The sequence below is a fragment of the Orcinus orca genome, chromosome X, assembly GCF_937001465.1.
Source record: "Orcinus orca chromosome X, mOrcOrc1.1, whole genome shotgun sequence".
NCBI classification, from domain to species: domain Eukaryota; kingdom Metazoa; phylum Chordata; class Mammalia; order Artiodactyla; family Delphinidae; genus Orcinus; species Orcinus orca.
Genome location: NC_064580.1, coordinates 18,753,937 through 18,859,015, shown reverse-complemented (window position 1 = coordinate 18,859,015; position 105,079 = coordinate 18,753,937). Strand labels below are relative to the sequence as shown.

Sequence of the window (105,079 nt, the reverse complement as noted above, 5' to 3'; positions counted from 1 at the left end):
TCTACAGTGTCAGGAGCACTTCAGTACAAAAGTCTGAGAAGCATTCAGATAATAAGGGACATTTATTGAATATCCATCAATCTTTAGCTAAATAAAACTAAGATATAAGGGTGTTTTTTTTCTTTCTTTAATGGGAAATCAAATTACACAATATAACCTGCTTGGTAATTAGAACTGCAACTTCCTTTAGCCATTTTTTTCTATCTCCACCCTGAATATAACCTATTGTAGCATTAGGTTCTGAAATAGAGGCTTTCCCCTCATTGAATTCATTTGCCATGGTCTGATAAAATATACAATGGATTATTCAAATTAGTATGGCCTAAACAGCAAGAGTAGCTTGCATATGCACTGATTTAAAAAGGCTTACTGTTTCAATAAAGTATATCCACATGCTTTCCCTTAAAAATAAATTTGTTACTTAACTCTATCATTGATCACGTGTTCATGTACTTAAAAGGATAGATTATACTAAAGCGTATGTATACTATTGTTTGATGAGTCATTAAAAGAAAACTGGTTTACATTGAATCGTACATTTTAAACAGGTGAATTTTATGGTATTTAATTATATTTCAGTAAAGCTGATAGATAATCAATCATCTAGTCTTGTGGCTCTTAACTGTAGTATAATGGGATCAGAGGCAAAGAGGAGGTGTGAGATGGGGCTACTAGTCAGTCAGGAACTGCGGTAAATTCCCAGCCTATTTTATCTGGCCCTTAGTAACCAAGAAGAGAGAGGAAGAGGGGGAGGGGGAGAGAAGGAAAGAGAATGTGAGAGTGTGTGTGTGTGTGTGTGTGTGGTGTGTGTGTGTGTAGGAGGGAGGTTGGCTCTGTGGACAACGGAGGAAGTGCTAGGGCAAAAGGTGAAACACTTTCTTTCACGAATTCCTAAAAACATAGACTTAGAGAAGACTTCTATCAGTCACTAACGAAACATGATGGTCTTCTTTCTTTATCCATGAACAGGCCATTTCCAAAACAGTAGTGAGAGTACAGGGATTTCATTTAAAAAAGACTTCTTTCTGTGGCCTACCAACAACTTTCATATACAGATTGCTTGAGTGAAAACTGAGGCTGCTTTTAGAATCAAGAATTTTAAAACATCTAAGATGGTACTGTATGTAAAGGGAAAAATTTTGACAGAAAAGAATACAAATTTAAAAAAAGACAACACATAGATGATAAAACATAGAGTGCTGGTACACATTTATTCTTTTATTGCTAAACATTAAACGCCAGCAACTACGATATCTTCAAGTTAAAGCCTAAGAATGAATTACAGCTCAGTTGAAAGATTTATAGAAAAAAATACCTGTGTACCATTAGTATGTGGACATTCAATAAATACCACAGGACAAACTGATGACTAAGAGCCACATATCCATGAAGTGCATGGTTACAATCTACTGTTAGAACAGATAGTGACCTGTAAGAGCGATTATCAGAAGGTCAAGTTTAACTGCATGTCTTTTCAAACTGAAATGCTAAAAAGAATATATACATCCTTTACGGATTTTAAGTGATTAAAAACAACCCTGAAAAATGTAAACAGTGCAGAATAGAAACACTGAAAATAAAGTTTTACTGCTGAACAACTGCCAACACAACACTTTCTTCAAATCCTCAAAATAATTCATTTTTCTAATTGCTCTACAGAAACCAAAATGGACTATTTTCATAAAGATGATAATATATCAGGGACACAGACCTTCCAAGTTATTATTTTATGTTATATATTTACAGTATATTCAATAATACTTTTTACAGCTTACTTAAATAGAAACATGCTTTTCTAATCCATAAATAACACTAATCATCATCCATTCAACCACATTTATTAAGTATTTTTGATGTCTCATGCACTGTGCCAGGGATGCAAAGATGAGTATGACATGGTCCTCGCTCTAGAAGTGCCCACAATCAAGCTGAAGAAACAACACATAACATTTCCTTTCTTACACAGTGAGGCCATTTCTGTAAAAATGGGACTGATGTGCTCAATATCCTAATAGAGTGTTTGCCAAATCCTGACCCAGTGTAGCAGAAGACCAAGGTGTTTAAAAGCCATAAGAAAATGACATGCTTGGGGTTTTTTTCCACCCAGAAAAAGAAGTTTACAGGTAGGATTTCATCTATTAAATTTTTTTCTCAGTTTTAAAAAACTGACCTGCACATATATAGCATTTCCATTAATAAACTGCTTAGTTCATGTAATAGAATTAATTATGTAAGTATTTCATGGTATTCCCCAAACTTTACTACCTGAACAGGTCTGCGTATCACTCTGTTAATATACTTTAATCCTGAAAGACTGTCTGCCTAAAAACAGAACAAATGCCTTTTTCCTAGGATAAACCAATAATTTGTACAGTTTTAAGTAGTGGTAATAACTGATGACCTTGAGTCATTAAAAATATTAAAATTATATTCAATATATAATTTCTGTTTAAGAAGGCAGGCAGATTTATAATACAATCTAAAGTTTCCTTAAAAATGGTTAAAAAGTTTTAGTGCCTAAAAAGCAACTCAGTGATCTGAAAGAGGTGAACCCCACGAATACCTCAATTAATGAAAAACTTGGATACATGACTACTCATGTTCTTGAGTATATGAGAGAAGCAAATATTTTTCATCAAAGAAAGAGCTTGCTCATATACTTCTAATACCAACAGCTTCACACTGGCCTATTGACTTCCCAGATCTTCCAGGGCTGCATCTCCAGTCCAAAAGATCTCAAACTAGGCAGGGCTCTTTTGGGCTCAAGAGGCAGTTCCCGGGCACTGGCAAATCCACATTTGTACTCACATGCAGCCATACTCACTCTACTACCAAGTCTTTCGTGGACCCACAGAGGTAGCTTAGGGGAAAGATGGAAAGCAAGGACTACATATTTAATTACCCAACACAGAGAAACATCGGAGCCACTGGTGAGGACAGAGTATGGTTCAGGGCTTAAGGTAATTGCTTCTTTTTTTTTTTTTTTTTTAAGGTAATTGCTTCTTGAAGACAGGGACCTAGGAGCTAGGCCCCAGATAGCTCCAGCAGCACAAGAGAAAATACCTACCCTGGAAGGATTCCAAGCTTTGAAGCTCTGTAGAGAACAGTAACCCAGACTGCAGAAGGTCCTGTGATCTGTCTTGTGACCTGCCGCAAGACCCACCTGGCTCATTTCTGAGGTTCACCCCTAACTGTCTCAGCTCACATACTGCAGGTGGCAGATGCTTCTGCAGCTCACTCTGAATGTCAAGGGTAGTGTTGCTTTATGAGAGTATAGGGACATATTATCAAAGAGGCAACTCTTGTGGGGCAAAACATGTCTCACCCTATTACAGACCCTACTTCCTCTTTGTTCATTTATTTGGCATCATTTGACAAAGATTTTCCCTTTCATGTCAGCAGATTCTTTTACAGAATTTTATTAATTTAATTGTAATCAGACCTCAGTTGTCAGAGTACAAAATAATACACAATTTAATTTAAAAATACTTTTCAAACAAGACAAGGGACAAGAGATATAGACCAAGAAAATGCTCACCTTTCCACTTGGCCAAAGTCTGGTCTCCTTCAAATCTGGATTAATGATGCTTTTTCAAGAAGTTTTTCCCAATTAATCCTACCCAATTCTGTTTTCCTTTACATTATTTCAACATGATACGTAGCCACACAAAAATGGTTTAACATGAATTTGCACTTGTTTAGGAATTGTTCCACAAGCATCTGAAGGTTGTAGGTTCAGTCTTTAAAACTAGAATGTAATCAGGGACTATGCCTTTCATTTCTTCTGTTTATCCCATAGTTTGGATACTCTGGATAAAGAACTTAAAGTTGTTGGCTAAAATGTAATTTTAAGGAAACACTTTATATTTCACACCAAGTAAGGTTTTCAATATTGTATATTGTAACTCAGAGATTCTATCAAATGAGTGCAGATATTACCGTGCTGTAACCATCCAGAGTCCCAGGGTCACATTGGCAGCCAAAAGTATACTGCCACCAAGCAAGATGAAAAATCCTATCAGATCTTTGACATCATTGTCTCCAATCACTGAGGTAAGAGTAGCATCTAGGAAAGAGTTTAAAATCCATTGTCCGTCCAAAGCAAAGCAGGGCACTGCATTAACAATAGCCAGAGCTCCCGAGAGGGAAATCAGGTACCTGGTTAAAATCGGTTAAGGAGCTTACGGCGAGGTCTGAGGGCAAAGCACATTTGTGGGAGTCAGAAGCAGGCATTTTACCAGGACTGGATTTGAGATTACAGGTGACTTCCTTCCTTTCTTTAAATCTCTGCTTACCAGTATACACCATTGCTTCTTAGATCTCTACTATTTAAAACAAATGACATATTATTTCGAAGTTCAAAAACCTTGACTAGAAAAATAAAGGCCAACCACTTGTAGACCAAGACAATCTGTAATGAACTCCTTCAGAAGACTAACTCTTTCTAATCCTTTAATTATACATCAAGAGAAAGGAATAAGAAATAAGGGAAAATTACTTTTTGATCCTTACGAAGTATACGTTATATTAGATATATAAAGATTTTGGCCCCTTGAACTCTATTTTACTATCATCTGTAAGGTCATAGTGTAAATATCTCTGAGAAAAAGCTGCAGTCTACAAGGTACAATTTTGACTGTACACATTTTTTAGTAACTCATTTGTTAACTAATTTGTTACTAATTTGCTCATTTGTTTTGTTTCATTTTTTTGGCAAATCATTAAGGAAAGAAATTAAAGATTTAAAAGTGACAAAAATAAAGAACCTTTCCAAACTGTTCAGTTTATTGAAATTCTATATAATAACCAATTAAAATTTTTTTTACATGCAAATATAATATGCTAAAGAACACATGAGATTTTGTCCTCTGAATGCTATTTTAGTATTGGAAACCAGTTTGATCTCCCTTACGCATTCCTCCACTTGATCAGAGCCAACAGGCTCAGAAGGGGTGGAATTCATCACCGCATTAGTAGCTGAAGCGTTCATCCTTTATAAACGTACTAAAAGGTTTTATACCCCTAAATTCAACTCTCAATTTGTATTCTAGGTTCCTTCCCTTCGACATCTTAACCTTTCTCTCCTCCCAATCAATCTTTCTTCTCTGACTTCTTCCTCCCTAGGTACAATCTGATCTTTTTCAACTTTAAAGTCTCTTTTTTTGGTATTAGCAGTTAACTGATACTTGTAAGGTCTGTTCATGCTCTCTAATCAAGGTAAAACTAATGAAGTTCCAAGTAGCACTTTTTTTTTTTTTTTTTTGCGGTACGCGGGCCTCTCACTGTTGTGGCCTCTCCCGTTGCAGAGCAACAGGCTCCGGACGCGCAGGCTCAGCGGCCATGGCTCACCGGCCCAGCCGCTCCGCGGCATGTGGAATCTTCCCAAACCGGGACACGAACCCACGTCCCCTGCATCGGCAGGCGGACTCTCAACCACTGCGCCACCAGGGAAGCCCCCAAGTAGCACATTTTAAAAACATCTTTCACGCCAGAAAGGATACTTGACAAATGTCTCCACAACCACAGGCAGATCTATGCTTAGAAAGTTGAAACGTGGAATAAAACTGGTGATGCTCACTAAAAAAGAAAAATAAGAAATAATATTATTTATACAGATAAGCAACAGCATTATGAATTTTACCATATGACTAAAAATTGGGCTAGCCTATTAAATTGATTGAGAAAGCCCTTCCCAAACATATGCAGGCAGGCTCTATGGCCCACATATAAAAGCAATTGGCAATTCTAGAACATCTAATAAAAATAGTGGAATACAGAAATTCATGTCTCAGTGTCCTTATATTTTGAGGTGCGAATATGATAAAACTGATTATATACCAACTATGACTACCAAATACAGAGATTGACTTTAAAAATACAAAATATTTTTGAAAATATTTTTCAAAATATTCCATTTATATGAAATGTGCAGAAACAGGCAAATTTGCAGAAACAGAAAGTAGATTAGTGGTTGCCAAGGGCTGGGGGTGGGTGGGTGTAGAGAAGTAGAATGACTGCCTAATGGGTATGGGCTTTCTTTTTGGGGTGATGAAAATATTCTGGAACAAGACTGTGGTGATGGTTCCACAACTCTGAATATATTAAAAACTACTGAACTGTACACTTTATTTTTTATTTTTAATTTTTTTTAACATCTTCATTGGAGTATAATTACTTTACAATGGTGTGTTAGTTTCTGCTGTATCACAAAGTGAATCAGCTATACATATACATATATCCCCATGTCTCCTCCCTCTTGCATCTCCCTCCCTCCCACCCTCCCTATCCCACCCCTCTAGGTGGTCACAAAGCACAGAGCTGATCTCCCTGTTCTATGCGGCTGCTTCCCACTAGCTATCTATTTTACATTCGGTAGTGTATATATGTCCATGCCACTCTCTCACTTCGTCCCAGCTAACTGTACAATTTAAAAGGGTGAATTGTATGATATGCGAATTATATTTCAATAAAACTGGTAAAAAAAAAGGAACATAAAAAAATCTTGTACAACAAAATAAGTTAGACTGTATGATCTTCAGCCATATGGAGAAGCTATATGTTTAATCCAATCATGTTGCCACTGTTAAAACAATTATGTTGGCCCGGTTTTGAAATTATATTCATATAAAATTTATGTGTCATGCACAAATTACTTTATCATCATTATCACTGTGATTCCAATCGCTTCTCGGCCTTTTGGCTAAGATCAAGTGTAGTATCACTATGATTCCAGGCATTCTTTGACATATGCTGCTCTTGCTACTGTTTTGGGAGCTTGGATAAATTTAATAAACGCTCAGAGAATATCTTAGAGATCATCTATGTGATATAAACGGTAGTGAAGGAAAAATGCGTCATGTGTCACTCTCCATAGGCAGACATGGTGTTCAGCTCCATCTTGCTTTATAAATTCTGATTATTTTCCTACTGCTTAAATTTCATTTCGTGCTTAAGAACAAGTTAACAAGACTTTGAAAAGTGATCAAATATAATAAATAAAATTAATGCAAGATGTGTACTGAGTTGCTACCACTGAGAATATATGCCATTGTAGCGATATTCTGAGGGTCTACCACAATAATACCCACCTGTGTAGTGAAGGTGCAGTGGATGTCCTACATACAACATATCGATTTGAGGTGGGTGTTTCACTTTTATTAAGCGAGTATGAGTTTCCAAAGAAGGTATTATACAGAAACTTGAACTTGAGCTTTTTTTACAATCTTTATTGGTTCTACAAACTTGGGTGGCTTCCACTGCTTTCCGGGCAGGTAGACATGTATGCTAGGGATAGAACATTAATTAGTCAATATTAAAAATGACTTGTTAACAAGAAAAACACCAAGTTACATTACTTCAATATCTTTCATGTCACCTAGCATATTAGGAATGAAGCTCATATAAAGGAAATGCCATTTATGTGTATCTACTATAAATTAGATTCAATTATTCCACTTTGGCCAAATAAGATATTACCATTATAAAATTTTTAAAGATTCTCAGATGAAATATGACATGTGAAATGTAGAGATTTTAATAAAATTATACAAAGCAAAAGGGCAATGGTTTTGTAGATTCCATTTTAGTTCTATATGCTTATTTTGTAATAATTATATCAGGCAAGCAAGACTGCTTCAGGGACAACTTACCAAACGCTTATTAAAATTATTTCTATAGGAAAAGCACACATCTGTAAGGCTGTGATTGTTACAGCATTCAGTCGAACCGTCTAGCCGTTTGTATGCTGAAGAGAAATGGTTTATTAAAATCTGTTATTAGAAAAAAGAATCCATTACACAGAAGTACATTTGTAATAAGAATTTTGCTTTCAAGACAAAAAGAATTAAGTAAAATGCATATGAATTCAGAAACAACTGTATAATTGACAGTTCAGCTTGTCAGCTACTCACTGCAGAGTTTGATTTTACATTATAAAAAGAGATACATCCAATTTGAAATCAAGAAGCATCAATTACCCTAGGTTAGTTGTCTTCATATAAACTTACCCACTCGTAAAGCTGGAGTTCCAGGGTCTCAGTAGGTTTTGCAATAACTCCAGGTGGTCAAGCACAAATATTTAATGAGCCACTATTAGATGTCCTAATGCTGCTGATCCACTGATCTAATTTCACTACTGAACTCCTGTGCTGTGCTGTTAGCACAGTGAGCTAGAGCAGGGGGTCCCCAACCCCGGGGCCGCGGACCGGTAGCGGTCCACGGCCTGTTAGGAACCGGGTCGCATAGCAGGAGGTGAGTGGCGGGCGAGTGAGCGAGCGAGCGAAGCTTCATCTGCCGCTCCCCATCGCTCGCATTACCGCCTGAACCATTACTCACATTACCACCTGAACCACCACCCCTGCCCCCTGCCCTGGGGAAAAATGTCTTCCACAAAACCGGTCCCTGGTGCCAAAAAGGTTGGGGACCACTGAGCTAGAGGATGCCTAAGAGACTGTCATCCCTAAGGACATCATATCAAATATCTCTCCCACCTCCAGGCTTATCTTGAGGCTTTCCCCACAGAACCAGGGCAGTCCAATTGGACCCCACAGATATGCACATATTTGCCTGCATACTAGTAATCCAGTTACCATTTTTGGAAGATAACAGAAACAGGGCAAGTATCCCCATTATTCATTTATTTTTTCAAGTTCTTTGGTAGACTGCTTCTCTTGTGTCTAGGGTAGAATAAGGAAGCTAAATCAGTGTTACAGCTGGGACAAAAATTTTTTTCCATATATTTATTTTGGAAGGTTTCCTGCATTCAGCACATCAAACTTGTAAAGCAAAATTGATGCGTGGGGACTTCCCTGGCAGTCCAGTGGTTAAGACTCCCAGCTTCCACTGCAGGGGGCACAGGTTCGATCCTTGGTCGGGGAACTAAGATCCCACATGCCACGGGGTGTGGCAAAAAAAAAAAAAAAAAAGAGAGAAAAAAAAATTGATGTGTGGCAAGGACCAATTAAACTTAGAATCTTATATACCTACTACCATACTCATATGTGCTGAAGAAGAGAAAGTAAAGTTATCCCCGATTTCCAATACTACGAAAAGCATTATTAACAAGAGTGCCTTTAGGAGTGCTGGCGTGAAAATGGTTGTTGATATGCAATCTGACTTTATAAGGATTTTATATTTCAGGCAAAGGTTTCTGTTTGTTTTTAAATCTTTTCTTTTTTTCTTCTAGATCATTTGGTTAGACTGGATGTCCTTAAACACGCACTGTTGCCAACGCGAAGAACAAAACAGAGGTGAAGTAAACTAACAGATGCATCAATTTCTCCTCTGCAATGGCTAGCTGTGTGGGTAGTTTTGCCTTGTTTTCTTACCATAACTGAATGGGTATTTAAATTCTGGGTGATGAGTAATATTTAAAATATGAAAGCAAACTGTGAACAACTAATGGCACAAACTTGTGCCTATAATCACTCATCAGCCCTAACGGTAAACTATAAGGTAAAAAGGTGTTTAGGATTAAAAAAAAAAAAAAAAAAGATCCAGGCAAAAGCCCTCAGTATTTTTTCTCATCAGTTGCCAAGTCGCACCAATTTTTACCTTCTCATTATTTTTCTCTTTATTCCCACTAAAGGGTAGACTCCAATTCTTTCTCACTTGACCCATTTGAAGAGAGTACTAACGCATCTAGTTTACCACCTAGCTCTCATATGCAAACTTGTCCTACATACTGAATGCTTCAGATTAACCTTCCAGTGTAGAACTCTGAGAATGTAGCTCTTCTAATCCAAATATCCAAAGACTCTGTGCTGCTCCCAAACAGTCTAAATGCCATAGCCTAAAACATAAAGACTTCTACTTTTTTTTTTAGTCACCTTAGCTCATACTCTTCTCTTGCTGAACCAAATTATTAGCAGTTCCCTGACCAACTTCTAGTCTGTGGCGCCGAGGTTCATTTATATCGGTCTCCTGAAATTAAACTCACTGTTGAGGCCCAGCTCAAGAGCTGCTGCTATGAAGCCTGTCCTCATCTTTTCAGTCAAGACTGACTGCCATCAACTCTCACAACTCCCAATACTTTTTGTCATTAATTATATTTAACCTTGTACCGTAATGTGGGCATGGTCTAATTCTTTGATTAGACTGTGAGGTCTTTGAGGGAAAAGTTTCTCAGTATCTTATATAAGGTGAATAACTCAATATGCACTGAATACATAAATGGTGTTCTATGCCACTTGCCTTTGTATCAGTAATGATTTTTAAAAATTTACATCTGATGCTTGATTCTTATTTTTTCCTGGAGGAATGTATGCAACACAGAATTGAAAAGTCAAGAATTTGATATCACTGTTGATATAGCATGTCTGATAATACAACAGCTTAAAGGGGCCAAGCAGGTATCAAATAAATGAAGTGGATAGTGTGTGGAAAAAATAGGAAATGGTGGGGGTTGTGATGAATTCGAGAATACATACCTTGTTCTAGGCCACTCAACTTGGGGCCGAGAGTCAAGAGATCATCTATTTTATTCCATGAGAAAGAAGTCTGGACCCTCATGTGAAACCTTTTCTTTTTTCTTTTTGGCCGTGCTGTGCAGCATGCGGGAACTTAGTTCCCCAACCAGGGATTGAACCCGTGCCCCCTGCAGTGGAGTCTTAACCACTGGACCACCAGGGAAGTCCCGAAACCTCTTAAATATTGGCAGCCAATTAAGAATTTTAAAAATATTGTGCAAGCCAAACCATACACATCTGTCAAGGCTGGCTGGATTTGGCCTCTAGGTTACCACCAATTTGTGACCTCTAGGTTATGGCTTCTTCCTATGGTGATTAATCCAATTAAAACATAAACTGATGGCTATGGCTACCATGACAAAATGAAGTGCCTCCTGACATACAGAATTTCCCATTATTTTGTTATCATGTGAGAAGTAAACTTGATATTTCTCTGTTTATCAATTTAAAAAAAGTTGTACATTTAAAAATGTATTTTATTTTAGAATCTTTTCTACTGGATCACATTAAAGCACAAGTCACTTAATTTCTGTGACTCAATTCTTAACCTATAAGACGGGTATGCCAGAGGTAATTTTCACATTAGTATACTGCTATCAACATGAGAGACCAATCCAATTCTACTTTGGAAGGCACATTCAAGACTGCAATGGGAGGGCTTCCCTGGTGGCGCAGTGGTTGGGAGTCCGCCTGCCGATGCAGGGAACACGGGTTCGTGCCCCGGTCTGGGAGGATCCCACATGCCGTGGAGAGGCTAGGCCCGTGAGCCATGGCCGCTGAGCCTGCACGTCCGGAGCCTGTGCTCCACAACAGGAGAGGCCACAACAGTGAGAGGCCCACGTACCGCAAAAAAAAAAAAAAAAAAAAAAAAAAAGACTGCAATGGGAGGTCCCAGAGGCATTCATGGCTTCAGTTTAACTCTAGGAAATTAGAATTCTCCCTTAAATCTCCCCAGACTGGGAAAGAATTAGGGAAATTAAGACCAGAACAGTTTCATAATTCCATTACAAGGAGAACCTGCATATTCTGAATGTACCCTAAGATGGGCCCTAAGATACTTGTAGAAATAGTCTAGTCTTCAAAGGATGGTCTAGACCAGAGGTAATTTTGGAATAAGGCTGGAAGGAAGAGACTTTTTCAATCTATAGTTCACAGTACTCACTACTTTTTACATCACTAAAATGAATTGAACAATTTTCTTACCCTAGTTTAATAAATATATAAATGTAACTAGAGTTCCAATATAGGCATGCAAACCTATTTATTCTATTTATTTATTTATTTATTTATTTACTTATGGCTGCATTGGGTCTTCATTGCTGTGCGCGGGCTTTTGTGGCGAGTGGGGGCTACTCTTCGTTGCGGTGCGCAGGCTTCTCATTGCAGTGGCTTCTCTTGTTGTGGAGCACCGGCTCTAGGCACGCGGGCTTCAGTAGTTATGGCTCGCGGGCTCTAGAGCACAGGCTCAGTAGTTGGGGCGCACGGGCTTAGCTGCTCCGCGGCATGTGGGATCTTCCCGGACCAGGGATTGAACCCATGTCCCCTCCACTGGCAGGCAGATTCTTAACCACTGCGCCACCAGGGAAGTCCCTTTATTCTTAGTTCTATGGTAGAATTTATACCAGCACCACCTAGTACCAAGTAGTTAAAAAATTATAAACTCTCTCTCTCTCTTCAATTGGTGAGAGCAAAGAAACCTTGGATGATACCTTGATATTCACAATGGGAGAACAGACACTTTTTTCTAAACATTAGAGAAGATTTGAGCATAAAAACAATCTGGGTACTCAAACTATGTGGAAAAGATTTCCAGAGTTTTCCTTTTACTATTTTAAACTAAGTCAGGAACGGCCTTTTCTCACTTCAGTTAAAGATGCATAAGATAGGACAATACTCCCTGTGCCAGGCAGTTACAGGTATATACCCTCATCTCCTCTGAACAGGAATATAGGCTATTCAAAGGGGATGCCTGTGTCTGGACTCATAGCTTCATTTTAGGGAGCGGTTGCCTTTAGTATTCAATCTCACTCTTTTTAAAATGCCATTCAAATGCTGGACTTAGTAGTCTTTCTTATTCAAGACAATGCTTCCAAGAAAGAAAAAAAGGAATTTAGCTTTAGGCATATATGAAGAGTGTCTCCTGAAACTAAAGAAAGAGGATGCAAGCTACTGGTTAGAAAATAATCCCCAAAAAGAAACAAACTAGTTCTTGTCTGTAACTTTTAGTTTCATTCAAATCACTAAGTGGCATATGGACACAGAGCAATCTTAAATTAAGCAGAGGCTTGAATATGAAGAGGGGAACTTTGTTCTGTTCTGATGCAGAATGAAACCAGAGATTTATTCCAGGTACAAAGGGCTCTAAGCCTCACCCAGTGTCCTTTTTGGGGCTTCCTGGAAAGGCCATTCAATCTGCAAGGAGTGTGTGGGACAAGCTCCTTAGGCTTCTTGCCCCATGTACCAAGGGCAGAGGTGTAATTAAACCAGCCTTGGTTCTGTTGGTGCTGCTCATAGTTTAGCAGGTTAATGTTTAAAAATCAAAAACGAAAGGACTGACAGAAGAAAAAAGTAGTTCCCAACAATTTCATAAAATGAATAGTCATTTCATGTTGATTAACCACATTTTTCTAATTTGCCAGAAATATACCTGTTAATATTTTAAGGAGAACATCTAGTCTGCTTAATTAATACCGTAATTAATTAATATCTTAGGGAATATCTTTAAAAATTTAAAATTACACCTGGGAGAGTCAGGGTATGAAATGAGGCCAGAAATGATTGGCTGGGACAGCTTATGAGCACTTTCAGGGTCAGATCTTTCTAAGGTGGCTTTATTGTTTTCAAGTGGTATAAATTTTCAGAATTTGAATTATGTATATTGAATTCTACTCTAAATTGAATATGAATCACTTTTGGATTATGAGCTACTTTGCATTACCATATTTGGCTATATCTTTGCCATCTACTCATAATGTAGGATAACAAAGGTCCCTAGATACATGTAAAATAATATCAATCCATAGTTTTCTTGTTTTTTTTTTTTTTTTTTTTTTTGTGGTACGCGGGCCTCTCACTGTTGTGGCCTCTCCCATTGCGGAGCACAGGCTCCGGACACGCAGGCTCAGCGGTCATGGCTCACGGGCATGTGGGATCTTCCCGGACCGGGGCACGAACCCGTGTCCCGTGCATCGGCAGGCGGACTCTCAACCACTGCACCACCAGGGAAGCCCCGTAGTTTTCTTAAATGTCCATAGCCACTTTGGTCAAGTCTGCCATTAAAATTAATCTAGTAGGGCTTCCCTGGTGGCGCAGTGGTTGAGAGTTCGCTTGCCGATGCAGGGGACACGGGTTCGTGCCCCCGTCCGGGAAGATCCCACATGCCGCAGAGCAGCTGCGCCCGTGAGCCATGGCCGCTGAGCCTGCGCGTCCGGAGCCTGTTGCTCTGCAACGGGAGAGGCCACAACAGTAAGAGGCCCACGTACCGCAAAAAAAAAAAAAAAAAAAAAAAAAAAAAAAATCTAGTATATATTTTAAGTTACATTTACAGTCATTAAGATTTCTACAGTCTGGCTGAGTATATGTACTCCATTTAAAAATGATTAAATGCAGGTACGGGTTTATCAGATACAGTCATCATGTAAAATCAGCAAGTATCCTAATACAGTCGCTCCTAAGGAAATGAGACATATATTGAAGAATTATTATTTTGGGATTGATTTTTTTATTAGTGTGGGAAGAATAATATCTGCTTTGGGTTTTTAAACAAATACCTCCAAAATATAGCATATGATCCATAATAGTGAAATACTCAAAAAGTTAATAAGGAAAGAGTTTCAGAGTATTTCAAGAAAAATTTCACTTCCATTCTGTCTGCCTGAAAAAAGACAAAAGCTTAAACATCTGAAATGCAGATATTCTAAATAAAACAATCCTACTGGAGAGAGCTTTATTTGATTACGATGTCATTTTGGCTTTTGTAATTCAATACAGATTGTACCAAGTTTAGAGAAACTTGAGGAAAATGATAAAGGACTTAAGAAGTATGAAATTATGGATTATTTCTCTTACAGAAGAACACACTGTGGATTACACACCCAACTGAAAAGATGCGATACATGGAAAAACATGAGATGCAATATGAAGTACTGAGTGCTACCTATGAGGTATTTCTGCCCCTGCCAAAAATGGATCCTGAATCTAATCAAGCCTCTGGACCTAACTACCATCTATAGGAAATTTGGGGGATACCGAACATGTTAATGATAAATTTGACAAAACAAATGACTCAGTTTCTTCAATAAATGATATTAAAAATAAAAAGTCAGGGGGAATTGTTACAACTTAAAAGAGACTTAAAAGGCATACCATCCAACTTAAACCAACTATAAAAACAAAACCAGAGAAGAGTGCAGGTATTAGGAATTATTGTTAATTTTGTTAGGTGTGATAACAGTACTGTGGTCATGTCTAAAAGGTCATCATCTATTAAAGATATGCTGAAGTTTATGGATAAAATGACAGGATACCTGGGATGTGCTTTAAAATACTTCCCTCAAAAGTGGACAGGCTGGATTAAAAAAATGGCAAAATGTTGATAATTGCTGAAGCTAGGAGAAGGATACATGAGGTTTCATTTATACTACTCTCTCTCTCTTTTTTTTTTTTTTTGGGCCGTGCTGTATGACTTGTGGGATCTTCGTTCCCCGACTAGGGACTGAACCCATGCCTTCAGCAGTGAAAGCGCAGAGTCCTAACCACTGGACCACCAGGGAATTCCCTGTACTACTCTCTTGACATTTATGTATGTTTGAAAAATGTTTACAATAAAAAAAATTCTTAAAAATGGGTTATACATGGAAGACTACATTTGAAAAAAATTTTAAATCAGTTCTTACTACTTTGTCACTGTTGTACACAGTACTTTAATACAGTTATTCTTGATAATTAATCATATTTCTTAACCCCAGTAGATGTAGACAAGTATCCAGGCATTTCTTGACTTAAAGATGTAGTCTGTGAGCATAATTTGTGCTTTCCAGCACTTTCAATAATTTGGGTCCCCATAATTTTGTATGAAGAGTTGGCAGACTGGTTTTTCAGAGCTGGAAGAGCTAAAAATAAATTTGGAAGCTTCTGAGAATAAACTTGCTTCACCCTGTCGCCTACGACACAGAACAACAGATGTGACTTCAGTGGGTATTTTCGGACACCAAGATGACTTCCTCTGGATGACTGCCACACAAAAAAACCCTACCCCAAATAGCTTTGGACATGCCACCATCCATACAGCACAAGGGTATTTAATTGCTGGAATTTAGTTAATTGGTTATGTTTGAGCTTGAATGCTGACTTAACACAAGTGTTTTTTAAATGCTGAAAGAATTAGATACTAGAGTTCTGAAAATCAAATATGAAATTAGTTAGAAGTTCAACAACAATATATAATAAACAAAACATACATATTAGTATCTAACTTACCAAGAAGAATGTTTACTAGTTTAGGCTTATTATTACTTTACTGATTTGTTTTAAATAAGTTAGGACAAAATAAATCTACAGACATGATCTAAGAATTAGCAAATGGCAAGTACTGCTGCTTGAAGCATTATATTATACTGAGGAAATATACACACCTCTAACTGGGAAGCTTAACTGCTGTAAAGTTGATGCACTTATACAGTAACCAATTTGGGGCTCATAGGCGATGGTATCGAGACATTCATTCCAATCTTGTACATTTGTAACAGGACAATCCTGTAGATGGGTGACAAGGTCTCCCACAAAAAGGCCTCTGGGTCCAATGGCAGGTGAGTCCTTGGGAAGAGGGCAGAATTAAATCAGATAATGTGTGAAGACAAGCTATGATTAATCTGAGCAAATAATAAAGACACTGACTTAATTAAGTAGACTATTTTGAATAATGTAGAAAATAATCCAGCTTTGAATCCAAGATGTATAGTCCTAGAAAATTAACAAAATAACACCCAATAATTATACTTTTCATATTTCACTAAAATTTTGAATTTTTCACAAATGAAAACCAAACAAACCCCACTTGCCAACAGTTAAGATTAAAATGATAAACTTTTTCCCAAACTGCTAATTAAAATTTTTTGTGAAAGTAGTCATCAGAATGCTTTCAATGTCCTATATCATCAATGGATAAAATTATAAGACTTATCTAAACACAGTCCCAAATATGCAGACAATACCGTCAGCACAATGAACACATGAGTACATGAGGCAGTTGCTCACAAGGTAATTTTCCTTGTCCCAAAGTGTGAAGAGAAGACTTGATACCATCATAGTAGTCTAAGGGAGTGAAATACAGAGTTGAAGACATTAATTTAAACTCCCACGAAATGTTCTGCTGGCTAGCCTAGGTTCCATCTTTCTTACTTCTTAGGAGTAAAGACATCTGACTCAAAAGCACAGTTATAAAAATAAACAGTAAAGGTAAATGATGCATTTAATCAAACTACAGTTAGAAAGTCTTGATACTATCCTTGTAACTCAGAACAGAAACAATTTTCAGTATTTTAAAAGAGCCAATGTAGTTCACAAAACTATTTCTTTGATTTGAAAGGATTACAGTAATTTCTTCAGGAGAAACTGAGCATTCTGTACATGAGAACAGTTTGAATAAAAGTTCCTTAAAAAAAAAAAAGTTCCTGACATAAAATGCTAAGTGTTACATCACAAAATCTGGCGAAAAAATACCCCAAGTAATCTGTTATTTACCTCAGCAACTTCAGTGATAAGCACCCCGACTCCAGTGTAGTAAAACGGCAAGAGAATTACAGGAAGGAGAACAAGAGCTAAAATACCCAGGAGTGCAAGGACGAAATTATGCCAGATACCTGAAAAGAGGGAAAAAAAGGAATAAGCTCAACCAGGGGCAGGAATGATATCATTCCAGGTAGTTGTACTTCATAATACTTAGGCATTCTGATAAATTAGTAAAGTAACCAGAAGAAGCTGTGAGGCAGATAGATCTACTTATTAGTACAGAAGACAGATGTTCAGTTAGAGGTTTCTTCCATTTCAGATATTAAAATCTAAAATGAGCATGTTAATACAATACTAGGAAGACCACATGCTAATATGATTTAACACTATTAGAATCTATATTCGATTACATATATACCTCTATTATATATGTAAAGGTGTGTGTGTATATAATGAATAGAATATCTTCTACTTACTACTCTTTTCTCAGAAAATGTATACATATTAATTTAAACATAGTTGTGAAAAAAAAACATACTTGTGATCTTTGAAAGGAACTTCAGAGCTATCAAATAAAAGTTATGATGAAGTAAAAAACATTCTTGCTGAACTGGGGTATGTATCTTACATCAAGACTATAACTATCTCTGCCATCTCTGAAGAGATGGTAAGGTGAACCCAGTGGTGTGCTGGAGCCTGCTCCTACCAGCTTGCCACAGCTGACCGGGCCTCTTTAACCAGCTCCTCCTTCAGGAACTTCAAGTTGGCGCTTTGAAATTGGCCACGGTGGGAGTATTTACACCACAGAAACCAGCAAATGCTACATATCAGAGCTCTCCACCCTCTCCTCCAGGGCTAGATGTTAAACATTCACTAGCATACCTCTAGATTACCCCCCCTCCCATACCGATCCTTGCCCTCTAGTACAGTTTTTCTCATAAGGCAGGGTGGAAGCACTACCCACTCTCTGAGCAGTGTGATTCTTAGTTGTGCAGGTCTTGTCCTTTACAATACAGGACATATAGCATTCCCGACTCCATCCTCTGAAAGTCATTAGTGTTCTCCAGTCACTGAGACAAGCAAACAACTGCCCTCACCCCACACATTCCAAATATCCCCAGGAGGGTGATAGCACCAGTGGTTGAGGACCAGTGTTCTATAATGATAGAAACATAACTTAAAAGACATCTCCCAGACTCTCAGGAGGCTGAGTATGGCCATATGACTGTTTCGGCAAAAGGATGCAAGTGGAAGTGATGGGGATTGTCTTACTGGCTGGAATGTAGCTATGATGGAGCTAAACCTGAGTCCATGACGCAGAAGCTGCATGTTGGGAATAGTAGAGCTAAGACAGAAAGAGTCTGAGTCCCCCAAATCATAGAATTATCATATCAGCATTGAACTACTTACATTTGCAATGTTTTATGAGAGTTTAAGTCACTACTATTTTTAGCTTTTACAGCAGCCAGATACCTAGCTAATATGGATCATATTCACAATGTAAAATGTTCCTCTAGTCCAGGACATATTGGGTAAACAATATTTTCTGTTTTGCACACAGCAAGATCTTTTTTTTTTTTTTTTTTTGCAGTACGCGGGCCCCTCACTGATGTGACCTCTCCCGCCATGGAGCACAGGCTCTGGACGCGCAGGCCCAGCGGCCATGGCTCACGGGCCCAGCCGCTCCGCGGCATGTGGGATCCTCCCAGACCGGGGCACGAACCCGTGTCCCCTGCATCGGCAGGCGGACTCTCAACCACCGTGCCACCATGGAAGCCCCAGAAAGATCTTTTAAAAACACTAATGGTATCAAGCTATTTATCACAAACTATATTTTGCTTTTTCATTTATGTATTTTCAACTTCTTCCTCACCTGCACATTCATATCTAACCCACTTCTTATATCCACTACAGAGTAATCCATTTCAAAAAAAAACATTGACTTATTTATAAGGTTCCCTCCTAATGATCACTTAGGCTGTTTTAACTTTTTCATACAATGCTGCAACAAACAGCTTTGCTCATATTGTTATGCATCTAATTAAGAATGCATCTGAGGGTATGGAAAATTGCACAGAAATGGAATTATTGGGTCAAAAAATACATGCATTAAAACTGACCTCCAACAAGTTTGCATTATATTCTAAGTGGCATATGTTTCCCCACCCTCTGAACAATACTGGATGGGATGCTATCATAACTTTAGACTGCCATCTGCTAGGTGAAAGGTAAAATCTCATTCTGATTTCTATTTCTTTAATGATGAGTGAGCTTGTACATTTTTCATGCTTATTAAATGGTTATTTGTATTTTTGTCTGAGAATTGCTTACTTCTATCCACTATCAGTTTACATTTTTTGACTGGGTTGTCTTTTTTTTCTTAAACTAATTTATATATATTATTATTTGTAATACATACACTGAGGAATTTGTTCTTCTGTACGAGGTATTATAATCATTTCCTCCAGTTTGTTTGGCTTGGTTTATAGTTTTGCCTATGCAGACATTTTAAATTTTGGTGAGGTCAAATGTCTCCTTTTGTATTAAGCCTTTCCCAGTTCAAGACTACAGAAGACACTCACCTGTGTTTTCTTGTATTGTTTTCATAGGTTTTTTTTTTTTTTAATTTTCACTCGAGGCATGCGGGTTCTTAGTTCCCCCACCAGGGATTGAGCCCATGCCCCCTGCAGTGGAAGCACAGTCTTAACCACTGGATGGTCAGGGAAGTCCCTAGCATCATTTAAAAAACAAAATTAAAACAAACAGAAAAAAATCTCTAATTCTTTGACCCACTGGAATTTACTCTAGTGAAACTAATTAGGAATACAGCTATACCACCCCACCACCCTGTTGCTAGTCCCAAGACAATTTCACAAAATAATCCAGCCCCATTGATTATATTTGCCACCATTACCATGTGCTAAATTCAACTTTCCCCTTAACCCCTCAGGAGGGCCTAAAAGGTTGCACCCGACCTCTCCCTTATCAGGATGACACCACCATACGACCCTGGCTTTTCTCATCCAAGCAACAGTCAGAGGGGCACACAGCAGCACTGCTTCTTTGACTCTCTGGGCTGGACTCTCCTATCTCTTGTCAGGGATGCAGCTGGTACCAGACCACCCTGTTGGATTCCAGATTTGCCCATGATGGCTAAATTGCAATGCAGGTACCTTTATTTCCTTTATTTAAACAATCTCTTGTTCATTAATGATTTGCTTTTTGAGTATACCAAACAAATTTTTGTTACAATTTTTACTTTCTCTAGAGCAGGGTTTCTCAACAGTGGCACTACTGGCATTCTGGGCCAGATAATTTTTTGTTGTGGGGGACTATCTTGTGCACTGTAAAATGTTTAGCAGCATCCCTGGCCTCTACCCACCAGATGCCAGTCGTACCCTCCCTGTTTTCTCTATTTTCTAGGTACAACATTTATATAGGCAAGTTTTTTTCTTTCTTTAGAACAGGTATTTTATTTTTTGCTTTTTCTATTACAAGGGATGTATGTACCAAGTATTAAAAAGTCAATACACACACAACATATTCCACAACTGAGCACCACTCCTTAACTAAACAGGCAAAGAAATGACACTAAAAGACAGCACCTGGTAGTATTTGGGGGAAAATAAAAAGACTAAAACAGGTTTAAATCGACTACTACATCCCATCCAATATTCAATACTACACAATCCAGTGCATCTAAAAGGTAGTTATGCAAAATGTGTTAATGTCAAAGAATACAACCAAAATTAAGATGGCAAACTAAACCTATATAACTTTTTTAAACAGGAAAATACTTTATAGATGCATGTAACTGTCCTTCTTTTAAAGAAAATCTCCAACGTTATCTACTTCCAGAAAAACCATATATAGAACTACTAAACGTATTCTTAAAAGTATAAATGTGAACATTTAGAAAATCCATAACTTTAAAATCATAAATAGACGAACTTGATATTTAAAAGAATGTGAAAAGTCCCATTTTTAGCACAGTTGTATAAACAACAGTCTTTTGATGTGAGCTTCATGAATTGTCCTTTTGTGACCAAATGTTACAAAAACATAACGTTTTTCAAACTGTATTACAGAACAAGACAGAACATCTTAACAATGTTATCTTATATAAAGAATTACTTTTTTTATCTTTTAAATTTTACTTTTACTAACCTATCAAAACCTGACCCTTAGACGTGTTAGAGTCATTAAAAAAATTCTTTTCTAGAAACAGTACACAAAAAAGAGGCATATTTATTTCCCATCACATTATTGGAAGATGCTTTCCGAGCCTGAGAAGTTTCTTCTCTCCTTTTTACTGTCTATCTTTATTCTTAGCATGTGCTAAGATATGAGTTTTCAGGTTAGCTGACTGAGTAAATGTCTTATTACAGTAATTGAAGGGGCATATGAAGGGCCTCTCTCCGGTATGGATTCGCACATGGGTACGCAAATTGAAATCCAGGGAAAAGCTTTTTCCGCAGCCTTCGAAGGTGCACTGAAAGGGCTTCTCTCCCGTATGCACCAGTTGATGACGTTTCAGTTTTGAGCTCTCAACAAAAGCTTTGCCACATTCTGCACATACGTGGACTCTGGGACCATGGGTGTGCAGATGCTTTCTCAAAGCAGACTTATCCCTGAACATCTTCATGCAGCCTTTGCTAGGGCAAGCTATTGATTTCGGCGGCTCTTCTTTGGTTTTCTGGGGCTTCTTTCTAGTAAATTCTGCCACTTGTTTGGGATCTGAGAGGTCAAGGCCAGGAATTCCTCCAGGAGGCAGCTTCTTCCCCGTCAGGTACTCTGAATAACCAAGAGTTCGTTTCTCAGCAGCCTGTCTAGTCTCGTGGCCTCTCTCATCGCACGTGGAGCACGTGGTGACGGCGAACACGCCTTCCAGGGATTTGACGTGCACCTGCTCCTGCTCCCACTTCTCGCTGCCCACCTCGGAGCTGCTTGCCGCCCTGGCCTTGCCGCCGGCGTAACTATTCTTATCGCTGGGCTTTGTGCCTTGGCCACTGTCCTTCCTGCTGTGGCTGTAGGCCGAGGAGGACGTGGAGGGTGGTGACAAGGGAGCCAGGGTCTCCTGGAAGCAGTTGTTTTCGTCGGCCAGGATGGCCGTCTTGTTCTCCAGGTTGGTGACCTGCAGGTCTTCAGACCGGTAGTAGCCCATCACCTCCTCCTGCATCTGCATCATGATCATTTCCTTGTTGCAGTCCCCTTGGTTTGGGGTGCTGATAATGAGAGGCTGCAGCACGAGCAGAGACGTATGGTGGTGGCCATCGTGGACACAGCTGCCGCTGATGTCTTCGTACTCCTTGGCTGCCTCAACCGCCATTGTCTCCACAGGGACGGTCTCCACAGGGACGGTCTCCACAGGGACGGTCTCCACAGGGACGGTCTCCACAGGGACAGTCTCCACAGGGACGGTCTCCACAGGGACGGTCTCCACAGGGATCTGGTGCAGCTCCACAGCATCTGCGTACATCTCCGAGTTTTCTGTCATGATGTAGAAAATGTTGTTTGAGGCCATGGCCGAGGGCTCTTCTGAGGCTTTGGCTACTGGGCAGCGAACGAACGACAAGACGGCCGCGGAAAAGAAAGGCTGTGAGAGAAAAGCCCGAGCTCCAGAGGAAAGAGAGGGCGCTTCCGGTGCGGGACGCGGAAAACGCAGACGACGTGGAAGCTTCTGGACCCGCCTCACACGTTCGCTTTGGGGCACACCCCCCACCGTACATGCGCTTTACGTCACCCCACACCCACGCTTTGCGTCACCCTGCACACGCGCTTTGCGGCACCACCCCCTCCCCGCACATGCGCTTTGGGCACCCTGCACATGCGCTTTGGAGCACTCCCCCCTGCACATGCGCTTTGGGGCACCACCGGCACATGCGCTTTGGGCACCCTGCACATGCGCTTTGGAGCACTCCCCCCCACCCCGCCCCGCACATGTGCTTTGGGGCACCCCGCACATGCGCTTCTAAGCTGGGGCACCCCAGCAGAGTGCAGGACCATGCTCATGCCCACGCTCACACACTCGTGCGTGCGCCAGCTCTCCTGCCACTGCGTGCCTCTTTGCTCAGCGCGCCAAGCTATTGTTTTTTTTGAATACAGCAACCAGGCTCTACAGAATTTTTCTGTATTTCATTTCCATTGACTTTTTTGTCCCTCCCCCTCCCCCCGCCAGGTATATAATAGTATGGGCGGGGAAGGCCTACTCCTTTCTAATACTTATGCTTCTTTTTTTTCTTATTCGATTGCACTGACCCACATTTACAGGCCATTTTTAACAGTATCAGTGGAATGCTTGTCCTGCCCGTTAATAGGAATGCTTCTAAGTATTATACCATTAGGAAGTAACCAGCTATTTCTGTTTAGTACTTCTACTAAAGATTTTTGGGTTTTAGCCATTAATGGATGTTGAATTTTGTTAAATACCGACTTCAATATCTGCTGAGATGAGGATATTTTTCTCTTAAGAGTAATTAATGTTTACCACATTCAAATAAGATTTCCTAATTTTAAGCCATCCTTGCACTGTTTAGATACACCAACCGTCTGTAGAATTTTTTTTGTGCTTTACAAGTATCAGTGGTACACTGACTTTTAAAAAATTCTTAGTTTCCTTCTCTATGCGACCTGGAAAGTTTATACTAAATTGGAATTGAAACGAAAAATTTTTTCCTTCAAGATTCCTTCAAGACTTGAAAGAATTCTACCTATGAAACTTTCAGGACCACTCTTAAACTTTCTTAATTTCTCCCATGGTAATTAGCCTATTTATATATTTTTTCTGTCTCCACTGGGGTTAATTTCGGCTGTTTAAAAAAAAAGATAATTATCCAGGTTTGTGAAAATTTTTTGCAGAGATGAACAAAGAACACTTTTATAATTGTTTAAAATTTCTCTATCAGTTGTCATTCCCCAATCTGACTGCTAATTCTGTCTATAAATGCTTTCTCCCATTTAATCTTTTTTTTTTTCTTCAAAGAACTCTTTTATTTAACAGTTCTATTTTTTCTAATTTATTATTTTTTGCCTATATGCATGCTAATTACATCATTTCTTACCTATTTTATAGTTCTTTTCTCACTTCTTCAGTTTAACTGATTTACTTTAATTTCTTATTTCATAATAATTGCCTAAGGCAGTGACTTTTCCTTTTAGCAAAACTTTACACATTATTTCATTATCATTTTTAAACATACTGCAATTATGGTTTTGAATTAAATTGGCCAATTTTTATAAGTTTCATGGGCACTTGAAAAGAAATTGTCATGGTATAGGATTTGACATAACTGTTGATTTTGACCTTGCTAATTAGAGCTTTGATGATTGAAACTTTTTCATACTTAACCTGCTATGTGTTGAGAGATGAGATAAGCCTCCCTTATTACATTTCTGTTTTTTCCTTGTACTTTTCCCATTTTTGTTTTGATGATGTGTTACTTTATTCAGTAAGACTCACGATTACATTTCCATTGTGGATTACACTCCTTATGATTATCAAGTGATCTCCTATGTCTAATTTAATGCTTTAGTCATATTTTCATGATATGTTCTCATTTTTTCAATCTTTTAAAAATAATTCATGTTAAAAAAATGAAAAAAACTGGAATGTAAATTATTTTGCTCTACCACTTCTGACTGAGAGTCTTTTTTAAAAAAATTTACTTATTTATGTATTTACTTTTGGCTGCGTTGGGTCTTTGTTGCTGTGCACGGGTGTTCTCTAGTTGTGGCGAGCGGGGGCTACTCTTCGTTGCGATGCGTGGGCTTCTCAATGAGGTGGCTTCTCTTGTTGTGGAGCATGGGCTCTAGGTGTGTGGGCTTCAGTAGTTGTGGCACACAGGCTCAGTAGTTGTGGCTCGCGGGCTCTAGAGCACAGGCTCAGTAGTTGTGGCGCACGAGCTTAGTTGCTCCGTGGCACGTGGGATCTTCCCGGACCAGGGCTTGAACCCGTGTCCCCTGCATTGGCAGGCGGATTCTTAAGCACTGCGCCACCAGGGAAGCCCTGACTGAGAGTCTTATAAACTGAATTTATCAACCAAAAGGTGAGGTGTTTTCAGTTGCGATGTACTTTCCATAAAACCACTAATAACACACAGATGAATAAAGAAATTTAAGTCTTTTACCTGCGCAAAATATCCTTAGCTGCTGGACTGGTGATATAAGTTGCAAATGAGTGGTGAACAGATCAACAAATGCTCCAGGATAAATAATGAAGAGAAAAATCCCAAAGCCATTAAATCGAACTTGTTCCCTAAGAAATCACATAAGAAAAAGGAATTTACTACTAGTATTGCATTTTTCAGATTAATAATGCATGTAATCTTAAAACTTCCCACTGTAATTCAAATTCTTGCTTAAAATACAAGTCTCTCTGGAGAGTCAAAAAATTATATATGATATATATCATCATAATTTTATAATAGCATACAGATTTAGTTACCAGTGAAATTGCATTTTGTAAAACAGGGCATTCTGAAATAGACTTAACAACTTCAAAAATTTTTAGAAACCAATATGCTGAGCAAATAACTTAAAATTAGTCACTTGTATAAAGAAATAGTTAATATTTCTATGAGAAACTAAATGAAAAACATTTTTATGGTTTATTCTGAATTATTTTCAGGGAAGGAGATAGTAGAAAATAGAATTCAAGTAAATTATCTAAATATTTATATTTCTCTTAGCCATTATAAAGGTGGAGGTTTATCTAAGTGTATTCCTGTTGAATTAATGTTAAAAATAAGTACTGCATTTAAAAATGCATAATGCTCAGACTGTCCTCAAGAGAACTATTTTTTATCAATTCATTCTCTAAAACTGGAATTACATTTAAAAGCCTCGTAAGACCACACAGCTACTCTAAAAAAAGCATCATCTAAATATATTGTGCTGTCACCTAGCATTAACTATATAAGATGACTGTAAAATTCACTTTTTCTTGGCAGTGGGATTTTATAAAATATTACCCAAACTATTTCACAAACATATTATGAATGATTAAACTGTAATAACAATGCTTTTCTATGTAAAACCCTAAAAGCTGCAAAGTTAAGGTGGAAGTAAAGATGAAAGAGAGAAAAGAAAAAAGTAGCCGACCACTTAAACCACTACATGGCACACCTGTGTAACAGTATATGCTCTGTCAAGATGAGGGTTTATTGCCAGTCAATAGACTCTTGTTCATAAGCAACTGGAAAGTAATAAGAAGTGATTAAATCTCCTCTAAAGCCTTTTATCTGGTCCACACACCCAAAGGATGAAACACATTGCCATCAGTATGTGTGTTCATTATGTGGGAGTGAAGGGGAGTTGTGACTCAATCTCTCCCCACATCAGGATTTTACACATTTAGGAGTCTTTAAAATGCTCAGGTATAATTACAATGATACATTTGGATAGTCAAGACAAGAACATGGCATGATACTTGAAGCAAGTCCCAGGTCTCATCCTCCCTTATCTTCTTCCACTTGGATTTCTAGATAGGCTATAATATTTGTTAACAAACCCAGAGCTTTCAGTGTTCTTGCTGTAGCCAGCAGAGGCCATGAGTAGAAGCAGGAAAGTATTTCAGATGATGAGCCAAAGAAAGTACTAAGAAGGCAGGTGGATGGGCTTTGATTTGAGTGCAGTGGTTATCATTCTGATCCAGTGATGAATAGAAAGATTAGGTTTCAGGATTGGATGAAAATAGTGAAGAACCATGAGGATATAACCATGCTGGCAAAGGACAAAGGATAGAAAGACCCAGATTATAGATGTGCACATAGTTAATTGAGCATATTCATCAATATATTAATCTCTACAAAAGAGAAGTTACCTTAAAATAATAATGGTGGATATGCACTGGGCAGTATCCAAAGAAAGAAAAAGTATCAAATGTAGCAGATTTTAGTAATAAATACTCCTAAATGAAAAGCTTCTTTGCATGGAATATAGAGAGAGAGGTAAATATCATTACCTAATAGCTGCTATCCCATGTCCAATTTCATGTACAACACCACTAATGAGGACTGCAGCGAAGAAATAGGTCAGTTGGTTGACGGGTAAATTTATGCCAGGAACCTGTTCACAGACACAATGATAAAAACACACTTGGGCACCAAGAGAACACGATGTTCACTCTGTACTAAAACTTAACCTTCCAAACTCAGTGTTCGGTAAGCTAAAACTAATATGAAAACTGATGGTCCACTTCTCCATTTCTATCATAATAAATATAAAAACACCAGTCAGTTTTTTTGAACTAGGCAGTTTTTGAGCTAAGCACACCACCAATCTAAAGAGAATAGGAAACACCAGGTTAAAAAGTTGAAACGTTAGCTTCCTGAAGTCTTTACCACGGGAAAGAATTAGGGAGCCTGGCATAGTGCCAGGGAAGGCAGAGTGGCAGTGAAGGAGTCAGTAGCTGATCCACCCTCGAGGGCTGGCAGCCCGATTTGGGAATTCTTGTTACAGTTCCCATTCCTTCCGCTAAGTGTTATTGCAAGGCTCCAAGTACTTATGTGAGTAATACAGGATGTCCCCACCCCCCTTCAATGAGTTTCATTTTAGTATTATCAAGTTATATGAGAGTTGATCATTAAAGGCAGTGTAATAAAGTGCCTTATTGGTGTGGGAGCACCAGGCCCTTTGTTTCTTCTATCAGTTTGTCTAGAACATTGGTTAGAAAAATCATATCAAAGTGATACATAAATATTATACTAAAATTGAAATTTAATGCAGAAAGTAAGGCATTTGGAACATACAGACATGTTAAGGACCCACGTGCTCCACTGTTATGCACTTAAGGTTGCTATTTTAAAGGCTGCACAGTAAAATTTTTTTAGATACCCAAGAATCTTCTTGCAAGATAAATAATCGTTCCTAAGTTCTATTTCTCACAATCCAGGCAGTGGGACTCTAAAGGTATCCTTCTGGAGGAAAGTTCGTCTTTCTTTCATTAGTTAGTATTTTAAATTAATTACAAAATATGTTTAAAGCAGGAAAACTTGAAAACTCAAAGAATAATAGAAACCGTTCCTGTTCCCCAAACACAAAACAAAAAACCATTCTCAGTGTTTCAATGCATGTCTTTCCAATCTTTTCATGTACACATATTAAAAAAAAATTATACTCTTTTATTATAAATATGGTTTTGAAATCTACCCTTTTCACTTAATAGTATCACAAACATTTTCCCATGAGTATATCTGGTTCAACATGATTTTTAATAGCTGCATCGTATTTCATGGAGTAGATTGTTGGGCATTTAATTGTTTTAAAGGTTTCTGCTCTTATAAAATACTGTGATAAATATATTTGGACACATATACACAAATATTTGGAGGGAATAAATTGTTACACAAGCACGGTTGGTTCAGGCTCTGGGGACATATCATTTGGGTTTGGTGTTCTGGCTCCATCATAACTAGCTAAGGGACCTTGAAGAACCTTGGATTATTCGTCCAGTACTTCAATTTCCCCATCATTAAAATGGAAATCACCACATTTACATAAAAGGGTAATTCTGAGGATTACAGGAGATAATCCTTGTCCACTGTTTAACATTACGCCTAACAGAGAGGGTAATTATACACAAAATTTAAAGGACTTTGATACATATCAAACTGCTCTCCAAAGGCAGACACTTCAATAACCTTGGGTAAGCTCATTTTATTCAAATCTGCAATTTGAGAGGAATAAAAAGCATCCCATTGTTTGATTTCTATTTCTTTGATGATTATTAAGCTGAATATTCCCCCTACTTTTTGACCACTGATAGATCTTTTGTGAGTAGCCTACTCCTGACTTGTCAATTTTTTTCTCCTTAGAGTGTTCATGTTTTTCTTATTGTCTGTAAGATCGCTTCAAGTATCAATTATTAATTCTCTGTGATACACATTACAGATGCATTCCCAAGTTTTGCCTTTCAATTTTATTTTGCTTTTGGTTTTTTGATATATAAAAAATGTTATGTAGTCAAATCTATCAATATTCATGGTTTCTGCCATTAGTTTTATGCATATGTCTTTCTCATTCTGTGTTCCTATAAATAGAAACCTGTTTTTATTTCTTTCAAGGTCTTTTATGATTTCACATTTTAATTTTAATTCAACTGCACATTTATTTTTGTGTATAACAAAGGAATTTCACTTTTAAGCCTTTTTTAGTAACTGAAGAGGAGATTCAAACCATGCTGCCTGGATTGCTTTCTAAATTCATTGATTCCAAGAGTCCTTTCTCTAGTTATGAAACTAGCTTTCATAGTCATCATTTTTAATGTATTCATAACATTTCACTGAATGACAATCTCATAATTTAACCATTCCTCAATTACATATTGTGGTTGTTTCTAATTCTTCATAGTAATAAATGTTAGGATAAACAGCTTGATGAATACTAATTTTTCTATAATTTGGAAGTGTTTCCTTAACCTAGAGTCCCAGATGTGGAAGTAAATGGTCAGAGGATATTTTTATGATGCTCATTATCTGAAGTTCTCTCTACTCAGACCCTACTAAGCAACTCTTTTCAAGAACATCAGTGTACCTTTTTCTACATATCTGCTCCATTCCCATGTTGTCAGGCATCTGTCTGTTCAGACCTGTAGTTTCCTTTTCTCTGATTCCTCTCTAAATTTATGTACTTAAGATTAATACTCATACATTCCCTCTATATCACAAAGTATTCAGGTTATCTTACCTTTATTTCAAAAAAATCAGTAGCCTTGATCCAATAGGATATTGATTTCTTCTCTTTATTATTTCAGTGATGTAATAATGAAATAAAGGTAAGGATTTGAACATGTGACTACACCAACAGATGGTAGGTCTTATTTGCTGGCAACAATACTCGACTGCCCATCTGTCTCAGCCGTGATCACACAGGGTATTAGATGTACCAAAATACTGATCTCTCAATAACATAGAGTGCCAGGTTTTGGGGAATTAATACTGAATGAGGCTGTAGGGAATTATAGAGTAAACAGAAAGTATGTGCTCTAAGCTACAAGAGCTCATATCAAAGTCAGGAGATACAACAAACTTAAACAAAAACATGCCAGGTAGATATACAGAGGGCAGCTGACTTCTTAATGGTTCCAAAGCATGGCTCTCCTAACTGAATCAATATTTTGTAAGCTCTATGAGTAAGTTGAAAAGCAAACAGAAGAAATAATTTCTTCTGTAAATTAACACTTTACCATTCAGGCAATGATTCTTTGGACATGATGCCAAAAGCACAAACAACAAAAGCAAAAATCAACACATGGGATTACATCAAACTCAAAAGCTTCTGCATAGCAAAAGAAACAACCAATGGCAGCCTACAGAATGGGAGAAAAGTTTTGCGAACCATATACTGGATAAGCGGTTAATATCCAAAACATATAAAGAACTAACAAAACAAACAACCCCCCGCCCAACAATCTGATTAAAAAATGGACAGAACTACTATTTAGTAGTTCCAAAGAAGACAGCAAAATGGTCAAAAGGCACATGAAAAGATGCTCCACATCGCTAATCATCAGGGACATGCCAATCAAAACCACAATGAGATACCACCTCACACCTGTTAGAATGGCTATCATCAAGAAGAAAAGAGACAACACAGGTGCTGGCAAGGATGTGGTAACCCTTACACACTGCTGGTGGAAATATAAATTAGTCCAACCACTATGGAAAACAATATGGAGGTTCCTCAAAGAGTTAAAAATACATCTAAGGTATGATCCATCAATTCCACTTCTGGGTATATACCCAAAGGAAATGAAAATATTTCAATGAGATATATGCATATCTCTGTTTATCACAGCATTATTCGCAATAGCCAAGATTATGGGAACAACCCAAATGATCACCAACAGATGAATGGATAAAAACAATGTGGTACATGTACATAAACAATGCATTACTCAGCTATGAGAAAGGAAGATATCCTCCCATTTGCAACAACATGGATAGACCTTGAGCACATGATGCTAAGAGAGATAAATCAGAGAAATACAAGTACAGTATGATATCACTTATATATGGAATCTAAAAAAGTCAAATCTATTAAAAAACAGAGAGTAAAATGGTGGTTACCAGGGGATGGGATGGATATGAGTGACGGTATTTAAGCGTACAAACTTGTAACAAGTAGTAAATAAGCTACAGAGATCTAATGCACAGTATAAAGAATACAATCAATAAAATTGTACTATAATGTGATAAATATTGCTCCAATGGCAATCATATTACAATAAATAAACGTATGAAAGTATATAAGGTGTACATCGCTGTACACCTTAAATTTGCAAACAGTAACATGTCAAATTTATCAAATAAAAAAATTTTAAAAACTTTGTTAGCTTTGTTTCTGCTCGTGGACGCCGCTGAGTAAGCATCATTAAAGTCTCCCCAGCCCCACTGCTGTCACGTCTAAATCAGAGTCTCCCAAAGAGCCCGAACAGCTGTGGAAGCTCTTCGTTGGAGGTCTCAGCTTTGAAACAACCAGTGAGAGTCTGAGGAGCCACCTGAGCAGTGGGGAACGCGCACAGACTGTGTGGTAACGAGGGATCCAAACACCAGGCGCTCCAGAGGCTTCGGGTTTGTCATGTATGCCACTGTCGAGGAGGTGGATGCAACCATGAAGGCAAGGCCACACGAGGTGGATGGAAGAGTTGGGGAACCAAAGAGGGCCGTCTCAAGAGAAGATTCTCAAAGACCTGGTGCCCACTTAACTGTGAAAAAGATTTTTGTTGGTGGCATTAAAGAAGACACTGAAGAACATCATCTAAGAGATTATTTTGAATAGTATGGGGAAAAAAGTGACTGGCTGAGGCAATGGCAAAAAGAGAGGCTTTGCTTTTGTACCATTTGATGGCCATGACTCTGCAGACAAGACTGTCATTCAGAAATACCACACTGTGAAGTAAGAAAAGCCCTATCTAAGCAAGAGATGGCTAGTGCTTCATCCAGCCAAAGAGAGCAAGGTGTTTCTGGAAACTTTGGTGGTGGTCGTGGAGGGGGTTTTGGTGGGAATGACAGCTTTGGTCGTGGAGGAAACTTCAGTGGCCGAGGTGGCTCTGGTGGCAGCCGTGGTGGGGGATATGGTGGCAGTGGGGATGGCTATAATGGGTTTGTTTGGTAATGACGGAAGCAATTTTGGAGGCGGCGGAAGCTACAATGATTTTGGCAATTACAACAATCAATGTTCAAATTTTGGACCCATGAAAGGAGGAAACTTTGGAGGCAGAAGTTCTGGCCCCTATGGGGGATGAGGCCAATACTTTGCCAAACCACGAAATCAAGGTGGCTATGGCAGGAGGTTTTAATTACTGCCAGGAAACAAAGCTTAGCAGGAGAGGAGAGCCAGAGAAGTGACAGGGAAGCTACAGGTTACAACAGATTTGGGAACTCAACCAAGCACAGAGGTGGCAGGGCCTACAAAGACATGTTTTAGACCAGCGGTCCCCAACCTTTTTGGCACCAGGGACTGGTTTCGTGGAAGACAATTTTTCCATGGATTGTGTCGGGGGGGATGGTTCAGGCGGTAATGCGAGCGATGGGGAGTGGCAGATGAAGCTTCGCTCACTCGCCTGCCACTCACCTCCTGCTGTGCGGCCCGGTTCCTAACAGGCCACAGACCAGTAGTGGTCCGCGGCCCAGGAGTTGGGTACCCCTGTTTTAGACAATACTCCTGTGTATGGGCAAAAATACCCCAAGGACTATATTTGTGACTAATTGTATAATAGATTATTTTAGCTTCTATTCTGTGGAAAGTGTAAAGCATTCCAACAAAGCGTTTTAATATAGATTTTTCTTTGTACCCACGCTGTTGACTGCTAAATGTAATAGTCTGAATAAATGTGACACTGAATAAATGTGTCTTTAAAAAAAAAACAAAAACACAAACAAACTTGTTAAACTGAAATAAAACCAAAAACCCCCCAAAAACCCTTTTGCCATTCTAATCCTAGCAGGCAGACAGGCCAGTGATCATATTTTCTCCAAGCCTGCTTCTTTCTCTACTATCCTCTTTCTTGGCAAACAATAAACAGCCATGCAGCCTGAGAGTCATCCTCGACTTTCTTCTCCCTCCAGCCTCACATTCAATTAATGACTGAGGTCTGAGAACTCCACTGCAAAAGATCCCTTGAATCCAGCCCCTTCATTCTCCTTACCACTAATTTAGTTAAGATCTTTATAACTTCTAACATGAATTATTCCAAATGCTCTCTTAAATGGTCTCCCCATCTTCGGTGAAACCCTACTCCAGTCCATTTTGCATAGACTTGTTATCTACAGATAAAATCAAAACTTCTTAGAATGGCCCTTCATAACACAGACCCTACCTATATCTCCCATCTTATCTCCTACACCATATACCTTCCACCATATACCTCTTAGATACAGGTCAAAGTTACTTTATAGTTCCTTGAGGAATTACTGGTCTTTTTTAAGAGAGTAGAGCATACTGTGCACAGGCTCTGAGGTCAGTGGTGGGTGAGTGATGGACCCACCATTTACTAGCTGTGATCACAGGCAAGTGACTTAACAGCTCTGTGCCTTGGTTTTCTCATCTGTGAATCAGGGATAACAACAATGCTTACCTCTACATTGCTGCAGGAATAAAATAAAATAGGCACAAAAAACCTCACATGGGAAGCATTGCATATTAACTAGTATTTTTTAAAAATAAATTTATTTAATTTATATTTATTTTTGGCTGCATTGGGTCTTCGTTGCTGCGTGCGGGCTTTCTCTAGTTGCGGCGAGCGGGGGCTACTCTTCGTGGCGGTGTGCGGTCTTCTCATTGCGGTGGCTTCTCTTGTTGCGGAGCACGGGCTCTAGGCGCACGGGCTTCAGTAGTTGCGGCACGCAGGCTCAGTAGTTGTGGTGCATGAGCTTAGTTGCTCCGTGGCATGTGGGATCTTTCCGGACCAGGACTCGAACCTGTGTCCCCTGCACTGGCTGGCAGATTCTTAACCACTGTGCCACCAGGGAAGCCCCTAACTAGGTTTTATTATTAGTATTATTATTCCCTCTGCCTTTCCATGTTATATGGTTCCCTCTGTTTCTGGCATGCTCAACTGCCATCTTCCTTTCCCAGGCTATGTGGACTCTCCTTCCCTTCCCTTCTCCTCTACTCTCTTCCCAGTACCAGGCACACCTCAGCAGGGCTTGTCTTTGTTCCCGCAGCATCTTGTACTCTGTCCAACTGTAGAAAATCATAGCAGCTCTCCCTCTAGACTAAAAGCTCTGTAAGTGCTAGGATTGGATTTTGTTCCCTGTATAAGCAGGACTAAGCACAAGGCCAGTAGGCAGACTACACTCAGTAAATGTTTGCTGAAGAAATAAATCATCTCGTCTGAGGCCTCACCCACCTGAATCCTTTTAACCTCTAAGAAAGAGCTATTACCATAGGAGAGATTCTTTATGTTTTGCTACAAATGACTTGTAATCTTCCCATAGTGACACAGCTAGTAGAGGCCACAAAGAGATGAGTTAAAAAAAAATCTCTCAATCTTGAATAGACATTTTTCCAAAGAAGACATACAGATAGCTAACACATGAAAAGATGCTCAACACTGCTAATTATTAGAGAAATGCAAATCAAAACCACAATGAGGTATTACCTCACACCTGTCAGAATGGCTATCATCAAAAAGTCTACAAATAACAAATGTTGGCGAGGATGTGGAGAAAAGGGAACTCCTGTGCACTGTTGGTGGGAAGGTAAATTAGTGCAGCCGCTATGGAAAACAGTATGGAGGTTCCTTAAAAAGCTAAAAATAGGACTACCATATGATTCAGCAATCCCACCCCTGGGTATATATATGAAAAAAACAAAAACACTAATTCGAAAAGATACATGCACTCTAATGTTCATAGCAGCACTATTTACAATAGCCAAGACATGGAAACAACCCAAGTGCCCATCAGACAAATGGATTAAGAAGATGTACATATATATATATATATATATATATATATATATACACACATACATACACTGGAATATTAGTCACATAAAAGAATGAAATACTGCCATCTGCAGCAATGTGGTTGGACGTACAGAATATTATGCTTAGTGAAATAAGACAGAGATAGACAAATACTGTATACTATCACTTATATGTGTAACCTAAAAAATAATACAAATGAATGTATATGCAAAACAGAAGCAGACTCACAGATATAGAAAACAAACCTGTGGTTATCGAAGGGGAAAAGGAAGAAGGGAGGGACAAATAAGGGGTATTAACAGATACAAACTACTATATAGTTTGTATATTTGGGATGAAGTGAGAGAGTAGCATTGACATATATACACTACCAAATGTAAAGTGGATGGCTAGTGGGAAGCAGCTGCATAGCACAGGGAGATCAGCTTGGTGCTTTGTGACCACCTAGAGGGGTGGGATAGGGAGGGTGGGAGGGAGGCTCAAGAGGGAGGGGATATCTGTATACTTATAGCTGATTCACTTTGTTGTACAACAGAAACTAACACAACATTGTAAAGCAATTATACTCCAATAAAGATATAAAAATAAAATAAAGTAAAATAGATAAGTAACACGGATATACTGTATAGCACTGGGAATTACACCCATTATCTTGTAATAACCTACAATGGAATTTAATCTGCAAAAATACTGACTCACTATGCTGTACACCTGAAACTAACATAATACTGTAAATCAACTATACTTCAGTTTAAAAAAAAGTCACTAACTCATATAGTCTATTTCATTAATAAGAACACGATTAAAAACATAACGTCCATGACTCACGGAAATGGAAACTATTAACGTAAAAAATTTAAAATTGAAGTTAGTCAGTGGTAAAGCACCCTTTCAAACTCTGGAAACATGAATTGATAAGGTATTGGTCTACACATGTGCTTTAAAGTGGGAATTATTTTAAGTAGCTTACAGTCAAAGGAGTACAACTCAGCACATTATTCTTCATATCAAGAAATCACAGTGATCATTCAAAAGGTCTTTTACCTTTAATTAAAAGGATATTATTGCTTAAGAATCTGAAAGCCATGAAGAAGAAACGGGAACATTTTGCATAGGATTAAGATGCAATTTATTTCTACATTATAGAGATCTTAAATCAGTATGCTTATTCCTTGACAGTAACAATTATTCAACACCTCAAGAAGACAACATGAATTACCAAGTTAGGTATAAAACAAGCTACAAGTATATATTTTACAACACAGGGAATAGAGCCGATATTTTATAATAACTATAAACGGAGTATAACTTTAAAAAATTGTGAATCACTATATGGTACACCCACAACTTATATAATATTGTACAGCAACTATACTTCAATTTAAAAAAAACCTTGCACTGAAAAAAAAGACAACATGAATTAAATCGAATACTTGTGTAATTGTTGACAGTCTTAGTGGTGGTCCATTTGTTCTATTATTACTACTACTACTACACATTGCAACAATTCTTTGCTATACTCTTACTAATGATTTTGTTTAAGCAAGTAATTTGAGAAATTGTGAGACTTTTCATTTATTTCATATTTATATTATGGATAGGAATTATGCTATCCAGAAGAAATTTCTTATATCTATGTTTCAACAAAGCTACTTAAAGCAATAAGAAGGCACTTACCACAACTTGTAGCACCTGTTCGTTGTGAAGTGAGGAAGAGGAAGAGGATGAAGAGGAGGAGGAAGAAGAGGAAGAGGAGGAAGAGGAAGAGGAGGAAGAAGAGGAGGAAGAATAAGAAGCGGGAGAGTCAGCCATCATTTGGCCTAAAGTCTGCATCAGCGTTTTCCCCAGAAGAAAAAAAGAGCTGAACATAGCAATTACACCAAACACCATTCCAAAATTGAACCTGTCAAGAGGAAAAAAATTACATAAATGTACAATTCCTCACAATTCATGGACTAAAAAATTCATTAACCAGCCACCTTTCATAGCTTCAAAACAATGTCTAAAAATTTCAATAACTCTGCTTCTTTCTCCTACTTGAAGTTCAGATACTTGACTGAAGCATGGGCACTAGTCTCTTTAAGCAGTTATAATTTACAATTCTCTCATAACTGAAGAGGCTGAATGTTGTTCCCAATAAAAAGTTTGTTTCCTCTCATATTTTTTTGCTCATTACATACATTTTGCTCATTTACATTGTTTTGATCTTGTTCTCATGTAGTTATGAAAGCTCTTTTCACATTATAGACATCATTCTTTTTCATCTACCGATTCTTTTGTTTGCATTTTATTTTACTTGAATTTTGTAATGAGCTTAAATATTAACATGGTAAAACTTAACAACAGTTTCTTTCTTCTACTGTTTTAATAATTAGAAATTAGAAATCACTCCTCTATAGTTGGGAATAATCTATTATATTTTCTAACTTTTTGATAAGTTGTGTTTTTCAAGGCATTTGTCCATTTCATCTAAATAGTCAAATTTATAGGTATACAACTGTTCACAATAGTTTCATTTTTCAAAATGAGTCTCATTCCATTCTCTCATTGCCAAGGGCGTGGGTTCAATCCCTGGTTGGGGAACTAAAATCCCAGAAGCTGTATGGTGTGGCCAAAAAATAAATAAATAAATAAATAAAAATAAAATAAAACAAGTCTCAGAATCTATAGTAATGTTTCGCCTTTCAATTCTGATTTTTAGTTATTTTGTTTGCTTTTTTCCTTGATCAGTCATGGTAGGGTTTTATTAATTTTATTAATCTTTTCAAAGTACCAACTTTTGGCTTTGCTGATTTTCTCTACTGTATACTTTCTATTTCATTTATTTCTGTTCTTATCTTTATTATTTCTATTTTGTTTGCTTTGATTTGCTGTTGCATTTTCTGCTTTTTGATGACCTGATCGTTTATATTTAGCCCTACTCTAGTTGGAGCTAAATTTTTAACAGAAAGGAATTTCGACAAAGGCCCCCTACTGCCATATTAGAAATTCTGTCAAGTACAGAAACTGTCAGTCTCTAGGGTGTCCCAGAGATCATTGTAAACCCCCTAACCATAAACACTATAAACCATGATTTTAAAAATATTTTAAATTAAAGGGATATGCCTGGTATAGCCAGAGGGCTCCAGGACCCTGCTGCTGTAACCTGGCTGGCCATTTTCCTGATTGGTTTGTGTGTATGCCTTACTGGATGATAAGTATTTTAAATATCCTTGCCCTGGATGGGTATCCCAGAAGAATTATAGAGGAAAGCCGGCAGACTTTTGGGAGCCCTATGACTCCCAGGACCCTTGTTTCTATGTGTCATGATGGGGGAGAGAATTCTCCAGGATTATTTTCCTGGTGGAAAATGCTCCATATGCTTTTTGCCTTTCTATTGGTGTATAACTTACACAAAGTGCCTAAGTCTGAAGCGTACAGCTCATTGAATTTTTACATATGTATACCGATGTATCCACCACCCAGATCAAGACACAGAACCTTGATTTTGAATGTATGCAAAAGCACAATGATGCAATCCCATGAATTTATATAAAGCCAGAAAGTTTTTACATTGTCAACATTTTAAAACTCAATAAATTGAAAATGATGGAAACAGTTCATTTAACAAGTATTTCTCATGATCACAAATGACTAATTTAAACCAAAAAGAGAAAGTAAAGAATACCACTGGTAAAGCATCCTTGCTTTCCGCCGTCCCCAACTGTAAAACGCACGATTGAAAATAGCAGTCTGCCATCTTATGTGAAAAGGGGAGATGCTCAATCCGTTGTTTTCCAGCCAGTCTTCATAAGAATGCTTAAAATACACAGATGACTAAGAGAGAAAGAAAAGTTCCACATCACTGAATTTTGAAGAATAATTTATAAGGCTTAAGAAAATAAAAGTGTTTTCTACAGGAAAGCAAGATACTGACTAATCAAATGTTTATAATTTTAAAGCTTTATGTTTATTCTTCAGGATATTAAAGTAAGAGTCTTGGATTGGCTGATGTGCTGAAGTCAGGGTCTGGCAAACTACGGCCCACGAGCAAAAAAGTTTGCTGGCCTTTGCTTAGAACAGCATTGTCCAACAGACATATAATGGGAGCTATAAGTGCAAGCCACATATGTAATTTTTAATTTTCTAGTAGCCGAATTTTAAAAGGCAAACAGAAACAGAGATTAATTTAAATGTATTTTTAACTCAAAATATCAAGATATTATCATTCAGAATATAATTAATATATTGAAACACCTCACATTCTATTTATTTACTTACTTACGCATTAAGTCTTTGAAATTCAGTGTCAGCTTTACACTTACAGCACATCTCTATTCGGACTAGCCCCATTTCAAATGCTACATGGCCACATGTAGTTAGTGGCTACCATACTGGAGAGCACAGGTCTAGAAGCCTTGTTACCAGAGAAAGAGGTCTTTTGTTGTAATTAAAAAAGACCCCCAGCCAATCCAACAGAGGGGACAGGTTAGCTGGAATTGGTGCTTTCTATCCTCTTCTGAGCAACAACCCTAAGAAATTAGGCTGAATTTGACCATGAAAAAGTACAAAACTTATCTAAAGCCACCTTGGTCTCAGTAACTTCTTACATTCCTCACTGTTGGGGAGATAGCTGCTTATTCGCAGCCTAGCAAAGAGTTTTATCTTTAGGGAAGTTTGAAGTCCTTGAGTAATGTAAGATTTTGGATAACATAAGGCTGTTTTACATACACTGCCACTGACCTCTTACCTCTTACAGTAAGTATGGTAAGTATTTTGTCATACAGATGCCCATCCATTTGAGAAACTTATCTAGAAGGATATTTCAGCCCTATCACAGTCATAAAATGACCTGAGTCTGAATATAGGTATCTGTTTGCCTTTGGATCCATAATGCTCTCTGCTCTCAATCTTCAGGTGAAGTTATTAAACCTGCTTGTCTTCTAGGACGTGGAAAAGGAGAGTGGCACACCCCTCCAGGTGTCTACTGAGGAAATCCTAGACAAACCAAGGATGGAACAGCAGACCAAGTTAGAAGCAGAGAAGCTGAAGGTGCAGGCTCCTAAAACCTGAGGTCTCTCCATTCCCCAAACGGATACTCTGAATGAGAGATCCGTCTTTCGCTCAAGGAATAGTGCTCTCTTAGCAAGTTAGGAGCTGTTACTGAAATTAAAGTGACATCCTGATCACCTCACACACTGGACCAGAGACTATAGAGATTTGAAAAATTATTTTTATTTTGGATTTTTGTCACCCATGCAACATGAAGAAATCACGCGGCTTTGTTTTTTCCAAACAACAAAATCACTGTTTAAACCAGCAGTGGCCTGTACTGCTCATGACATGCTAAGCACCGTGCCAAGTATGTGCAGAGAAAGCACCTGGGGATCTTATGAGGATGCAGATTCGGATTCTGTGGGTCAGGAATGAGGCCTGAGATTCTACATTTCTGACAGGCTCCCAGATGATGCCAAGTGCTGCTGGTCCTTGAATCTCAGGTTGAGTAGCAAGGCTCTATGTGGATGAATTAATGAAATCCTCTCTATAATCTCAGGAGAGCTTTACATTTATTATGCCTATTTTAAAGATGAAGAAATGGAGGAACAGAGAGTAATCTGCCCAAGCTCTCAATGGATAGGAAGTGGGAGAGCACAGCTCTAAGGACTGCTCTAAGGATTCAACTGTATAATCTCCTCACTTTGCAAGTTTGAATGCAACAAAAGTTATCATTTTGCTGTTAAGCCTAAACCACACAATACTAAACTACAGTACTCTATTTAAAACAGTATTCATAACATGAAGGTTTTACTAGTCATAATTGGAATTTTCATTAAATATTTGAGAATTTACATGATTTTATTCCACGCATACAATACTCCCACCCCCAGTATGCAATTCCGAAAGGGTGCCTGAAGCATGTGGTCAGACAACTGTCCATAATATCTGCTACCCAAATAAGAATGGACCGTGCACCCAGGGTGTGTGTGGGGGGCGGGGGTGGGAGTATTAAGCGGGGTTAGTGTGAAGAAACGGCGTCTAAGATACAAATTAGAATTCGAGTAGTCAGAAACTAGTTATCTAAAGCCTTGCTACTTTTAAGTATGGTCTGTAGATTGGCAGCATTGGTAGCACTTGGGAACTGGTTAAAAATGCATAATCTTAGGCCCCCGCCCCAGACCTGCTGCATCAGAATGTGCATTTTAACTGGAACCCCAGATGGTCATAAGCACTTTAAAGTTTGAGGCCACTGATGTAAATCACAACTTGATTTAGATTCATTCCAATACCAGTCTCTGGAGGGTCGTGGCCTTAAAGACAAAGAGGGCAAACAAAGTCTTTCCCAGGAGGATATTTTATTTCCTCCCAGGTGCAACGCCGCGGGGTTTGGCAGGGCCCCGCCCCTCCCGAACCCACTACCGGCGCCTCCCGGGCAGGACCCGAAGGCTGCGGGGCCTGCAAAGCCCCGCAATGATACTGCGGCAGCTGCGCAGGCCGCCACACCCCTCCCGCGGCCAGCCGTGCTTTATTTACTCCATGGGACCGGGCGCCACGCGGAAGGCCGCACGTGGGTTCCGGTCGCACGGCTTTCAGCCCGGGAGGCACAAGGCAGGGGAAGAGAAAAGGCCTAGGGCCTTGCGCCCCGGCCCTGGCACCGCGGGCTTGGGCCTTAGGCCCGAGGCCCTCACCTTCAACACCAAGTCGGTCAGGTAGACGGCAGTCCAGCCGCCCACCACCACCACCACCAGCGATACCGGAATCATGGCAGCGGCGGGGGCAGCGGAGGGAAGGCGAGCGCCGGCGTCCTCCCTGCGAGCCGCAACCAGCCGGCCGCGCGGCGCCTACAGCCCCAGCACCTGCGCAGAAACCCAGCTGCCACCGGCTCCTTTTTCGTGGTGGCGTCGTTTCCTTCCGGATCCTTCTGGTGGGTCGCACGAACGGCAGTGTGCGCACCGGAAAAGGGCGTGGGGGCTTATTTTAGCGGGGCACTCGGGCGCCGCTGTCTAGGTATCAACTAGACTGCGGCTGCCAGCCCTCTAGCGATTTCTTAGGCTATGGCCCTCCCTGCTGTCTGCTCTCCATTCTCCGGTTCTGGTCTGGGGTTTGCGCTTCCTTTTAATCTAGTGGGGTTTGGGTAATCCCAAATAATAATCGTCTCCGCCGCTCAGACTCTGTCATAGGTATCCAGATTTAAGTTAATTATGTTTATTCGTTCTTTTTATTGAAGCGTAATTTACATATAGCGAAAACATAATACGGATCTCAACTATTTCGATGAGTTTTGATAACTATATATCTGTGTACCCTAATAAAAATAGAGAACATTTCCATCTCAGAAGTTTTCTTCGCTCGCTTCCCGGTTAATCCTCTCCTCGCCCTCCCATCACCCCTTTTCTAATTTTTAAATCTTTGTGTAAATAGAATCATACAATAAGTATACTCTTGTGTCCGGCTTATTTCGTTCAACATGATTTTTTTGAGCTTTAGGTTCTTTTCTCAACCTCTTCCATTATAAAATTTGAGATTGGTGCTACATTAAAAAAAAGTTCTGAACATCTGTACATATTTTTTTGTTGACGTGTACCTGATCATATATTGACCTGGCGCAGTGGTTCTCAACCTTGGCTGTAACATTAGGATCACCAGGGGGCTTTAAAAATTCCTGATGCCTGTTCTCTAGCTTAGACCACTTGAATCAGAATTTCAGAATGAGATCCAAGCATCAGTATTTTTTAAACTCAGGTCATTCCATTGTGCAGCCAAGACTGAGAACCACTGAAGGAAAACTAGTATTTATGGAGTTTTGTTTGTTTGTTTGTTGTTTCTTTGTTTTTTGCATTTTCTTAAGGCCCAAGTCTTTAAAAGTTATTTGTTTTTACTTTTCTGGAAAATCATCATTAGCAATAGTAATACTAATACCGAAATATTGAGAACATAATACTAGCTTAAGAACAAGTATCCCAAATAAAACTGCACCCTCAGCCTTCTTCAAAGTAAAAATATAGTGTCATACTAGGAACCTGTATGACAGATACTGTTACTCATTTGCCTCACTCTCCCATACTTTTCCTAAAGTTTTAATAATTTAGCACCGTTATCTCCCTAGCTTCAAGAAACCTTATGACTCAGTTTTACATCTTCTTGCCTATATGTGTGTACATGTGTTGTTTTAAAATCTTTCAATTTATTTTGGACAAAGCTAGGTATAATTATAAAAGTTTATATTCAAGCACCCTGTGACTCCACAGTTTTCCATGTACAGGTTTCCCGAAAGTCTTAGTGCAGTTTTAGGTTTTGATACTTTCAGAAGTATAAATGCCGAAAACTTGCATAAAGCATCACTTGAAAATTTATTTAAATTTCTTTTACACTATTTAATTTGGTGAATTTCAAGTAATTTTAAATTTCAAATTTTTTAGTCCCCCTGAGGATGGCAAACGTTGACTGAAACAAAAAATTGAATTACATTTATTATTCAAAAATTCCCGAGACCAAAGAAGCATGAAAGAAATTTATATAATTTTATTTTTCAAGTGATGTTTTGTGTAAGTTCATAGAGTTTGTACTTCTGAAGTTATTAAAGCTTAAAACTACACTAAGACTGTTGGTACACTATTGTATTTGAACTGACCTTTGTTTGCTCTTGTATAATGACTGTAGCTTTTAACACTGTTCTTTCCTAGGATGAGAAAATTTACTTAAGAATTAAAATGTCTTCTCTTTTGTTAGCCTGAAGCCTTGTCTGGACCACTTGCTGGGACAAAAACCAGTTACTGTGTGGCTGATTACCCAAAATATGTAGGAAATGAGTTGATTGTGTTTTTCTGTTCCCAACCTAAAATTTTACTTGTTCAACTGACTTGGTGTTCTCATCAGGGACCCAGCAGTCAAAACAAAACACTGGGGCTTCCCTGGTGGTGCAGTGGTTGAGAGTCTGCCTGCCAGTGCAGGGGACACGGGTTCGAGCCCTGGTCTGGGAAGATCCCACATGCCGCGGAGCAACTGGGCCCGTGAGCCACAACTACTGAGCCTGCGCGTCTGGAGCCTGTGCTCCACAGCAAGAGAGGCCGCGAAAGTGAGAGGCCCGCGCACCGCAATGAAGAGTGGCCCCCACTCGCCGCAACTAGAGAAAGCCCTCGCACAGAAACGAAGACCCAACACAGCCAAAAATAAATAAATAAATTAAAAAAAAATACATTCCCTTCCCCCACAATTAAAAAAAAAAAAACACTGAATAGAATCCTGCTGGTTTCTGGAATTTATCAGTAGTGGAAGCCAGCTGGTGGCAGCAGAAGAGACGAGACCTAGGATGCAAGGTGGCAGCAAAAAACACCTGTATTCCATAAGATCAAGGTATCCCTCCTTAGAAGAAATGTGACCTAATTTACAAATAGTTTCAGGTTTCTGTCAAGTAACTAACTTGAAGGACGCACAGCCAGGCTTTTATTCATATCATTTTTATTTAGTGTATATATGTGTGTGTGTATATATATATATATTTGTTTGTTTGTTTATTTATTTATTTTTTGCGGTACGCGGGCCTCTCACTGTCGTGGCCTCTCCCGTTGCGGAGCACAGGCTCCGGACGCGCAGGCTCAGCGGCCATGGCTCACGGGCCCAGCCGCTCCGTGGCATGTGGGATCTTCCCGGACCGGGGCACGAACCCGTGTCCCCTGCATCGGCAGGCGGACTCTCAACCACTGCGCCACCAGGGAAGCCCTATTTAGTATATTTTTTTTAGAGAGGCACCAAAAATACATTTTGGCTGAATGCAAAACAGCTACACGTTAGGGACTTCCCTGGCTGTCCAGTGGTTAAGACTCCATGCTTCCCCTGCAGGGGGCACGGGTTCGATCCCTGGTTAGGGAACTAAGATGCCACATGCCACATGGCACGGCTGAAAACAAACAAACCAGCTACATGTTAAAAATCAGTATTTGGCTGAAGCAGAATATCACTATTATATAATAAACTTCTGAGATACCAGAATCAACATGAAATATAAAAATTAGATAATATTAAAATATTATAATTTTGTTGTTAAAATGTAAGTATTCAGATTTTTAGAGTTTGACATCCCCTTCAGGAGTATTTACTTCTCATCAATGTAAGCTGATAGTTTGCTTCTGGGGTCATTATACTATATGTTTATGACACTAACTTACACCAGTCAGGATAAGCTAGGTTATGCTTAGGAAATAAGCCCTAAAATCCCACAGGCTTAAAATGAGAAAGATTTATTTTTTGTTTGTGCTGCATATCCAACAGGGGTTGGTAGACTGATGGAGACTCCATTTTATCATGCCCAGTTCTCAAAGTGAGGCTCAGGATTTAATGCAGCAGAGAGAGGACTAGAGTGTTTACCACTGGCTGCGAAATGCTATGGCCCAGACATGCACACGTTCCTTCCACTCCAGCTTCATGAGCCAAAACTAGTGAAATAGCTGTTCCTAATTTAAAGGGCAGAAGGAGTGTAATCCTCTGTATACCTAGAAGTAGAGAAAAATATACCTGGAACTAAACAGTAGTGCCATCTACCACATAAATAGATGCTCTCTTTCATCTATGGAGGGCAGTGTAACAGAAAATGTTTGGTTAGTGCTGCCATTATGGGATACTGCTAGTATTGATGCTGCCACAAAATTATTAAGCTTTCCCTTCTCTTTAATAGGAACTAACTAAGATAAAGGCTCATGTCGGGTTTTTTTTTGGCCGCGCCGCACGGCATGTGGGATCTTAGTTTCCCAACCAGGGATTGAACCCACACCCTCTGCAGTGGAAATGCTGAGTCTTAACCATTGGACGGCCAGGGAAGTCCCTCATCTCTATTTTATATCCTCAGCTTGGTGTGGTTGCTGATGATGGTGCAGTTTGGTTGAAGCAGTCCCACAGACGGAAGCTTCTAGTCCCAGGTGAAGAAAATTTTTTTGAATCTTTGCTGAAAGTATTATCCACGCTTATATTTTTTACTCCAAATACACACACACACGCACACGCACACACACACACACACACAATATTTGCCTGCAACTGCTGCTTTACACGGTCATGTGAATAAAATTTGTCCTTAAACCTTGGTTCTAAAACTGCGGCAAAGGAGCAATACAGTTGGCCTTCAAGAAACCAGTCATCTGGGGTTTTCCATTTATATTTCAGTTTCATTTCATGTACACCAGTCTCAGCATCTTCCTGGAGTAGAATGATAAGAGAATCTTTTCAGCCACTGTCATGTAAGAAATACTTGTACTCTGAAGTCATCAGTTTGATGACTTCTTCCTCAGGTTCCAGAAAGCAAAGTATTTTTCTCTGCAAGCAGTTTTAATAAGTTGACACATTGTTTTCATCTAAAAAGCATGTTATTTTAGTTTTGCTCTAGATGGCTTTTAAACACGTAGTAGCTGCTATTCCATCTTGTTTAAACATCTTGTTAAATATATGACAAGGCGATTCAAAAACCTTTGGATGGCCACCGGGGCCAGGAGGCGACTGGAGTGTGTCAGCCCTGTTTGAGGAGCGCAGTGGGGCGGTTCCATGCAGAACGCCGTGGGGCCAGTGGTACCAGATCTTGGAGGAGGTGTTCATTGAAGTTCAGGTGTCGCCAGGCACTCGCGCTCAGGATATCCAGTGCGGCCCGCAGAGCCGGCATGTGGCGCTGGCCGTGGGTGGCCACGAGATCCTCAAGGGCAAACTCTTTGATTCTACAATAGCTGATGAGGGAACCCGTGGACTCTGGAGGGTAGAAAAATGGTCCGTATTGTTCTTACAAAGAGAGATGCAGCAAATTGTTGGACTTCTATTCTGGAATCTGAGTATGCAGCTGATCCTTGGGTGCAAGACCAAATGCAGAAAAAGCTTCCAGAAAGAAAATCCTCGTTTTAACTTCAGCGGAGCAGAAATCTCAGGAAACTACACTAAAGGTGGACCAGGTTTCTCAAATCTTGAGAAATATCTGTGAACTTGCTGCATTTTGTGGATCCTAGCAAATGTTTCCAGCTTAATCAAAGGAACAGATTATGTGGTGGAAGAAAAATGTGGACGCCTACAGTTAACAAATTGCAAAATATATTTAAATATGGTTCTGAAAATTGCATTCAAATATGATTTACATAGGAAACAAATACTGTAGGAACTATTCTATTGATATATGGTAGCTTTTTTTTTGGACTTGTTTTTGCTCAGCATGAACTTTCATATGCTGCGGTTTACTAATCTCATATTTAACCTGTTTTTTTTTTTTTTTTTTTTTTTTTTTTTTTGCGGTACGCGGGCCTCTCACTGCTGTGGCCTCTCCCGTTGCGGAGCACAGGCTCCGGACGCGCAGGCTCAGCGGCCATGGCTCACGGGCCCAGCCGCTCCGTGGCATGTGGGATCTTCCCGGACCGGGGCACGAACCCGTGTCCCCTGCATCGACAGGCGGACTCCCAACCACTGCGCCACCAGGAAAGCCCTAACCTGTATTTTTAATACAAGAAACTTTAGGGTATAGATCATGTGAAATGACAGGGTGCCTTCAGGGAAAATTAAGTTTTTCTTTCAATAAGTGTGATGCAGGAATAATGTTCAATAAACTTTTCTAGGAAAAAAAAATAACCTTTGTACATCATGTATTTTTGTCTTTGACTGAAGTATGAGGCAGTGGCCCACTATCTTTCTGCTTATAGACAGTTATAATTGCTTTCAGATTACAGTACTGAAGGTTATATGAACAAAACACTGTATGCTTATGATTCCTAAATCACTCTTAGCCTTTACCATGTTTGTTCTATTATCCATAACAATTGACACATTTTGAAACTGATTTTCCATCCTACAAGTAGTTTTTCAGTCAGAATGCATTCTGTTGATAGCTGTGTGAGGGAGGCCTCAACAATCTCTCAACAATTGAACAGAATCAGAGTTGAATTCATTATTAATCTACAATACTGTTAGACTTAAATATGATTTATAGTCATTTTTGCATATCCAAGTGTCTGATGTCCAAGGTATAATGGCACATTTAATACTATTGCCTTTTTGTTCATAGCAGAATACAATTCAGGAAGTTTTTCAATACCATATTTTCTAGAAGGAACTTAACAACTAGGATTTATAGCTTCAGCAAATATGAAAAATCCATCATCTTCAACTACTGAAAATAGTTCATAGTCTGTAGCAGGAATTGTCAAATTATGGCCTGGGGATCAAATCCAGCCCTCTGCCTGTTTTGTAAATAAAGTTTTATTGGAAAACAGCCATGCTCCTTTGTTTGCATTACCTTTGGCAGCTTTGCATCACAACAACAGATCTGAGTAGTTGTGACAGAGACCTAATGGCCCACAAAGCCTAAAATATTAACTATCTGGTCCTTAAAGGAAAAAGCATGCTGATTTGTGGTCTGTGGTGATACTGTCAATAAGATTTTTCTTTAATTTTAGCTTCCCTAGACATAGAACTATAAGGAATTCTCTACTTTTTTTTTTTTGGCCGCACCGCACAGCCCTGACCAGAGATCGAACCCGCGGCCCCTGCACTGGAAGCACTGAGTCTTAACCACTGCACTGCCAGGGAAGTCCTAGGAATTCTCTTCTTAAAGCCTTCTCATAAAGTCTATTATTTTGGACTTCCAAAGGCAAAGTTGAGGGCCCAAATCCCAAGGCGTAAACTAAACATAAGTACATCCCTGTTATTTAACTCAGCAGGCTCTAAAATTAATCTCTTACTGCTTCTCTGAACATATTTTGATTTCCCTCTTATTTGTAGATAATAGTTCTATAGGGCATATAATTCTAGACTGAAAGTTGTTTTCATTCAGCATTTTGAGAATGTGACTTATTTTCTGGCTTCCATTGCTGCTGTTGAGAAGTCTATTGTTAGTCCAACTGTCACTTCTTTTAGGCAATCTGTCTTCTTTCTAGTTTCTTTCTACTGATCTGAGTTTGACTTTGGTGTGTCTAGGTGTAGATTTCTTTTGTCTAACTTGCTTGGAATTCGTCGTATGAATCAGGGTCCAGGCAGGAGAACAAAAGCCCTGCTAGGTACTTCAAAACAGAGAGGATTTGATAAGGGAATCGGCTACACGTGTATTGGGAGATTGAAAGAGGAACAAAGGTCAGGTAGCCTGGAGATTAGAAAGCAGAAAGTATTAATAGCTAGCACATCCCTAGGGTTCAAGGCACCAAAAGGAGGAGGTTATGTTACCAGAACCTAGGAGGGTGCAGCAGGTGGCCACCATCTCAGGAACAGCTATGCTATTGGGGATGGATGGGTGGCTGTTGCTAAGGGCTTGGGACCAGAAGGAGTAAAAGGAAGAGAAAAGAGAGAGAGAGAGAGAGAGAGAAAGAGGAACTCCTGCTGTTACCCTCCTCCTACCTTTTGATCACATACCAGCATTTCTTATTGGTGGAACCTAGGAGGAAGCCAGCTGCTAGAAGAGCCTGGAAAAGCATTGTGGACACCCAACCCCAGTGCTGCCTTACAGGGAATAGAAGCCTGGGTGTGGAGCTGAAAGACCAGCACAGTTTAAGATTTGTCATCTGAATTTTAAGATTTGTCATCTTCATCAAACTTGGCAAATTCTCAGCCATCTTCTCTTTGAATGTTCTCTCTCCCTTGTTCATCTCATTTTGAAAGTCTGATTGGATGTAACAGCTTCTCTATCCTCCATGTCTATTTTCCTTTAACATTTTCCATGTCTTTACCTTGCTGCATTCTGGGTAATTTCTTTCTTTCTTTTTTTTTTTGGCTGTGCCACACAGCATGTGGGATCCTAGTTCCCAGCCAGGGATAGCATTGGAAGTGTGGAGTCTTAACCGCTGGACTGCCAGGGAAGTCCCGGTAATTCCTTGAAATCGATCTTTCAGTTCATTATATCTTACTTCATTCAGTTGTGTCTAATCTGCTGTTTTGACCCATCTATTGATTTTCTGATTTCAATTATTTTATTTTATTTTTCATTTCTAGAAATTATATTTGTTTTTGTTTCAAATCTGATTTACTATTTTTTGCTTTCTCTTGTTCCTTAGCCATATTTTTAATTGTACAGATTAAACATGCTTGTTATATACTGTGTATCTGATAATTGCAGTATCTGTAGCATTGGCAGATCTGATTCTTTGTTTCTGCTAATTGTCATTCATGGTGACTTGCATTTTTTTTCTTTTTTATTGCAAACTCATGTTTGTTGGAACTCTATCTAGTGGAAGTACTTAATACCTGAGCTTGAGGTAAGTTTCTCCAGAGATAATTGGCATTTACTTTTCCAAGTACCTAAGGACCTCACTAACCTGGGGTCACTTAAATCTAAATCCTTAATGTAGGTCACAATTTTAGGTTTCAGATTAGAAGTTGATGTCCAGTTGTAGTAGGCTGCTTCTGAAATGGCTTCCAATGGTCACTGCCTCTTGGTAATCACGCCTTGTGTAATCCCCTCCCTTTGTGTGTGGGCTGGACCTAGTGACATGCTTCTAACAAACTGAATATGGTAAAAATGATGGAATGTCACTTCCATGATTAGGTTATAAAAGACTGTGACTTCTGTCTTCCTTTCTCTCTCTCTGGCTCTCCTCACTTTCTCACTCTGATGAAGCAAATTACTATGCTGTGAGCTGCTCTGATGAAAGGCCCACGTGGCAAGGAACTGAGGGTGGCCTCCAGCCAACAGACAGCAAGGAACTGAGGCCCCCAGACCAACAGCCTCAAGAAACTAAATCCTATGCAAAACCACAAGAGTGAGCTTTGAAGCAGATCCTTCCCTGGTTGAGCCTTGAGATGACTGCTGCCCCTGCCAACAACTTGACTGCTACTTTGTGAGAGACCCTGAGCCAGAGGACCCAGCTAAGCCACAACCAAATTCCTGCCCCACAGAAATAGTGAGATGATAACTGTTGTCATTTCAAGCCACTAAGTTTTAGGCTAATTTGTTATTCAGTGGTAGATAACCAAAATGTCAATCATGAGTGGTAATAGTTCCATTCTAGTCTGTCGGTTGAGCTAAATCTGTTACTATTTTCCATTATGACTATCTCCTTAAGGAGATACTGGAACAAGCTAGAAAATACCCAAAGGGATACTGTTAGGGGGATAAGAGGTCTGAAAAATATATCATATGAAGAACAGGTGAATGAATTGGGTGTGTTCTACCCCAAAAATTGATCTATGATAATTTTTCAAATTTTAAAAAAGGTGGTAGAAAAGAAGACTGATCTGGGAGCAATAGGAATGACCAAGACGTATGGGCTTCAAAGCTACTAGAGTCCAGTTTGTAATCAGAAAACTACATGGGAGACTTTTTTTCTCCTCTATTTATAGCCAAGGCCAAGAGAGGCAAGTTTCGTTAAGGTCACATTCTGGGAGTGGTTGGTCTGTTCTAGTTCATTCACCAAGGGTCCAGTTTCCAAGTCTCTGAGCTTTATCTTCTACCCCTACTGAAGGCCCACTCATATAGCTAAGGTCAGCAGATGACAGCAGGGCAGACACCAACTTTAGATCTCACCTCTCTGGATTTATGTTTTTTCATCTTGCCTTTAAAAAAAAGAAAACAAAAACCTCTGAGGATTTCCCTTACTTTCCACTACCTCTACTACACATTTATGAAATATTTACAGTACTTTATCCAATGCTTTATGTATTTTTGTCCCAGGAAGGTTTTTTCAGGATGACTAATATGCTATATTGCTGGAAATGGAAGTCCCTATGGACCAGTTTTTTAAAAAAATGGTGGTAAAATATACATAACATAAAAAGATCCCGCATGCTGCAACTAAAGATCCCACATGCCACAACGAAGATCCTGCGTGCTGCAACTAAGACCCGGCACAGCCAAATAAATAAATATTATTAAAAAATAACCATTTTAACGTGTACAGTTCAGTGGCATTAAGTACATTCACAATGGTATGTAACCATCACCACTGTCTATTTCCAGAAATCTTCCATCATCGGAAACAGAAACTCTGAACCCATTAAATAATAATTCCCTACTCCCCCCCGCCCCCTGCTCCTGGTTACCTCCTGTGGGCCTGTTCTAAAAGGATAAGTTACTACAGACCTTTGAGAATATATTTGCCAAACCCCAGATATTCTCAGATACCAGGGGGAGAAAAAAATGGTCTAAGACTATAAATTTAACATTGGGAACTTACACCAGGGAAGTGCTATTGATTACCTCTGTACTCTGTGCCTATGACCAGTTCCTTTCAAAGTTGACATGTGCTGCCAATATTCATATTTTAGGAAACTGCAACTTGGCTTTTCTACTATTCTCCAGAAGCCATGCTAATTCCCAACTTTACTTTTACAGTCTCCAGCAAAACAAACAAACAAACAAACACACACAAACACACTGCATGGAATTCCTGGTATAGGCTAGTAGATATTGCTAAGAAGAGCAAGACCAAAGTTTACTGCCTTTTACGTGAGAAGCCAGTTGTTTGTACTGGTGCCCACTATCATTCAAAAGAAATAATTACTCAGTGGTATTCCTGCCCTAGGAAAGTTCAATTAACTTCATAACTGAGGGTGTGAGAGAGGAAAAGATACATTACTGGCTGAGCATTCTCTACTTCTCTCCCTGTAACTATCTAGTAAAGAGAATTTTGTCCTTGCTGTCCTATTTCAGATTTTTCAGGATGCGGAATTGGGAGAACGAGATGGACTTAGAAAGGGATGGTCCTGAGAGATCGACAAGAGAAAAGGATTTAGTAGAAAGCCAAGTCAAACCTGGAGTTAAGGTTAAAAGAAGGGAGAGATAAAGGACAAACTAAGGGCTGGATGTCAGAGAGAGGTTGGGGATTTGGTCAGTCAGAGGGACTGTAGCAAGTATGTGTGTGAGGGAATCGGGGAGGAGAGGAAAGCTGACTCTAGGGCTGTTGCTGTCAATTATGATCTGGATCCACTTTCATGATCTTCGCTGATTTCACATTTTTCTTTTATTTTGAGATGTTACTCATATACAGTCATGCGCACAAATCTTAAGGATTGAGCTTGATGAATTTTTACATATGTCTACACCTGTGTAACCACCACCCAGATGAAGATACAGAACATACCAGCGCCCCACAGCTCTTCCTCATCCCCTTCCCAATCCAGCACTCAGGAAATGATCACTCTTCTGCTTTCTCTCACCATAGATTAGTTTTTGTCTGTTTACTTAACTTCATAAGAATGGAATCATATGGTAGGTACTCTTTTGTGTCTGCCTTCTTTCACTCAACATTACATCTGTAAGACTGATCAATATTGTTGTAGGTAGCAAAGCAGGTTATTATTTTTTTACCATTGTGAAGTATTTCACAAATTATTTTTCTGGACTATATACTTGATGAACATTTGGGTGTCTCTAGTCTTTGGCTATTACGAATAACAATGCTATGAACATTCTTGTATATATGTGATGGTGGACGTAATCACGCATTTGTGTTGGGTATATGTCCAGGTGTGGAATTACTGGATCCTAGAGTGGACATATCTCCATCTTTAGTATTTGTTGCCAAACAGTTTTTCAAAGCAGATGTACTAATGTACATTTCCACCAGCAATGCAAGAGAGTTCTGGCTGCTCCCTGTCCTTGTCTAGACTTGATATTTTTAAAATTTAAAAAATGTTTCCCCCAAATTTATTGTATATTATTGACATGTACGGACTTGATATTTTCAGTCCTTTAATCTTAGTCACCTTTAACATTCTTTGAGGGGCACAAGCAGACATCAGAAATCCTTTAAAATTATTTTTGGTGTTAAACTCTGCTTCAGTATAAAAGATTCTATGCATAGACTGGGTACATGAAGCCTTGGAAATTATCAGGGTCAGAGGCCTGAGGTTTTGGATGTGTGCAGATCCAGTTCAGCTGTTGCAGGAGGAACATATTTGAGAAGAATTCAAGAAGATCACTGTGTTCTTGAAGGTGAAACTTTATTCCATAAAGATAGAACACTCTCTCTCTTAGAAGATGGATCGTTCAGTAGAGACCGTCTGAAGTAGGCAAAGCTGTCAGAAGACTGGACGAATGCATCATTCTGTTAAGCCAGTTGTTAAACTTGAGGGCGCATCAAACTCCACTGGAGGACTTGTGAAAACACAGCTCGCCAGTCCCACCCCCAGACTTTCTGAGTCAGCAGGTCTGGGACTTGGAGGGCAGAGAATCTGCATTTCTAACCAGTTTCCAGGTGATGTCTATACTCCTGATCCCAAGACCAACACTGTGCCATGAGGGCCACTGAGGTCCCTTACTGCAATGTCCCAGTGAGAAGCAGTGAAGGCAGTGAGAGGTAATTGGATTTGGGATATATTTGGAGGGATCGAGCCTACAAAACTTGATGTTAAACACTGTGATCCTAGAATGTTCCTTAAGTAGGTTTCTTGCTTGTGTGTTTTTGTTTTTTAGTTTTTAAATTTAAGAGCCATGCAGTTTTGTTGTTAAGCATATAGGCTCTAGAGTTCAGTGGCCTGGGTTCAAATTGCAACTCTGCTACCTATTAGTTGTGCAGTCTTGCAAATTCATTTCTCATTTGTAAAATGTGGATAATATGAGCAGGGGGTTCTTGCAGGGAATAAATGAGATATCATATATAAAACACATAGTATATGGAATATAGATTTCTGATTGCTTCAATTTGGGGCAAGAACACATTGCTTAGATATGATAATGAGGACTGTCAGCATAAAATAACTGAGAAGAAAATTCTGCATTTATTTTCTAATATTTTTTGATAACTAATAAAATTTACAGAAAGCTAATTTTTAAATTTAGATTTTATTACTTTTACATAAAGCATAAATTGTGTCAAAATAATTCTGATAGGTGACTTGAAAAATTTCATTTGTACCTTCTGTACAAATTCTGTACAATATTCTGTACAATATTCACAGTGGACATTTTATCTATTCAGATTTAATGGGTTTTGGTAAGAACGGCAAATTAGATAGCAGTTGTACTTGGCACTTGAAAATTTTCATCTAATTAGTTATCTTATCTGTGACACAATTAAAAATTGCTGAATTATTATTCATTCAGCTAAAACACTGCCAAAGGTCAAAATCTCTGATACTGGTTTTCAGCATATTGACAGGGCAAAGCAAATGCTATAAAAGTTTTAAAATGTTCTCAGAGCCCAGCAAAATTTTGGCCAAGGAGTTTTCAAGCAGGAAATATGAGGTAAACATCTATTTTTTCTTACCCTTTTAGAAAATGGAATTGTACACTATATAATGATACATAATTCCAACAGGTTCTTCTGCATCCAATTGGCTGTAAAAAGAACTAACCACCCAAAGGCAATCCTCTGTAGCAAAAGCATTTTATCTTTGTAGATGCCAATAAATTTTTCATTTCTTTTGAAAAATAGGCAAAGCATGTTTTCCTGCAAAATATAAACAGTCTCCTCACATGATATGATTATCCAAGCTTGTGATTTTGTGTTCCAGTGGTTCTTAAGCCGGTTCACACACCAGAATTGCTTGGTGTGGGGGTGTGTCTTCAAAGTACCCCTGACCCTGGCCCCTGGCCGGATGCAAGACTGGGACTCTCTGAGGATAGAGTGTGGACACGCCCATGTTTACAGGCTCCCTCAGCTTCGACACCACCTGCATTTCGGCCATGTGGCAGTTTGGATAATCTGCAAGCCTTTCTGCTCTTTTTATCCTTTTTTATCCCTTTTATCCACCTAGAAGTGGCAGATAAAATAAGGCAAGCATCCTTTTAAATGCATAGTTAGGATAGTAAGGGAAAAACTGAAGGGCCAAAATCAGAGCCAGACCTACAGTTGCCCATGGTGAGTGGCTGCTGACACTTCATTTTTCCTGGAAGAGGAAGAGAGTACGCCCATCTTTGTAACCAAGTACTCGTAACTTTGGGTTTGGGTTTTAACAGCTTTTGGGGTACAGAGAAAAGGCTCTGGGCACAGACAAGATGGGGAATTGGAACTAAAAACCTTGTACAGACTTGGGACCCTGATTAGGCTACAGTGGAGTAGAAAGCAAAGCCATCCATCAGCTGAGGCAGAAAACAAAGAAGCTTGTCTGCCCTTGCCTGAGCTTTGAGTGGAGGAAAAAAAAATACACATATATGTATAAAAAAACCCCACACATGTAGAAGCTCCATAGGAACTAATAATCACCACCTTTCCTCAGGTGGTTTTCTTTCTGTATTTACACTAGTTGTGTGGTCTGGCAGCCCCCACCCCCAGCTGAGAAATTAGTATATGAGATGGGCCCAGGCTGGGACACTTTCAGGGCTCCTGGCAGGTGGGAATGTAAATTGATACAGCCACTATGGAGAACAGTATGGAGGTTCCTTAAAAAAACTACAAATAGAACTACCATACGACCCAGCAATCCCACTACTGGGCATATACCCTGAGAAAACCAGAATTCAAAAAGAGTCATGTACCAAAATGTTCATTGCAGCTCTTATTTACAATAGCCAGGACATGGAAGCAACCTAAGTGTCCATCGACAGACGAATGGATAAAGAAGATGTGGCGGGCTTCCCTGGTGGCGCAGTTGTTGGGAGTCCGTCTGCCGGTGCAGGGGACATGGGTTCGTGCCCCGGTCCGGGAAGATCCCACATGCCGCGGAGCAGCTGGGCCCGTGAGCCATGGCCGCTGAGCCTGTGCGTCCGGAGCCTGTGCTCCGCAACGGGAGAGGCCACAACAGTGAGAGGCCCGCATACCGCAAAAAAAAAAAAAAAAAGAAGATGTGGTACATATATACAATGGAATATTACTCAGCCATAAAAAGAAATGAAATTGAGTTATTTGTGTTGAGGTGGATGGACCTAGAGTCTGTCATACAGAGTGAAGTAAGTCAGAAAGAGAAAAACAAATACCGTATGCTAACACATATATATGGAATCTAAGGGAAAAAAAACGGTCATGAAGGACCTAGGGATAAGACGGGAATAAAGACACAGACCTACTAGAGAATGGACTTGAGGATATGGGGAAGGGGAGGGGTAAGCTGGGACAAAGTGAGAGAGTGGCATGGACATATATACACTACCAAACGTAAAATAGATAGCTAGTGGGAAGCAGCCGCATAGCACATGGAGATCAGCTCTGTGCTTTGTGATCACCTAGAGGGGTGGGATAGGGAGGGTGGGAGGAAGGGAGACGCAAGAGGGAAGAGATTCGGGAACGTATGTATAACTGATTCACTTTGTTATAAAGCAGAAACTAACACACCATTGTAAAGCAATTATACTCCAATAAAGATGTTAAAAAAAAAAAGCAAACGCAGGACTTCTGAGGGACACACACACAGCCATGCAGCTGTGGTTGCAGTGGGGTCAGGGGAGTAATTTAAGTAGAGCCGAGGCACTTCTGGGGTGCGGAGTGGCTGAGGGCAGGGTGCACTCCCTACAGACCCTCATAGCTGACGGAGGCTGCCTTCTCCAAGTGGGTTCAAAGGTGTACCTCTAGCCCAAGAATTTGTTTGGTGGGACGAGAGTTAACAGGCGACTGACTCTATTTCACCATCCTGTCCCCAGCACATAATATATTTAGTGCCTTCCTTGAGGCTTTGCTTATAGGGAGTACTTTTTTTTTGCTACTTCCCTTGAACTTTGGAGCTGACCCAGATTAGGGGCTGGCCTTCAGTCATTACCTGTAGATATTACCAGGCCAAGTAGCTAGTACCTCTAAGGGAATGTACGTTCATAGGCCAAAATAACCAGATATCTGAAGAAGACAGATACCTTAAAAGAAAAATGACAAACTGGAAACCATGTACCAATTTTAGTAGCAACACTAACAAACCAAGGGATTTAAACAAATATGAAAGGACTTCCTTTTCTGGTTAGGGTGTTAAAAGTTGTAAGAGATAGCTGTTCTCCCTCTACCAGTTGATTCTGATGTAACCATCCATTGAAAATGGCTACTCTGGGGACTTCCCTGGTGGCACAGTGGTTAAGAATCCGCCTGCCAATGTAGGGGACACAGGTTCAATCCCTGGTCCAGGAAGATCCCACATGCCGTGTAGCAACTAAGCCCGTGTGCCACAACTACTGAGCCTGCGCTCTAGAGCCCGTGAGCCACAACTAATGAAGTGCCCGCACTCTAGGGCCCGTATGCTGCAACTACTGAAGCCCAGGCGCCTAGAACCTGTGCTCCGCAACAAGAGAAGCCACCACAGTGAGAAGCCCGCACACCGCAATGAAGAGTAGCCCCCACTTGCCGCAACCAGAGAGAAAGCCCGCGCACATCAGCAAGACCCAACGCAGCGGGGGTGGGGGGGAAGAAAAGAAAACAGCTACTCTGTTCCAATAACCTGTAGAGCAGTAAGTGCCTGGGTTAGGCTGATTTTCGACAAAAAGAGTGATCTATAGTGATACTGTTTACCTTGATTTTGACAAGAATCAAAGCTTATTGTGATAAGCTTAAAATGTAAGCTTGTGCTTACATTTTATTCAGTGCCATGTAATTTTATCTTGAAACTGCTTAATTAGGGGTTAGTTGGGGGAGATGTAAAGGTGAATACACCACTGACAGAATGATTTCTTACTTTGTGGTTCACTGGAAGACCAAAGATTGTTCAAACGAATACTTGTGAAATTTTCCCTAATCCCTTGTCATGGAGGTGTAACCCCCAATTAAAATCAGTGTGCCATTATTGTAGTACTACGACCAGCTTTATAAGAAGAGCCAGCCAAATTTTATTTATTTAGCACTACTTCACTTGCTGTTTTTTTGTTTGTTTGTTTTTCTTTCTTAACAAATTGTATTTGCCTATTCTACCCTGCTGTATTAAAACATTCCACGTGGGAAGGTCCCATGGCCTTGATGTAGTGAATTCCCTACAGAGGTTTCATGGAGACCCAAGTGTGAATCAGAAACAAGGGTGGCCAGCAATGGAGCCTAGAAAACAACAGGGTGAGCTAGGTAGACATGGGCAGTGCCTTTCTATGCACTGTCCTGGGGAGACATTCTCTAAAACCTACTGAATGAAGTGCACTAAACTAAGTCCTAGCTCTTTCTGGATAGCAGTGTTCAGGATGGGTAGCCGACAGTGCTTTAGGGCCAGCTGTAGCCTGTGTACTCGTTAGTACACCTTAGGTTCTGGGAGTCTCAATAAATACCCCCCAAAATGTCTGACACTTCAAACCATGAAATTAAGTCAGGTTAAGAAAAACCTGATTGTATTTTAACATTTAAACCCTCTTTCCTTGCTCTAATTCCATATACCTCAAGCCACCTTCTGACAAACAGACATCCCATATAGCTTGTTTAAAGGAAAAAGTATACTGGTCAGACAGCTAAGAATAAAAAAAGTCCACACAATAGTCATATTTCTCAATAAAAATTAATCATGAAGGATATTAGTGCATAATATTTAGTCCCTTGTGGTTAGCATGAATCAGGATCTCTGAGAGAAAGCTCATAGACAGTAACAACTGAGGGCCAGACATAGACCAGGGTGAATTCGTTAAGGTAAATGCCATTAAGGTAGTAGCCATCCTTCTAGCACTTCTTCTGTGTACCTTCCTTCCCACATCTACAGTGCATATGGCGAGTAGGCTAATCCCCACTGATGGAGAACTTAAAACCAAGAAAGCAGGATGAGGACACTTGCTCTTACAGTGTGGTCTCCTACCCCAGCACTCTATCAAAACTCTGCCCTCAAAAGCCAATAGCAGCCTCCTGGTGGCCCAGTGCGATGTCTTCTCAGTTTTCCTCCTACACTCTCTTTGCTACTCACAACTATTGACCATCAACTCGGTTCCCCGGGGAATGCTATCTGAGGTAGTCCAGACCGGAGAGAGACAGAGGGTGAATCTGAGCCAAAGTCTAGGAAACTAAGCACAAAACCCAAATATTTATTAACCATCTACTAATTATGGGTGCTAGGCATTTTCTTTTAGGTACCTGAGATATTTTAGTGAATAAAACAGACAAAACCCCCTGCCCACATGAATGAATATAAATGTCTCCAGGAACATTAATAAAGTAAAGGATCGTACTCTCCTCTATGTTCCTGTAGGTTTTATTCTCACTTTTATTATAGTACTTCCAACATATTATTGCAATTATTTGTTTACGTGTCTGTCTCTGCTTCCTGAACTGTGGGTGCTGGGATGGCAGGGATGTCATATCTTATTATTCACACGGCAGGCATTCAACAAATGGCAGTAGAATGAATACCCGAATGAACAAATGAAGCTCGACTGCTAAATAGGCTGTCGAGCTCTAATGTATTAGAGAGATTGTGCTTATCTTGGTCTTAGAGGAAAATAGGTTTTATGTTAGAAAGAGAAAGCCCCACAAAACAAGGATACTGCACAAAAGGAATACTAAACAGGTATTAGCACTTCTCTCTGTCCCCTCCCACTGACACCCTAGGCAAGGCCACCATCATTTCTCTCTCGATTAACAAAACCATGTCCCAAATGGTCTCTACGCCGCTTCCAACTGGTCCTCTCTCCTTTAGTCTGTTCTCCATAATGGAGCCAGGGAGTGTTCTAAATTATAACGATGACCATGTCATTCCCCTCTGGAAAACTTTGCCATGGTTTTGTATTTTAGTCAGTTTTTGCCATATAACAATCCCAAATCTCAGTGGCTTACCAAAAGAAATATTATTTTCATGCTCTCGGGTCTGTGGGTTAGTGGCAGTTCAGCTCACCAAGGCTGGGTTCAGCTGGGTAGGACCTCAGGCTTCTGGCTGGGTTTAGTTCTAGCTCATGAAGTGTCTGTCATCCTAGGGCTCAGGCTGAAGGGGCAGCACCTACCCAAAGCATATCCTTTTCATAGCTGATGGCAGGGGCACATGAGGGGGAGTCAAACCAAGTGAGCTCCTTCAAGCTTCCTCTGGCCTTCTCTGTTAACTTTCCTTTGGCCAAAGCAAGTCACATTGCTAAACCCAAAGGCAGGGACGTACACTCTGCCCGTTGTGAGGGCATGATCACTTCTCTAACGTGAAGGGAGTGAAGAATTGGGAATAACAATCAATGCTACTTTTCCTTGACCTTAGGGTCAAGTCCAAAACCCCTCACAATCTTATTTTTTCTTATTTTCCACCTTCTTCTCTTGCAACCTCTCCACCTCCTTCACTGCATTCTTCTCACTCTATTCTCCTGATCATCTTTCAGGTCCAGTTATGGGACATACTATTTCTCACTTTCAAGCCTTCATCCATGCTACTGCCTTGTGCTGCCGCACTCTTCCTTCTCCCTTCCCCACCTCTGTCTCCCCGCCCCCCACTTACTACAGGGTATCTGCCTCTCCCAGCCATCAATGTAAATGTCACCACCTCCTGTAGGACTGAATTAGTTACTCTTTCTCTGCATTGCCAAAGCTCCAACACTTGATTTTATCAGAGCCTTTAGCGCAAGGCGTTGTTTTTTTCTTACTTAATTGACTGTCTTCCCTGATAGGCTATGTGTGACCTTCATGAGGTTGCAAACTGTGATGTATTTCACCATCCTCTCCCCAGCACCTAACATTGGTGGTGCCTTGCATATAGGGAGTGCTCATTTTGTTTTTATTTAACGAATGTATACATGAGTGAGGACAAACAACCAAGAACATAATTTGGTTTGAGGATCTGCTCAAAGTAATTTATTTTGAAAAGTCTAGTATATAGACATGTCCAAAAAACTCATGGCAATGAAATATTGCATATCCTTTGCCTTTTTCAAAGTCCTCTCTGCTGTTTATTTTTATTACACAAATCTCCCCTTTGTTAGACTTTTGTCATCCACACACTACACTGCAAGACAGCCTACAGGTGACCCTAGTAGTTTGAAGAGAGACTTTACCTTGTGGCTATAATAAAAAAGACAGAACTGGGCTGATAATGTTTGCAACAACTCAAAGGATGCAGCTGCAATGATGATCAGCTCTGGTGGCTGATTGGATGCCAAGGGACGAAGGCATCTCCCCCAGGAGGGAGTGGTAGGATCTGCCTTTGTAAGATACACTGCTCCAAGTTATTGTTTATAGCCAGGAGACTAATTTTAATCGATGCATTTCTGAGTGAAGAGACCCAGATGTTACATGCTAATTTTCCTTTTTAGAGTGTGTCAATTTATACAGTCTGGCTTGAGGGTTGGGAGAGTCTATGAGTCACCCCTGACTAGCTGCTCTGCATGAAAATATGAGCAGTAATGTTTTGTCTCTGGAATTTGAGGAAGAAAATTTCGTTAAAGACAGGAGCCATTCCTAGTCGCCAATAAGAGCAGACAAGAAGGCCGATTAAGGATTTGAAAGTGACTGGCTGGTGCGTGGTGTGGTGTGGGAGGGTAGCAGGGTGCATAGAGGGGATGGGAAAAGTCATGGAAGAGACCCAAACCTTCCAGGGTCCCAGCATATGGATTTGTTTACTTCGAGAGGTAATTGCCAGCTGAGGCCCATGTTCTTGCAGCTCATTTCAAATTCTGATGATAGAGAAATTATTCCTTTTTCTGATGATGAGAAATCTGATCCAAGTTGCACAGGCTTAGAAATGTCTCTGCTAGTAATTTGCTAGATTAAAGGATATAGGATTTCACAATTAGAGTCTCATTTAAGAAAAACCATCTTGCTTATTTAGAGAATTAGTCTTTTATTAGTCAAAATGGATTTGCTTCTGAGGCCTAAACTACTTGGACTCATTTCAGGCAAATGTTTTTGAAGAGCTGAATTCTTAAATTGAAAGAGAAACATAAGCCAACACAATAACATATTTAATGAACTGCATGAATGCCTTGGAAAATTCCCATCCTGACCAAACAGTAGAACAGAAATCACAACCGAAGGTGCCAAATAGCTCCCATTTCCCCCAAAGGCCCAAATCATCCTAGGTCACGGTATTGACGCTTGCATTTATTGATTTTTTTATGTTCTGCATTTCTTACATAAAACCCGATCCTTTGAAAACGTGGCCTGATTGTTCTAGGCATGATCGGCAACACTGAATTGTTTATTTCTCAAATGAGATCAGTAATCCCTTTGGGCAGAGCGTGTGTGTTCGTGTTTGTGTTGGGGGGTGGTGGGAGATGGTTATGAAGAGACTTTGAAAACTTCACTTTATACGCAGGAGCAGGGATGTGGAGAACTCTAGACTGTATGATTAGACTCTTCCTAAATGTGTAATACCTCCCATCCTTTGTGTTGTGACCCTTCATCTCCCAATTATTTCAAAAGTTACCGCGAAACTCTCGTCTTAGCTACCTAACAATGGCCTTGGGGAACTCTGCCCATTTACTCACCCACAGGACAGTGAACCCTCAAAGTGGAGGTGGGAATTGTTCTGGTGGCCAGAGAGAGGAGCCCAGCAGGACAGGGCCTGGGCGAGGAGTGGCGGTGAGGGAGAGTGGGCTGAGGGCTGGAGGGAGGGGGCAGTTCTGGGAGGATCATGATCTGTAGGGTGAAGAGATGACTTCTCAACACACACAGTACCTAAGTTCCGGGGAGAAGCCCTGGAAGGAGAATGTCCATGGATGGATGGTCTGCTGCCCATGCTGTTCTGACTCAGCCCCCTAAATATGACCTAGTCCTTGGGGTTCTCTCCCCAGCACTCTTTGAGCTCCTGTAAATGAATCTAAGCCAGTGTGGCTGCTCAGACATTGCCAGGTTTTTGGATTAATATAGGAAAAGACTTAATGATCAGAGACAGATGAGAGTCCTGGATCTCCTCCCTTACAACCAGGCGGGATATTACTGTAAAAGCACATCACAGACCAAATTCTGCCAAACATACAAGTAACTTAGAGCCAACAGTCCCCAAACAGGCAACCTGTTCCTATGAGTCAGTTCCTTAGTCATTCCGACAAGCACCTGGCCTCAAAGGTTTAATCCACGTGGATTTAGCACTATTCCGAAGACAGGTGAGCAGGTCTTTTAGTCAGATCAGGCCACATTGTCCTTTCTGAAGGACGCAGGACACCAGTTCAAACAGAATGCTGTGCCAACATGTTAGGCTGCTGGGTACGCTGGATTCTTATTTTCTCACTATGCAAGAGCTGTGAGCCTCATGCAGTCTTTCCAGCCCAACACATATCTCAAACACCACTCACTTCACCAATGAGAAATTCTTTCTAACACCCCTTAAGTTAACATAAAAGCCCCAGTGCAGATTCACATGGCCATGTTTGCATAGCTACCCCGGAGGGTGGATTATTGATTAGAGCCCTTCAGTGTTCACTGACTGTCCCTGGGGTGCAGATTAAGGTACATTTTCACTCACAGATTTAGCAATTCCTGCGTTCCTCCCCCCACCCCCCACTAATCCGCATAAGTGATATTATAAACTACATTCATTGAAAGAAGATAACTCAGTTAAACCCCTGGCACTCAGAGGAAAGCAGTGCGCAGGTTATTAAGCCATTGTTTCTCAACTCCCAACTCTTCTTTGTGATGCTAGGGCGGGGACTCTGCAAACATCTCTGCTTTGCCAGCTGTCCCTGTTAGGCTCTGTCTGTAGGGGCACTGGAGAGAGACTGCAAAGCTGGGAGACTGATAACGGACTGCTCCTTCTGAGTCCAGCATCAGCCGGCGACTATACTTCACTTTATCAGTAGCCGTGGCTTCCAGCACCAATTGGTTCCACTTTCTAGGTTGTTTATAGCACTCCTGGAGCCTCTCGTCATGCTCTCCTCAGTTCCACGAGGCTGCCTTCTCACACATCTGAGGCACCAGCACCAGCCAAGCAGCTGCCCACTCAGGGTCCCAGCTCCATGGGGCCCTTCCTCTGAGCTTCGAGGCTCCAGCAACTCTGACTTCTTTCCTTTGTTTCCCCAGCCCCAGGGCTGGTACCTACTTCTTGCAGTTATTGTCTTTGTGTTACCTCAGTGTTCCCCTTTGGCTTTTCCAACCCTCCAACACCTGCTTTATTAAACCCCTATATTAAATTTTCCCTGTTAAAATAAGTGGCCTGGGTTCTATTTTCAGACTGGATGCTTAACAGTACAGTCAGGGTCTAAAAATAAGAACAGAAGCAGAAGAAATATTCTAAGAGCTTTACAAAGAAAATTTCAAACCAAAAGGTTGGTTTACAAGGAAAGGACTAGTAGAATATGATTATCTTTGGATAGCCCAAGATCTAAAATGTCAATATCGTAGGCCTGCATGGATAATTAGAAGATTTCCCAACACCTAGTTATCACAGTGATCTGACAGCAGATACTGGGGAAGCAGGCACTAAGTGCCGAGGAGTTATAGACAGTGTGCTAGCTAGTCTCCAAAGATGGCCCCAGTAATTCCTTCTCTCTCTCTATGCACATGTCACTCTTTACATCAAGGGTAGAACTTATTTCCCCCCTCCCTGTGAATCTGGGCTGGCCTTTCAACTGGCTTTATGCTGTCATTCTGGGAATTCTGAGCCCAGTCATTAAGAGGACTGGCAGCTTATGCTTCTTCTGGGGTTGCTCATTCTTTTTTTTTTTTTTAATACATTTATTGGTTTATTATTTTTATTTTTGGCTGCGTTGGGTCTCATTGCTGCGTGCGGACTTTCTCTAGTTCCGGCAAGTGGGGGGCTACTCTCCGCTGTGGTGCGCAGGCTTCTCGTTGCGGTGCTTCTCTTGTTGCGGAGCACAGGCTCTAGGCGCGCGGACTTCAGTAGTTGTGGCACGTGGGCTCTAGAGCGCAGGCTCAGTAGTGGTGGCGCACGGGCTTAGTTGCTCCGCGGCATGTGGGATCTTCCCAGACCAGGGCTCGAACCTGTGTCCCCTGTATTGGCAGGCAGATTCTTAACCACTGCACCACCAGGGAAGCCTGACTGCTCATTCCTGAGACACTCCCTCTCATAACCCAGTCACCATGCTATGAGAAGCCTAAGCCACGTGGGGAGGCCATGTAAAGGAGAACTGAGGTATGCTGGTCAACAGCCCCAAATGAGATCCCACTGGATAGCCAGCATTTACTGCCAGCCACATGAATGAGCCATCTCAACTGTTTCAGACCACTTGGGCCCCCAAATGACTGCAGTCCCAGATGACACTATGCGGAGCAGGAGAACCACCCAGCTGAGCTCAGTCAACCAAGGGGCTGGTGAAAGAGAAGGAAATGGTTATTTAAGCCCCTAGGTTTTGGAGTGTACTGTTCGCAGTAGGAGAGAACCAAAACAGATAGGAAACCCAGTTCCCAGATACTGGGAGGCTAAGATCACTGATAGGAAATTTGCTGACACGGTTACTAAGGTTGGTCAAACCCATCCTAGCAGGAGTATTTGTACCTCTACCAAATGATTCCTTTTAAGCTAGCACAGCAGGATGAAAATTTGATTATATCAGCTGCTACCAGAGTGTAGGGAAGGGTCTAAGTCCTCTGATAGGCTGTTTGGGAGATGGAAGATGAAGCATGTGGACATTGAGTGAAAGGAGATAACAAAGAAAATTGCCTACATAGAAATGGATAGGAATTCCCGGAGTGAGTGAAGACAGGAAAGAGGAGAAGGGGAAGTAGAGAGTGAGAGAGCAAGTGAGCAAGTAAGCAAGGACTAGGGTGAGAGTGAGGCTGAGAATGAGGGGCAGGGTGAACAGGTAATGATGCAGCAGGCTGGATGCTTGAGAAATTCCTGGTGGTGGAAGTGGGGACGACTTTTAGAACAAGGTCATCCAGTACTTGGTATTTGCTGTAAACGAAAACATTCCTTTGGGGAATGTTTTCTTTTGAAATTGATGTGGCAGTGAGACCAAAGACTCAGAAATTTTTGAAATAGAAACATTTGACATTTACTAAAACATATGCATGTGAGAAGAAAGGAGAGCAGCTCCAAGCCAGAGCCAAAGATCAACTTGCCTCAGTTCTTTTTTTTTTATAATTAATCTTTACTGGAGTATAGTTGCTTCACAATGTTGTGTTAGTTTCTACGGTACAGCAAAGTGAATCAGCTATATGTATACATATATTCCCTCGTTTTTGGATTTCCTTCCCATTTAGGTCACACAGAGCACTGAGTAGAGCTACCTGAGCCATACAGTAGGTTCTCATTAGTTATCTATTTTATACATAGAATCAATAGTGTATATATGTCAATCCCCATCTCCCAATTCATCCCACTCCCCACCTTTCCTGCCTTGGTATCTATAAGTTTGTTCTCTACGTCTGTGTCTGTATTTGTCTTTTGCAAATAAGATCATCTATACCATTTTTCTAGATTCCGCATATATGCGTTAATATACAATATTTGTTTTTCTCTTTCTGACTTACTTCACTGTGTGTGACGTTCTCTAGGTCCATCCACTTCTCTACAAATGACCCAATTTTGTTCCTTTTTATGGCTAATATTCCATTGTATTTATGTACCACATCTTCTTTATCCATTCCTCTGTTGATGGACACTTAGGTTGCTTCCATGACCTGGCTATTGTAAACAGTGCTGCAATGAACATTGGGGTGCATGTGTCTTTTTGAATTATGGTTTTCTCTGGGCATATGCCCAGTAGTGGGATTGCTGGGTCGTATGGTAGTTCTATTTTTAGTTTTTTAAGGAAACTCCATACTGTTCTCCATAGTGGTGCCTCACTTCTTAACAGTTTTACCATTTCTCTTATTCATGAGTACAATTCAAGATGCCTACCCCACCCCTCCCAACCCTTTCCAGAAACTGTGTTGGGATCCACAGGGAATGGAGACTCTAGTATTCATAAACAAATATATATGACTTTGAAAAGCAATTCAACTGTACATTTTGAAAACAAAGAGAGTCACAGCAAATAGAATGATTGTTCACCTGGAAAAATATTCAGGTGACTACTGAAATAGAAAGAATGACAGTATTCACTCAGAAGAACAGAGGCATTAAATGTTGAGGGAACAGGACTTCCCTGGTGGTCCAGTGGTTAAGAATCCACCTTCCAATACAGGGGACGCTGGTTCGATCCCTGGTCGGGGAACTAAGGTCCCACATGTCGCGGGACAACTAAGCCCACACACTCTGGAGCCTGCGCACCACAACTAGAGAGGCTGTGTGCCGCAACTAGAGAGCCCACATGCCACAAGTAGAGAGAAGAGAGAATCTCGCGTGTCACAATGAAGAGCCTACACGCCATAACTAAGACCCAACGCAGTCACATACATACATAAATAAATAAATATTTTTTAAAAATGTTGAGGGAACAAAACATTAAGGATCTATTTTGCTACTTGGGTTTTTAACTTTTGGGACACATGACATAGAGTACTTTTTTTTTTTTTTTTGCGGTACGCGGGCCTCTCACCGTTGTGGCCTCTCCCGCTGCAGAGCATAGGCTCCGGATGCGCAGGCCCAGCAGCCATGGCTCACGGGCCCAGCCGCTCCGTGGCACGTGGGATCCTCCCAGATCGGGGCACGAACCCGTGTCCCCTGCATCGGCAGGCGGACTCTCAACCACTGCGCCACCAGGGAAGCCCGACATAGAGTTCTTTTGCTTTTGCATAGCTGATTTCCCTCAACTGAATGAAGGATAAGGGGTTGTATTTCCCTCTTGGACCGAGAGGAGAAAACAGAATAGGAAGAAATGTGTGAGTGAGACTCAGGAAGGGCTGGAAATCTTACCAAGAAGTGGTCAGGAAATCATGAGCTCCAAGGAATTTGCAGACATTTGGGGACAGCACTGAATCTGTCACAAGGTTTGGGGAGACCTGAGCTCCTTCAAAGCCAAATAACGGACCCAGGTGACAATTATAAGAGAGTTTCAAGAGAGAATTAGACCCACGTGTGCTATGGGCATTCATTCTATGTAATGAATTATCTTTCCTGTGCATCTAGAATGATACTTATCAACTCTCCTTGGGAGAAATGAGAACAGAGTCACTTGCATCATCTTCTGTGTTCTGGGGTTCAGATATGGAAACCCAGTTGAGATATCAGGCTTTTTATAGCCAAATAAGGTGCCTTCTGATAGAGTCCGAAGAGTTTTAGAGTCTTTATTTATTGATTGATTTTTATAAATTTATTTTATTTATTTATTTTTGGCTGCTTTGGGTCTTTGTTGCTGCACGCAGGCTTTCTCTAGTTGTGGCGAGCGGGGGCTACTCTTCGTTGCAGTGCTCGGGCTTCTCATTGCGGTGGCTTCTCTCGTTGTGGAGCATGGGCTCTAGGCGCACAGGCTTCAGCAGTTGTGGCACACGGGCTTCAGTAGTTGTGGCTTGCAGGCTCTAGAGTGCAGACTCAGTAGTTGTGGTGCACGGGCTAAGTTGCTCTGCGGCATATGGGATCTTCCCAGGCCAGGGCTCGCACCCGTATCCGCTGCATTGGCAGGCGGGTTCTTAACCACTGCACCACCAGGGAAGTCCCTATAGTCTTTAGAGAAAAATTTTGGCGATGCGCTCCAGGCCCTGGCTGGTGAGAGGGTCCCTATTATAGCCATCAGGAACCTCTGGTCTCTAAGCTGGAAGGCACTTTTAGAGTCATGGAATTCAGTCCCTTATTTTCCTGATTGTAAAAGTGAAGCTCATAGAGGTGAAGTGACTTGGCCAAGGTCAAGAGTTGGTTAGGCAGCAAAGCTGGAAAGGGAATCCTGCTTTTTAACTCTAAGTCTAGGGCTTTTCTGAAAAATAATTCCATGTACTTGTGGTAGATTATATTACTGTTCCCCCAAATACTCCCTTTTTTCTCTCCCTTCAGTATCCCTCCCTTGTGGTTCGTGATCCCTCTTTTCCTTTTGCCTCGACAGCCTGAATGAATATGACGTGCAGCAGAGCTGTGCTCGACATATAGTGTGAGTAGGCATACCCTTTGCTTGTTGTCAGCCACTGAAGTTTTGTAGTTGTTTGTTACCACAGGCTAACTTAGCTGATCCTGACTATAGCAGCTTTCTTCTGCCTTGTAAGCAGGTTGTCTTGCAAGTGAGGGAATGTCTTATCCATTGGTCTGCTTGGAAACTACATTTCCATTGTAAGCTATTAATCTGAAATGCTGCTACAAATTCACTTCCTAAGAGTCTGGGTTAGATCTGAATGGATCTAATCAACCTGGTTAACTGAAACATCAGAGCCGGGAGTTTAGATAAGAGACAGTGACCTTGAGGCCTTCCCTGACCACCCCTTCCTCCACTAGAGAGAAAGCAAGGGAGAGAGGAAGGAGGGTGAGGAGAAGGGGACCAGGCCAAGAAAGGGATTTGGGGGATTGCAGGTAGGCAAAATATCCTGACCTCATACTTTTGCAGAGGGCCAATCTTGAGAGTTAGCTCTGTACCTGAGCCTTAGAAGGTTCTTCCTTACCTGGTACCATTCCATGTACCCTACCCTCTCAGAGGAGGCCATTCCTTATCCCTAACTGGGGGCAGAAGGAAATTTTAAGATGGTGGCTATTGGACTGTATCCTAAATGTTAAATTTCGATTTCCATCTTAGCACTGCCAAACAGTCTTTATCCTATGTTGCTCATTTTTTTCATAATCAAATTTAAAATTATCAAAGAGGTTGACTTAGGGTATTCACTGGTTATTATTTATTGCATTATATCATTAATGTCACCCACTGTGTGTCATTAAAGTGAATCAGCTTAAGGTGAGGTAATGGCAGCCCCAGAATTGGATTATGTCATTAGAGAGTCACCCTTTGGCTGAAAATACTGTATACCTGCCCTGTGATTCACACATCATCCAGAGGCAAATCCCAAACACCGGACTTAGGTGAAATACTATTTCTGAGCTTTTAGAATTTTGGCATTCCCCTCGTCAGAGGCTGAGTTACCTAAAGGTGTTGCCAATAAACAGTCCTCATATTTTAACCCAAATTTTATATATTTTATGAAGTCATGAGTAGGCTTTAAAAGGAGCCCGGAAGGAAATCTATATGTATAAAAAGCCTCCTTAAAATGAATTCTGTATTTAGTACTTCATGGACAAGAAAGGCACAAAGTAATTAAAACAGATAGGAGCAAGCTTTGTGTTTCAAATACTGTTACCTCATGACTCTGGCAGTTGAGACAAAAGCTATTTCATGTCAGCATTCAGCAGGCAGCCATAAAATCTCTCTGAAGTAACTGTGTGAGAAACAAGATGCTTTGGTTATGTATTGTCAAAAGTTCACAAAGACTCCATTATGTGGGAATGTTAAGTATAACCCAAGTGGCAACTCCACCCTAACATATGCCATGTCTGATCTTGCCTGGCCAAGAGCAGCCCAGCCACAGGGACTGCTCTTTTCACAAATATTTGGATTAGATACTGTCTATTTAGGCTTCTTATGAACACAGCGTGTCACTGTCCAGATGGAGTAGTCCTCACTGCCCGATGGGTGCCACCACAACCTACCACCACAGCACTGGGGAAAGGCACCAGACCCTGGGGTCCAATGACTGAATGAATGACAGTGCCTGGCATTCCTTCTTCATCCTTGTGCTTCCTACTGCCTCCGTGAGCTGCATTTTTCAATGTTTGGTTCTAAGGACTGCAAAATTTACGTGGGTAAGAGGCAGTCTGGTAGTTAAGAGCATGGATTCTGGGACCAGGCTGCCCTGCTTCAAATCCTGGCTCTGCCATTTATTAGCTGTGTGACCTTAAGCAAGTTCCTTAACCTCTCTGTGTCCCATTCCCTCGTGTATAAAATGGGTATCATGATAACAGTATCTACTCACAGGGTTGTTATGAGGATTAAATATGTTTGGGCATATAAAGGACACAGAGAATGCTGTTCCTGGCTCATAGTAAATGCTACCTAAGTGTCAGCTGTCACTGGGTAGCTGTCATTGCCTCTGGTTAACAGTTGCTGTGATTTGGAATTGCATCTGTCAGGAGAGGGTCTATCTGCTTTATCAGGACATTAGTTGCCAAGACACCTAGAAAGCCTATCACAGGAACTAATCTGAGGGATGCCTGAGGAGACCAGTATCTTAGGAGACAGTTTTACAAAACTTTGTCACTGGGTAGAGCTTGGCAGCCCCTGCATAGTAAAGCCTCCCTTCACCTGAGTGGAGCCAGGGCAGGAGTTCCTGACATCGATGCAAAGACGAACAGTGAACTGGTGGCGGCAGCTAAGCTCCCAGAAGGGCGTGATGATGGACTTCGCCATTATTTCTTACACGAAGGGAGTATTTCATGCACATAGTTTTAGGTTAAGAGGATTGTTCCAAAAACATCTGTCTATGCTAAAGACCTTCAGCCAAAGGTTTAGTCCCATACAGGCCCTGAGCCATCTGAACAAGTGTTAGAAGCCCCATCCTTACTGGAAATGGGGATCTGGACTTGGTGTGGCTGCCCATGCCTGGTGTCTGGGATGCTGCTGAGTGGGGAGACCACGGGCCCTGGCATATTCCGTCAAGCTGCAGCCTCCTTGCCATGCTGTGGCAGATGCTGTTGGCTGGTTATCCTATAACCATTCCTCTTTTTCCTTTGCCTACCTCACACTGTAGAAGTGCAAACTCAAATACCACGTGTTCTCGTGGGTAGTCATGTGACACAGCTCTGGCCAAGGAGACACAAGGAGAACTCTTTGGAGAAATATTTTCCCCTGCTTTCTGCCTTTGGGGACAGTTATGTGAGGATATGATGCTTATAGCTGTGGTGACCATTAGATATCAAGTCCAAAGGCAAGAAAGCCAATATTCCGAGGAATGGTAGAGGGGAAGGATGGAAAAACCCTGAAATCTCTATGTCCTTGTTGAGCTGCTGAACGAATCCTGGGACTGCTTATCTCTGGACTTAAAATAAAATTTTTTATTTTAAACAACAGATGCTCTTAAGGTATAAGCCACTGTTAGCTGTTTTTCTGTCACTTATAGCCAGAAGCATTTCCAAGTGGTCCCTTAACTCTCACCCTGTATGTCTAGTTTGTGTACATGAACTGCTGTCTTTTCTCCTGATTGCACACCCTTTGGCCCCGAGTCAGGCCCTTGTGTGATCAGGTATTGGTAGCCCTACCAGCTCTTGCATTTCCCTCTCTCCAAGGTGCTGGAGTTGACTATCCTGAGCCGCTGGCCAAGACCCAAGGATGCCCCACTTTCCGGCACTCAGATGGAGAATCTGGCCAGAGATTCTTGCCATGGTATCCCATTCACTGAATTGCACCCCTTCTGTGTTTTCCTTCCAGACCCAAGGCTTCCCTATTATTTGGAACACTGTGATTTGAACTAGAGGCCACCCAAGAGGTCAGCTCCCTTGGTCTCAGGCTCGCCCAGTTCTGTCTTATGCATGTCCCCCTGACAGACCTTTGGTTGAGGTGACATCGCAGCAGGGCTGACAGGTGGGCCCACGCTGGCTGGGACTTGCACAGCCTGGAAGGTTAAGCCCAGAAACAGCTCCTCTCAGTGCTGACAATTTGAGTACTAAGTGCCTCGCTACTTCGATTTTCTCATGCTGCTGATGTCATTTTGACCTTGGCCAATAAACCTGATCTTAATCCCTGCATTGCATCTGTTCAGCATGTTATTTTGGAAAAGAGGCCTGGATTTTAAGCTTGAGGAGGTTTTGGCTCTAGTCCTGTCTCTCCCACAAACCAACCAAAGTAGGCTGCTACTGTTCCCTTTTGGGCTTCTATTTTTTGTGTACAAAATGGAGTGGTGAACCTTTGCCTGACACTGCTATTTACGTATTTTAGGAAGTGAACTTTAAACTTGGAGATACAATAAAAATTATAGAGTACACCTTAAAGAAATTATTTAGACCACTGAGGGACATTTTCATAAGTACTCATGGTGTCTTTCTAAATTTGAGGTTCGGGGAGTATAATGAAAATTTCATTGGAGCCCATCTTAATTTTTTAAAAAGTGCATTAATTCCCCCCCCCCCGCCCCCCGCGGCTTTTCTAACACACCAGAAATGAATTACAGAAAGGCGAGGTTAAAAAAAGCACTAAACAGTAATTCTTCCCAGCTGTAAACCTTGCTTTTCATGTGAATTAAGTCTTTGATCCCTAAAAATCCATTTTGCTCTTGGACAAATTCCAGAGACACTGCCTTCTTGGGGAAGTACCAGTGCCAGGGACAGAATGGCTGTTTACGGATGAAGTTTCTCCTACGATTGTGCTGAACCAAGAAAGAAGCTTGAGGAATGGGGGTGGAGAAATGAGCTCTGTGCTCCCACTTTTTGGCATATGCAAGGTGCCTTATCCCTTTTTCAATGTACTCTGCTGCTTCTCTCCGCTGTCTTAAGAAACGCAGGCCCTTATGAGTATATTTGTCTTTGTAAGTCTGCAAGGCCGTGGCAATCCAGCTGAACGAACTCTGCTGGAAATGGCAAGGCCTTTAGTGTATAGTCAAGTCTATCCTTATGTAAGCTCATCTGTTTTTTAACATCTGAGCATTTCTATGTGCCAGCTATTGTCCACGGATGTACTGAGAGGCAAAATGGGTGCAGGGCACCAAAAGGAGAAAAAGCCCATTTGGGATAACTCATCTTGGGATGGGGACTGCTTTTTTAAAAAAACAGTTTTAAAAATTGTGGTTACATATATATAACATAATATTTGTCATGTTAACCATTTGTAAGTGTACAATTCAGTGGCATTAATTATATTCACAATGCTCTGTACCCATCACCATTATCTATACCCCCAAATTTTTCATCATCCCCAATATAAACTCTGTACCCATTAAACAAGTGCTCCTCATTTCTTCCTCCCCTCAGCCCCTGGTAACCTCTGTTCTGCTTTCTATCTATGAATTTGCCTATTCTAGATATTTCATATAAGTGGAATCATATAATATTCATCCTTTTGTGCCTGACTTCTTTCACTTAGCATAATGTTTTCAAGGTTCATCCATGCTATAGTATGTGTCAGAACTTCATTCCTTTTTATGGCTGAATAATGTTCCATTGTATGGACAGACCACATTTCGTTTATTCATTTATCTGTCGATAGACACTTGGGTTGTTCCTACCTTTTGGCTATTATGAATAGTGCTGCTACGAACATTTGTGTACAGAGATCTGTTTGAGTCCCTGCTTTCAGTTCTTTTGGATATATACCTAGGAGTGGGACTGCTGAGTTATACGGCTTTTACATGTGGATATGGTGTCAGTAGTACCAACACAGGCAGTAAGTGTTTGCTAAGACAGGACACGTAGCCACATCCAGAGGGCTAAGGCAAGGATCAGAGCCAAGTGCAAGGAGAAGAAAGGGTCGGAAGACAGACCACGTGGCTCTGCTGTAAGGTGCTGAGATTCATTCAGGCCCACAGTGAAGCCAGAAGTAGGGGCCAGGCGCCAGGTGAACTGTCCCTTTGTAGAAAGACTGCAGGAGCTCCAGGGAGGGTGGAGCAGAGCAGACAGATGGGGAGACTCAGCTGCCAGAAAGGTGAAAGAAAGGCAGAGGGTAAAGGGTGGCCATGTAGTAAAGAGCCAGAGAATCCACAGGAACCAAGTGGCAGCGAAAGTAGTGGTCAGGGGCCAAAGTACCCATCCAGGAAGCAATATAGGTCCTGGAAACCAACAAGCATTGATCCTGTGGGCATTCCCCCCAAGCTAGAAAGCCTCTTATATGCCTCCTGCTGATACACAGAGAAAACCCTGATGGCTCTTGGTTTGAGAGGGAGGGTATCTAGATAAGGGCCGATCTTGAGCCAAGCCTACTAGTGGGAAAGGATCTTGAATCACTTCCCTTTTGGAGACCAAAGTGAGCAGTTAAAGGCTCAGGGTGATCCATCACCCTGGACTATGACATGAGCAACTATTACAAAACAGTACAGTTTTATTATATGTTGCACCCAAGGGTAAATATGTACTGGGCAAAGCTTTCTGCTAGGAGGCCAAGAAACACACATATTAAATTCTAGGTGATGACTAATTCTCAACTACTTGGCTTAAAAATAACTGCAGAGGCCATTCCAGGCCACTACGATCAGTAATTCCATGAGGGCACAAACCAGGTGGCGTCCTAATCCCCTGTCCTAAGGCCTGCTGGGAAGGGAGTTTACACGTCATCTCCAGGTTTATCCACTGAGCAGGGTCAACAATAGAAAACGTCATCTAGTGAAGACAGCCAGGAGAACAGCTGCCTGGGACAAATCCCGGGTAGGTGAGAGCTCTCAGCCCAGAACTCTACAGATATCCACGTTCAGGAGCACCAAACAAGGCTACACAAATCTTGGATGGTACAAAACCTGGTGGCTGGAAACCCCAGGTGGTTTTCGAAGCGGCCTTCTAGACCAAATTATTTCTGGGGTCAGAAGTTGCAAAGCCCAATCAGGCCTAATCTGAGAGTCTTCATTGGGACTAATTTATACTATCATTAATAGCACCCAGCTATGATTAGGAAAGGTTCCTCTGCCGCATCTCTGCTACAGAAAATCGCACCAGTGCTTCCAGAAAGCATACAAACACCGCTTTGAATTTGCACAATGTGTAACCCAAGCAGAGAAGCTACATTATGAGAGAATTGAGTTCATGTTCCTTCCCTCAAGCACTGTAACATAGGCCTCAGTAGTAATAGGCTCAGCTGTTGTCATTCCGACACCTGGAGAAAAGTTCTGTGTTTCTGGCTTCTGATGTGTTTATTTATGCCAGCCCCTTTCTCTGGTGGGGTCTCACACGCTCCCCATTTGTGCAAATCGGAACTCCTCTAGGCTCAGAGATGCCCTTGCTTCCTGCTCCCATGGTCCTCCTCCTCCTCTGAAAACCTAAAGTCACTTTCCATGTTGTTTTAGTTGTGTACCTTAAACTCTCCTCTACTCTGGGAACTCCCTGGGGGTCCAGTGGTTAGGACTCGGCACTTTCACCGCCGTGGGCCCAGGTTCGATCCCAGGTCAGGGAACTAAGATCCCACAAGCCACACAGTGCGGCCAAAACAAACAAACAGTCTCCTCTACTCTATGGTAAACTTCTTCAGGTCACATGTTTTTTTCTTCAGTTTTCCATTTCCCCAGTGTGTCTTGCAGTTAAGACACATGCAATGGATATTTATAGAAATATTTCATGAATAAACTCATGAATATAGAAGGAAATTATATTTAGCACAACTTTTTGGAATCTCTACTCCATAAAGTTGTGTCAGTATATTTTGGGAAAGTGTTCCTAAGTATCTGATTTCCATTCGCAGTGTTTCAAGATGTCTATTTTTCCGTCTTTTTCTTAGTAGAAAAAGCACCATCTGCTGCATAGTATTACTTAACTAATTAATTAAATGATTAATTCGGTCCTAAATGCCTCTGCAGCTCCTCCTTCTTCAGGCTGGCCGACTCCTATTCTTTTTGTCCTCCATTTTCTACCCCGTGCCTTAATTTTCTCGGCAGTGAACTAGGTCTGTATGTCACCTCACCGGGTTGTTGTGAGGGACAAATAAAACAGTGCCAGGAGAAATGATGCTGGACCAGGAACTTTTCAAACCAATGTGTAGAATGACACATTTGATCGTATGGGAGAGGACAGCACCACAGGACAAGTTATCGGTCATAATGAGCTCTGCGGAGACTGTGCACTACGAGAGTCTAGGGAGGAGCAGTCGGGGAGCAGGACTAAGGACATTTTCTCCATTAACCATGGGACCGAGAACAGAGCTCTCCTGTGTAACCACTTAATCAAAACAGCACACCTCCCCTCCAAATCAGCCAAGAGCTAAACCACACAAACGAGTTATTTCAAAGTCACAGGAGTTGCCTTACAGAACAAGACAGCCTATTAAAAAATGAGTAATGGGTCTTCCCTGGTGGCGCAGTGGTTGAGAGTCCGCCTGCCGATGCAGGGGACACGGGGCTCGTGCCCCGGTCCGGGAAGATCCCACATGCCGCGGAGCGGCTGGGCCCGTGAGCCATGGCCGCTGAGCCTGCGCGTCCGGAGCCTGTGCTCCGCAACGGGAGAGGCCACAACGGTGAGAGGCCCGCGTACCACGAAAAAAAAAAAAAGAGTAATGTGCATTTCTTCCTGGAAAGAGCAAATCAATATCCCTCAGTAGGCCCAGGGCCACCCATCAGCCTCCACAGAGCAGTTAGCCCTTATCCAGAAGACGCGGATGCAAAGGACAGCTTTTTCTTCCCCTCCCTCTGGCTCACCAGTGAAAGCAGCTCACATCTCTCCCCTCAGAGGCTGAGTCTGAAGTAAAAGAAGTTTACCTTCCCCCAGTAGTACATTATACACTTCAACTATGATGGATACTCTGGGGGCAAATATTTTATCCTAAACTCCATGTAGACTTTAGGCTCCGATTACTCAGAGAAGTACAATTGTTCATTTTGTAGATTCAGCTATAACTCCTTTACAGCTCAATTCAATTAAACAGATATTTATTTTTAGGCTAATACTTTTGAGTTTCTACTATGCATCAGACACTGTGCTAAGCATTTTCTATGAATTGTCACTTAATTCTCTCTTTGTATAAATAATGGGATTGACAGCAGAGAGATTAAGTTGTATGCCCAAAGCCACACAGCTGGTAAGCAGGAGAGCTGGGTTTTGAACACCTGAGTCTCTGTGGCTCCAGAGTCCTTTCTTTGAATCATTAGGCTATACTTTCATTTGCTGTGTGGCAAGTACTGTATTAAGTACTTAGGACACAGGAATGAATCAGATTTGCTTCCTGCCTTCAAGTGTGAGACACTGGCATATTATCTTGCATATTTTACCTCAATTTAATTTAGAGTCTACTGGCTATCATAACCCTGTGAAGTGGAAACTGAAGAGCCACAGAGCTGAAGGTCTTGCCCAAAGTAGGGTTATTAAGTGACAGAATAGGGATTCAAACCCAGGCAATGTAATCTGACTCCACAGCCCACATGCCTAAGCACTGTGCCACATTTTTCCCTGCAAATATTTGTAAATAGATATTCACCCAAGGTGTGATAACTTCTTTAACTGAGGTAAGTAAATATATAGTATAACATAACCCCAGCTTGGACTGAGGAGTTAGGGACACCAGATTTGGAGCTTAAATGCTGCCACCAAGGGCAGGAAGGTGTACCAGTGTCCATCACACACCACTCCTCACTTCAGTGCTGCATTCAAAATGACTCGATAGCCCAGACATTGCAGAGCAGTCTCCCAATACCAGAGGTTCAGTTTGTCATTTTTTGGTTTTGTTTTTTACTTTTTATTGAGGTTTTCCTTACATATGGTAAAGTGCTCTAACCTTACATGTAGAGCTTGATGAATTTTCACATAGGTATACACCCACATAGACACCACCCAGAGTAAGATATAGATCATATCCATAGCCCCAGAAGGCACCTTCCTGCCCTTTCCCAGTCAATACCTATACTACTCTCCTGAGATGATCAGTATTCTGACCTCTATCACCTCTACCAGTTAGTTTTGTCAGTTCTTGCATTTTGTGCAAACAGAATTATACAATATGTATGTGTTCTTTTGTGTCCAGCTTCTTTTGCTCAACAAAATGTCTCTAAGATTCCTCTGTGTGGTTGTGTGTAGCAGCAGTCAGTTCTTTTCATGGCTGTGTCATTTCCATTGTATGAATACACCGCAATTTACTCATCCATTTTAATGGTCATGGATATTTGAGTTGTTTCTAGGTTTTGAATATTATGAATAAAAGTACTATGAGTGTTCCTTTACAGGTCTTTTGGTCGACACATACTCTCATTTCACTTGAGTATATACCAAGGAGTGGAGCTGTCAAATCAAAAGGGGTGTATGTGTGTGTGTGTGTGTACCTTTTGGCTACACACACACACACACACACACACACACATTTAGATTCAGTAGGTATGGCCAAAGTGTTTTCCAAAGTGATTGTATCAGTTTATACTCTAACCTTCTTACTGACATTTGATATGGTTCAGTCTGACCATTTAAAAAAACGTTTTATCTTGAAATAATGATTGATTGAAAGAACTACAATTAAGATACAGAACTGTTCCATCACCACAAAGATTTCTCTCATGCTATTCCTTTATAGCTCTACCCACACCAGCCCTAACTTTTGGCAATCACTAATTTGCTCTGTCTCTATACTTTTGTCATATTGAGAATGTTACATAAATGGAATCATACAGTCTTGTGGCCTTTTGAGATTGCTTTTTTCACTCAGCATGGTGTCCTTGAGATTCATCCAAATTGTTGTGTGTATCAATAGTTTGTTCCTCTTTATTGCTGAGTGGGATTCCATTGTATGGATGTAGCACGGTTTGCTTAATCATTCACTTATCATAGAACACCTTGGTTGATTCCAGTTTTGGACTATTACAAACAAAGCTGCTATGAAAAATCACGTACAGGTTTTTGTGTGGTAATAAGTTTTCATTTCTCTATGATAGATGCCCAGGAGTAAGATTGTTGGCTCATAAGTTAAGTGTATGTTTAGCTTTTTAAGAAACTGTGAAACTATTTTGCAGGGTGGCTGTACCATTTTACATTCCCACCAGCAATGTAAGAGAGATCCAGTTACTCTACATTCTTGAAAGAAGTTGTTGTTGTCACTTTTTTTGTTGTTTTCTGTTTGTGCTCTCTGTGTTTTTTTTTTTCCCTGTCTTCCTATGAGTTACCTGAACAATGATTAGAATTCCATTTTGAATGGAATTTTTTGTGATTAATTTGTATTTATTTGATTTGTTTCTGAGTGTCTCTCTCTGAATAACTTTTTAAATGGTTGCTCTAATTACTATATTACGTGTATATAACTTATCACCCTCTACTAGTTTCAGCGTTTTACCAGTCTGAGTGAAGTGTAGAAATCTCACTTCTCTTTATGTTCCTTTATCCTCTCCCATTGATAATAAAATCGTGTTAAATATTTCCTATACATTCACTGAGAACTCCACGCAGTATTATAATTTTTGCTTCAACTGTAAAACGTAATTTAGAAAACTCAAGAAGAAAAGGAAGGTGTATTGTATTTATCCATATTTTTATTCTTTCCATTATTCTTCCTTCCTCTCTGATGTTCCAAGATTTCCTTCTTTTATCATTTCCTTTCTGTTTATAGAATGTCCTTTAGCTATTATTTTAGCATAGGTCTGCTAGTGACAGATTCCCTTATTTTTCCTTCACCTGCGAATGTCTTTATTACCTTTTTTATTCTTTTTTTTTTTTGGTTGCGTTGGGTCTTTGTTGTTGCGTGCAGGCTCTTCTCTGGTTGTGGTGAGCGGGGGCCGCTCTTGGTTGCGGTGCGTGGGCTTCTCATTGTGGTGGTTTCTCTTGTTGCGGAGCATGGGGCCCAGGTGTGCGGGCTTCAGTAGTTGTGGCACACGGGCTCAGCAGTTGTGGCTCGCGGGCTCTAGAGCACAGGGCTCAGTAGCTGTGGTGCATGGGCTTAGGTGCTCTGCGGCATGTGGGATCTTCCCAGACCAGGGCTCAAACCCATGTCCCTTGTATTGGCAGGCGGATTCTTAACCACTGCGCCACCAGGGAAGCCCACCTTTTTTATTCTTGAAGGTTATTTTCACTGGATGTAGAATTCTGGCAGTTTCTTTTTTTTTCTCTAGCACTTGAGAAATTTTGTGCCACTCCCTTCCAGCCTCCCTAGTTTCTTATGAGAAATCTGCTGCCATTCGAATTGTTGTCCTCTATAGGTAACGTGTCATTTCTCTCTCACTGCTTTCAAGATTTTTCCTTTGTCTTTTCAGGAGTTTGACTATGATATATCTTTGTGTGAAATTCCTTAGGTTTATCCCATTTGGGGTTTGCTCAGCTTCTTGAATCTGTTTGTGTCTCTTGCCAAATTTGGAAAAGTTTTAGCCATTATTTCTTCAAATACTTTTAAAGCCTGACCCTCTTTCTCCTCTCATTTTGGGACTCTGATGACACAGATGTTAGATTATTTATTATAGTCCCACAGGTCTCTGAGGTTCTGTTCATTTATTTTTTTCAGTCTACTTTCTCTCTGTTGTTCAGATTGGGTAATTTTTATTGTTCTATCTTTCAGTTCACCACTTCTCTTGTCCATCCTCTATATTCTGCTGTTGAGCTCATTCATTTAATTTTAAATTTCAGTTATTGTATATTTTCACTTGTAAAATTTCCATTTGATTCCTCTTTATATCTTCTATTACTTTGCTGAAACTTTCTAATTTTTCGTTCAAGTGTGTTCATCATTGCCCATGGAAGCATTTTTATGACGGCTGCTTTAAAATACTTGTCAGATAATTCTAACATCTGTGTCATCCCAGTGATGGTGTCTGTTCACTGTCTTTTCTCATTCGAGTTGAGATTTTCCGGTTCTTGGTGTGATGAGTGATTTTTGATTGAAACTTGGACATATTAGGTCTTATGTTATGAGATACTGGATCTTATTTAAAGCTTCTATTTTAGCTGACGTCTTTTGACGTCACTCCAGCAGGGAGGAGGGGTGTGTGTGCTGCCTTGTTACTACTAGGTGGGGGTAGAAATCCAGGTTCTCCATTGGCCTCCATTGACACCTGGGCAGGGAGGGCTCCTCATTACTGCAGGGCTGAGGTGGGAGTTCAGGCTCCTTCCCTACTGGGCCTCTGCCAACTACCCTGGCTGAGAGGAATAGGGGAGCCTCTTTATTGCTCTCCACAAAGCTTCCACTGACAACATGGGTGCGAGGCCTTATTACCACAGGGTGGTGGTGAAAGTCTTGACTCTCTGCTAGACGCCCTCTGACCCCACTCCGGTGGGAAGGAGGGAGGTGCCTCCTTCCTGCCAGGTGGCAATGGAAGTCAAGGCTCCTCATGTGGTCTCCACTGACACCAGGAGCTGGGTGAGCCATCTTTAGCCCGGTTCCTTACTTGGTCTTTTCTGACAACACCCTTCTGGGGCACTTTCAGTGCCCTGTGACAGCCTGGAGAGCGTGGAAGTATGGGTTTCCCATCATTTCTTTTGCTGATGAAGATGGCAGTGGCAGCAGCAGTTTTTGTATGCTGTTTACCTGTTGAAGAATGCATTGTCGAAAACTTTTCTGTCTTTCTAGGCTGTCTCTTTCATGGTCCTTTGGCTAGAGAGAGCGGGCTTTTGGGGGGCTTTTTTTGGTCTGTGCCCATTGGCATTTCCAGTTTGCAAGTTTCTGCAGTACATGGACTGGGATATTTGAGGCAAAAACAAAAAGGCAAAAAACCAAGAACTCACCACCATGTTTTTCTTTAGGCCCTAAGGTCTCTAGCTTGTCTACCTTCTTCTGTTTACATTTCTGAGTCTTTTTTTAAAAAATAAATTTATTTATTTGTTTATTTTTGGCTGCGTTGGGTCTTCATTGCTACGCACGGACTTTCTCTAGTTGCGGCGAGCTGGGGCTACTCTTCATTGCGGTGTGTGGGCTTCTCGTTGCACTGGTTTCTCTTGTTGCGGAGCATGCGCTCTAGATGTGCGGGCTTCAGTAGTTGTGGCTCGTGGGCTCTAGAGCACAGGCTCAGTAGTTGTGGCGCACGGGCTTAGTTGCTCCGCGGCATGTGGGATCTTCCCGGACCAGGGCTTGAACCCGTCTCCCCTGCATTGGCAGGTGGATTCTTAACCACTGCACCACTAGGGAAGTCCCCTAAGTCTTCTTATATTTGTTTTATATATAATGTTCAGGGTTTTAGCTTTACTTAGAAGGTGGGGTCATGGGGTTCTGGGGTATTACCTCAGAGGCTTCCATGGTGAGGGGAGGGGGTGGCAGAGGGGGGACATGGAGTGGGAACTCCCTCACCTATGATTTAATAGAGCAGCTTCACTTTCATTGATTTTATATATTTGGGTTCTATCTAAGATCTCAGGGACAAAAGGGTTCTGCTGCTTAAAAGAAGTTATAAACTACTACCATAAACTATTGAAATGTCTTCAAATTCCACCATTTTGGTTTCCTAATTATGTCTCTCTCACTGTCTTTCACACCTGAAAGAAGTGCAAAAATCTTTTGTCGAAACCATGTGTCTATGTTTTTAATTTGGGCAACATGGTAGCCATAACCATATGCCATGAAAGCAAAGTGTCTAGGAAAGTCCCAGATATCTGCACACCTAACACAGATGTTCCATTTTGCTGTTTCTTTGGGGTTTTTTAGCTAGTGGGACATGGAGAAGGATTCAGCCTCTGGAGTCAAAAGCCTAGATTTGAGTCTTAACTAATTCCTAGCTGTGTGATCTTATATAAGTGATAACTTCTCAGAGCCTCCATGTCTTCATGAAAACAGGGGTAATAAGGTCTAACTTATGCAATAACTTGTTAAATGCTAATAGGCCATACGAAAGATACTCATTTAAAGAGCTGGCCTCTGCAATGCTGTCTGATACATCGGCCACTAGCTACATGTGGCTACTGAGCATTTAAGTATGACTAGTGCCGTGAAGAATTGAATTTTATTTTATTTGAATTAAAATTTTAAAAATGATACTTGATTCAGTTATTGGAAAACTTTGTAGTATATTTGGAACGATTTAGATGTGAGTAGTTGCAACACCTTCGAGTATGGAATAGCTGTAAATGTTATGAAATCTAAACACAGGTCAAGTATTTCTGATGAAAATTTAGTGTCTGAATTGTGATGTGCTCTAACTGTAAAACACACTGGATTTTGAAGACTTATGAAAAAGAGAATGTAAAACTGTAATACTTTTTTATATTTACTACATGTTGAAGTGAAAATATTTTATTGGATTAAATGAAATGTATTATTAAAATTAATTTCAGTTATTTTTATTTTTTTTCTTATGGCTACTAAGAAATTTTAAATTACTTAAGTGGCTTGCATCATATTTCTATTGGTCATTTACATATGAAGTAGGTAAATTAACATCACACGCTTTTAACATTGGTGAGACTGAGTGACTCCTTTAGGTAGTTTTATCTGCTTAAGCTATTAAAATATATTATTTAAAATAATTGACCATTTATGGAATATGTACAATTTTTGCCTAAAAGTTAGCTGACTGAGGTTATGAGGGCTCTTTTCATTATTGGTGGGAATGCAAACTGAGGTAAGCCTTACCAGATGATCATTCATTCATTTATTCAAGAAGTAGTTTTTAAGCTTCTACTATGTGCCAGATGCTATATTGTGTCTACAGACACAGAGGTAAGCAGATATGAGATGCCTGCCCTTGCAGAAGTTACTGGCTATAGGGAACATCTGTGTTAGGTGTGCAAATATCTGGGACTTTACTGAACACTTTGCTTTCATGGCATATGGTTATGGCTACCATGTTGCCCAAAGTAAAAAGATAGACACGTGCTCTTGACAAAAGATTTTTACATTTCCTTCAGACTTAAAAGAAAGTGAGGGAGATATAGATTGGAAGCCAAATTGTTAGAACTACTTGGGAAGTCAGTCATTTGAAAAATAATTACAAGAATTGTCATTTAGTTATACTTCTAGTTGGTTCTACAAAGTAAAAAATGCCCTTTTAAAAAACCCTTTTAAAATAAACATACCAGGCTTCCCTGGTGGCACAGTGGTTAAGAATCCGCCTGCCAGTGCAGGGAACATGGGTTTGAGCCCTGGTCCAGGAAGATCCCACATGACGCAGAGCAACTAAGCCCGTGCACCACACTATTGAGCCTGCGCACCACAGCTACTGAAGCCTGCGTACCTAGAGCCCATGCTCCGCAATAAGAGAAGCCACTGCAATGAGAAGCCTGCGCACTGCAACAAAGAGTAGGCCCCGCTCGCCGCAACTAGAGAAAGCCCGCACACAGCAACAAAGACCCAACACAGCCAAAAATAAATAAACAAATAAATAAATTTTAAAATAAAGTAAACATACCATTTGTATAGAAACTCCCTTCTTAGGAATTTATCCTAGAGAAATAAATAATCATGGTTGTGCCCAAATGTATGTATAAGAATGTTCCCTGAAGTGTTAAAACAGCAAAAATATCTAGAAACAACCCAAAGGGTCAACCATTTGAAACTATCTAAATTAACCATTTGATGGAATACTATGCAGCCACTAAAAATCATATTCAGAAAGATACTGAATGACTTTAAAATGTGCTCACAAAACAATATGTATACTATGATTCTGATTAAATAAAACACACAAATGCATAGAAAAGTATAGGAGTGAACTTCAGTAACATGTTAATAGTGTTTGTTTCTCTACTGGGGCTGTGAGTGATTTTTCTTTCTTCTTTGGCCTTTGTGAAATTTCTACATTTCTTCTACAAGGAACATGTATTAGTTTATTATTCAGAAAAAAAGATAAATAAAGTGAGCTGATTGAATCATGCTGTATATGTCATTTCATAGTTGTGTTTAATTGTGACACAAGACATGAAATGGAAAATGGAAGTGTTAGTCCTATAGGATTTAATAGTTAATTTTAAAAAGTTAGGACATGTTTATTCTATATTAATTGCTAGTTTGAAACAATTAACATAAGGCAAAAAGAAATTTAATATAAATGAAAAAGACAGGAACCTCAGCAACCTGAGTGAAATAGGAAATGACTTTTTCTTCTTGGATTTGTCATCATGAACCAGCTTTCTCTGTACAATTTACTTTCTCAGGAGCTGTACTTTGTAAATTCAGATGCTTCATAAATTCACAATAAAGGCTTTTAATCAAAGCTGGATTTTGTTCTATTTCAGAGATTAAACGTCCCCTTCAACAAAATGCAGATTACTTGGGGTTGATACAGAAGCTCCAAAATAAGAAGCAGTCTCTGTTTTTTACCACCTGCCGGGTACCACTTGGCTCAACCTGTATTTTTCGGGAACAGGATTTTGGTTCGCCCCCATTTCACGCATTCCTTGGGTTGCTCTTTCGATTGTCCAAGCAAAAGACTGAACAGCCTGTCTAGAATAGAGATTTCACCATAACACGATCTCCTAATGCGACTGCCTGGAGGACTTTGTCTTAAGCAATGATGCTGCTTCCTTCCCTCAGAAAAAAATACTTGTATTTAATCAATGACTTAAAGGAGTTGGTAACAGTTAAAGAGTGCCAGTGGGGGAAAGAGTGCCAAAGGAATCAGGGAGAGAGAACTTTCAGTGAGGACCAAACCAAACCAGTGTGCCTATGTGCTGTATTATGAGGATAATAAACATTTCTAATTGCATGTCACGTGCCATGGGGTAGAGAGATAACTATGGTCCACTGACTGAATAGCTGACATGATTCTGAGGACATGTCTAGTGAGTGGGGACAGGAATCAGTGAGGGAAGGTCATGAGGTCCTAGGCAAACAATAACACACCAATAACAATAACAACTATATTAACTGAATACCTCCTTTCAGCCAGACACTGGCTTAGGTATTTTAAATGTTATTTCATTTGCAAATTTATTCTCAAAACCCTTACAAGGTGGGTAAGGGTTTTTGAGAATAAATTTTTCTCACTTTACCAATGAAGAAAGTGAGGTTCAGAAAGTTATTAAATAATATTAGTACTACCGTTACTACTGCTACTACTGTGACTGCTGGTTAATTTGAGCAATTGCTATGCCCTAGGCACATGCACTGTATTTTTTATCTCATTTAATCCTGGCAACAACTTAATGAAGCAGGCACCAGAACACACACCTAGTAACCTGAGATTCATATCCAGGTGTGTTTGACTTCTAAGTCCATCTCTTTTCATTGCACCATACAGTGTTGTTCACCACCGATTGTCTTTAGAATGGTAATCTAATGATACAAGTGAAGGATAACTGAAGAACGAAAGTTAACTTGATTTTTCTTCTAGTTCTAAATTTGCTGTGGATTTCTTTTTTGGGGGGGTGCTAATATGTTATATGTGCCACTGATTTTCATCCTCCTCTTCGAGGAGATGAAATTTGGGGGACTTGCATTTGTTAAAATGTTTATTTCTATCCCGTTCATTAAAGTAAGAACACTTGCCTCACTCAATGATGATTCCTGGGGCTGAGCCTCAATCTATTTCCATCTTGAGTCTCCCTGCCAACCCAGTCCTCAACATATATTGACCAGTGTCATTATTTTCCTTAAAAGTTTGTCCAAAGTCAAAGAGGAAATTAATTTCCACCCCAAATCAGGACAATAGAGATCATGAATACATGTCATGTGATCTATTGGATTTGGCCCCAGTGAGGTAATCGGAATTCCCAGAGCTAGCCATATGTTCTCTCTTAGGCGCATTTGTTCTGTTCATTTCTCGTGTAAATCCTGTAGATCAAATGCTTATAAAAACTGTCTTTTTCAAAAACTATACCACCCTGAGGCCAGCCTCAGCATAGTTATACATCTAAAAGAAAAACCCAGTCTAACCCAAAGCCTTCAAGAGTAATGCAGATCAAATGATATGACTGATGAGGGATTAATATCCAACATATATAAACAGCTCATACAACTCAACAACAAAAAAACAAACAACTTGATTAAAAAATGGGCAGAAGAGCTGAACAGACATTTTTCCAAAGAGGAAATGCAGATGGCCAACAGACGCATGAAAAGATGCTCAATATTGCTAATCATCAGGGAAATGCAAATCAAAACCACAATGAGATATCGGCTCACACCTGTCAGAATGGCCATGATCAAAAAGAACACAAATAAGAAATGTTGACAAGGATGTGGAGAAAAGGGAACCCTCTTACTCTGTTGGTGGGAATGTAAATTGGTGCAGCCACTGTGGAAAACGGTATGGAGGTTTCTTAAAAAACTAGAAATAGAACTACCACATGATCTAGCAATTCCACTCCTGGGTATATATCTGAAAGAAACAAAAACAGTAACTTGAAAAGATACAACCACCCCAATGCTCATAGCAGCATTATTTACAATCGCCAAGATATGAAAGCAACCTAAGTGTCCATCAACAGATGAATGGATAAGAAGATGTGATATATGGAATACTACTCAGCCATAAAAACGAATGAAATTTTGTCATTTGCAACAACATGGGTGGACTTGGAGTGTATTATGCTAAACGAAATAAGTCAGGCAGAGAAAGACAAATACTGTATGATATCACTTATATGTAGAATCTAAAAAAATACAACAAACTAGTTAATATAACAAAAAAGAAGCAGGCTCACAGATGTAGAGAACTAGTGGTTACCAGTGTGTGGTGGGGGAGGGGCAGTATAGGGGTAGGGGAGTGGGAGGTACAAACTACTGGGTGTGAGGTAGGCTCAAGGATGTATTGTACAACAAGGGGGGTATAGCCAATATTTTGTAATAACTCTAAGTGGATAGTAACCTTTAAAAATTGTATAAAAAATAAAAAAAAATTTTAAATAAATTAACAATTTTTAAAAAAAGAGTAATGCAGATCTCTATTTGTTACTCAGTTAGCTTTCCTTTTGTTTCTCCCTCCTTTCTCATTCATTTTCAGCCACTCACTCTTGCAAGTATACATTTCTACCTATTCCACTGATCTCAATGATACAAATACCAGAGCAGCACAAAGCAGGAGTTGGAGGTTCAGAAGAGTCAGGAGACAGGTGCTATATATTTATAATTGTTAAGTCCCTGTCACTGTCTTGAACAGTGTCTTTGCCCCTTCAAGGCAGTGGTTCTCAATCCACTGCACATTTTTTTTTTTTTGTGGTACGCGGGCCTCTCACTGTTGTGGCCTCTCCCGTTGCGGAGCACAGGCTCCGGACGCGCAGGCTCAGCGGCCATGACCCACGGGCCCAGCCACTCCGCGGCATGTGGGATCTTCCCGGACCGGGAAGCCCAATCCACTGCACATTTGAATCACATGGGGAATTTTTATAAAGCACCAAATGCCTCCCAACCCCACCCATACCAGTTAAATAGGAATTTCTGCCTGGGTCCTGGGTACTGATTGTTTGTCTTTTAATCCCCTCAGGTGATTTAATGTGCAGCCAAAGTTTAAAACCTCTGCTTTAAGGGATCTATGGTTGGATTCTTTTGTTTCATCACTTCCAGGATTTAACAAGTTTCCTTTTCATCTTTTCTGCCTGTTATTCTTTTATTTTTCATATTCACTTTTTAACCTTTTACTTTTCCATTCTCATTTATTCCCTCACACCTACTTTCTTTCTAATCAACCTATGGGACAAGGATTCAAGTACAAGTTGTTTCTTTGGGAGGTGATCCTAAGAAATTCCAGCTGGGGAGTGGGGAAGTAAGATAGGGCAGGGAAGTCAGCTAATAAAGGATGTGTTATCAAGGGTGCCCCCTCTGGTCAACTACAGCTTAATCTAGGTGGGAAGCTAAAACACATATCTCAGAGTTATCCCATCCAAGGAGGAAGGGAGCTAGAGTATTTATCTACCAATTCCTGCCGGTCTTTGGTTGAGGAATGCTCCCAGACATTCTTTGCCATTTCTAGCCTGCAAGCAGAGTGGGCTATAGCAACCAGAGCAGGCCCTGAAGTGAAGGGTTATAGGTGCTGACAGTTGGAAGTCTGGCCAGTACCCAGCAAAGTTAAGCTTACACCAGACTCTTGGTCTCAACAACGGGTAAACAGATTCAGGTTCAGCACCTTTACAACTTCTTTAGTGTCTGCATCTACTCTATTCTCCCTCAGCTTTCATCTATTTTTCTCATTATCTTACTTCACACCCATGATACCTCATACTTCCTCTTTCCTCATATTTCTTCTTTCCTGTCTGGCACTCTCCTTTGATGTTTGAGGCTATGATCTTCTCCCTCCTGGATAAATCTGCATGCACACAGTGGTTGGGGTTACTGTAAAGAATGAAAGAATGGGCATGATCCACACTGCTGCCAGACCTAAACACTGATGTGTTTCCAAAGCACATATTTAATCACATCATTTTATCAACTCTTTGTCCTCAAGATCTAGCCTTTCTTGCCTTCATGCCTTTACCAGATTTTGCATCTGGCTAACTCAGCCTTCGATACCTAGCTCAAATATCACTTCCTCTGTAAAGCCACCTTGAAAAGCCAAAGTAATCTCCCCTTCCTCAGTGTCGTCATAATGTGTGTAAACCTCGGTGACAGTATAGTGCTCATCACAAAACATCCTAAGTATTTATTTATATGATAGTTTCCTCACACAGAATATGAATTTTAGGAAGACAGAAGTTATTTCTCTTTGTAATCCTTTCCCGAGTGTTCCACAAAAGTATGTGTTCCAAAAATGTTTGGAGGATTATACCAAATTCATGTTGAGTTGAAGTTGGTTTTGGAATATGGACATTGTTTTACAGGTGTGCTCACAAACTAATCAGAGAAGCTTTAATCAGAAATGATATTTGGTAATTGTCCTGATACTGGAAGAGTGACAACAAAAGTTAGGAAGGGACTGAAATTTGAGGAAATACAATTATATATAGCCAACCTACACCTTGGAGGACAAATAATGAGAACATTCATTATGTTAGAATCATTGTCACAGTGAACTCTTATTTGTATGATTAACATAGAATATTAATCAAAGGTACATGAGTCATAACAGCTTTCCACAGCACAACAAGGTAGTGGTGCTGGAGAGAGGTATTGGGAAGTCTTTGACTGAAAGAATGGTGTAAAAGGAACACCCTAGAAAAGAATTTGAGTCAGATTCTCCACTGAAATAAAGCTATTTTCATTTCAGTCCTGTCCTATAATTTTGCCTCTGGAATTCGACCTTCTTTATTTTATCATCAGCTCATTAGTAATTTAGTGTAATACTTTTCTTCCCCAAGATGTTATTTTATTTATCTTGGGATTTTTTTCAACATTAAAAATTTGTTTTCTGTTTATTAATTTTGTATCCTGCAACCTTACCGAATTCATTGATGAGCTTTAGTAGTTTTCTGGTAGCATCTTTAGGATTTTCTATGTATAGTATCATGTCATCTGCTAACAGTGACAGTTTTACTTCTTCTTTTCCAATTTGGATTCCTTTTATTTCTTTCTCTTCTTTGATTGCCGTGGCTAGGACTTCCAAAATTATGTTGAATAAAAGTGGCGAGAGTGGACATCCTTGTCTTGTTCCTGATCTTAGAGGAAATGCTTTCAGCTCTTCACCATTGAGTATGATGTTAGCTGTGGGTTTATCATATACGGCCTTTATTATGTTGAAGTAGACTCCCTCTGTGCCCACTTTCTGGAGAGTTTTTATCATAAATGGGTATTGAATTTTGTCAAAAGCTTTTTCTGTATCTATTGAGATGATCATATAGTTTTTATTCTTCAATTTGTTAATGTGGTGTATCACTTTGATAGATTTGCAGATATTGAAAAATCCTGCATCCCTGGGATAAATCCCACTTGATCATGGTGTATGATCCTTCAAAATTAATACATAGAAATCTCTTGCATTTCTATACACTAACAATGAAAGATCAGAAACTGAAATTAAAGAAACAATCCCATTTACCATCACATCAAAAAGAATAAAATACCTAAGAATAAACCTACCTAAGGAAGCAAAAGACGTGTTGTCTGAAAACTATAAGATGCTGATGAAAGAAATCAAAGATGAAACAAACAGATGGAAAGATATACCATGTTCTTGGATTGGAAAAATCAATACTGTCAAAACTACCTAAGGTAATCTACAGATTCAGTGCAACCCCTATCAAATCACCAGCGGCATTTTTCACAGAACTAGAACAAAAATCTTTTAAATTTGTATGGAAACACAAAACACCCCGAATAGCAAAAGCAATCTTGAGAAAGAAAAACGGAGCTGGCAGAATCAGTTCCCTGACTTCAAACTACACTATGAAGCTACAGTAATCAAAACAGTATGCTTCTGGCACAAAAACATAAAGATAGATCAATGGAACAAGATAGAAAGCCCAGAAATAAACCCACGCACCTATGGTCAATTAATCTACAACAAAGGAGGCAAGAATATACAATGGAGGAAAGACAGTCTCTTCAATAAATGGTGCTGGGAAAACTGGACAGCTACATGTAAAAGAATGAAATTAGAACATTTTCTAATACCATACACAAAAATAAACTCAAAATGAATTAAAGACCTAAATGTAAGACTGGATATTATAAAACTCTTAGAGGAAAACATAGGCAGAAAACTCTTTGACATAAATCACAGCAATATATTTTAGGATCCACTTCCTAGAGTAATGAAAATAAAAACAAAAACAAACAAATGGACCTAATTAAACTTAAAAGCTTTCGCACAGCAAAGGAAACCATAAACAAAATGAAAAGACAACCCACAGAATGGGAGAAACTATTTATCTCCAAGGGATTAATCTCCAAAATATACAAACAGCTCATGCAGCTCAATATTGAAAAAAAAAACAACCTAATCAAAAATTGGGCAGAAGATCTGAATAGACATTTCTCCAAAGAAGACATACAGATGGGCAAAAAGCTCATGAAACAACATCGCTAATTATTAGAGAAATGTAAGTCAAAACTACAGTTTTGACTACACCTCACAGTGGTCAGAATGGCCATCATCAAAAAGTCTACAAACAGGGCTTCGCTGGTGGCGCAGTGGTTGAGAGTCCGCCTGCCGATGCAGGGGACACGGGTTTGTGCCCCGGTCCGGGAAGATCCCACATGCCGCGGAGCGGCTGGGCCCTGTGCTCCGCAATGGGAGAGGCCACAACAGTGAGAGGCCTGCGTACCGCCAAAAAAAAAAAAAAAAAAAAAAAGTCTACAAACAATACATGCTGGAGAGGGTGTGGAGAAAAGGAAACTCTCCGACACTGTTAGTGGGAATGTAAATTGGTACAACCACTATGGAGAACAGTATGGAGGTTCCTTAAAATACTAAAAATAGAACTACCATATGATCCAGCAATCCCATTCCTGGGCATATATCCAGAGAAAATCATAATCTGAAAAAATACATGCACCCCAATGTTCATTGCAGCACTATTTAGAATAGCCAAGACATGGAATCAACCTAATGTCCACTGACAGTGGAATGGATAAAGAAGACATGGTACATACATAATGGAATATTAATCAGCCATAAAAAAGAATGAAATAATGCCATTTGCAGCAACATGGATAAACCTAGAGATTATTTTACTAAGTGAAGTAAGTCAAACAGAGAAAGACAAATACCATATGATATCACTCATATGTGGAATCTAAAAAGATGATACAAACGAACTTATTTACAAAACAGAAACAGACTCACAGACATAGAAAACAAACTTATGGTTACCAAAGGGGAAAGGTGGCAGGGGGGTGGAGGGATAAATCAGGAGTTTGGGATTAACATATACACACTGCTATATATAAAATAGATAATCAACAAGGACCCACTGTATAGCACAGGGAACTCTACTCAATATTCTGTAATAACTTATATGGGAAAAGAACATGAAAAAAAAAAGGATATATGTATAACTGAATCACTTTGCTGTATACCTGAAACTAACACAACATTGTAAATCAACTATACCCCAATATAAAATAAACATTAAATTAAAAAACGTTTTTCAACATTCTTGATTCAGGAGGTGGAAGTTGGAGGGGTGGAGGTGGGTATTCTGAGAGGGAAAGCATTGTGTTGTCAAATGGTTTGGAGGTGGCCCAAGCAAAATTTCAGGATGTCCTGGTAGAGACACAATTTATGAGTGAGGAAATCTTTTTGTACAAGGAATGGATAAGATTATCTCTGTCTTTTTCTAATTGAATTTATTAGCTACCTTAACCATCTCCACTTTAGATTAAATAAATTCCTTTACTATTTTTTTAATTTTGACAAAATTTTAGAGATACAGAAAAGTGCAGAGACCAATATAATAAATACCTTTGTACCCATAAGCCATAATTGCTAATGATTAACATCTTATCAAATTTATTTTTTTACACAGAAGCATTATAGATAAACTTGAAATCTCTTTCCCTGTTTTTTTCTTCCCCTTTCTACAGGCAGTTATTTTCATACATTTTATATGTATCTTCTCATCCAATTTTTGGATTAATATATTTAGGTATACTTTTCAAATTATTAATTAATTTTGTTTTCTGAAAATTCTATATCTCTAAGCTGGAGTGTCTTGTTCCAAGCTTCTCCACTTGGAAAACTCCTACTCATCCTTTAGGACCCAATTCAAAAAAATCATTATCTTTTTGAAGTTTCACCTTAATCCCTTAAACAGATTAATGGTGAGTTCCTCATTACTTCTACAGCTTTCAGTTCCTTCCTCTATTGTACCACCAGTGTGGTTAGGCTTATCTGTCTTCCTCACTATGAGGCCCTCAGGGATCAGAACAGGTCTTATTTATTGTTGCATCTCCAGGTTGAGTTCACTGCCCATTAGAGAATGGTCTCAGTAAATGTTGAACAAATAAATTGAAGTTTAGAACATTTGAGCAGGTAAGGATGGAATAAAAAATGCTTTTGCTAGAGGAAGAGACCTTATGGAGTGGGAAGAAAGAACTTGATGTATTAGATGGTCTTCATGGATTGGGACTCATTTGACTAGAGTTTCATTTGAGAATTAAACATGTTTACACAAAAATCAAAGAAGAAAACTAACCCAAGTTTGGTGAAGTTTACATTACCTGTTTGAAATTTACTGTGCCTATTTCCTCCATGATAAAAATGGAATTTTTAAGCTGTTTAATCTAAGGGAGATATGTAAAAACATGGAGAATGGAGAATTTATGAATATTCATGAGGGAGTATTACTATATTAATAGAAAAATGAGTCAGGCCCAAATTTTGTTCAGTCTAGGTCATTATTGCCTGCTGACATAAAATATAAGCTCTAAAGACAACTGTCATTAAAATTTTTATGAAAGCACATTATCCTTCAAAATATTTTAATTAAAAGTACTCAGGGGCTTCCCTGGTGGCGCAGTGGTTGAGAGTCCGCCTGCCGATGCAGGGGACACGGGTTCGTGCCCCAGTCCGGGAAGATCCCACGTGCCACGGAGCGGCTAGGCCTGTGAGCCATGGCCGCTGAGCCTGCGCGTCCAGAGCCTGTGCTCCGCAACGGGAGAGGCCACAACAGTGAGAGGCCCGCGTACCGCAAAAATACAAAAAAAACCAAAAGTACTCAGGAAAACACTTAGAGCAAATTCAAAAGTTTTTTCCTCCTTTTTTATTTTGGTGGGGTGATCAGGAAGAAAGCAGGTCAGAAACAACTCTGGAGATGAAGGACAACACATCTCACACCAGCTTCAGAAGTGCCAATTGCAATTAACATCTCACAAATCACACAGTTCACACTGTGTTGGCAAGTGATTTTTTACAGCTGAACTTTCACATTCCAAATTTGTAGGGAGTTTAGGTGTTCCTGAAATGTTCCTGAAGATGCTTTATTTTTACTTTTCAAGGAGATTCTGGGCATCTGTCTAATGTCTGACCCTGTTCCCAAAGACTGTGAGGTGACCTTGGACCCTGAAAGAGACAGGAGCCACTGGGGTTTCCTGGGAGTCAAGTCATGGCATTCGACTTCATGGAATGTGGCACAAACGTGTCATTCTTGTTGTGTGTGTATGTGTGTTTGTACGAGCTATTTAACAATTTGTAAGAGTGACGTGATAACTATCTTCTAAATTCTATCTTCACCAGGGCTGCTTCTTATCCTGGAGTTCATTCAGGGGGCTTAAGGACTTGCATCTTTCTTTTCACTATCCTCTAACTGAAATTTAGTAACTATTTCAATTATGAATATAGGCAATGAACCACAGTGTTATGAGGCATTGATCTGTAACTTTACCACCAATGGAACAGATATTTCCCAAGGACATTTTCATTGTTGCAATTGTTGAAATATTGTTTATGCTCATCACTTGGGAATTATGATAGTTAACAGAACTACCTCTGGACTTTAGTTTTTAATGCACTAATAAGCAAACACATATATTATTATTTCAGATTGATTTTAAATATTTTGATACCTGTATTTCAATATAATCGACTAGCTTTATAGTACAGTGTATTTTATTTTATGCATTAAAAACATTCTGAGAAGGTACTCATAGGCTTTACTAGATGCAAAAGGTCTATGGCACAAATTTAAGAATGCTTGGTCTACAGAAGGATTCAGCTTCCTCAAATAAAACACTGTGCATGCAACTGTGGTATAGACACCAGTGTTTCTGAAACTTTGTAAAGTCATTGAGCCCCATCTTCAAACAACAGCTCATGTGGAAGGCCAATATATACAGAAGATCAAAGCATGGCTGCCCTGTTTGAGGGACCCTTAGCCGAAAGCCCCATCTTTGTGGTCTGTCATTTTGAAGTTGACCCTGGGCAATGTCAGAAAATGGAAGTCCATGAAGGACTGTGGCTGTAGCCTCAGATGGAGTCAGAAGGAGCAACAGAGAACAGAAGTTGGAGAGAAAAAGAAAGCAGACTAACAAAAGATAGGGGGAAAGACTGGAAGAAAAATGATGCCAGTGGATAGAAGGACATCTTTGATATAGCAGAGACAGCTAGTCCTCCTTTCAGTTTTGGTATTAGTTGTAGAGTAGTTTTATTATGAGAAGGCTGTTTGCTTTTAGAGTCAAAGGGAAACGCACGAAGTTCGGTCTTGCTGCATGAGAGCAGACTTAGAAAAAATTGGGAATTCTCTCAGACCCACACTGGAAGTTCAGGGGAGGATTCTTGGTGGAAATGACATCTGAAAAGAAACTTGTTGTAGGACAACCTCTTTAAGCCTAGTGGGTGCTGTTGGTGCCCCACCCAGATCTTCTTTACTAGTCAGTGCACTAGTCCCCCAGATGCTGTGAGCGTTGGGGACCCCTTCTCCAAGGAGTTGCCCTTGGCCCAACAGTAGCTTCTCCCACCCCCAACCTCCTAGAAAAGAAATGGGGGTGACAATGCTGATGCCTCATTGGCATGGTGCCATTTGTACTCCAGAGCTCTCCACTGCATCAGGCTAAAGCTTGTCTCCAGCTGAGACCACATCTACCCCTTCCTATCCTGCTTCTCTCATGCCCCTTCTCCCCAGAGCACTCCCATGAAAACCACATGAACAAGAATCCCTGTCTCAGGCTCTGTATCTAGGGAACCCACACTAGGATTCCTCATCTCTCTCTCTCTCTCTTTCTTTACTCCTAAGGTTGGTTTTATTGAAGATAGGATCATAAAACAAGAGACATCATGACATAGAATCTAAGTATCACTGGCTTCACAATTTTGCCTTGCATTTGGGACAGGGATTAATCTCTTTTTGTATAATCAGTACCTTGGCCTAAAAGCTTGTCAGTTGCCTTGAAAAGCAACAAGTCTCTCCTACTTACGTCATGTATTTCCTTGGTATCTGATCTTATTAATGTGAAGTACATCCAGAATGTTTCCTCATGAATTCTCCATCTTTAAAAGCAAATAACTCCTACCTCTCAATTGTAGCAAGAATTTTAAAAGATGGTGGACCTGTTAGAAAATACGATAATTAACTGCTTCTAAGAGCATTAAAAATCAATTTCCTCAACTCTTGACCTCCAATGTCTTTAAATGACTACAGGTTTTTTGTCTTTTTTAAAAATATTGCCTTCCACTTCCCACACGCAGAAGGAGAAAAGTAAAATATAAATGTGTATGTGCCGGAATGTTGAGAGGCTGTATCAAAGAGGGGTTAGTGTGTAGACTGTGGAGTCAGGCTGCCTAAGCGTCACTCCTGCTACACCAATTATTAGCTCTGTGACCTTGGGCAATTAATTTCTTGATGTCTCCGTTTCTACATTTATAAAATGGGGACAATACTAGTACTACCTACCTTATAAGATTGTGCAGTGGAATAACTGATGTCACTAAAGCACTTACCACATTCAATATAGAAAACATTAGTTATGTTTTAGTCATATTGTATGTACATTCTTTTCCACTTTACTCATGACTCATGGATTTGAACATAGTCAAAGTCTCCAAATCATTTTATCTCACAAAGTTGACTATTATACTTTTGTTAGGATTCTTTTATTACCTTAATTTTATGTTTTAAGAGAGAATTTGAATAATTCACATTTGAGGTTTTTTTTTTGGTTTAGTGGAACAAAACTCTTCAAGTATAGAGATTTGGTAGGTCCTTGTATATTAACTGTTCATCAAGAGAAAAATAATGAAACAAATTGAGATCGTATATTAGAGGTAATTGTGCATATCCTGATTTAGAAAAAAAATCAGTGAGTATTCTGGTTATTTGTATTTTGAAACTAACATCTTTTTCTTAAGGTATCATGTTTATTTTAATCCAATGAGGGGTAAAGAAAGAATGTATGCATTGTTTTTTTTATTACTTTAGTTTGGAAACCAGAAGTGAAAAACTGATAAAGCTGAGGAATAGCTGCTTTAATAGAGAAATGGAAAAGTGAACTGAATGTTACTATAAAGAGGAACAATAATCTATATACGGTTGACTGGAGTTTTCTCCAGAGTGGTCTACAGAAGGAATGAACCTGGGGGAATACCTGTGATCTAGAGCGGTGCTGTTAAAGATGTATAGATGCTGACTGAGAGTTTGATGGGGATGCTACTGTACTGGTTTTCTAGGGCTGCCATAATGAAGTACCACAAATTGGATGGCTTAAACAACAGAAATTTATTGTCTCACAGTTCTGGAGTCTAGAAGTCTCCAGATCACGATGTGGTCAGGGTTGGTTCTTTCTGAGGGCTGTGAGGGAGAATTTTTTCCATGCCTTTTTTCTAGCTTCTGGTGGTTTGCTGGCAAACTTTGGCTTTCCTTGGCTTGTAGATATATTACCAGGATCTCTGCCTTCATCTTCAGATGGCATTTTCCCTGCATGCGTGTCTGTGCCCAAATGTCCCCTTTTTATAAGAATGCCAGTCATACTGGATTAGAGGCCCACCCAAATCCAGTATGACCTCATCTTAACTGATTACATCTACAATGACCCTCTTACCAAATGAGGTCACATTCTGAGGTACCGGGGGTTAGTACTTCAACATATGAATTTTGGGGGAGACACAACTCAATCCATAACATTTAATGGGGAAAGTGCCAATTATGGTTTTAAAGCTTGGCTGTGCCCCAGAAGTAGATTGCTAGTGGGTAAACTCTTCTCTTCAGATAAAGTGTAGACATAAAATATATATTAAAAAAAAAGAATGATAAAACAAAAAAACAAACAAAAATATATTCAGAATTAGCAAGAATCTTTTTAGCACTTTTCTCTAGCTAAACAGGATTCTTCCTTTCTTCGGCCTGAAGATATTCCTCTTACCTACTTTCCAAAACCTTCTCATGTTAATGCATATGTTTCACTCTAAGCCCTTTCTTGGCCTAGGCTGCTTCTTCACTTCTATTTTGGGACAACATCAGCCTTCACAACAGGTGACCTAACACTTCCAAAACCACTCAATAGATGGTGACTAGAAGAAACTATTAGAAGAGAAGTCAAGGACTAAGGGAGTGATGTGCCCAAATGGCAATAATGAAGAAGACTGTGAATATTAAGTATGACTATCTTTCAGGTTTTCAAAGCTGACATTTGCCTAGTTCTTATTTCTTCAGAGCCTCAGAAGTGGTTTCCTAAGGTCTAGTTCAAATAAACCAAAGGCTTTTCTTTCCTAAAACCTAATTCAAATGTTAAAAGATAGCAAACCTGTTGGTCTTAGGTGGAATGATGATTTTGAGAGTATATATGAAGTAATTTTTGTCAGGGCAAAGGAAAGTTCATGCTACCATCCTGGTTAGGCCACATGGTTATTGCTGAAGGTTTCTGATGATCACAAATGCCTATGTAGGATTAATCCAAGCCAACTAATACCTTAGTTTCTCAAAGGGTTTTTCACCGCTGGATATTTATTATATTCAAAAATTAAATGGTAACTGAAACCAACCCTGGGTCTGATGCAGCTGTCCCAGAGTTATATTTCAGTGTTTGTGTGGGCTACATTCATAATACACTTTGTAAGAGCTTAATATAAATTCTTGGAACTCAGATAATACCTCTATGTCTATTAAAAGAAGTTAGAACTTTGGGATTTAAGGTGATGTTGCTTGGCAATAATAAAACAAAATAAAGCAAGGCACCTAAACATAAAGCAATTATTTCTTCTACAAAACAGACGGTCACAATGTAAGGAAAAAAAGCTTTCATTTTTAAAAGACTAGAAAGAAGCAAGTTACCACATTGCAGAATACATTTTTTCATGAATAAAAGCAAAATTTTACTTCTAATAATTCAGTAAAATAGAAAATAATAAATATAATTTGTGTTAATCATGCTATACAATATATAATTGTGTTTATATATTAATATAATTATATGGAGAATATACCATAATGCTTTTCACATGATTTTAAAGAATATCTTGAATGAGGGTGGTCATTTTTATACATGAAAACAGTTAGGGACTTCCCTAGTGGCGCAGTGGTTGAGAATCTGCCTGCCGGTGCAGGGGACATGGGTTCGAGCCCTGATCTGGGAAGATCCCACATGCTGCAGAGCAACTCAGCCCGTGCACCACAACTGAGCCTGCGCTCTAGAGCCCGTGAGCCACAACTACTGAGCCCTCGCACCACAACTACTGAAGCCCATGCGCCTAGAGCCTGTGCTCCACAACAAGAGAAGCCACCGCAATGAGAAGCCCACACACCACAACTAAGAGTAGCCCCAGTTCGCCACAACTAGAAAAAGCCCATGTGCAGCAACTGAGACCCAACACAGCCAAAAAAAAAAAAAAAAAAAAAAAAAGAAAACTGTTATTCCCCACCAAGAAAAGAAAGAAGATTCAGGAGAATTGAGTGACTCTGGGAATATTGGAATAACATTATATATCAGGAGTTGGCACACTTTTGCTGTAAAGGGCAGGTAGTAAATATTTTAGGCTTTGGGGGCCATGCCGTTTCCACTACAACTACTCCAGTCTACCTCTGTGGGTGAAAAGCAGCCACAGACAATATGTAATGAAGAGGCGTGGCTGTGGTCCAATAAAACTTTATTTACAAAAACAGGCAGCAGGTCATAGTTTGCCAACCCCGTCTATACATCATTAGGGAGACCATCGTGATCAACTAATAAATAGTGAAAATCATATAGAATGCAGTGCTTTATAACCTTTCAAATAATTCTACATACATTTTTTTCATTTGGATCACTCCAGATTTCAACTCTTTTCCTACCCCTGAGGGGGAAAGCTCTAGTGAACATTGTATGAAAGCCTCTATCAGCTGTGAGTTCCTTGAAGACATGTTTCATGTCTTATTCTCCAGCGCCTGGCAGTGTATACTGAATTGACTTAGTGCATTTCCTGTGACCTCAATGTACATACTCTGTTTCCCTGCCTACTTCACTTTCCCTGTCTCAATGCGTTTCACCTTTCCAACAGCTGTTCCCTTGACCCTTGTACACATTCGTAATCTTCCATATTTAAGCTGAGTATTTATACATGTTCCTAAGGACATTTCAGTTGACCCAAAGCATTAGGGTGGAGTCAAAGGCTTTTCCTCCTCGTATCTAACCCACCTGTGTGGATGAAGCTAATTGAGCATCCATCACTACACACATAAAAAGGAAACAAGGACCATTCATTCGGGCACAGTGGACAGAGAAGGAAAAGATAGAATCCCTTATTCTGCTATTCCCTTGACCTTGAAAGCAAGGCAGGATGCTTCCTTAGGCTGGCCATGCCCTTGAGATGCAAGAGGCTGGACAGGATAAGATGTTAGTGATCATTTTTGGACCAGGTTGTGACTGCTGCTGGCCCCCACTTTGAGTCATTTATTCCTAAGCAGGACATATTTGAGCTCGCTAAACTGGATCTCAAAAGCATCATCTAAAAGAGAAGATATGTTCTGCAGCAGTTTCTCTAGGTACCTCCCTAGGCCTTTCTATTTTTTGCCTTCATAGTAAATTGAAAAACATGGCTACACTATTTAGCAGCTTCTTCCAACAAGAGGTAGTCTTAGGGCCAAGAATTTTCCTCTGACTGTGCACTATTTTCACTGTGGTTAATTTATAAAGGGGTTATAATTGTAATTTTGATTTTTTTCTTTGGCCCTCGAGTTATTCAGAAGAGTATTTTATTTTTATTTTTTTGGCTGTGTCACACGGCTTGCAGGATCTTATTTCCCCAGCCAGGGATTGAACCCAGGCCCGTAAGCAGTGAAAGCATGGAGTCCTAACCACTGGACTACCAAGGAATACCCTAGAAGAGTATTTTAGTATTTATTTTCCTAACATTTCTATTTCTTTGTGTTGTTAATTTCTAGTTTTTTAGCATTCAGGTCAGAGATTGTGGAATATGCAGTTTCTAAATTTGGAGACTTAAGGTTTTGTCTCATAGTGCCTTAAGCCCTTCTGTAAATATTTTGTGGCAGTAAGAAATGAATGTTGAATTAAAAATTTATGTGTGTATGTGTGTACATATATGTATATACATGTAACATATTATACATATACATCATGTATTATACATACATAATCTTGTATGTGTGTACATCTATTCAATTGAGTTTAAAAACTGTAAAATTACAATATTTTATATCCATATTTAACTAGATGGTTTTCTAAATTCTGAAGAGGTGTTTTGTCAAAACTTTTTTTTTGTATTTATAATAGTCTCTGCTCTCTCTATTTTGATGAAAAGTTGTCAGTACTTAGAGATTCATGGCTGATATATTTGGTGGCTTGTATTTGTATTAAAAAATACTCCTAATTTATTAGAAATATTAAAAAAATTTGTATATACTAAATGAATGAAAGAGGAAATAAAAACTGAAATTACATACTATTAAGAAATTATTAACAATAAAAATAACATATATTCAGATGAAAACTGATCCTGGCCTCACTTGAAGTTTATGACCTACTACATTCCAGAGCAATTCCCTCTCCCTCTCTGAGAGGGCTAGTTTAAACCTTCTCAAAACTCCAAAACTTCTTCTTCACATCTTACTCTCAGCTGCCAAACATGCTTCTTTTTTTTTAAAAAAAAAGATTTATTATTTATTTATTTGTGGCTGCGTCGGGTCTTAGTTGCAGCACGTGGGATCTTCGTTGCGGCATGTGGGATCTTTCATTGCAGCACAAGGCCTTCTCTCTAGTTGTGGCGCATGGGTTTTCTCTTCTCTAGTTGTGGCGTGAGGGCTCTGTAGTTTGCGGCACATGGGCTCTCTCGTTGAGGTGTGCCGGCTCAGTAGTTGTGGCATGCGGGCTTAGTTGCCCTGTGGCATATGGGATCTTAGTTTCCTGACCAGGGATCGAACCCACGTCCCCTGCATTGGAAGGTGGATTCTTTACCACTGGACCACCAGGGAAGTCCCCAACCATGCTTCTTATTTCACTGAAAAATTATTCTCGATCAGAAGAGCACGTCCTCACCCTCTCCCTGGCAAGTGGACCAACCTCCTCACCTCTGCATCCACAGGCCTTCTCCCCCTCCTGTCACACCCATCAGCTGCCCTTGCTCCTACGCTGTCTCCGTAAATCGGATCCCCACCACTTGCGGCTGCTCTGGGCTTCGTGCCCCTGTGACAAGTGTCCCTTCTCTTTCTGTTACCAAGTCCAAGCTCGCTCTGCTCACCACACGACAGGCCAATAAATCGGGAGACGAGGTGTTGAGGCAAGGAATATGACTTTATTCGGAAAGCCGGCAGACTGAGAAGATGGCAGACTAGTGTCCCCGGAAAAACCATCTTATTGGGGTCTGGACGCCAGTTTCTTTTATAGAACAGAGAAGAGGAGGAGGTGAGGAAGTAAAGTAAAAAGGCCGTTTTTCTTGCAAAATAGGAGGGGATGTGTTAATTTCTTTTTTTCTGCAGCCATTCACAGGTAGGCAGGGTCAGACTGTCTCCCCAGTGAGCGGAACAAAGGCACTTTACTTTAACATTCAGGCAGAGGGGCAGGGTTCCCTGAGGCAGTCCATTATGTATGATTATAAAAACAAAAGAAACGAAAAGCAAAGGTTAAAGTCAAAGAAAGAGATCCAGCCTGGAGTCCCATTTAGCTGTTCCCTGTTACCTTTCCTGCCTCATCAATGTTTCCCCCTCTGTGGGATCATTCCAGCCTCAGGCCTGATATATATTATCTTTCTTCTTAAAAATAAGACTCCTTCCTGTGACCACTTCCAGTCACTGTCCTCATTTTTCTGCCACCTGAAAAGTTAGCTACCCTTTCCATCTTGCCTTCCTCATGCCCCATGTTGTCTTTGAGCCCAGTTCAAGCAAGTGTTTGCTGCCAACTGCTCTGCTCTCAAGGTCACCACATGCCAAAACCAACGATTAACTCTTGTTTTCTCAGCGGTATTTGACCTCCTGCCTTCTGGAAACACTTCTTTCACTTGGGTTCTTTTTTTTTTTTAATTAATTAAATTTTTCGCTGCGTTGGGTCTTCATTGCTGTGTGCAGGTTTCCTCTAGTTGCAGTGAGCGGGGGCTACTCTTCGTTGTGGTGCGCGGGCTTCTCATTGCGGTGGCTCTTGTTGTGGAGCACGGGCTCTAGGCGCGCGGGCTTCAGTAGTTGTGGCTCATGGGCTCAGTAGTCGTGGCTCGTGGGCTCTAGAGCGCAGGCTCAGTAGTTGTGGCGCACGGCTTAGTTGCTC

At 40.3% G+C, this 105,079-nt stretch overlaps 1 protein-coding gene and 2 pseudogenes across 3 annotated transcripts; 2 read left to right on the top strand and 1 right to left on the bottom strand.

Annotated features, from left to right (window-relative positions):
* Positions 1-1,197: 1,197 nt before the first annotated feature.
* On the bottom strand, positions 1,198-42,065 carry MBTPS2 (membrane bound transcription factor peptidase, site 2). Of its 3 annotated transcripts, XM_004283071.4 has the most exons (11): positions 41,793-42,018; positions 38,795-38,943; positions 36,805-37,030; positions 27,157-27,260; positions 25,322-25,449; positions 17,208-17,326; positions 16,100-16,280; positions 7,650-7,744; positions 7,089-7,284; positions 5,502-5,577; positions 1,198-4,158 (listed from the first exon to the last, which is right to left on the bottom strand). In XM_004283071.4, the coding sequence occupies exons 1-11, from the start codon at positions 41,865-41,867 to the stop codon at positions 3,936-3,938; spliced, it is 1,572 nt and encodes a 523-aa protein (XP_004283119.1). In that variant the 5' UTR covers positions 41,868-42,018; the 3' UTR covers positions 1,198-3,935. The 3 variants fall into 3 exon arrangements, with proteins under 3 accessions (XP_004283119.1, XP_033267337.1, XP_033267338.1); XM_033411446.2 differs by lacking the exons at positions 1,198-4,158; positions 5,502-5,577; positions 7,089-7,284; ... (1 more) ...; positions 16,100-16,280; positions 17,208-17,326 and adding an exon at positions 17,822-22,745 and having other exon boundaries at positions 41,793-42,065; XM_033411447.2 differs by lacking the exons at positions 1,198-4,158; positions 5,502-5,577; positions 7,089-7,284; ... (1 more) ...; positions 16,100-16,280; positions 17,208-17,326 and adding an exon at positions 17,823-22,685 and having other exon boundaries at positions 41,793-42,063.
* Positions 6,681-6,790, top strand: LOC117197875 (uncharacterized; annotated as a pseudogene).
* On the top strand, positions 41,866-47,129 carry LOC117197872 (nudC domain-containing protein 2-like; annotated as a pseudogene).
* The last annotated feature ends 57,950 nt before the right edge of the window (positions 47,130-105,079 follow it).

Bases quoted from the DNA above. Each gene is read 5' to 3' on its own strand.
- MBTPS2 (XM_033411446.2), bottom strand. From the start codon at position 41,867: ATGATTCCGGTATCGCTGGTGGTGGTGGTGGTGGGCGGCTGGACTGCC. The intron at 27,261-36,804 runs GTAAGTGCCTTC...GTCTGTGAACAG, and splicing joins AACAGGTGCTACAAGTTGTG to GTTCCTGGCATAAATTTACC. The intron at 22,746-25,321 runs GTAAAAGACTTA...GCTGCCCAGTAG, and splicing joins GCTAAGGATATTTTGCGCAG to CCAAAGCCTCAGAAGAGCCC.